The sequence below is a fragment of the Pseudophryne corroboree genome, chromosome 6 (genome assembly GCF_028390025.1).
Source record: "Pseudophryne corroboree isolate aPseCor3 chromosome 6, aPseCor3.hap2, whole genome shotgun sequence".
Classification (NCBI taxonomy): Eukaryota; Metazoa; Chordata; class Amphibia; order Anura; family Myobatrachidae; genus Pseudophryne; species Pseudophryne corroboree.
Window position 1 is genome coordinate 825,461,535 of NC_086449.1, and position 144,179 is coordinate 825,605,713.

Sequence of the window (144,179 nt, forward strand, 5' to 3'; positions counted from 1 at the left end):
TCATCCTCACCAAGAATTATTTTCTTTTTGATGGAGATTTTTACCTACAGACCAAAGGGTGTGCGATGGGTTCTGCAGTTGCTCCGACGTACGCCAACATTTTCATGTTTGCAGTAGAAAACGATTTATTTTTCAGAGATTCAGAAATAGCTACAGATATTGTATTCTATACAAGATTTATAGATGACCTACTGTTGATTTGGAGGGGTACGGAGGAAAAGTTTAAATTGATCATGGAAACTCACAACAACTCTGCCAGTCCAGTTAAATTTACCTTTAAGATGGACAGACAGGTGATAGATTTCCTTGACGTTAGAATTTCCCTTCTTGAAGGTAGGATCTCCACCACGGTCTTTACTAAACCTACTGACCGTAACACATTCCTGCATTGGAATAGTTGCCACCCCAGAAGCCTGAAATATGGCTTACCATATTCACAGATGATCAGAATTAGAAGGATCAATGATGATGCTTCTATAGCATCGACTCAAATTGATGATCTAATATCTAAATTTGTAGCCAGGGGTTATCAACTTCGTAGATTACTTCTTGATAAAGAAAAAGTACTAGCTATGGATAGAAAGGAGTTATTAACTAAAAAGATTAGGACAACACAGGACTCTAAACTCCCCTGGGTGAATCAGTATCATTCACGCTCTGAGACGGTATGTAAGATTGCCAAAAAACATTGGCACCTTATTAAGTCAGATGACCAACTGAAATTGGGTGATGTTGATCTGATGCCTTGTTTCTCTAGGTCCAGCAATTTGCGGGATATTTTAGTCAAAACTGATATAACAGGTAAAGGGAAACCATCTCCAAAGAATTTTCTATCTTTAAGTAAAAAGGGATGTTACAAATGTCCTTGCACTACTTGCAAATATATGATTAGCGGGGACACTTTCTGTCACCCCCATTTAGGTACTAAGCTCAAAATTCATCACCGCCTAACATGTGAGAGTACCTATGTCGTGTATCAGATTATATGTCCATGCGGACTTTCTTATATTGGCAAAACCATTAGAAAGTTCAAAGAAAGGATGACGGCACACAGGTCTGCTATCAGACAGGCATTGTCCACTGGCATGAGTGATCAGCCAGTGGCCAGACATTTTGCCGAATTCAAACACAGTGTTGCCAGCATCAAGTACCGCATGATAGATCATATCCCGTTATCCTTACGAGGAGGTGACAGAGGGGCTGCCCTTTTGAGATGTGAGGCCAGGTGGATATCCAAATTGGATGTCTTGGCCCCACGTGGTCTCAATGAAACTCTTCCCTTATCCTGTTTCTAGGAGGTGATTTCCCTTTTTCCTTTTTCTCTTCATTTATGCATATTGATTATGGTTTATTTCTCTCATTGTAATTTTGGTTCACACTGAATATGTGATCCTTTAATGCGATGTTTTGTATATTGAAGGTATTTCCTACATGTTTCTAAAAAAGGACAATTCTTGATATATGAATAAGTCTACATGTGGTCCGATTTGATCTTATTAGCATTTTATGTAGGCTTTGTTTCCATGGATCGTTCCTGAATGCAGCGCTGTGTTTTTGTTTAGATGGTCACTATGGTGATGGGTTTGGTGCAGACGTAACGGCTGTCAGCCGCTACGTCATCAGATAGCGTCCCGCCTCGGCGTCCTGCGCTGGCGCTCCGGCGGGCGGGAGAAGTGTTCACATCGGTGGGGATATAAGGTGAGAGCATTTGTATTTTATATGTATCCTGACGACAATTGCATAAATTGAAACGTTGATCTACTTGCACGGTATCTGGTCCGTTCATTTACCAGTTTCTACTAAGCTGTGAGTGCCGCCTGTTAACATCTTCTATATATATATATATATATATATATATATATAGACTGCATCCTATTAAATGCTCTATATCACTAAAATATTTTCAGTCAGGGAATCCGACCAAGCCAACCCAGCACTGCATTTCCAGGCTGAGGCGATCGCTGGTCGCAGTATAACCACCGTATGTGTGTATATACTTTTTAGGATATTACTCCAGCTTCATATCAGCTGGCTCCTTGAGGGCGGCCGTATGATAAGCGTGTGAGCGCCTTATCCACCCTAAGGGGTGTTTCCCAACGCGCCCTAACTTCTGGCGGGAAAAGGTATAACGCCAATATTTGCTATCGGGGTAAACCCACGCCTCATCACACACTTCATTTTATTTTATCTGATTCAGGAAAAACTACGGTAGTTTTTTCACTGCCACATAATACCCATCTTTGTGGTACTTGTAGTATCAGAAATATGTAACACCTCCTTCATTGCCCTTAACGTGTGGCCCTAATGAGGAATACGTTTGTTTATTCACCGTCGACACTGGATTCAGTGTCCGTGTCTGTGTCTGTGTCGACCGACTAAGGTAAACGGGCGTTTTAAACCCCTGACGGTGTTTTTGAGACGTCTGGACCGGTACTAATTGTTTGTCGGCCGTCTCATGTCGTCAACCGACCTTGCAGCGTGGGTGACATTATCACGTAATTCCCTAAATAAGCCATCCATTCCGGTGTCGACTCCCTAGAGAGTGACATCACCATTACAGGCAATTGCTCCGCCTCCTCACCAACATCGTCCTCATACATGTCGACACACACGTACCGACACACAGCACACACACAGGGAATGCTCTGATAGAGGACAGGACCCACTAGCCCTTTAGAGAGACAGAGGGAGAGTTTGCCAGCACACACCAAAAACGCTATAATTATATAGGGACAACCTTATATAAGTGTTTTCCCTTATAGCATCTTTATATATATGTCTAACGCCAAATTACTGCCCCCCCCCTCTCTGTTTTAACCCTGTTTCTGTAGTGCAGTGCAGGGGAGAGCCTGGGAGCCTTCCACCAGCCTTTCTGTGAGGGAAAATGGCGCTGTGTGCTGAGGAGATAGGCCCCGCCCCCTTTTCGGCGGGCTCGTCTCCCGCTCTTCAACGGATTCTGGCAGGGGTTAAATATCTCCATATAGCCCCCGGAGGCTATATGTGAGGTATTTTTTGCCAAATAACAGGTTTCCATTGCTGCCCAGGGCGCCCCCCCCAGCGCCCTGCACCCTCAGTGACTGCCGTGTGAAGTGTGCTGAGAGCAATGGCGCACAGCTGCAGTGCTGTGCGCTACCTTAAGAAGACTGAAGAGTCTTCTGCCGCCGATTTCTGGACCTCTTCTCTTTTCGGCATCTGCAAGGGGGCCGGCGGCGCGGCTCCGGTGACCCATCCAGGCTGTACCTGTGATCGTCCCTCTGGAGCTAATGTCCAGTAGCCTAAGAAGCCAATCCATCCTGCACGCAGGTGAGTTCACTTCTTCTCCCCTAAGTCCCTCGATGCAGTGATCCTGTTGCCAGCAGGACTCACTGTAAAATAAAAAACCTAAAACTAAACTTCTCTAAGCAGCTCTTTAGGAGAGCCACCTAGATTGCACCCTTCTCGGCCGGGCACAAAAACCTAACTGAGGCTTGGAGGAGGGTCATGGGGGGAGGAGCCAGTGCACACCACCTGATCCTAAAGCTTAACTTTTGTGCCCTGTCTCCTGCGGAGCCGCTATTCCCCATGGTCCTTTCAGGAACCCCAGCATCCACTAGGACGATAGAGAAAGTGACCATGCTGTTGGCCCTGGCCTCGGCCAGGCGAGTGTCAGAATTGGCGGCTTTGTCTCACAAAAGCCCATATCTGATTGTCCATTCGGACAGGGCAGAGCTGCGGACTCGTCCCCAGTTTCTCCCTAAGGTGGTGTCAGCGTTTCAACTGAACCAGCTTATTGTGGTACCTGCGGCTACTAGGGACTTGGAGGACTCCAAGTTGCTAGATGTTGTCAGGGCCCTGAAAATATAGGTTTCCAGGACGGCTGGAGTCAGGAAAACTGACTTGCTGTTATCCTGTATGCACCCAACAAACTGGGTGCTCTTGCTTCTAAGCAGACGATTGCTAGTTGGATGTGTAGTACAATTCAGCTTGCACATTCTGTGGCAGGCCTGCCACAGCCAAAATATGTAAATGCCCATTCCACAAGGAAGGTGGGCTCATCTTGGGCGGCTGCCCGAGGGGTCTCGGCTTTACAACTTTGCCGAGCTGCTACTTGGTCAGGGGCAAACACGTTTGCAAAATTCTACAAATTTGATACCCTGGCTGAGGAGGACCTGGAGTTCTCTCATTCGGTGCTGCAGAGTCATCCGCACTCTCCCGCCCGTTTGGGAGCTTTGGTATAATCCCCATGGTCCTTACGGAGTCCCCAGCATCCACTTAGGACGTCAGAGAAAATAAGAACTTACTTACCGATAATTCTATTTCTCGTAGTCCGTAGTGGATGCTGGGCGCCCATCCCAAGTGCGGATTGTCTGCAATACTTGTACATAGTTATTGTTACAAAAATCGGGTTATTATTGTTGTGAGCCATCTTTTCAGAGGCTCCGCTGTTATCATGCTGTTAACTGGGTTCAGATCACAGGTTGTACAGTGTGATTGGTGTGGCTGGTATGAGTCTTACCCGGGATTCAAAATCCTTCCTTATTGTGTACGCTCGTCCGGGCACAGTATCCTAACTGAGGCTTGGAGGAGGGTCATAGGGGGAGGAGCCAGTGCACACCACCTGATCCTAAAGCTTTTACTTTTGTGCCCTGTCTCCTGCGGAGCCGCTATTCCCCATGGTCCTTACGGAGTCCCCAGCATCCACTACGGACTACGAGAAATAGAATTATCGGTAAGTAAATTCTTATTTTCTGTAATTCTGATTGGGGGCACTGGACGCCTGCCCCCTATGCTCTTGTTCATTGCTTTCCCCCGGTTAGTGTTCTGTCCTCTCTGTCACTGTGGTTCCAAAATAAAAACACTGAGCTTCCTGGGGTATATAGAGGGGGAAGAGGGTAATTTGGCTCCTGTCACTGCATGTTATATACAACACCGTGGTTCCCATTATAGAAACATAGAATGTGACGGCAGATAAGAACCACTTGACCCATCTAGTCTGCCCCTTTTTTTTTACCATATTTTTTATCTCAAACCGTATTTGATCCTTCTTTCTGTGTAAGGAGATCCTTATGTCTATCCCATGCATGTTACATTGCTCTACTGTCTTATCCTCTACCACCTCTGCTGGGAGGCTATTCCACTTATCCTCTACTCTGTGAGGTAATTTTTTCTCAAATTTCCCCTGAACCTCCAGTCTCCACAGGTCACGATAACCGTGATGCTGCTCATTTAGACTGGCACTTGCTCTCATGCCTTCTAGCTCTGGCAATGTTATTAGAAGCCCCAGGAATCCAGCAGGCACAAGACTCTGTAAGGTTGGTAAAGCCATTTAATTAGGGAAATAAAATTTATTAGCAAAAAATGTACAAACGCTTAACAATTGGTAGAAGATTCAGTAGTCTCAGCATCGGTCAGCGGTGTCGCAACGGCGACGAAACATCTCTGTTCAATATTTACCCAGCCCTTTCCTCAGTCCATTAACCCATTACTCACAAACAGACATGACCGTGTTGTCCGACATGGGTCAGAAATGCAGACAGTGGGGCTTCGGGTGTTACAGCCAAAGATCAAGTATCGCTTATAGCAAAAAAACATCTACAAATCCATAAAATAAACTTAAGAACAATAGGGAAATCGCTTGTGTGTATTCTAAAACAATTCAATAAAAGCCTAGAGCAACCTAACTAACTTCTATACATTTCTTCTAATGACTATCCATTAAGACCTTACAATAACTTTTGCTGTGTTCCTGATTTTGCGTCTACGTACGGTAACTGCCAGCAGCACGGAAGGAGTGTTGTATTATGTTATAACTGTATAATTATAATCAGTGGATATGAGCGTCTGTAATAACTGCTGAGGATATATATATATATATATATATATATATATAAAGACTTACCGCTGTGTTATCGGAGACATAACTATACCCCAATAACACCTCATGACGGGTCTACAGAAAGACCTTAGGATGCAGTAATGTTTCCTCTATGATAAAGCTTGTGGTCACGATGACGCACTGACTACCTGTATAAAAGGTGGAGAAACACGACGCCGACAGTCCACGTCATAGCCAACCACTACCTAGTACCGACATCAGGCCGGACAGGTCCTGGCGCTGTTCCGTGTACCTGATCACATATTCCGGGTATATCTGATGCTTTTCAAAGAGGACAAATATCGATGGGTTACGCTCACTGTCCACACAGCTGTCGTAGAAGCTGGAGGAGGACGACGGTTTGGCAGGCGGGCGCAGGTACGAGGAGGACCCGCGGATGAAGTCTCCCACCAGCACGCGGGCCACAAAGAGGACGTATTGGTGGCGATCTTCGTGGCTGCTGTACTGATGCGAATAGGAGGCGTCTCTGGCGAAGTAGCTGCCTGCAAGAGGGAAAGGAAGTAAGAAACGGGAGGGACACATTATACCTTAGCCCAACAGTGGGAGGAGTCTCAGCAAATGACATCATACATTAATGCAGGAGATTATAAAACAGGCCACAGCCGACTTTGGCTCTCCAGTTGTTCTGGACTTGCTGGGACCTACAGTACGACATTACTTTTATGCATTTTCCAACATGGATTTGCGTCGCTCTTTGTGCCCATTGTGCCGCCTATTATCTCTATGGGGAGCCGATACAGCACCCTGAGACCTTGTGGGCCGGGCTTTCAATTACCAGGCCGCTGGTCTATTGGCCCCAGTGCCATAAACTGGACCATCTTATACCCTGGCTCTCCTCATATTAATGTTACTGGAGAGGGAGTGGCCAATGCACTAAAGGGGTGTGTCCATCCCAAGGAGGGTGTAGTTAGCGTCAGTCCTGTCTCCACCTTCATTCAAGGCTCTAATGGCACAGCAGTGGCCACACTGGCTTTGCATCATGTTGGGTTCACATGTCGCACCGCCATTATTATAGGTTGGAAAACTGGGCAGAGATATTTTCCAAAAGTGGGGAGAAAAAGAAAAGGGGAGGTGCTATACCCTAAGCCGCGTTCCTCACCTTTACCGTATGCTGTGCCGTGAACCCCACAAATGCGCCAGTCAAAGTTCTGTTGGCAGATGGCGTCTACCATTTTACTGCTGGTACCGTGAAATAGCTGCCGCTCGTCCACCTCCTTCCCTCCATTCTGCTTCTTCATCTGCTCTTTCTGCCTGTAAGAAATGATATATTACTATCGCTGTGTGAGAGAGGCTCAGGAGGCGGCCATGACGCGCTGCCACCCACACCTACCACTGGTAAACCTCCCACAGCGCCGGGTTCTGAATCCTCTCAATACTCTGGATCTGGAAGCGGAGAGTGCGGAGAAACATGGTCTCAATCGTCTTGTACTCCTCCGATGCCTGGCCCAGGGGCACTAGCTGTAGGAAAAGGAGGAGAATCTTCATTCTTAGTGCAATGTACGTAACTAAACTCTAGGAGTCATTATTCCAGGTGACATAAAGGCAGGTAAGCAATGTAACACAGCAATGAGGAAGGCTAGTCAGATGCTTGGTGCATTGGGAGAGGAGTTAGTAGCAGGAAAAGAGAAGTATTAATGCCACTGTATAGGTCATTGGTGTGGCCTCATCTAGAATACTGTGTCCAGTTCTGGAGGCCATATCATCAGAAGGATATAAATACATTAGAGACTGTTCAAAGAAGGGCAACTAAAATGGTGCATGGCCTACATCACACAACATACCCAGAAAGACTAAGAAATCTCACTATGTATAGTGTGGAGCAGAGAAGGGAAAGGGGGGACATGAGAGAGACTGTCACATATATCAGGGGTTTTACTAAGGTCCAGGAGGGAAATATTCTCCAAATGTAGAGAAGCAATAGGACACGAGGACATGTGCTCAGACTGGAGCGGGGGAAGCGGGGGGGGGGGGGGGGGGGGGGGGGGTCAGGGGAAATATGCAGGAAAATAACTTCACAGAAAGGGTAGTGGACAAGTGGAATAGCCTCCCGTCTGAGGTGGTAGAGGTTAAGACAGTAGAGCATGGATGGACCTATGAATAGCCTTACAAAGAAAAGGATCAAATAGGGTTGAGGTTGACCAAAGGACAAAAAAAAGGGGCAGACTACAAGTGGCTCTTATCTGCCGTCATGCTGTTTCTATGACTGTAATGGAGCAGCGCCCCCTAGTGACTGTCAGCTGCATCACAAGGCTGAGTGACACAGGCAGTCCCGTACTCACCTTGTACCCCACTTCTGGCGCCTGCCCTTTGTCCCAGTGTGCGGGCGTGGACTTGTCATTATTTGCTTTAGAGGAGTCCGACTTCCTGGAACACAGAAGGATTCCATTATTTGTGAAGTATTCAACATCAAATTCCCCTCACCGGCTGTTCATGCGGCGGCCCAATGTACAGAGACTAGTCATTTATTTATTCCCGCTCCCATAACCCCATCCCCCAGTTCCGGGGACGCTCATTGCAAAGTAGTGGAAAGAGAGACTCCGCAGCATTCTAGTAGTGTAAGACGGCTGACAATATGGGTTGGTGGGGCAGGAGAATCAACAGACAGGTCCTTGGACGCTTACTTTATTTTCATCTTCCTCACGTCCTCCGCAGACAGGAACTTGGGTCTCCGACACACTTCCCTCTCGGTGCCGTAGCGAGTGTTCCTCTGCACCATTTCTAGGAGAGGCAAAGATGGAGTCAGTCATTGTAGGTGATGAGGTATGGCAACGATGCCAGAATCGTAAGGGACAAAAATATTTATTACCAGTTATTTATGCAGCGCACACATATTCCGCAGCGCTGTACAGAAAATATTTACCCATTCACATCAGTCCCTGCCCCAGTGGCGCTTACACTCTATGGGGCAGATGTATTAACCTGGAGAAGGCATGAGGAAGTGATAAACTAGTGATATGTGCAAGGTGATAAACGCACCAGCCAATCAGCTCCAATATGTAAATTAACAGTTATGATCTGATTGGCTGGTGCCTTTATCACCTTGCACTTATCACTGGTTTACCACTTCCTTATGCCGTCTCCAGGTTAATTCATCTGTCCCTATGTATGTTTTCCTGTTTGATTATTTGTTTATGTACTCTGTAATTGGGCGCTGCGGAACCCTTGTGGCGCCATATAAATAAAGGATAATAATAATCACATGTACACACACATTCACGCTAGGGTTCATTTTGTTGGGAGCCAATTAACCTACCAGTATATTTTTGGAGTGTGGGAGGAAACCGGAGTACCCGGAGGAAACCCACGCAAGTACGGGGAGCATATACAAACTCCACACAGTTAGGGCCATGGTGGGAATGAAACCCAAGACCTCAGTGCTGTGAGGCAGTAATGCTGACCATTACACCATCCGTACTAACCCTAAATATAATATATGAACGTGTATCTTAGAGAGAACCTCTACAGCAGAAAACTGGAAGATATACCTTTCAAGCTCAGCACGTAATCCTGCTTCCCGGCCTTGAACTGTATGTTGGTCTTCTTATCAGACATGAAAACATTCTCTATGTCCCGGCTGGTTATGGTGGAGGTTTTGTGGTCGTCCGTCTGTTGCAAAACAATGGAGTTTAGATCTGCAGTCTAGTAACTAAGCTGCTGGACAAAACAACAGCCCCCACAGCTAACACAGTGCCTTATGTACTACGAGAAGTACCAGGCGGTGACAGGCTGGGCTGGAGACACCATACCATAGCAGGGTGTCCGTGGCTGCCCGGGTAGAGCCAGCTCAGGCTTCAGGAAGGGAGGTACGGCCCCCCTAGACTCAAGGCCCTTGTGCACTGCACCCACTGTAAGTGCCCCAGGAAACGTCTCCCTTTCTTTAATATATAAAATAAATATATTCTCATTTTAATTGCATAATATAGAGTACAAAGGGAACAAATGCACTAAGGAATGTTTGTGAGACCAAAGGGTAGGTTATTATGTACCTCCTGGCCATACTCAATCCACATATTGTATTCATCCCTCCAGTACCAGCGCCAGTCGGTGGTAAGTATGAAGTGAGGCGGCTTGGAGGCAGAAGACGGGGTGGAGAGCCGCTTTATCTTACTTCTCTTGTACGTCATGGTATCAAAGTTCACATGTAACACCGCCTTTCTGTAAGTGGGGATATATCATGGATACATTACAGCGCACTCTGCAGGCTGTAACAAGAAACTGCACCCACCATGACAGTCCCCCGCCCCTACTATCCGGTTTACGTAACACTGACATTTTCTGTGACTTATTACATGCACACAACACAGACTCCGGAATACGGGTCACTCAGTTACTGTGTAAATAACCTGTAGTTACTGCAGATTACAGCGGACAGAGACAGCCGTCCTATTGCGGGGACTGTGATATATATTACATCTGGTCATGTGTGCCGTACAAGGTTTTCTAAGTAATCTCCAGAGAAGCCTGGCTACGGTACCTGGTGTTGGGGTCGCAGTAAGCCTGCTCGATGGTCTCCATATCGGAGAAGTCCTCCCACGTACCATCCTTGGAGACCTGCCAGCGATATGGGAGGTGATAATGGTCCCGGACGCACCTCTCTGTAACACGGTACAATGGTCACTGTTACCCCGGACAGATATGGGTGGGGGGATTGGATGGGGGGGGGTGGGGGGGGGCTCGGTCAGAGACTCACCTTTGAAGTTGCAGCTGTTTAATATGAAGTACAAGCAGATCTCCTCTATAGGCTGCTGGTCGGCTGATTTCTGGAGTCTGGCCGGGTCTGTGGAAGGAACTATACACTTTTCATTAGTTGTCCCAGTTCCGAGGTGCAGTCCCCTCACCAGACACACAGGGCAGCAGCTGGCGCAGCAGAACCACATTAATGACCTCTCTGCGGAACTATCCAGTGTTCTATATATACACACACACACACACACACACACACACAGGTTGAGTATCCCATATCCAAATATTCCGAAATACGGAATTTTTTGAGTGAGATAGTGAAACCTTTTGTTTTCTGATGGCTCAATGTACACAAACTTTGTTTAATACACAAAGTTATTTAAAAGTGTTGTATTAAATGACCTTCAGGCTGTGTATAACGTGTATATGAAACATAAATGAATTGAGTGAATGTACACACACTTTGTTTAATGCACAAGTTATTAAACAGGATTTTGATACCTACCGGTAAATCCTTTTCTCCTAGTCCGTAGAGGATGCTGGGGTCCACTTCATGACCATGGGGTATAGACGGTTCCACAGGAGCCATGGGCTGGTCATGAAGTGGACCCCAGCATCCTCTAGGACGTATGAGAAAACAGGATTTTTATACCTACAGGTAATCCTTTTCTCCTAGTCCGTAGAGGATGCTGGGTCCACTTCATGACCAGCCCATGGCTCCTGCGGAACCGTCTATACCCCATGGTCATGAAGTGGACCCCAGCATCCTCTAGGACGTATGAGAAAAAATATTGCTTAAAATTACCTTCAGGCTATGTGTATATGAAACATAAATGTATTCTGTGCTTAGACTTAGGTCCCATCACCATGATATCTCATTATGGAATGCAATTATTCCACAATACGGAAAAAATCTGATATCCAAAATACTTCTGGTCCCAAGCATTTTGGATAAGGGATACTCAACACTAATATATATATATATATATATATATATATATATATATATATATATATATATATATATATATATATATATATATATATACACACACAACTTTAAAACAAGAAACATCTCACAGTAACGTCACGTAGAATGAAGCGTTCCCTATAACTTGTGATCGCTTCATCAGTCTCACGGGTCTCAGCAGCGAGTTCTGCGTGTGGCTCCCAACCACCTTTATACATGACACAGCGTCAGCTGAATGACATCTGTAACCTCTCCACCAGGGTGGCTATAAAAACTAGGCTGCACTGAAAGAGAGCGCTCTGGCCCTGAAGATCTGACAGTCTAAAAAAGGTGAACAGACACAAAAGCAAAACTTCCAAACAAACCTGGACACCGGCCATCCTTAGCCGGGGATCTTATTGCCGTTTTCGGAGACGCTTTAGTGCCATTCTTTATGGCGTTGGCATTGAGGTACGTTTCCAGGATCATGGGCACAATGCTAGCGGCCAGCCCCCATTTCATCAGTTTCTGTATGGTGTCCTCTGCGGCCAGGTTGTGCGACCTCTTGCACTTTACTCCGAACATGCAGTCGTCCTGGAGGAAGTGCTGGCAGATGTGCAGCTTGTTGCAGCTGGTTTTGTAGGTGCAGGTGCCATGAGGGCCTTCTCCGCGGTTATAATGTATACAGACCTTCAGAAGAAAGAGAGATTATATAAGCTCACATTGGCATATACTGACGGTGCAGAGACATCACACACAACCTGCCTCCGCTATACAGGATCTAAATCAGTGGTTCGCAAGTACCCCCAACAGTTCATGTTTTCCAGGTCACCTAGCAGGTGCACAGGTGTATTCATTACTCACATTTTAAAAGACCCACAGGTGGAGCAAATTATTTCACTTGCAATCCTGTGAAGAGACCTGGAAAACATGAACTGTTGGGGGTACTTGAGGACCACTGATCTAAACCACAATGCTCAGACAGAGAAGATCCAAATTGAGGGGTGGGCCTGGCAGGAAAGGAGAGATTGTGGCAATCACTTTGGCCACCCTAGACTAAAACCTCTATGCCCAACACAACAGGTCAACTCGGATTTGATTGAGCATGACGTTCAGCAGATATCGCAAAAGAAACGTGCGCCGTCGGAACACACGTGGTCTCATGTGAGCCTACGATTTGTCCTGACCACAAAATTACTAGTTTGTGCAATGTTGTGGCCAGTACCACTGCCAAGAAATGCAGCCATCCAAATGTCGTACAACCATTGCAGGGTTCTGGGGTATGGCGTTTGGGACCAGTGAGGCTCAGTGATGATCCCCCAGCTGTCTGCCTTGTTTTAGTTCTAACTCTGCGTATTAGCACTGAAGGGTTAATTGAGAGGTTTGCTTCCATAGCCTCCCCACAGCCTGCTTTCTGAAAACAATCACTGTGTCTATCTCACACCCAAGGACACTGAGATCTCTCCTTCCCCTGGTTCCTCCAGGCAAGGGAAGACTGTGTGAAAAGGAGGATGGGGGAGAAGGAGGAGGCTGGAGGGATGATCAGGAAGGAGCGTAAACAATTAAACTATCTATGCTGTAATGCAGTGGTGGCCAACGCGTGGCTCTTGAGCCACATGCGGCTCTTTCTTCATTCAAATGTGGCTCCCAACACTCAAAGTCACGTGACCAAAATAGATCTGTAAACGGCTGCACTCCAGCCAGACATGCAGCAGCACTACGTAGACTGAGAACTGAGGGAGCCAAATACACACGGTGGAGCTGGCTGGAGTGACACAGGCGGGTGCTGGCTGGGGTGACACATGGGGTAACTAAAGTGTATTATGTGAATCTGGCTTTTCAATTATTTGAATTTCAATATTTTATGCGGATCTGGCTTTTTCAATTATTTGATGTAGAAGTGGCTCTCATTGTATTTTATGTTGGATCTGGCTTTTTCAATGTATTTTATACCAGGGGTGTGGCCTAGCAGGCACAAGGTCGCACCCCATTTTTGCAAGTGCGCCTTCGGCTCAAAGTCGGCTCTTTGATGTACCTAACAAGATTTCTTGGCTCTTTGTCTCTGACTGGTTGGCCACCCCTGCTGTAATGCATACCCTCTGCCCATGCAGGCAGCTGTGATACACAAGACAGACAAGACAACACAATGGGCAAAATGTCTTTATTCCTGCGAGTATTTTTAAAAGCAGCAATCTGGTTTTACCTTGTAAACGATTGCCGCTTTAACAATACAGGCCGACTCGCAGGAATTTTCGCACAGGCTGCATCTCGCATGTTATAAAATTTTACATAATGTCTGCATCGTTCAACGTCCTCCGTAGACAACCAGGGAACAGCACTTGTAAGCCCGGACATTACACCCAGTGAGTGATCTGCGTGAGAAGTCTCACCAGCTGAGATCTGACCGATGTGCTGGGCTTTTGTAGAGACACGGCGAGCAGAACACACAAATCAGTAAAAGGAGACAGCCGCTTCAAAGTGACATGTTATTTCTAGGCCACTACCCTAGGTTTAAGAGTATAAACCATTCCGGTAACACGCTCAGAGTGGGTGTAATGCATTTGATCAAACCCATCAATCAGATTGTTTATCTAAGTGCCTTGTTAGCTAAAAAGTTTAAAGGGCAAAAAAATTCTCCCGGCTTTATTTTACATAGTACAGGAATAAGCGTATAGCCGCAATGTGCCATAAATGGTTTGTCAGCAGGTTTTTATGTTTTAGAGGGGGGATTAATGGAGAGAGAGAGCGATCAGGTACACTCAGCTACTGACGGAGGCGACGCCAAGTCCTGCAACGTGAATATTATTATACACCCATATCGTAAGTAATAATAGTTGTGTGACGGATACGCCTGTAGCATTCCGGTCAGTACTTACATCGGGCAGTAGGTTGGGGTCATTCTGTAATAAAAGATGGCGGAGTTCCGTTATGGTCAGGCCGGCAAGATGGTGCAGCTTTAACACACGAGTGATGTGGTCCTGATCGATGGAGTGATTAAACTTACAGTGTGACCTGCGGGACAACGGAGGAAAGGACGTTATGCCAGAGTCTGCTGCCTGCACGCGCGTACTCCGAAGTGCGCTCTAACACAGACTATTGTGTCGCCTCTGTATGGAGGTCCTATACACGCAGCCTGAGCAATGGCAGGTGTCGCGTCACAGCGACCGGAAAATGACACTGCATATATATAAGCTATGGGCTATATGCACCCCATTTATTAATATTGGAAACTCCAATACATCATTACTCTCACTGCTTATAGGGGGTCACTCTGAGTCGATCGTAGCTGTGCTAAATTTAGCACAGCTACGATCATCTTTCCTGACGTGGGGGGACGCCCAGCACAGGGCTAGTCCACCCCACATGTCAGTCCGCCACCCCACCCCCCCCCAGTCCGCCGTGGCCCGCCCCCCCAACGGTCCGGCCACACCTGTGTTGGCCAGACCACGCCCCTTAAACAACGGCTTAACGCCGCCGCCCAGCCTGATGTGATCAAGCAATATGTGAAACGTACGTCATCGACAATTGACACTAGCAGCAGGCCGTGGACGCTGATCAAACGGAAGTACGGGAAATTACACCTGATCCGGCGATCACGTCCTGCAGCAATTTCAGCACGAAGATTAATAGCGGGGCACGAGCATATGGAGTAAACGGAGGAGCGGTTATTACATCTGACCCGGCGCCCGACTCCGCTATTTCACGGTAGCGGGGCACGAGCATATGGAGTAAACGGAGGAGCTCTCATTACATCTGACCCGGCGCCCGGCTCCCGGTTCCCGCGAGCGGCTATCCGCTATTTCACGGAGATCTGATCTGACACAGTGACAACAGACTCTGAACAGAAACAGGTATTCAGAGCCGTTCTCTCATCCACTGCTGGGCAGTTACGGGCCCCCCCTGCAATGTGAATCACAACAGGGGAGGAGTTTTGCAAAGCGTGGACAGCAGAAACGGCTCGCACTATTCTGTCCTTTCTGTCTCCAGGTGGATGGCTTTCCCCGACTCTCATTGTTTCCATTCACTGCCAAGGTACTAACCACGGCACATGGAACAACAGCAGAGAGGAAAACCGTCGGTATACACCTGGGACTCTATATATCTCTCAGTTATAATATCTATTTTTTAAGAAATATATTGTTCATAAGGATTTGGAAGTAGCATTATATCAGCTATGAATAGTGTGATCATTTCCACATATCCAATGTGTTCTTTAGAAATCAATAGATTTGGATAACTTGATTAGATGATACAAAACGTATAAAAGTTTGGAGTGTATCATCTCAAGAAATGTTCTCTGTGAATTGAGTCACTGTAACTATTCTATCAATCAGAGATGGAAAATGTTGCTGTTTTGTTTTTTTCTTCTAACAAAGGATACCTCTAATATGTGGTGACTGCTACGGTTTAAACCTGAAGGGATATACAAGAAATAATATGGAGAGAATCAATGATTATACCAATAATTATACCAACTGATTAATTGTACATATGAGACAGTTCATATATTCTCTGTCCTCATTATTCCTTCCTTTTTGGGCTACGACTGCGGATACAAAACTCAATAAATCTACATATGTACGATCACTACAGTCTGGACAAATAGACTTGTAGACAGTATGTACACATGTTACATATCATAATTTTAAAGTTTCTACATATTTCATTGCATCTAGCTGAGGACAGCCCCTACGACCTTTAAGGGGATGATATTTTCTCTTCATTTTTGTAGCTTTACGACCAAAGTAGGTCTAATACGCAAAACAGTTATAGACATATTTTTCCAGAGAATAGTTTTTTTGTCAGACTTATGTATAGGATCTTAGACTGAATAAGTCATGCTAATAGGCATAAATGATAGCCATCAGCATAATAATATATATGTTTTCATAAATATATCACTTGGTTTAACAACATTAGTGTAAATTAATTCCCCATATTAATTCTGGAATTTTTATCAGTATTTGAATATTGAAAATTGAGGCAACCATTATTTGTAGCTCTACTCTCAGGCTATCACATACATTCACATGCCTGGACATAGAGATTTATTTTAACAAATGAAATAAAAGTTATATTTTAAAATCAAACAATATTACATAAAAGAGTGCGCCACACACTAATACCCCTTTTCCACTAGCTCAAAAAACACGGGTAAATGCACGGGGGCGCGCATTTACCCGTGTTTTTGGCAAGTGGAAAAGGGTAAACCCGGATCAAGTGACCCGTGAATCCTACCCGGCTATTTACCTGGGTAGGACACGGGAATGATCCGGGTAGGGTGTAGTGTAAATGGGAGCCGTGTCGATGCGACACGGCTCCCGTTTACACTGTATGGATGGGCGGCGCTGGGAGATCATGTGATCTCCCTGCGCCGCCCCTGCCGTGTAGCTAGAAGCGTCACCAACCCGGCATATGCCGGGTTGTGACTGCTGATGGGAAAGGGACCGAGCACGGGTCGCAGCAGGGGGCAGCTCCCGTGTCAGGCTCCCGGCTGCGACCCGTGCTCGTAGGTGTAAAAGGGGTAGCTTCTTTGTTTAATGTAGTACCCACTAGTGGTCTGCATTAATCATTTCTAGAAATACATTGTCCTATACACGCAGCCTGAGCAATGGCAGGTGTCGCGTCACAGCGACCGGAAAATGACACTGCATATATATAAGCTATGGGCTATATGCACCCCATTTATTAATATTGGAAACTCCAATACATCATTACTCTCACTGCTTATAGGGGGTCACTCTGAGTTGATCGTAGCTGTGCTAAATTTAGCACAGCTACGATCATCTTTCCTGACGTGGGGGGACGCCCAACACAGGGCTAGTCCACCCCACATGTCAGTCCGCCCCCCCCCCCCCCCCCCCCCCTCCCCGCCAAAGTACAAAAGCATCGCACAGAGGCGATGCTTTTGTATTTGTGGAGTAACTCCCGGCCAGCACAGCTCCTGCCAGGAGTTGTTCGCCGCAGCGGCTGCGTGAGACGTCACGCAGCCGCCGTGGCCCGCCCCCCCAACGGTCCGGCCACATCTGTGTTGGCCAGACCACACCCCCTAAACAACGGCTTAACGCCGCCGCCCAGCCCCCTCCCGCCCTGCGACCGCCTCTGCCTGTGAATCAGGCAGAGGCGATTGCTACTGAACGACGGACTTCGGCCGCCCGGCATGCGCCGGCGCACTGCGGCGCCGCCGCAATTCCGACCCGATCGCTGCGATAAACTGCAGCGAGCGATCGGGTCGGAATGACCCCCATAGAATGCTGTCCCTTCAAATATTGTCACATTCTACTTCTAGAACTAGATTGGCACCTGTGCGTATCCAGCTGCTGTGGAACTACAAGTCCCAGTACACCCTGATATCCAACCACAGGATGGATGCCAGCTACTACTAGTCTACACTACCCAGGGTTAGGTATATGGGCGCAAATGTATTAAGCGTTAACAAGAGATAAAGTGGAGACGGATAGAGAGAGATAACGTACCAGCCAACTCCTGACATTGGCAGGCAGGAATCTGATTGGCTGCTACTTTATCTCTCTCCACTTTGTATCTTGTAAAAGCCTAATACATTTGGGCCATAGACCCCCAACTCACCTGCTGCAGCCCCCAGGATGAGGTACTGTATATATAATCCCCCAGCTCACCTGCAGCAGCCCTCAACAGGTATATAGCCCCCAGCACAGGATGAGGTATATAGCCCCCAGCACAGGATGAGGTATATAGCCCCCAGCACAGGATGAGGTATATAGCCCCCCAGCACAGGATGAGGTATATAGCCCCCCAGCACAGGATGAGGTATACAGCCCCCAGCACAGGATGAGGTATATAGCCCCCAGCACAGGATGAGGTATATAGCCCCCAGCACAGGATGAGGTATATAGCCCCCAGCACAGGATGAGGTATATAGCCCCCCAGCACAGGATGAGGTATATAGCCCCCCAGCACAGGATGAGGTATATAGCCCCCCAGCACAGGATGAGGTATATAGCCCCCCAGCACAGGATGAGGTATACAGCCCCCAGCACAGGATGAGGTATACAGCCCCCAGCACAGGATGAGGTATATAGCCCCCAGCACAGGATGAGGTATATAGCCCCTCCCCACCTGTTGCAGCCTCTGGAATGAGGTACAGGTGAGTCCTCCGTCACCGTTGCTGGTGTCGTGCTAAACAGCTCGTCCAGTCGCACCTAGTCGTGGGCGTATTTCCCAACCCAGAGCATATTTTTATAAAAAATTTTCCAAAACTGCGTCTTATTCGCATAGTGATGAAGAAGCACAGGCAGACTCAACGGACTAAAATGATCTGTGTGTACACTGTGTGTGCGACTGCATCTGTATCTGCATATGAAATGCTACGTTAGTGTTTTCCTGGAAACAGTCAGCAGAGTCTGCTTGTGGTCTTATTCGCATAGTGTCGCATATAAGACGCATTTTCGGGAGATAAGGCGCAAGACTCTGGCCAAGTCGCACAGGAGCTGGCAGCTCTCATGTGATGAGGGAGAACATCTGTATATGGGTTCACTACGGCTGGCCAGCGGTCGGGCTCCCGGCGACCAGCATCCCGGCGCCGGGAGCCCGACCGCCGGCTTACCGACAGCGTGGCGAGCGCAAATGAGCCCCTTGCGGGCTCGCTGCGCTCGCCGCACCACACTATTTTATTCTCCCTCTATGGGGGTCGTGGACCCCCACGAGGGAAAATAAGTGTCGGTATGCCGGCTGTCGGGCTCCCGGCGCCGGTATACTGAGCGCCGGGAGCCCGACCGCCGGCATACAGAAGACCACCCCTGTATATACCCTGCTACAAACCAGTATATAGTCCATAGCTCATCTGCTACTGTCACCTGGTATGAGGTATACAGCCATCAGCTGTGGGTCCTGGGATAAGGTATACAGACCATAGCTCACCTGCTGCAGACCCCAGGATGAGGTATATAGTCCCTGCTTGGCTGCTGCAGACCCAATATAAGGTGTATATAGCCAGCAGCTACAGCCCCCCACAATGAGATCTATATACCATGGGTCACCTGCTACAGCCCCCAGGATAATGTATTTACCCCCAAGCTCATCAGTTGCTGCCCCCTAGTGTGAGGTATACAGTCACCTCCTGCAGCCACCTCAGGATGATGTATTTACCCCCCAATCTCACCTGGTGCAGCCCCCCAGGACGTAGTAGCGGCACAGGTGGAGCCTCTCGCAGTCGCCAGCACATTCCTGGTTCCTGTCGGCACACATCCGTAGAGTGCTGACATATACACACACCTGCTCACTGCCCTGGGGCCTGGTCACCAGAATGCGACCCTCCTCCGCCTCCAGCAGCCGTGCCATCTTCTTAGAGGTCAGACCCAGGGCCCTGCCCAGTTGCCCCAGCTCCATGCTGCCCCCATTAGCGCAAAGCACCTTACAGAGGCGCAAGGAAAGGGAGTCCGACATGTCCAGAGCCTTCCCCTATGGGTTCTATCTGCCCTTATACGTAATATATTGCCCCCCCTACCAACTAGGTGTGCCCTCAGAGGGCTGGGTCCACGTACCACCAAGCCGTTCTCTATGTACTGTGCCACACACCTCCTCCTTCCATCTACCCCCTACCAACTCTATCTACCCCTGCCTTGTACTGTCTACTCCCTACCATCCACAATTTACCCTTTCCTATCTGTACTTACCCCCACAGTCCTCTATCTGCCCCCTCCTGTACTTACCCCCACAGTTCCCACTCTACTCCCTCGGCCCCCTATCTGCCCCCTCCTGTACTTACCACCACAGTCCTCTCTCTCTACCCCCCCCCCCCCCCTCTCCTGTACTTACCCCCACAGTCCGGTCTCTTACCCCTCCTGTACTTACCCCCACAGTCCGGTCTCTTACCCCTCCTGTACTTACCCCCACAGTCCTCTCTCTTACCTCTCCTGTAATTACCCCCACAGTTCTCTCTCTTACCTCTCCTGTACTTACCCCCACAGTCCTCTCTCTTACCCCTCCTGTACTTACCCCCACAGTCCTCTATCTACCCCCATCATCTCTCACCAGTCAGTGTCCGCAGTCTCCTTAGCCGGGAACTCGCACTGTCTACCTAACCCTACTGCCCCCTTCCCTGGTGCCCGGGGTGCGGCTGCCCTGCCTGATCTGCCCCCGGCTGCAGGTTCTGATGTTGTCGCCTCCCCTATGACAACACCGTGTGGCCTGAGAGAGACGGAGAAACGAAACTGAAAGGCGGGGAGAGGGGGAGGAAATGGTAGATGCTAGAATCAAGTGGGCTAAGGGACCTTTTCCGTAAGGGGGAGGAGTTACGATGAAAGGGGGGAGGAGCTACGCCAGCGGGATAGTTCCTCTACTATCCACGCCACCAACTATTACCTTTAGTAATTAGGTGGTGAGCGAAGCGGAGCGGAGCGAGCCACCGTGCCCGAAGCGTGGCGAGCGAACTTTTCGGGTACCCTGTTCGCCCGTAGCCCCTCCCCCTGGCGACGTAGCTCCTCCCCTAGGAACGTCACAAGGTCCCTTCAGCCACTCCGATATAGAACCAACCGGAGGAAATCCAGCTCCCAGGAGTACAGCGGCCGGCCCTCTCCCTCCTTCCATGCGCGTCCCTGACTGAGCCTGCCGGAGACCCAGCACGCATGCGCGGCCTGGGCTCCACCAAATATCCACCGCGCATGCGCGGCCTGGGCTCCACCAAATATCCAGCGCGCATGCGCTGCCAGGGCTTCACATATATCCAGCGCGCATGCGCTGCCAGGGCTCTACATATATCCAGCGCGCATGCGCTGTTGGACTAGCTCCCCTGCCATGGTTTTACTAAGCCTTGGAAGGAGTTATTGGAACTCCATTTGCTGAGGGATTTGTCCCTGCAAATGTCCTCTAATGATTAGTATTACTTAGCAATGCACAGTACTACTCCTGTTATTCTCTAGTGAATGCAATTCTCACTATGTGGTTGTTATGCAAGGCTTTATAGCATAATAATAATACTCCTATAGCAGCAACATAATAAAGGCGTTCAGAGACTGTGCCATGATGGCGGAGCCAGCCCTGACCAGTTTGATGCCTTGGGCAAGATTTTAGTCGGTGCCCAATAAACTGCAGCCAGTCCCGCCATAAAGCGCTGTGCCATACTGCCGGGCGTCCTTAGCAAACGCCTGTAGTTATTGCCTATGCTGCATGATGGGGATTGTAGTACTTGGATGGTACCTAGCGCACACCCCTGCTCAGGGACGTAATTATCTGATCTGCCCTTAGGGAGATTATGAAGGGGCGGCCCGGGGGCAGATGCAGGATTCTACGGGCTATATTTACTAACGTGCGGGTTTTCAGAAGTGGAGATGTTCCCCACAACAACCAGATTCTAGCTATTATCTTCTAGAAAGTGCTGGATAAATAAGCAGCAGAATCTGGTTGCTATTGGCAACACCCTTATTTCTAAAAACCTGCACTTTATTAAATATACCTCAGATGTGGTCTGGGCTGGGTGTCGTCATGTATGGAGTCTGAGAATCGGGAGAATCATATTGTACAATCCTCAGCTATTAGTGCGCAGCTTCCACGTTTATAGGGGTTAAACCTGCAAACAGACAGCGCTGACCGCTCCTGGCAATAAGAGTCACCTACTGGGCTCTTTCTTTACCCGCTTCATTAAACAAATATACTTATCATGCAGTAATACCAGAACTCACATGCCCAGCTATATTGCACAATTACGGTTGGAAAACATTTCAAGTGCTAACTTGTTTTTCTCCAATAAAAAACAAATGTAAATTTAAATAGATTTATTATGGAGCCACCAAACGCAGGCATTACATCCGTATCGTGACTCCGCTCAGTATAAATACACGGCTGTATTTATTCCCTCTGAAAACAATATTCTACATACAGTACTCTTGCTTGACCGGCATGCAGAGAAACTGTCCTAGTGGTTTGATCAGCAATGGACAAATACATTTCAGATGCCTGAATAAATAGAGAATACCAAGCATTTTGGAAGCAAGGGCTTCCGCATGGGTGGGCTTGTGCGGTAAATAAGCCAATCACACCCCAGCCTGGTCCGGTCATGTGTATAATACCTGCTTGTACTATAGCTGGACTGTCTGCAGGAGGAGACCCCAGTGACAGCGGGCGAGGGCTGATTGTTGGGGTGAGTTTGGGGGGAGCATCAGTGACCAGGACGCCCCACCTTACTAATGTTCTTTAAGTAACAGTGTCTAAGATGAAAACGTCCACAAAATTCATCTCTGACCGCCACTCAGTGGTACTGAGTGGTCATCTTCATCCTCAAGTTGCAGCATTTCTTGTCTGACTGGAGGGGTGATCCGATAACGGGGTGCCCACAGGCTATTTGTCAGCAGCAAGGCAGCGGAGAATGCACACAGAGCTATCCGCCAAAGACTCCTGCACTAAGGGGGTTATTCAGAGTTGTTAGCAAACCAAAAAAGTTAGCAATTGGGCAAAACCATGCTGCACTGCAGCTGGGGCAGATGTAACATGTGCAGAGAGAGTAAGATTTGGGTGGGGTGTGTTCAAACTGAAATCTAAATTGCAGTGTAGAAATAAAGCAGCCAGTATTTACCCTGCACAGAAACAATATAACCCACCCAAATCTAACTCTCTCTGCACATGTTACATCTGCCCCACCTGCAGTGCACATGGTTTTGCCCAATTGCTAACAACTCTGAATAACCCCCAAATTCAGCACTTCATCGGGCTACCTTACAGCCTGTCACTCGCATCCACAGACGAGGGAACATGTTTTCGCAGCCATGTAAATATCTAAGGAAAGAAAGCTTAAGGTTCATTTCACGCAGAATGCATCCCTAGCGCTGCAGCAATTTTACCGAACAGTCACAGATAGTCATGTGGTGTATAATATATAATTAATGTGTTATGCTATATTTATAGGGAGTTTATTTATAGTGAGGTTTAATGCACACTATTGGCAATCGAAGCAAGTAGAAATGCGGATTTCAGGTTACTACGCATGCGCCAAAGTAAGAGGCCAAAGGGCGTTTCTGGATGGTAACTGGGTTGTAACTTGCAGGTATATCGTCATGTCTGGCTGTGAGTCTGATGGTCCAGGCTTCCCCTGCATAGCTGTTGCTGCAGTGGTACAGTCTGTCTTTGCTGCGTGGAAGACTGAAGCAGCACTCTCCAGTCAGGCAGCCTGAGCGTTCCCTCCCGAGGCCGGCTGTTGACCGTCCCATGGTCCAGTGTCCCCCAGACTTGCTGCAAGAGATAATAGGATTTTTGGTCACTTTTACTGTTGAATCCTTTTCTCTGAAGCAGGCCGGGGGACACTGCGTTCCTTCCCTCACGCTCAGTCAGTTTGGTTCTTGACCGTCTTTTCCCCACTGATTTGCTTTATTGTTCTGACCGTTTCTTTGGGTTCCTGCTACTCCTTTCTGGACTTTTTGAAAGAAGTGCCGGCACACTGGGGTTGGAGCATAGAATTAAAGCTACAGTTTAATATTTAAGTGCCAGCTCCTCCAGGCCCACCTGCAGTCCCATGGTTCAATGAGGAAAGAGAAAAGGATTCAACGGTGACCAAAAATCCTATTTTGATGTATTATAGGTTCCATTTATCAGCATACTGACGCCGTCTACAGATGGTGTTAGCACGCTGTAGCCTATGAGCTACAGATAACAAATTTAGCCTGAAGAGTTCCTCCAGAACCTTGTCCCAGCTCAGCTGTCAGCGGCCCTGCTTCTGCTTCTCACATACTGGAGGCGCTTGATTATTTTTAGCCCCAGGCCCATAATTCAACCTTGCATTCCAGTTCTGATATCCGCCGAAACCTAATTATAATGTTGGAAAGAGGGTTTGGGCATCTACTAGACATATTAGGCCTAGGGGGTCATTCCGAGTTGTTCGCTCATTAAACATCTTCGCATCGCAGCGATTTTCCGCTTAATGCGCATGCGCAATGTCCGCACTGCGACTGCGCCAAGTAAATTTGCTATGCAGTTAGGAATTTTACTCACGGCTTTTTCCTCGTTCTGGCGATCGTAATGTGATTGACAGGAAATGGGTGTTACTGGGCGGAAACAGGCCGTTTTATGGGCGTGTGGGAAAAAACGCTACCGTTTCCGGAAAAAACGCGGGAGTGGCTGGAGAAACGGAGGAGTGTCTGGGCGAACGCTGGGTGTGTTTGTGACGTCAAACCAGGAACGACAAGCACTGAACTGATCGCAGATGCCGAGTAAGTGTGGAGCTACTCAGAAACTGCTACGAGGTGTGTAATCGCAATATTGCGAATACATCGTTCGCAATTTTAAGATGCTAAGATTCACTCCCAGTAGGCGGCGGCTTAGCATGAGCAAATCTGCTAAAATCCGCTTGCGAGCGAACAACTCGGAATGACCCCCCTAATTCAGACCTGATCGCTCCTAGGTTTTTTTTGCAGCGCTGTGATCAGATAGTCGCCGCCCACAGGGAGTGTATTTTCGCTGTGCAAGTGTGTGAACGCCTGTGCAGCCGAGCGGTACAAACAGATCTTGTGCAGTCTCTGAGAAGCCCAGAACTTACTCAGCCGCTGCGATCACTTCAGCCTGTCCGGGACCGGAATTGACGTCATACACCCGCCCTGCAAACGCATGGACACGCCTGCGTTTTTACAAACACTCCCAGAAAATGTTCAGTTGACACCCATAATCACCCTCTTCCTGTTAATCTCCTTGCGATCAGCTATGCGTATGGATTCTTCATTATATCCATCGCTCAGCAACGATCCGCTTTGTACCTGTGCGATGCGCATGCGCATTGCGGTACATACGCATGCGCAGTTCTAAACTGATCGCAGCGCTGCAAAAAACGCTAGCGAGCGATCAGGTCTGAATTAGGCCCACTGTCTGGTGTCATCAGCTACATGAGTTCCCACTTTTGTTGGGCCACATAACATTCCTGAGAATAAATTCCATAACGTATTTCTTCCAGTCAGCGCCCCCAGGTGTATACGTGCGTCTTACAAAATGACTGAGGAGGAGACTGGATGTGAGCCAGTCCCCCCCCCCTCCCCCCTTGGGTCCCTCCTTCATACAGCACTGCTGTTCTGTTGCTGTTTGTTGCTCAGAAGCGTCCACACAGCGAGCTGTGACTCACACCGCGCACCTTAATCTCATATTACACTGTTTATAGATTCTTAGTAATAGCAGAACCTGGAATAAGGCCTGACTTGCAAAACAAGAGCAATTGTAAAATATTAATGGTGTGACACCTACACCTGGCTCGTATCCCGCACACCTTCCCGGAGGTGACAGTGTAAGTGAGGTTATCACCCTACTAACAAGACAGTGTCACCCTACTAACCAGTGTCACCCTACTAACCAGACAGTGTCACCCTACTAACCAGTGTCACCCTACTAACCGGAGAGTATCACCCTACTAACCAGAGAGTATCACCCTACTAACCGGAGAGTATCACTGAGTATCACCCTACTAACCAGAGAGAATCACCCTACTAACCGGAGAGTATCACCTCACTAACCGGAGAGTATCACCGAGTATCACCCTACTAACCGGAGAGTATCACCCTACTAACCGGAGAGTATCACCTCACTAACCGGAGAGTATCACCCCACTAACCGGAGAGTATCACCGAGTATCACCCTACTAACCAGAGAGTATCACCCTACTAACCAGAGAGAATCACCCTACTAACCAGAGAGTATCACCCCACTAACCGGAGAGTATCACCCTACTAACCGGAGAGTGTCACCCTACTGACCGGAGAGTATCACCCTACTAACCGGAGAGTATCACCCTACTGACCGGAGAGTGTCACCCTACTGACCGGAGAGAATCACCCTACTGACCGGAGAGTATCACCCTACTGACCGGAGAGTATCACCCTACTAACCGGAGAGTATCACCGAGTATCAACCTACTAACCAGAGAGAATCACCCTACTAACTGGAGAGTATCACTCTACTAACCAGAGAGTATCACCCCACCAACCGGAGAGTATCACCCTACTAACCAGAGAGTATCACCCTACTAACCGGAGAGTATCACCCCACTAACTGGAGAGTATCACCCTACTAACCGGAGAGTATCACTGAGTATCACCCTACTAACAGAGAGAATCACCCTACTAACCGGAGAATATCACCCTACTAACCAGAGAGTATCACCCTACTGACCGGAGAGTATCACCCTACTAACCGGAGAGTATCACCCTACTAACCAGAGAGTATCACCCTACTAACCGGAGAGTATCACTGAGTATCACCCTACTAACCAGAGAGAATCACCCTACTAACCGGAGAGTATCACCTCACTAACCGGAGAGTATCACTTCACTAACCGGAAGGTATCACCCCACTAACCGGAGAGTATCACCGAGTATCACCCTACTAACCAGAGAGTATCACCCTACTAACCAGAGAGAATCACCCTACTAACCGGAGATTATCACCCCACTAACCGGAGAGTATCACCCTACTAACCGGAGAGTGTCACCCTACTGACCGGAGAGTAGACCCCTACTAACCGGAGAGTATCACCCTACTGACCGGAGAGTGTCACCCTACTGACCGGAGAGAATCACCCTACTGACCGGAGAGTATCACCCTACTAACCGGAGAGTATCACCGAGTATCACCCTACTAACCAGAGAGAATCACCCTACTAACTGGAGAGTATCACCCTACTAACCGGAGAGTATCACCCCACCAACCGGAGAGTATCACCCTACTAACCAGAGAGTATCACCCTACTAACCGGAGAGTATCACCCCACTAACTGGAGAGTATCACCCTACTAACCGGAGAGTATCACTGAGTATCACCCTACTAACAGAGAGAATCACCCTACTAACCGGAGAGTATCACCCTACTAACCGGAGAGAATCACCCCACTAACCGGAGAGTATCACCACACTAACCGGAGAGTATCACCCTACTAACCAGAGAGTGTCACCCTACTGACCGGAGAGTATCACCCTACTAACCGGAGAGTATCACCCTACTAACTGGAGAGTGTCACCCTACTGACCGGAGAGTATCACCCTACTAACCAGAGAGTATCACCCTACTAATCAGAGAGTATCACCCCACTAACTGGAGAGTATCACCCTACTAACCGGAGAGTATCACTGAGTATCACCCTACTAACAGAGAGAATCACCCTACTAACCGGAGAGTATCACCCTACTAACCAGAGAGTATCACCCTACTGACCGGAGAGTATCACCCTACTAACCGGAGAGTATCACCCTGCTAACCAGAGAGTATCACCCCACTAACCGGAGAGTATCACCCCACTAACCAGAGAGTATCACCCTACTAACCGGAGAGTATCACCCTACTAACCGGAGAGTATCACCCTACTAACCAGAGAGAATCACCCTACTAACCGGAGAGTATCACCCTACTAACCAGAGAGTATCACCCTACTGACCGGAGAGTATCACCCTACTAACCGGAGAGTATCACCCTACTAACCAGAGAGTATCACCCCACTAACCGGAGAGTATCACCCCACTAACCAGAGAGTATTACCCTACTAACCGGAGAGTATCACCCTACTAACCGGAGAGTATCACCCTACTAACCAGAGAGTATCACCCCACTAACCGGAGAGTATCACCCTACTAACCGGAGAGTATCACCCTACTGACCGGAGAGTATCACCCTACTAACCGGAGAGTATCACCTACTAACTAGAGAGTATTGCCCTACTGACCTGAGAGTATCACCCTACTAACCAGAGAGAATCACCCTACTAACCAGAGAGTATCACCCTACTAACCGGAGAGTATCACCTCACTAGCCGGAGAGTATCATCCTACTAACCGGAGAGTATCACCCTACTAACCGGAGAGTATCACCCTACTAACCAGAGAGAATCACCCTACTAACCGGAGAGTATCACCCTACTGACCGGAGAGTATCACCCTACTAACCGGAGAGTGTCACCCTACTGACCGGAGAGTATCACCCTACTAACCAGAGAGTATCACCCTACTAATCGGAGAGTATCACCCTACTAACCGGAGAGTATCACCCTACTAACCGGTGAGTATCACCGAGTATAACCCTACTAACCAGAGAGAATCACCCTACTAACCAGAGAGTATCACCCTACTAACCGGAGAGTATCACCTACTAACTAGAGAGTATCGCCCTACTGACCTGAGAGTATCACCCTACTAACCAGAGAGAATCACCCTACTAACCAGAGAGTATCACCCTACTAACCAGAGAGTATCACCCTACTAACCGGAGAGTATCACCCCACTAACCAGAGAGTATCACCCCACTAACCAGAGAGAATCACCCTACTAACCAGAGAGTATCACCCTACTAACCAGAGAGTATCACCCTACTAACCGGAGAGTATCACCCCACTAACCAGAGAGTATCACCCCACTAACCGGAGAGTATCACCCTACTAACTGGAGAGTATCACCCTACTAACTGGAGAGTATCACCGAGTATCACCCTACTAACAGAGAGAATCACCCTACTAACCAGAGAGTATCACCCTACTGACCGGAGAGAATCACCCTACTAACCAGAGAGTATCACCCTACTGACCGGAGAGTATCACCCTACTAACCGGAGAGTATCACCCTACTAACCGGAGAGTATCACCCCACTAACCGGAGAGTATCACCTCACTAACCGGAGAGAATCACCCCACTAACCGGAGAGTATCACCCTACTAACCAAAGAGTATCACCCTACTAACCGGAGAGTATCACCCTACTAACCAGAGAGTATCACCCTACTAACCAGAGAGAATCACCCTACTAACCAGAGAGTATCACCCCACTAACCGGAGAGTATCACCCTACTAACCAGAGAGTATCACCCCACTAACCGGAGAGTATCACCCTACTAACTGGAGAGTATCACCCTACTGACCGGAGAGTATCACCACACTAACCGGAGAGTATCACCCTACTAACCGGAGAGTGTCACCCTACTGACCGGAGAGTATCACCCTACTAACCGGAGAGTATCACCCTACTAACCGGAGAGTGTCACCCTACTGACCGGAGAGTATCACCCTACTGACCAGAGAGTATCACCCTACTAATCGGAGAGTATCACCCTACTAACCGGAGAGTATCACCCTACTAACCGGTGAGTATCACCGAGTATAACCCTACTAACCAGAGAGAATCACCCTACTAACCAGAGAGTATCACCCTACTAACCGGAGAGTATCACCCCACCAACCGGAGAGTATTACCCTACTAACCAGAGAGTATCACCCTACTAACCGGAGAGTATCACCCCACTAACCAGAGAGTATCACCCCACTAACCGGAGAGTATCACCCTACTAACTGGAGAGTATCACCGAGTATCACCCTACTAACAGAGAGAATCACCCTACTAACCAGAGAGTATCACCCTACTGACCGGAGAGAATCACCCTACTAACCAGAGAGTATCACCCTACTGACCGGAGAGTATCACCCTACTAACCGGAGAGTATCACCCTACTAACCGGAGAGTATCACCCCACTAACCGGAGAGTATCACCTCACTAACCGGAGAGAATCACCCCACTAACCGGAGAGTATCACCCTACTAACCAAAGAGTATCACCCTACTAACTGGAGAGTATCACCGAGTATCACCCTACTAACAGAGAGAATCACCCTACTAACCAGAGAGTATCACCCTACTGACCGGAGAGAATCACCCTACTAACCAGAGAGTATCACCCTACTGACCGGAGAGTATCACCCTACTAACCGGAGAGTATCACCCTACTAACCGGAGAGTATCACCCCACTAACCGGAGAGTATCACCTCACTAACCGGAGAGAATCACCCCACTAACCAGAGAGTATCACCCTACTAACCAGAGAGAATCACCCTACTAACCAGAGAGTATCACCCTACCAACCGGAGAGTATCACCCCACTAACCGGAGAGTATCACCTACTAACCAGAGAGTATCATCCTACTAACCAGAGAGAATCACCCTACTAACCAGAGTGTATCACCCTACTAACCGGAGAGTATCACCCCACTAACCGGAGAGTAGACCCCACTAACCGGAGAGTATCACCTACTAACCAGAGAGTATCACCCTACTAACCGGAGAGTATCACCCTACTAACCGGAGAGTATCACCCTACTAACCGGAGAGTATCACCGAGTAACACCCTACTAACCAGAGAGAATCACCCTACTAACGAGAGAGTATCACCCTACTAACCGGAGAGTATCACCCTACTAACCAGAGAGTATCACCGAGTATCACCCTACTAACCAGAGAGTATCACCCTACTAACCGGAGAGTATCACCCCACTAACCGGAGAGTATCACCCTACTAACCGGAGAGTATCACCCTACTAACCGGAGAGTATCACAGAGTATCACCCTACTAACCAGAGAGAATCACCCTACTAACCGGAGAGTATCACCGTACTAACCGGAGAGTATCACCCTACTAACCGGAGAGTATCATCCTACTAACCAGAGAGTATCACCCTACTGACCGGAGAGTATCACCCCACTAACCGGAGAGTATCACCACACTAACCGGAGAGTATCACCCTACTAACCGGAGAGTATCACCCTACTAACCAGAGAGTATCACCCTACTGACCGGAGAGTATCACCCTACTAACCGGAGAGTATCACCCTACTAACCGGACAGTGTCACCCTACTAACCAGACAGTATTACCCTACCAACCAGACAGTGTCACACTACTAACCAGTGTCACCCTACTGACCGGAGAATATCACCCTGCTAAATGGACAGTGTCACCCTACTAACCAGACAGTGTCCCCCTACTAACCAGTGTCACCCTACTGACCGGAGAGTATCACCCTACTAACCAGACAGTATCACCCTACTAACCAGACAGTATCACCCTACAAACCGGACCGTGTGGGATTATATATAATGTTGCCGGTAAATAAGTATATCAGCGTTGGTTTCTGTGCAGTATAAGGGGAATCGTGTTTCCTGTTCTCTGGCAGCCAGTACTCACCCTGCTAGATGTAATAACACAGGGCCATTATCAGACAGAAGGTGGCACAGGGGTTAGCATTGCTGCCTCCCGGCATTCTGACCAGGATCCTCGTAACATGTGGGCGCTATACAAATAAATCAGAATAACTATTATATTATGTACTAAGCATCGGGTTGTAAAACACGGCGCTGTGATTGTGTACAATGCTTTTACTCGCCGCGTTTCGCTAGTAAACACAATCAGAAGCCGCTGAGGACATAATGTTGACACAGTCATGTAGACACTGATGACATTTTGATATGATAATATGTCGGCACATTGTCCCTGTGGCCCAGCGGTGACTTACATGCTTCAGCGGCGTCTTCCTGGGGGACACTGTTACTGTTGCCTTAATAACGGCATCGCCCCGAGTACTGTACTGTATAAGCACGGATGCCAGTATGCTGGCACAATGACTTGGTGCCCAGGGGATGTCTCTATGGATACCAGGGTGCAGGCTGCTCAGTTACGTGTGCCAGGGCGTGTGTATCAGGTGTGATGATGACAATGTTCTTCTCCGTCTGCAGATGGGTCATAGTCCACTCACTTATCACTGTGCAAATAGAGCCACGCAGAGATGTACAACCCGCCGAGGCCTTTCCCCCTGTCCCCAATGTAGTGCGCCAGCTGGTGTAGCGTACCGCTCTGTGACGTGCAGAGAAATGAAGGGGTCTATTCATGAAGCAGTGATAAGAGTGGAGAAGTGAGCCAGTGGAGAAGTTGCCCATGGCAACCAATCAGCATTGATGTAACATTTATCATTTGCATACTATACAATTATACGGAGCAGCTAATTGGTTGTCATGGGCAACTTCTCCACAGGATCACTTCTCCGCTCTTTTCACCTCTTCATGAATAGACTCCTCAATGTGTAACCGCCCTGTAGGTGCAGGGATAGAGGACGAGCGCACATGTGGCTAGGTGGAGATGCGCCAGTAAGCCGGATGGTGCAGGTAGAGGTGGAAGAGGGGACCTTAGAGGCATTCTATCGGGAGTCTTAGCACATTCGCAGTCAGATGCAGACCAGGACGCAGAGGCATTACGCCTGAAGAAGCCGTGTTATTTGCAGAGGTGAGGTGCAAAGAGCGGGCGATGTCGAAGGATGCTCCGCCGACGTTTATTGTTGCTCTCTCCTATATTATATTTTGTGTGCGTGATTTAGGGCTCTATTCATGAAGCAGTGAAAAGTGTGAAATGAGCCAGTGGAGAAGTTGCCCATGGCAACCAATCAGCTGCTCTGTATGATTGTATAGAATGCACTTTATAAATGTTACCTCAACACTGATTGGTTGCCATGGGTAACTTCTCCTCTGGCTCACTTCTCCACACTTATCACTGCTTCATGAATAGAGCCCTCAGCAACTGTTTGTTCTCTCTCGTGTGTGAGTGGCTGATTCCTCTCTGATGCGTTACAGACGCACTTGTTGAAGTCTTATTGATGAAGTCTGTTCTGTGCCGAGTGACGAGTATGGTATTTGTTTTTCCATGCCTGCCGTGCGCCAAACAAAACAAACCGTCCTTCCACCTAGACGAGTCTGGTTGGGTGACATTGCGGTTTTCTGATCGCATCCCTCATAAAAATATAATTTAAATAAAGGAAAGACGAGATTTTTTTGTTACTATTATTATGGGATACGGTCATTAGGTCGACAGGGTTTCTAGGTCGACACGTGCTATTATTATTTAGCATTATTTTGGTGGTGATAGGGATAATAAGTGACGTTTATATCATATGTGCAATCAGTCCGCAACATGAAACAGATTCCTATATCATTTATTTATTTATAAGCGGAAGATAGCGGATGTTTGTATATGAGGATGACACAAGTGCGGTTGTTGTGTTTGTGCTTAATTATATTTTGCATTTTAAATACAAGTTACAAATAAAGATACCAATTACTAATAACTCCAGACGCATTGATATATTATATATCATTACATTATAGTACTATATTGTGTTTACTGTTACTGTCACTGTAGCATTGTCTGCAGAGCTGACACTCTACCATGATTACCTGGGGTCAGATCAGTGTGTGGAGAGAGGAGACAGCAGGTTGTCTGCAGAGCTGACACTCTACCATGATTACATGGGTCAGATCAGTGTGTGGAGAGAGGAGACAGCAGATTGTCTGCAGAGCTGACACTCTACCATCATTACCTTGGTCACATCAGTGTGCGGAGAGAGGAGATAGCAAGTTGTCTGCATAGCTGACACTCTACTATCATTACCTGGGTCAGATCAGTGCGTGGAGAGAGGAGACAGCAGGTTGTCTGCGGAGCTGACACTGTACCATCATTACCTGGGTCAGATCAGTGTGTGGAGAGAGGAGAGAGCAGGTTGTCTGCAGAGCTGACACTCTGCCATCATTACCTGGGTCAGATCAGTGCGTGGGGAGAGGAGAGAGCAGGTTGTCTGCAGAGCTGACACTCTACCATCATTACCTGGGTCAGATCAGTGTGTGGAGAGAGGAGAGAGCAGGTTGTCTGCAGAGCTGACACTCTACCATCATTACCTGGGTCAGATCAGTGTGTGGGGAGAGGAGACAGCAGGTTGTCTGCAGAGCTGACACTCTACCATCATTACCTGGGTCAGATCAGTGTGTGGAGAGAGGAGACAGCAGGTTGTCTGCGGAGCTGACACTCTACCATCATTAACTGGGTCAGATCAGTGTGTGGAGAGAGGAGAGAGCAGGTTGTCTGCAGAGCTGACACTCTACCATCATTTCCTGGGTCAGATCTTTGTGGAGAGAGGTGACGGCAGGTTGTCTGCAGAGCTGACACTCTACCATCATTACCTGGGTCAGATCAGTGTGTGGAGAGAGGAGAGAGCAGGTTATCTGCAGAGCTGACACTCTACCATCATTACCTGGGTCACATCAGTGTGTGGAGAGAGGAGAGAGCAGGTTGTCTGCGGAGCTGACACTCTACTATCATTACCTGGGTCAGATCAGTGTGTGGAGAGAGGAGACAGCAGGTTGTCTGCAGAGCTGACACTCTACCATCATTTCCTGGGTCAGATCTTTGTGGAGAGAGGTGACGGCAGGTTGTCTGCAGAGCTGACACTCTACCATCATTACCTGGGTCAGATCAGTGTGTGGAGACAGCAGGTTGTCTGCAGAGCTGACACTCTACCATCATTACCTGGGTCAGATCAGTGTGTGGAGAGAGGAGACAGCAGGTTGTCTGCGGAGCTGACACTCTACCATCATTACCTGGGTCAGATCAGTGTGTGGGGAGAGGAGAGAGCAGGTTGTCTGCAGAGCTGACACTCTACCATCATTACCTGGGTCAGATCAGTGTGTGGAGAGAGGAGAGAGCAGGTTGTCTACAGAGCTGACACTCTACCCCCATTACCTGGGTCACATCAGTGTGTGGGGAGGAATCTGCACCTGACGGAAAAGGTCCCTTAGCCCACTTGGATCCAGCCTCAACAGGGTCAGTTTCGGTTTCGTTTCTATGTTCTGTCATCAGAGGAGGATCCGCCCCGGGAGGGATAATAATAGTCCCGACATTTTATACCAGGGACAGCCCCAGACTCTCCCCGCAGCCGCTCAGCATCGCTGCTCCCGGCGTGTGAGGTGATCCAGGGACCGGGCAGTGTGAGGAGACCCCTGGGGCCCCGGCAGTGTGAGCGAAGTGACCCCAGGGGCCCCGGCCTTGTGAGGTGATCCAGGGGCCCCGGCAGTGTGAGGAGACCCCAGGGGCCCCGGCTCTCAGGGGACCCCCTCCTCCCAGGGCCATGTCGGACCCCACGGTCACCGCCTTCCTGACCAAGCTGCTGTGCTCGCACGGGGGGCGGCTGCCGAGGGAGCGGCTGACGCAGCTGCTGGAGCTCCCCCCGGAGCAGATCGGGCAGATCCTGCAGGATGAGTTGCAGAGGTTCCCGCAGGTGGGAGAGCTGGTCCTGGCCCAGAGCCCCGTCAGGATCTGCCGCAAATACCTGAAGAAAGAGGAGGAGGAGGAGTGCGGGAGCCTGCACCTGTGCAGGGAGTACATGCGGGGCACATGCTGGCCGGACATGAGGTGGGTACTGCTGGCATCATCCCATACACAGGGGGCAGGAGGTGGGTACTGGCATCATCCCATACACAGGGGGCAGGAGGTGGGTACTGGCATCATCCCATACACAGGGGGCAGGAGGTGGGTACTGGCATCATCCCATACACAGGGGGCAGGAGGTGGGTACTGGCTGCGTCATCCCATACACAGGGGGCAGGAGGTGGGTACTGGCTGCAGTGTCCTATACACAGGGGGCAGGAGGTGGGTACTGGCATCATCCCATACACAGGGGGCAGGATGTGGGTACTGGCATCATCCCATACACATGGGGCAGGAGGTGGGTACTGGCATCATCCCATACACATGGGGCAGGAGGTGGGTACTGGCATCATCCCATACACAGGGGGCAGGAGGTGGGTACTGGCATCATCCCATACACATGGGGCAGGAGGTGGGTACTGGCTGGCAGCGTCCTATACACAGGGGGCAGGAGGTGGGTACTGGCATCATCCCATACACAGGGGGCAGGAGGTGGGTACTGGCATCATCCCATACACATGGGGCAGGAGGTGGGTACTGGCTGGCAGTGTCCTATACACACGGGGCAGCAGGTGGGTACTGGCATCATCCCATACACAGGGGGCAGGAGGTGGGTACTGGCTGGCAGCGTCCTATACACAGGGGGCAGGAGGTGGGTACTGGCTGGCAGCATCTCATACACGGGGCAGGAGGTGGGTACTGGCTGGCAGCATCCTATACACAGGGGGCAGGAGGTGGGTACCTGCTGGCAGCGTCCTATACACAGGGGGCATGAGGTGGGTACTGGCTGGCAGCGTCCTATACAGGGGGCAGGAGGTGGGTACTGGCTGGCAGCACCTCATACACGGGGCAGGAGGTGGGTACTGGCTGGCAGCACCTCATACACGGGGCAGGAGCTGGGTACTGGCTGGCAGCATCTCATACACAAGGTGCAGGAGGTGGGTACTGACTGGCAGCATCTCATACACAGGGGGCAGGAGGTGGGTATTGGCCGGCAGCTATACACAGAGAGGGGGCAGGAGGTAGGTACTTGCTGGCAGCGTCCTATAAACGGGGCAGGAGGTGGGTACTGGCTGGCAGCGTCCTATACACAAGGGGCAGGAGGTGGGTACTGGCTGGCAGCATCCTATACACAGGGGGCAGGAGGTGGGTACTGGCTGGCAGCACCCTATACACAGGGGACAGGAGGTGGGTACCTGCTGGCAGCGTCCTATACACTGGGGGCAGGAGGTGGGTACTGGCTGGCAGCTCCTCATACACAGGGGGCAGGAGGTGGGTAGTGTTCACTCTAGGAGTGAAAAGGGGCATGGCGCCGGACTCCGGGGGCACATGTGCGCGCGCCCGAAATGGGGGCGCGGCCACACAAATTAGGGGGCGTGGCCACGCCTCCGTCATTTTAGGGGGCGGTGCGGCCCACAGACGCTACTATAGAGAGCGTCTGTGGCCGGCGACGTCACTGTTGGGGGCGTGCCCAGCACCTCCGTCGGTGCTGGGCTTCCCCCAGCCCTCTCCCAATGCGTGAATGGATGCCGCGCGCATGCGCACTGCATCTATACACGCCGGGAGGGCAGAGAGCGGGCGGCTGTTCTAGCAGGGCGCCGCAAAAGGGGCAGGGCGGGTTTTGCCTGTTAAAAAACGGGCAGGGCGCGGCGCCCTGCTAAAACAGCCTAGAGTGAACACTAGGTGGGTACTGGCATCATCCCATACACGGGGCATGAGTTGTGTACTGGCATCATCCCATACACAGGGGGCAGGAGGCGGATACTGGCATCATCCCATACACATGGGGCAGGAGGTGGGTACTGGCATCATCCCATACACAGGGGGCAGGAGGTGGGTACTGGCTGGCAGTGTCCTATACACAGGGGGCAGCAGGTGGGTACTGGCATCATCCCATACACAGGGGGCAGGAGGTGGGTACTGGCTGGCAGCATCCTATACACAGGGGGCAGGAGGTGGGTACTGGCTGGCAGCATCTCATACACAGGGGGCAGGAGGTGGGTACTGGCTGGCAGCATCTCATACACGGGGCAGGAGGTGGGTACTGGCTGGCAGCATCCTATACACATGGGGGCAGGAGGTGGGTACTTGCTGGCAGCGTCCTATACACAGGGGGCATGAGGTGGGTACTGGCTGGCAGCGTCCTATACACAGGGGGCAGGAGGTGGGTACTGGCTGGCAGCACCTCATACACAGGGGGCAGGAGGTGGGTACTGGCTGGCAGCACCTCATACACAGGGGGCAGGAGCTGGGTACTGGCTGGCAGTATCTCATACACAAGGGGCAGGAGGTGGGTACTGACTGGCAGCTCCTCATACATAGGGGGTAGGAGGTGGGTACTGTCTGGCAGCATCTCATACACAGGAGGCAGGAGGTGGGTACTGGCTGGCAGCATCCTATACACAAGGGGCAGGAGGTGGGTACTGGCTGGCAGCACCTCATACATAGGGGGCAGGAGGTGGGTACTGGCTAGCAGCGTCCTATACACAAGGGGCAGGAGGTGGGTACTGGCTGGCAGCATCTCATACACAGGGGGCAGGAGGTGGGTATTTGCCGGCAGCTATACACAGAGAGGGGGCAGGAGGTGGGTACTTGCTGGCAGCGTCCTATAAACGGGGCAGGAGGTGGGTACTGGCTGGCAGCGTCCTATACATAGGGGGCAGGAGGTGGGTACTGGCTAGCAGCGTCCTATACACAAGGGGTAGGAGGTGGGTACTGTCTGGCAGCATCTCATACACAGGAGGCAGGAGGTGGGTACTGGCTGGCAGCATCCTATACACAAGGGGCAGGAGGTGGGTACTGACTGGCAGCACCTCATACATAGGGGGCAGGAGGTGGGTACTGGCTAGCAGCGTCCTATACACAAGGGGCAGGAGGTGGGTACTGGCTGGCAGCATCTCATACACAGGGGGCAGGAGGTGGGTACTTGCTGGCAGCGTCCTATAAACGGGGCAGGAGGTGGGTACTGGCTGGCAGCGTCCTATACACAAGGGGCAGGAGGTGGGTACTGGCTGGCAGCATCCTATACACAGGGGGCAGGAGGTGGGTACTGGCTGGCAGCACCCTATACACGGGACAGGAGGTGGGTACCTGCTGGCAGCGTCCTATACACTGGGGGCAGGAGGTGGGTACTGGCTGGCAGCACCTCATACACAGGGGGCAGGAGGTGGGTACTGGCTGGCAGCACCTCATACACGGGGCAGGAGCTGGGTACTGGCTGGCAGCATCTCATACACAAGGGGCAGGAGGTGGGTACTGACTGGCAGCACCTCATACATAGGGGGCAGGAGGTGGGTACTGTCTGGCAGCATCTCATACACAGGAGGCAGGAGGTGGGTACTGGCTGGCAGCGTCCTATACACAAGGGGCAGGAGGTGGGTACTGGCTGGCAGCACCTCATACATAAGGGGCAGGAGGTGGGTACTGGCTGGCAGCATCTCATACACAGGGGGCAGGAGGTGGGTACTGGCTGGCAGCGTCCTATACACAAGGGGCAGGAGGTGGGTACTGGCTGGCAGCATCTCATACACAGGTGTCAGGAGGTGGGTACTGGCTAGCAGCGTCCTATACACAAGGGGTAGGAGGTGGGTACTGGCTGGCAGCATCTCATACACAGGGTGCAGGAGGTGGGTACTGGCTGGCAGCATCTCATACACAGGGGGCAGGAGGTGGGTATTGGCCGGCAGCTATACACAGAGAGGGGGCAGGAGGTAGGTACTGGCTGGCAGCGTCCTATACACGGGGCAGGAGGTGGGTACTGGCTGGCAGCGTCCTATACACAAGGGGCAGGAGGTGGGTACTGGCTGGCAGCATCCTATACACAGGGGGCAGAAGGTGGGTACCTGCTGGCAGCGTCCTATACACAGGGGGCAGGAGGTGGGTACTGGCTGGCAGCGTCCTATACACAGGGGGCAGGAGGTGGGTACTGGCTGGCAGCATCTCATACACAGGGGGAAGGAGGTGGGTACTGGCTGGCAGCATCCTATACACAGGGGGCAGGAGGTGGGTACTGGCTGGCAGCATCTCATACACAGGTGGCAGGAGGTGGGTACTGGCTAGCAGCGTCCTATACACAAGGGGCAGGAGGTGGGTACTGGCTGGCAGCATCTCATACACAGGGGGCAGGAGGTGGGTATTGGCCGGCAGCTATACACAGAGAGGGGGCAGGAGGTGGGTACTTGCTGGCAGTGTCCTATACACTGGGCAGGAGGTGGGTACCTGCTGGCAGCGTCCTATACACAAGGGGCAGGAGGTGGGTACTGGCAGCATCTTATACACAAGGGGCAGGAGGTGGGTACTGGCTGGCAGCATCCTATACACAAGGGGCAGGAGGTGGGTACTGGCTGGCAGCACCTCATACATAGGGGGCAGGAGGTGGGTACTGGCTAGCAGCGTCCTATACACAAGGGGCAGGAGGTGGGTACTGGCTGGCAGCATCTCATACACAGGGGGCAGGAGGTGGGTATTTGCCGGCAGCTATACACAGAGAGGGGGCAGGAGGTGGGTACTGGCTGGCAGCGTCCTATAAACGGGGCAGGAGGTGGGTACTGGCTGGCAGCGTCCTATACATAGGGGGCAGGAGGTGGGTACTGGCTAGCAGCGTCCTATACACAAGGGGTAGGAGGTGGGTACTGTCTGGCAGCATCTCATACACAGGAGGCAGGAGGTGGGTACTGGCTGGCAGCATCCTATACACAAGGGGCAGGAGGTGGGTACTGGCTGGCAGCACCTCATACATAGGGGGCAGGAGGTGGGTACTGGCTAGCAGCGTCCTATACACAAGGGGCAGGAGGTGGGTACTGGCTGGCAGCATCTCATACACAGGGGGCAGGAGGTGGGTACTTGCTGGCAGCGTCCTATAAACGGGGCAGGAGGTGGGTACTGGCTGGCAGCGTCCTATACACAAGGGGCAGGAGGTGGGTACTGGCTGGCAGCATCCTATACACAGGGGGCAGGAGGTGGGTACTGGCTGGCAGCACCCTATACACAGGGGCAGGAGGTGGGTACCTGCTGGCAGCGTCCTATACACTGGGGGCAGGAGGTGGGTACTGGCTGGCAGCACCTCATACACAGGGGGCAGGAGGTGGGTACTGGCTGGCAGCACCTCATACACAGGGCAGGAGCTGGGTACTGGCTGGCAGCATCTCATACACAAGGGGCAGGAGGTGGGTACTGACTGGCAGCACCTCATACATAGGGGGCAGGAGGTGGGTACTGGCTGGCAGCACCTCATACATAAGGGGCAGGAGGTGGGTACTGGCTGGCAGCATCTCATACACAGGGGGCAGGAGGTGGGTACTGGCTTGCAGCGTCCTATACACAAGGGGCAGGAGGTGGGTACTGGCTGGCAGCATCTCATACACAGGTGTCAGGAGGTGGGTACTGGCTAGCAGCGTCCTATACACAAGGGGCAGGAGGTGGGTACTGGCTGGCAGCATCTCATACACAGGGTGCAGGAGGTGGGTACTGGCTGGCAGCATCTCATACACAGGGGGCAGGAGGTGGGTATTGGCCGGCAGCTATACACAGAGAGGGGGCAGGAGGTGGGTACTGGCTGGCAGCGTCCTATACACGGGGCAGGAGGTGGGTACTGGCTGGCAGCGTCCTATACACAAGGGGCAGGAGGTGGGTACTGGCTGGCAGCATCCTATACACAGGGGGCAGAAGGTGGGTACCTGCTGGCAGCGTCCTATACACAGGGGGCAGGAGGTGGGTACTGGCTGGCAGCGTCCTATACACAGGGGGCAGGAGGTGGGTACTGGCTGGCAGCATCTCATACACAGGGGGAAGGAGGTGGGTACTGGCTGGCAGCATCCTATACACAGGGGGCAGGAGGTGGGTACTGGCTGGCAGCATCTCATACACAGGTGGCAGGAGGTGGGTACTGGCTAGCAGCGTCCTATACACAAGGGGCAGGAGGTGGGTACTGGCTGGCAGCATCTCATACACAGGGGGCAGGAGGTGGGTATTGGCCGGCAGCTATACACAGAGAGGGGGCAGGAGGTGGGTACTTGCTGGCAGTGTCCTATACACTGGGCAGGAGGTGGGTACCTGCTGGCAGCGTCCTATACACAAGGGGCAGGAGGTGGGTACTGGCAGCATCTTATACACAAGGGGCAGGAGGTGGGTACTGGCTGGCAGCATCTCATACACAAGGGGCAGGAGGTGGGTACTGGCTGGCAGTACCTTATACACAGGGGGCAGGAGGTGGGTACTGACTGACTTCAACCTATACACAGGGGGCAGGAGGTGGGTACTGGCTGGCAGTGTCCTATACACAGGGGGCAGGAGGTGGGTACTGGCTGGCAGCGTCCTATACACAGGGGGCAGGAGGTGGGTACTGTCTGGCAGCATCTTATACACAGGGGGCAGGAGGTGGGTACTGGCTGGCAGCGTTCTATACACAGGGGGCAGGAGGTAAGTACTGGCTAGCAGCGTCCTATACACAAGGGGCAGGAGGTGGGTACTGGCTGGCAGCATCTCATACACAGGGGGCAGGAGGTGGGTACTAGCTGGCAGCATCTCATACACAGGGGGCAGGAGGTGGGTATTGGCCGGCAGCTATACACAGAGAGGGTGCAGGAGGTGGGTACTTGCTGGCAGCGTCCTATACACGGGGCAGGAGGTGGGTACTTGCTGGCAGCGTCCTATACACAAGGGGCAGGAGGTGGGTACTGGCTGGCAGCATCTCATACACGGGGCAGGAGGTGGGTACTGGCTGGCAGCATCCTATACACAGGGGGCAGGAGGTGGGTACCTGCTGGTAGCGTCCTATACACAGGGGGCAAGAGGTGGGTACTGGCTGGCAGCACCTCATACACAGGGGGCAGGAGGTGGGTACTGGCTGGCAGCACCTCATACACAGGGGGCAGGAGCTGGGTACTGGCTGGCAGCATCTCATACACAAGGGGCAGGAGGTGGGTACTGACTGGCAGCTCCTCATACATAGGGGGCAGGAGGTGGGTACTGTCTGGCAGCATCTCATACACAGGAGGCAGGAGGTGGGTACTGGCTGGCAGCGTCCTATACACAAGGGGCAGGAGGTGGGTACTGGCTGGCAGCACCTCATACATATGGGGCAGGAGGTGGGTACTGGCTGGCAGCATCTCATACACAGGTGGCAGGAGGTGGGTACTGGCTGGCAGCTCCTCATACATAGGGGGCAGGAGGTGGGTATTTGGCAGCATCTCATACACATGAGGCAGGAGGTGGGTACTGGCTGGCAGTGTCCTATACACAAGGGGCAGAAAGGTGGGTACTGGCTGGCAGCACCTCATACATAGGGGGCAGGAGGTGGGTACTGGCTGGCAGCATCTCATACACAGGTGGCAGGAGGTGGGTACTGGCTAGCAGCGTCCTATACACAAGGGGCAGGAGGTGGGTACTGGCTGGCAGCATCTCATACACAGGGGGCAGGAGGTGGGTATTGGCCGGCAGCTATACACAGAGAGGGGACAGGAGGTGGGTACTTGCTGGCAGCGTCCTATACACGGGGCAGGAGGTGGGTACTGGCTGGCAGCGTCCTATACACAAGGGGCAGGAGGTGGGTACTGGCTGGCAGCATCCTATACACAGGGGGCAGGAGGTGGGTACTGGCTGGCAGCATCCTATACACAGGGACAGGAGGTGGGTACCTGCTGGCAGGGTCCTATACACAGGGGGCAGGAGGTGGGTACTGGCTGGCAGCACCTCATACACAGGGGGCAGGAGGTGGGTACTGGCTGGCAGCACCTCATACACAGGGGGCAGGAGGTGGGTACTGACTGGCAGCACCTCATACATAGGGGGCAGGAGGTGGGTACTATCTGGCAGCATCTCATACACAGGAGGTGGGTACTGGCTGGCAGCACTTCATACATAGGGGGCAGGAGGTGGGTACTGGCTGGCAGCATCTCATACACAGGTGGCAGGAGGTGGGTACTGGCTAGCAGCGTCCTATACACAAGGGGCAGGAGGTGGGTACTGGCTGGCAGCATCTCATACACAGGGGGCAGGTCCTGGCTGGCAGCATCTCATACACAGGGGGCAGGAGGTGGGTATTGGCCGGCAGGTATACACAGAGATGGGGCAGGAGGTTAGTGTTTGCTGGCAGCGTCCTATACACAAGGGGCAGGAGGTGGGTACTGGCTGGCAGCATCTCATACACAGGTGGCAGGAGGTGGGTACTGGCTGGCAGCGTCCTATACACGGGGCAGGAGGTGGGTACTGGCTGGCAGCATCCTATACACAGGGGGCAGGAGGTGGGTACTGGCTGGCAGCATCACATACAAATGGGGCAGGAGGTGGGTACTGTCTGGCATCATCCCATACACAGGGGGCAGGAGGTGGGTACTGGCTGGCAGCATCCTATACACTGGGCAGGAGGTGGGTACTGGCTGGCAGTGTCCTATACACAGGGGGCAGGAGGTGGGTACTGGCTGGCAATGTCCTATACACAGGGGGCAGGAGGTGGGTACTGGCTGGCAGCATCTCATACACAGGGGGCAGGAGGTGGGTACTGGCTGGCAGCATCTCATACACAGGGGGCAGGTCCTGGCTGGCAGCATCTCATACACAGGGGGCAGGAGGTGGGTACTGGCTGGCAGCGTCCTATACACGGGGCAGGAGGTGGGTACTGGCTGGCAGCATCTCATACAAAGGGGGCAGGAGGTGGGTACTGTCTGGCATCATCCCATACACAGGGGGCAGGAGATGGGTACTGGATGGCAGCGTCCTATACACAGGGGGCAGGAGGTGGTTACTGGCAGCAGCTATACAAAGAGAGAGGGCAGGAGGTGGGTACTGGCTGGCAGCGTCCTATACACAGGGGGCAGGAGGTGGGTACTGGCTAGCAGCGTCCTATACACAAGGGGCAGGAGGTGGGTACTGGCTGGCAGCATCTCATACACAGGGGGCAGGAGGTGGGTATTGGCCGGCAGCTATACACAGAGAGGGGGCAGGAGGTGGGTACTTGCTGGCAGCGTCCTATACACGGGGCAGGAGGTGGGTACTGGCTGGCAGCATCCTATACACAGGGGGCAGGAGGTGGGTACTGGCTGGCAGTGTCCTATACACAGGGGGCAGGAGGTGGGTACTGGCTGGCAGCATCTCATACACAGGGGGCAGGAGGTGGGTACTGGCTGGCAGCATCTCATACACAGGGGGCAGGAGGTGGGTACTGGCTGGCAGCATCCTATACACTGGGCAGGAGGTGGGTACTGGCTGGCAGTGTCCTATACACAGGGGGCAGGAGGTGGGTACTGGCTGGCAGCATCTCATACACAGGGGGCAGGAGGTGGGTACTGGCTGGCAGCATCTCATACACAGGGGGCAGGAGGTGGGTACTGGCTGGCAGCATCTCATACACAGGGGGCAGGTCCTGGCTGGCAGCATCTCATACACAGGGGGCAGGAGGTGGGTACTGGCTGGCAGCGTCCTATACACGGGGCAGGAGGTGGGTACTGACTGGCAGCATCTCATACAAAGGGGGCAGGAGGTGGGTACTGTCTGGCATCATCCCATACACAGGGGGCAGGAGGTGGGTACTGTCTGGCATCATCCCATACACAGGGGGCAGGAGATGGGTACTGGATGGCAGCGTCCTATACACAGGGGGCAGGAGGTGGTTACTGGCTGGCAGCGTCCTATACACGGGGCAGGAGGTGGGTACTGGCTGGCAGCATCTCATACACAGGGGGCAGGAGGTTGGTACTGGCTGGCAGCGTCCTATACATGGGGCAGGAGGTGGGTACTGGCCGGCAGCATCTCATACACAGATGGCAGGAGGTGGGTACTGGCTGTCGGCGTCCTACACAGGGGGCAGGAGGTGGGTACTGGCTGGCAGCATCTCATACACAGGGGGCAGGAGGTGGGTATTGGCCGGCAGCTATACACAGAGAGGGGGCAGGAGGTGGGTACTTGCTGGCAGCGTCCTATACACGGGGCAGGAGGTGGGTACTGTCTGGCAGCATCTCATACACAGGGGGCAGGAGGTGGGTACTGTCTGGCATCATCCCATACACAGGGGGCAGGAGATGGGTACTGGATGGCAGCGTCCTATACACAGGGGGCAGGAGGTGGTTACTGGCTGGCAGCGTCCTATACACGGGGCAGGAGGTGGGTACTGGCTGGCAGCATCTCATACACAGGGGGCAGGAGGTTGGTACTGGCTGGCAGCGTCCTATACATGGGGCAGGAGGTGGGTACTGGCCGGCAGCATCTCATACACAGATGGCAGGAGGTGGGTACTGGCTGTCAGCGTCCTACACAGGGGGCAGGAGGTGGGTACTGGCTGGCAGCATCTCATACACAGGGGGCAGGAGGTGGGTATTGGCCGGCAGCTATACACAGAGAGGGGGCAGGAGGTGGGTACTTGCTGGCAGCGTCCTATACACGGGGCAGGAGGTGGGTACTGGCTGGCAGCGTCCTATACACAAGGGGCAGGAGGTGGGTACTGGCTGGCAGCATCCTATACACAGGGGGCAGGAGGTGGGTACCTGCTGGCAGCGTCCTATACACAGGGGGCAGGAGGTGGGTACTGGCTGGCAGCGTCCTATACACAGGGGGCAGGAGGTGGGTACTGGCTGGCAGCATCTCATACACAGGGGGCAGGAGGTGGGTACTGGCTGGCAGCGTCCTATACACAGGGGGCAGGAGGTGGGTACTGGCTGGCAGTATCTCATACACAGGGAGCAGGAGGTGGGTACTGGCTGGCAGCATCACATACAAAGGGGGCAGAAAGGTGGGTACTGTCTGGCATCATCCCATACACAGGGGGCAGGAGGTGGGTACTGGCTGGCAGTGTCCTATACACAGGGGGTAGGAGGTGGGTACTGGCTGGCAGCATCTCATACACATGCGGCAGGAGGTGGGTACTGGCTGGCAGCATCTCATACACAGGGGGCAGGAGGTGGGTATTGGCCGGCAGCTATACACAGAGATGGGGCAGGAGGTTGGTACTTGCTGGCAGCGTCCTATACACGGGGCAGGAGGTGGGTACTGGCTGGCAGCATCTCATACACAGGTGGCAGGAGGTGGGTACTGGCTGGCAGCATCTCATACAAAGGGGACAGGAGGTGGGTACTGTCTGGCATCATCCCATACACAGGGGGCAGGAGATGGGTACTGGCTGGCAGCGTCCTATACACAGGGGTCAGGAGGTGGGTACTGGATGGCAGCGTCCTATACACAGGGGGCAGGAGGTGGGTACTGGCTGGCAGCATCTCATACACAAGGGGCAGGAGGTGGGTACTGGCTGGCAGCACCTTATACATAGGGGGCAGGAGGTGGGTACTGGCAGCAGCTATACAAAGAGAGGGTGCAGGAGGTGGGTACTGGCTGGCAGCGTCCTATACACAGGGGGCAGGAGGTGGGTACTGGCCGGCAGAATCTCATACACAGGGGGCAGAAGGTGGGTACTGGCCGGCAGCTATACACAGAGAGGGGGCAGGAGGTGGGTACTGGCTGGCAGCGTCCTGTACACGGGGCAGGAGGTGGGTACTGGCTGGCAGCATCTCATACACAGATGGCAGGAGGTGGGTACTGGCTGGCAGCGTCCTACACAGGGGGCAGGAGGTGGGTACTGGCTGGCAGCATCTCATACACAGGGGGCAGGAGGTGGGTATTGGCCGGCAGCTATACACAGAGAGGGGGCAGGAGGTGGGTACTTGCTGGCAGCGTCCTATACACGGGGCAGGAGGTGGGTACTGGCTGGCAGCGTCCTATACACAGGGGGCAGGAGGTGGGTACTGGCTGGCAGCATCCTATACACAGGGGGCAGGAGGTGGGTACCTGCTGGCAGCGTCCTATACACAGGGGGCAGGAGGTGGGTACTGGCTGGCAGCGTCCTATACACAGGGGGCAGGAGGTGGGTACTGGCTGGCAGCATCTCATACACAGGGGGCAGGAGGTGGGTACTGGCTGGCAGCGTCCTATACACAGGGGGCAGGAGGTGGGTACTGGCTGGCAGTGTCCTATACACAGTGGGCAGGAGGTGGGTACTGGCTGGCAGCATCTCATACACAGGGGGCAGGAGGTGGGTACTGGCTGGCAGCATCTCATACACAGGAGGCAGGAGGTGGGTATTGGCCGGCAGCTATACACAGAGATGGGGCAGGAGGTTGGTACTTGCTGGCAGCGTCCTATACACGGGGCAGGAAGTGGGTACTGGCTGGCAGCGTCCTATACACATGGGGCAGGAGGTGGGTACTGGCTGGCAGCATCCTATACACAGGGGGCAGGAGGTGGGTACTGGCTGGCAGCATCCTATACACAGGGGGCAGGAGGTGGGTGCCTGCTGGCAGCGTCCTATACACAGGGGGCAGGAGGTGGGTACTGGCTGGCAGCGTCCTATACACAGGGGGCAGGAGGTGGGTACTGGCTGGCAGCATCTCATTCACAGGGGGAAGGAGGTGGGTACTAGCTGGCAACGTCCTATACAAAGGGGGCAGGAGGTGGGTACTGGCTGGCAGTGTCCTATACACAGGGGGCAGGAGGTGAGTACTGGCTGGCAGCATCTCATACACAGGGGGCAGGAGGTGGGTACTGGCTGGCAGCATCTCATACAAAGGAGGCAGGAGGTGGGTATTGGCCGGCAGCTATACACAGAGATGGGGCAGGAGGTTGGTACTTGCTGGCAGCGTCCTATACACGGGGCAGGAGGTGGGTACTGGCTGGCAGCATCTCCTACACAGGTGGCAGGAGGTGGGTACTGGCTGGCAGCGTCCTATACACAGGGGGCAGGAGGTGGGTACTGGCTGGCAGCGTCCTATACACAGGGGGCAGGAGGTGGGTACTGGCTGGCAGCATCCTATACACAGGGGGCAGGAGGTGGGTACCTGCTGGCAGCGTCCTATACACAGGGGGCAGGAGGTGGGTACTGGCTGGCAGCGTCCTATACACAGGGGGCAGGAAGTGGGTACTGGCTGGCAGCATCCTATACACAGGGGGCAGGAGGTGGGTACCTGCTGGCAGCGTCCTATACACGGGGCAGGAGGTGGGTACTGGCTGGCAGCATCTCATACACAGGTGGCAGGAGGTGGGTACTGGCTGGCAGCATCTCATACAAAGGGGACAGGAGGTGGGTACTGTCTGGCATCATCCCATACACAGGGGGCAGGAGATGGGTACTGGCTGGCAGCGTCCTATACACAGGGGTCAGGAGGTGGGTACTGGATGGCAGCGTCCTATACACAGGGGGCAAGAGGTGGGTACTGGCTGGCAGCATCTCATACACATGGGGCAGGAGGTGGGTACTGGCAGCAGCTATACAAAGAGAGGGTGCAGGAGGTGGGTACTTGCTGGCAGCGTCCTGTACACGGGGCAAGAGGTGGGTACTGGCTGGCAGCGTCCTATACACAGGGGGCAGGAGGTGGGTACTGGCCGGCAGCATCTCATACACAGGGGGCAGAAGGTGGGTACTGGCCGGCAGCTATACACAGAGAGGGGGCAGGAGGTGGGTACTGGCTGGCAGCGTCCTGTACACGGGGCAGGAGGTGGGTACTGGCTGGCAGCATCTCATACACAGATGGCAGGAGGTGGGTACTGGCTGGCAGCGTCCTACACAGGGGGCAGGAGGTGGGTACTGGCTGGCAGCATCTCATACACAGGGGGCAGGAGGTGGGTATTGGCCGGCAGCTATACACAGAGAGGGGGCAGGAGGTGGGTACTTGCTGGCAGCGTCCTATACACGGGGCAGGAGGTGGGTACTGGATGGCAGCGTCCTATACACAGGGGGCAGGAGGTGGGTACTGGCTGGCAGCATCCTATACACAGGGGGCAGGAGGTGGGTACCTGCTGGCAGCGTCCTATACACAGGGGGCAGGAGGTGGGTACTGGCTGGCAGCGTCCTATACACAGGGGGCAGGAGGTGGGTACTGGCTGGCAGCATCCTATACACAGGGGGCAGGAGGTGGGTACCTGCTGGCAGCGTCCTATACACACGGGGCAGGAGGTGGGTACTGGCTGGCAGCGTCCTATACACAGGGGGCAGGAGGTGGGTACTGGCTGGCAGCATCTCATACACAGGGGGCAGGAGGTGGGTACTGGCTGGCAGCGTCCTATACACAGGGGGCAGGAGGTGGGTACTGGCTGGCAGCGTCCTATACACAGGGGGCAGGAGGTGGGTACTGGCTGGCAGCATCCTATACACAGGGGGCAGGAGGTGGGTACCTGCTGGCAGCGTCCTATACACAGGGGGCAGGAGGTGGGTACTGGCTGGCAGCGTCCTATACACAGGGGGCAGGAAGTGGGTACTGGCTGGCAGCATCCTATACACAGGGGGCAGGAGGTGGGTACCTGCTGGCAGCGTCCTATACACGGGGCAGGAGGTGGGTACTGGCTGGCAGCATCTCATACACAGGTGGCAGGAGGTGGGTACTGGCTGGCAGCATCTCATACAAAGGGGACAGGAGGTGGGTACTGTCTGGCATCATCCCATACACAGGGGGCAGGAGATGGGTACTGGCTGGCAGCGTCCTATACACAGGGGTCAGGAGGTGGGTACTGGATGGCAGCATCTCATACACATGGGGCAGGAGGTGGGTACTGGCAGCAGCTATACAAAGAGAGGGTGCAGGAGGTGGGTACTTGCTGGCAGCGTCCTGTACACGGGGCAAGAGGTGGGTACTGGCTGGCAGCGTCCTATACACAGGGGGCAGGAGGTGGGTACTGGCCGGCAGCATCTCATACACAGGGGGCAGAAGGTGGGTACTGGCCGGCAGCTATACACAGAGAGGGGGCAGGAGGTGGGTACTGGCTGGCAGCGTCCTGTACACGGGGCAGGAGGTGGGTACTGGCTGGCAGCATCTCATACACAGATGGCAGGAGGTGGGTACTGGCTGGCAGCGTCCTACACAGGGGGCAGGAGGTGGGTACTGGCTGGCAGCATCTCATACACAGGGGGCAGGAGGTGGGTATTGGCCGGCAGCTATACACAGAGAGGGGGCAGGAGGTGGGTACTTGCTGGCAGCGTCCTATACACGGGGCAGGAGGTGGGTACTGGCTGGCAGCGTCCTATACACAGGGGGCAGGAGGTGGGTACTGGCTGGCAGCATCCTATACACAGGGGGCAGGAGGTGGGTACCTGCTGGCAGCGTCCTATACACAGGGGGCAGGAGGTGGGTACTGGCTGGCAGCGTCCTATACACAGGGGGCAGGAGGTGGGTACTGGCTGGCAGCATCTCATACACAGGGGGCAGGAGGTGGGTACTGGCTGGCAGCGTCCTATACACAGGGGGCAGGAGGTGGGTACTGGCTGGCAGTGTCCTATACACAGGGGGCAGGAGGTGGGTACTGGCTGGCAGCATCTCATACACAGGGGGCAGGAGGTGGGTACTGGCTGGCAGCATCTCATACACAGGAGGCAGGAGGTGGGTATTGGCCGGCAGCTATACACAGAGATGGGGCAGGAGGTTGGTACTTGCTGGCAGCGTCCTATACACTGGGCAGGAAGTGGGTACTGGCTGGCAGCGTCCTATACACATGGGGCAGGAGGTGGGTACTGGCTGGCAGCATCCTATACACAGGGGGCAGGAGGTGGGTACTGGCTGGCAGCATCCTATACACAGGGGGCAGGAGGTGGGTGCCTGCTGGCAGCGTCCTATACACAGGGGGCAGGAGGTGGGTACTGGCTGGCAGCGTCCTATACACAGGGGGCAGGAGGTGGGTACTGGCTGGCAGCATCTCATTCACAGGGGGAAGGAGGTGGGTACTAGCTGGCAACGTCCTATACAAAGGGGGCAGGAGGTGGGTACTGGCTGGCAGTGTCCTATACACAGGGGGCAGGAGGTGGGTACTGGCTGGCAGCATCTCATACACAGGGGGCAGGAGGTGGGTACTGGCTGGCAGCATCTCATACAAATGAGGCAGGAGGTGGGTATTGGCCGGCAGCTATACACAGAGATGGGGCAGGAGGTTGGTACTTGCTGGCAGCGTCCTATACACGGGGCAGGAGGTGGGTACTGGCTGGCAGCATCTCCTACACAGGTGGCAGGAGGTGGGTACTGGCTGGCAGCGTCCTATACACAGGGGGCAGGAGGTGGGTACTGGCTGGCAGCGTCCTATACACAGGGGGCAGGAGGTGGGTACTGGCTGGCAGCATCCTATACACAGGGGGCAGGAGGTGGGTACCTGCTGGCAGCGTCCTATACACAGGGGGCAGGAGGTGGGTATTGGCTGGCAGCGTCCTATACACAGGGGGCAGGAAGTGGGTACTGGCTGGCAGCATCCTATACACAGGGGGCAGGAGGTGGGTACCTGCTGGCAGCGTCCTATACACGGGGCAGGAGGTGGGTACTGGCTGGCAGCATCTCATACACAGGTGGCAGGAGGTGGGTACTGGCTGGCAGCATCTCATACAAAGGGGACAGGAGGTGGGTACTGTCTGGCATCATCCCATACACAGGGGGCAGGAGATGGGTACTGGCTGGCAGCGTCCTATACACAGGGGTCAGGAGGTGGGTACTGGATGGCAGCGTCCTATACACAGGGGGCAAGAGGTGGGTACTGGCTGGCAGCATCTCATACACATGGGGCAGGAGGTGGGTACTGGCAGCAGCTATACAAAGAGAGGGTGCAGGAGGTGGGTACTTGCTGGCAGCGTCCTGTACACGGGGCAAGAGGTGGGTACTGGCTGGCAGCGTCCTATACACAGGGGGCAGGAGGTGGGTAATGGCCGGCAGCATCTCATACACAGGGGGCAGAAGGTGGGTACTGGCCGGCAGCTATACACAGAGAGGGGGCAGGAGGTGGGTACTGGCTGGCAGCGTCCTGTACACGGGGCAGGAGGTGGGTACTGGCTGGCAGCATCTCATACACAGATGGCAGGAGGTGGGTACTGGCTGGCAGCGTCCTACACAGGGGGCAGGAGGTGGGTACTGGCTGGCAGCATCTCATACACAGGGGGCAGGAGGTGGGTATTGGCCGGCAGCTATACACAGAGAGGGGGCAGGAGGTGGGTACTTGCTGGCAGCGTCCTATACACGGGGCAGGAGGTGGGTACTGGCTGGCAGCGTCCTATACACAGGGGGCAGGAGGTGGGTACTGGCTGGCAGCATCCTATACACAGGGGGCAGGAGGTGGGTACTGGCTGGCAGCATCCTATACACAGGGGGCAGGAGGTGGGTACTGGCTGGCAGCATCCTATACACAGGGGGCAGGAGGTGGGTGCCTGCTGGCAGTGTCCTATACACAGGGGGCAGGAGGTGGGTACTGGCTGGCAGCGTCCTATACACAGGGGGCAGGAGGTGGGTACTGGCTGGCAGCATCTCATTCACAGGGGGAAGGAGGTGGGTACTAGCTGGCAACGTCCTATACAAAGGGGGCAGGAGGTGGGTACTGGCTGGCAGTGTCCTATACACAGGGGGCAGGAGGTGGGTACTGGCTGGCAGCATCTCATACACAGGGGGCAGGAGGTGGGTACTGGCTGGCAGCATCTCATACAAAGGAGGCAGGAGGTGGGTATTGGCCGGCAGCTATACACAGAGATGGGGCAGGAGGTTGGTACTTGCTGGCAGCGTCCTATACACGGGGCAGGAGGTGGGTACTGGCTGGCAGCATCTCCTACACAGGTGGCAGGAGGTGGGTACTGGCTGACAGCGTCCTATACACAGGGGGCAGGAGGTGGGTACTGGCTGGCAGCGTCCTATACACAGGGGGCAGGAGGTGGGTACTGGCTGGCAGCATCCTATACACAGGGGGCAGGAGGTGGGTACCTGCTGGCAGCGTCCTATACACACGGGGCAGGAGGTGGGTACTGGCTGGCAGCGTCCTATACACAGGGGGCAGGAGGTGGGTACTGGCTGGCAGCATCTCATACACAGGGGGCAGGAGGTGGGTACTGGCTGGCAGCGTCCTATACACAGGGGGCAGGAGGTGGGTACTGGCTGGCAGTGTCCTATACACAGGGGGCAGGAGGTGGGTACTGGCTGGCAGCATCTCATACACAGGGGGCAGGAGGTGGGTACTGGCTGGCAGCATCTCATACACAGGAGGCAGGAGGTGGGTATTGGCCGGCAGCTATACACAGAGATGGGGCAGGAGGTTGGTACTTGCTGGCAGCGTCCTATACACGGGGCAGGAAGTGGGTACTGGCTGGCAGCGTCCTATACACATGGGGCAGGAGGTGGGTACTGGCTGGCAGCATCCTATACACAGGGGGCAGGAGGTGGGTACTGGCTGGCAGCATCCTATACACAGGGGGCAGGAGGTGGGTGCCTGCTGGCAGCGTCCTATACACAGGGGGCAGGAGGTGGGTACTGGCTTACTGGCTGGCAGCATCTCATTCAAAGGGGGAAGGAGGTGGGTACTAGCTGGCAACGTCCTATACAAAGGGGGCAGGAGGTGGGTACTGGCTGGCAGTGTCCTATACACAGGGGGCAGGAGGTGGGTACTGGCTGGCAGCATCTCATACACAGGGGGCAGGAGGTGGGTACTGGCTGGCAGCATCTCATACAAAGGAGGCAGGAGGTGGGTATTGGCCGGCAGCTATACACAGAGATGGGGCAGGAGGTTGGTACTTGCTGGCAGCGTCCTATACACGGGGCAGGAGGTGGGTACTGGCTGGCAGCATCTCCTACACAGGTGGCAGGAGGTGGGTACTGGCTGGCAGCGTCCTATACACGGAGCAGGAGGTGGGTACTGGCTGGCAGTATCTCATACACAGGGGGCAGGAGGTGGGTACTGGCTGGCAGCATCACATACAAAGGGGGCAGAAAGGTGGGTACTGTCTGGCATCATCCCATACACAGGGGGCAGGAGGTGGGTACTGGCTGGCAGCATCCTATACACGGGGCAGGAGGTGGGTACTGGCTGGCAGCATCCTATACACGGGGCAGGAGGTGGGTACTGGCTGGCAGTGTCCTATACACAGGGGGTAGGAGGTGGGTACTGGCTGGCAGCATCTCATACACAGGGGGCAGGAGATGGGTACTGGCTGGCAGCATCTCATACACAGGGGGCAGGAGGTGGGTACTGGCTGGCAGCATCCTATACACGGGGCAGGAGGTGGGTACTGGCTGGCAGTGTCCTATACACAGGGGGTAGGAGGTGGGTACTGGCTGGCAGCATCTCATACACAGGGGGCAGGAGATGGGTACTGGCTGGCAGCATCTCATACACAGGGGGCAGGAGGTGGGTACTGGCTGGCAGCATCTCATACACAGGGGGCAGGAGGTGGGTATTGGCCGGCAGCTATACACAGAGATGGGGCAGGAGGTTGGTACTTGCTGGCAGCGTCCTATACACGGGGCAGGAGGTGGGTACTGGCTGGCAGCATCTCATACACAGGGGGCAGGAGATGGGTACTGGCTGGCAGCGTCCTATACACAGGGGGCAGGAGGTGGGTACTGGATGGCAGCGTCCTATACACAGGGGGCAGGAGGTGGGTACTGGCTGGCAGCATCTCATACACATGGGGCAGGAGGTGGGTACTGGCTGGCAGCGTCCTATACACGGGGCAGGAGGTGGGTACTGGCAGCATCTCATACACAGGGGGCAGGAGGTGGGTACTGGCTGGCAGCGTCCTATACACGGGGCAGGAGGTGGGTACTGGCTGGCAGCATCTCATACACAGGGGGCAGGAGGTGGGTACTGGCTGGCAGCGTCCTATACACAGGTGGCAGGAGGTGGGTACTGGCTGGCAGCAGCTCATACACAGGGGGCAGGAGGTGGGTACTGGCTGGCAGCGTCCTACACAGGGGGCAGGAGGTGGGTACTGGCCGGCAGCTATACACAGAGAGGGGGCAGGAGAAGACGCTAGAAGGTACTCATTGCTGACTATACAGTACCAGGCCCTGATAGTCACCGCGCTGATTCAGCCGGTAGGTTATCAGGAGTTGGAGTAATCCAGCTGCAACACCCGCAGTATTCAGTACATAGCAATACATATCTGATGTTACATCACTTCCCCCACGTGACCAAACGCTTGTGTGTATCCAGGAGACGTACAGGGCGATAGCTCACAGCTATAGGGCAGGAGAAAGTTACCGAAAGTAACCTCACCGCTGTCCGCAAAGTTCCCACCATTGGTTACAATGGAGCGCATAGGCGCTACATTGTATCACTGCCGTGTGCTGCCTGACAGACACTACAGGAGCACACAGCCAATCAGGAGGGTGCCACGACGTGGCGCTCCCTGATTGGCTGAAGGAACCCTCTTAGACAGGAGTCAGGGCGGGGTCCTGGCAGTCGGGGAAAGGGGTCCCATGTGAAAACATGGGGCCCCTTTCAGTGCGTGGTCGGGTGTTCGTTTTTTTATTTTGCAAAGTACGTGGATTATACAAAGAACAGAAGAGGACCGATCTACACTGGATTATGTGAGTATAATTTTTCCAACAGGTACCCCATGGATTCTACATGGAGAAGAGGACCGACCCTCGTGTGAACATAGGTAAGTATGTATGTTTGGCGGTGTACATGTATGTAATAAACTTATTCTTTCAAGGTGTGTGTCTCCTGTTTTTATTGGGGTATTTTTTTAGTAGTAGTACAACAACAGGTACCAGCGGGCCCGGTTTTCCACCGCATGCTGGTACTTGTGGTTCTCCAAGTACCAGCTTGCGGGGGAGGCTTGCTGGGACTTGTAGTACTGCTACTAAAAACAATATTCACATCTTTACAAAAAGGCTATCAGCCCCCCATCCGCCGCCCTTGGATGGGGGGGACAGCCTCGGGCTTCACCCCTGGCCCTTGGGTGGCTGGAGGGGGGGACCCCTTGATTTAAGGGGTTCCCACTCCTCCAGGGTACCCCGGCCAGCGGTGACTAGTTGGGTATGTAATGCCAGGGCCGCAGGGACCAATATAAAAGTGTCCCCCGGCTGTGGCATTATGTACCTGGCTAGTGGAGCCCGGTGCTGGTTTCAAAAATACGGGGGACCCCTACGCTTTTTGTCCCCCGTATTTTTGGAACCAGGACCAGGTGCAGAGCCCGGTGCTGGTTGATTAAATATGGGGGAACCCCTGTCATTTTTTCCCCCATATTTTTTCAACCAGGACCGGCTCAAAGAGCCCGAGGCTGGTTTTGTTTAGGAGGGGGCACCCCACGCATTTTTTTTTTTTTTTTTTTTTTTAACAATGTTTTTTTTTTTTTTTTACGAAAGGTGCACAATGAAGCCCAGCACGGATCTCACAGATCCGGCCGAGATTCATTGGGTTAATATCGGCAGTGTTTTACAATTCACTCCCGTAAAACACTGCCAAAAAATACGAATGACATCGGAAAATACGAAAATGCAGAATACGACAGCTTAGTAAATTAGTCGTAATAAATTCAAAAGGTTGCATATTTACACTTTCGATGTCATTCGTGTTTGAACTTTAACTTCATTCGGAAAAATAAGAATTTTAGTAAATATACACCAAAGGCGGCAGAAGACTTCAGATCTTCGTGAGGTACCGCGCAGCGGTCGCGCTGCGCGCCATTGCTCCCACACTCACACGCAAGGGCGCAGGGGGGGCGCCCTGGGCAGCAATTTTTACCTCATATATAGGCTGGCACAAGTATAGATACTGCTGAGGCAGTATATAAAGCCCCGCCAGTATAAAGAAACAGCGGGACCGAAGCCCGCCTTGTTGCCTCAGCTCTAACCAGCGCCATTTTCGCCACAGCATGCTGCAGAGAAGCTGCTCCCGGACTCTTTCCCTGCTGTACACAAGTAACAGGGTGCAAAACGAGGGGGGGGCACATTAATTTGGTGCAAAATGTATTATTATAAAAGCGCTTACTAGTCTGGGACTTTGTTTCAGAACCACAGGGCACTGGGTGTGAGCTGGCATACTCTCTCTCTGTCTTTCCAAAGGGCCTTATTGTGGGGCTGTCCCCATATCCATATATCCCAGTGTGTGTGGGGTGTCAGTACGTGTGTGTCGACATGTCTGAAGCGGAAGGCTCTTCTAGGGAGGATGCAGAGCAGATGGTAGTATTGTCTCCGGAGGCACCGCCGACGGCTAATTGGGTTGACATGTGGAATGTTTTGAATGCAAATGTGGCTTTATTACATAAGAGATTGGACAAAGCAGAGTCCAAATGCCAACCAGGGAGTCACTCCATGGCTCCTACTGTGTCACAAGACCCTGCAGGGTCCCAAAAACGTCCCTTTACCCAGATAGCAGACACTGATACCGACACGGATTCCGACTCCAGTGTCGACTATAATGAGGCAAAGTTGCACCCAAGGGTGGCAAAGAGTATTCAATACGTGATTATTGCAATAAAAGATGTATTACATATCAGAGGACCCGTCTGTCCCGGACACACGGGTCTGTATGTTTAAGGGGTAGAAACCTGAGGTAACATTTCCCCCAATCACATGAGCTGAACGCTTTATTTGAAAAGGCTTGGGAAACTCCAGACAAGAGGCTGCAGATTCCCAAGAGAATTATAATGGCTTATCCTTTCCCCTCACAGGACAGGTTACGGTGGGAATCCTCACCCACGGTGGACAAGGCCCTTATCCGCTTGTCCAAAAAGGTGGCCCTACCGTCCCCGGACACGGCGACCTTAAAAGACCCTGCGGATCGCAGGCAGGAAACTACCTTAAAATCAATTTATGCAACTACGGGAGCCCTGCTCAGACCAGCGGTAACGTCGGCATGGGTGGGGAGCGCAATTGCAGCATGGGCAGATAACTTGTCATCTGACCTGGACACCCTCGATAAAGACAGTGTTCTGTTGACATTAGGTCACATAAAGGACGCAGCGTTATATATGAGGGAGGCTGCGAGAGATATTGGGCTCTTGGGTTCAAGAGCAAATGCCATGGCAATTTCAGCTAGGAGGTTACTGTGGACCCGCCAATGGACTGGGGATGCTGACTCCAAGAGACTTATGGAGGCTTTGCCTTACAAGGGTGAAGTTCTGTTTGGGGAAGGCCTTGCGGACCTGGTTTCCACAGCTACCGTGGGTAAGTCTTCTTTTCTGCCTTACATTCCCCCACAGCAAAAGAAAACCCCTCAATACCAGATGCAGTCCTTTCGGTCTCGTAAATTCAGAAAGGGGCGCGGTTCATCCTTCCTTGCCAGAGGTAGGGGGAAAAGAACACCAGCTTCGGCTGGTTCCCAGGAGCAAAAGTCCTCCCTGACCTCTACCAAATCCACCGCATGACGCTGGGACCCCGCTGCGGGAGTCCGCACCGGTGGGGGCACGTCTTCAGCGCTTCAGCAAGGTCTGGGTTCTTTCGGACTTGGATCCTTGGGTAATAGGAATTGTGTCCCAAGGCTACAAACTGGAGTTCGAAGATGTGCCTCCACGCCGATTTTTAAAATCGGCCTTGCCAGCTTCTCTCTCAGAGAGAGCAATAGTTTCGACGGCTATACAAAAGCTGTGTCAACAGCAAGTGATTATCCAGGTTCCCCAGTTGCAACAGGGAAAGGGGTTCTATTCAACCCTGTTTGTGGTCCTGAAGCCGGACGGTTCGGTCAGACCGATTCTGAACCTAAAATCCCTAAATCTATATTTGAAGAGATTCAAATTCAAAATGGAATCTCTCCGGGCAGTGATCTCCAGCCTGGAAGGGGGGGATTTTATGGTGTCACTAGACATAAAGGATGCATACCTTCATGTCCCCATATATCCTCCTCATCAGGAGAACCTGAGATTCGCTGTACAGGATTGCCATTACCAGTTTCAGACGTTGCCGTTTGGACTTTCCACGGCCCTGAGGATTTTCACCAAGGTAATGGCAGAAAGGATGGTGCTCCTGCGCAAGCAGGGTGTCAAAATTATCCCGTACCTGGATGATCTCCTGATAAAAGCGAGATCAAGAGAACAATTACTGAAGAGCGTGGCTCTCTCTCTGAGGGTGCTACAACTACACAGCTGGCTTCTAAATTTGCCAAAGTCGCAGTTGGTCCCGACAACTCGGCTGTCGTTTTTGGGCATGATTCTGGACACGGAACGGCAGAGGGTTTTTCTTCCAGTGGAAAAAGCTCTGGAACTCCAGAACATGGTCAGGGTTCTGCTGAAACCAAAAAGAGTGTTGATTCATCAATGCACTCGAGTGTTGGGAAAGATTGTGGCGGCCTACGAGGCCATTCCGTTTGGCAGGTTCCATGCAAGAACTTTTCAGTGGGACCTACTGAGCAAGTGGTCAGGGTCCCATCTCCAAATGCATCAGATGATAAGCCTGTCCCCCAGGGCCAGGATTTCTCTCCTGTGGTGGCTCCAGAGTGCTCACCTTCTAGAGGGTCGCAGGTTTGGAATTCAAGATTGGGTTCTCGTGACCACGGACGTGAGCCTCCGAGGTTGGGGAGCAGTCACACAGGGGAATAACTTTCAGGGAATATGGTCAAGCCAGCAGGCTTGTATGCACATAAACGTGCTGGAATTAATGGCCATATACAACGGCCTGAGACAGGCGGAGCATCTCCTTCGCCACCTACCCGTTCTGATCCAGTCAGACAATATCACAGCCGTGGCGCATGTAAACCGCCAGGGCGGAACAAGAAGCAGAGCAGCAATGGCGGAGGCCACCAGGATTCTTCGCTGGGCGGAAAATCATGTAAGCGCTCTGTCCGCGGTATTCATTCCGGGAGTGGACAACTGGGAAGCAGACTTCCTCAGCAGACACGATCTCCATCCAGGAGAGTGGGGACTTCATCAAGAGGTCTTTGCAGAAGTGACAAGTTGTTGGGGACTCCCTCAAATAGACATTATGGCGTCACGCCTCAACAAGAAGCTTCGGACATATTGTTCCAGGGCAAGGGACCCTCAGGCAATAGCAGTGGACGCGCTAGTAACACCGTGGGTGTATCAAGCGGTCTATGTGTTCCCTCCGCTTCCGCTCATCTCAAAAATATTGAGAAGCATAAGAAGAACAAAAGTTCCGACGATACTCATTTTCCCAGATTGGCCTCGAAGGGCCTGGTATCCAGATCTTCAGGAAATGATCACAGAAGATCCTTGGCCGCTTCCTCTCAGAGAGGACCTGTTACAACAGGGGCCGTGTGTGTTCCAAGACTTACCGTGATTACGTTTAACGGCATGGCGGTTGAACACCAGATCCTAGCTAGGAAAGGTATTCCAGGGGAAGTCATCCCTACTCTACTTAAAGCTAGGAAGGAAGTAAAGGCAAAGCACTATCACCGTATCTGGAGGAAGTATGTATCTTGGTGTGAATCCAAGAATGCTCCTACGGAAGAATTCCAGCTGGGTCGTTTTCTCCATTTTCTACAGACAGGACTGGATATGGGCCTAAAGTTAGGTTCCATTAAGGTGCAGATTCCGGCCTTATCAATATTCTTTCAGAAGGAATTGGCCTCTCTTCCAGAAGTACAGACTTTTGTGAAAGGAGTACTGCACATCCAACCTCCTTTTGTGCCCCCTGTGGCACCGTGGGACCTGAACGTGGTGTTGCAGTTCCTTAAATCACATTTGTTTGAACCACTTCAAACTGTTGAGCTAAAATTTCTCACGTGGAAAGTGGTCGTGTTATTGGCCTTGGCATCTGCAAGGCGGGTGTCAAAATTGGCGGCCTTGTCCCACAAGAGCCCCTATATGATTTGCCATGTGGATAGAGCGGAATTGAGAACTCGTCCACAATTTCTACCTAAGGTGGTTTCGTCGTTTCACATGAACCAACCTATTGTAGTGCCGGTGGCTACGGATGTCTTGGAGGAGTCCAAGTCCCTTGATGTAGTCAGTGCTTTAAAAATCTATGTAGCCAGAACGGCTCGTATTAGGAAAACAGAGGCTCTGTTTGTCCTATATGCGGCCAACAAGGTTGGCACTCCTGCTTCCAAGCAGACTATTGAACGCTGGATCTGTAACACGATTCAGCGGGCTCATTCTACGGCGGGATTGCCGTTACCAAAATCGGTGAAGGCCCATTCCACTTGGAAGGTGGGCTCTTCTTGGGCGGCTGCCCGAGGTGTCTCGGCATTACAGCTTTGCCGAGCAGCTACTTGGTCGGGTTCAAACACTTTTGCAAAATTCTATAAGTTTGATACCCTGGCTGATGAGGACCTTCTGTTTGCTCAATCGGTGCTGCGGAGTCATCCGCACTCTCCCGCCCGGTCTGGAGCTTTGGTATAAACCCCATGGTCCTTACGGAGTCCCCAGCATACTCTAGGACGTAAGAGAAAATAAAATTTTAAACCTACCGGTAAATCTTTTTCTCCTAGTCCGTAGAGGATGCTGGGCGCCCGTCCCCGTGCGGAATAAATCTGCAGTACTTGTACATAGTTACTGATGTAGTTACACGAGAGTTGTGTACGGTTGAGATCACAGACTGTTGCTGATTTCTGTTGTTCATGCTGTTAACTGGTTTAGTTATATACCATGTTATACGGTGTGTTTGTGGTGTGAGCTGGTATGTATCTCACCCTTAATTAACAAAATCCTTTTCCTCGAAATGTCCGTCTCCTCTGGGCACAGTTCTATAACTGAGGTCTGGAGGAGGGGCATAGAGGGAGGAGCCAGCTCACGCCCATTAAAAGATCTTAGAGTGCACATGTCTCCTGCGGAGCCCGTCTATAGCCCATGGTCCTTACGGAGTCCCCAGCATCCTCTACGGACTAGGAGAAAAAGATTTACCGGTAGGTTTAAAATCTTATTTTTTTTGTTTTTTTTCTGTGGGGAACTGATGGTGTGCCTTGGCAATTTTAAAATATTGTTTGGTGTGCCGCGAAAAAGGTTGAAAATCACTGAGCTAGAGGGTAAAAGGACCCCAACACCACCACCATGGTGACCCCTCGGGTCGGGGGGGGGGGGGGGGGGATTGAGAATGTGAGGCCCTCAGTAGAAAAAGCAGCAGGAGTACTATCAGTGGGGGCAATGAAAAGTACAGTCAGGAGGCTACAGAGGCATGACCAGTCCCTTACCCAAATTGTGCTTACTTTATTAGCTGTCGTTCTGATTTTATCTATACATATCAGTGAGTTGCTTATTGCGCACTGTAATTTTATATATATATATATATATATATATATATATAAATATATATATATATATATATATATTTTTTTTTTTAAAGTTGTGCAATTGTACCCCGCATCCGCAGCGGCTGCACCCTCACAGACGCGTTAGGCCAAGTGTGTTTTGTGTTTTATTTTAATTCTTCAACGTTAGCTAAAATAATATATTTGTTTGCCTATGTTCCAGGTGTCCGCGCAAGTTGTCCCATGACATTTTATCAGATCACAATCAGATGGTGCTGAAGGATAATGAGCTCAGCGGGCTGAATGATCAGGAATTAAAGGTCCTTCTGCTGCAGAATGACAACCAGCTGCTACCGGAGGTGAGACTTACCACCGCTGCGCTGCAGCAGACAATCCGTATAATTCCAAAATATTCACCGACTTTACTGATTTTTTATATGAGATATTATGGTTTAGAATGTGCTCTGAGGGTTGTGGCTTCACCTGACATTGGTGTCTCTCTGAAGATCAGGGTGTGGCTTGGGCGGGGTTTAGTACGTGGCCTAATGATTTCTAATAGAGAGAGAGGTGGGTATATGTGACAAGGAAAGTGTGGGGCATAATGTGTCACCAAGAACAGAGAGTGGGGTGCAGGGCAAAGGACCAGGTGTGACAGGTATTTGATGTACTACATGATGTATGTTTACTGTGCGTTGATTGTATGTTTAAGACATGCACGAGTGAAGGGCCCCCTGGAATATGTCAAGCTCAGGGCCCCATATTGCCTTAATCCCCCACTGAGCACATCCCATCGCTGCATAACATTTGCTGTTACGATTCTGTCCTGTTACCATAGCAAATGTAATAAATATAAGTATGTACAGTGTGAGACGGAGCAGTAAGAATAGGAAATATAGTGGATATTCTTAATCCCAGACTTTTGCAACGTTCAGCAAATTAGATATAATTGTTTGGCCGAGCGCCCCTCTTACCTCTCCTATGTGCATCAGAGGTGTGGGGCTTATTACTGTATCACTGACCCTTTCTCCACAGATGTGTCGGCAATACTGGAACGGCACCTGTGACCAAGGGAATGCGTGTACACGGCTGCACGTCTGTGGATATTTCATGCGAGGGGAATGCAACCGACAAGTTTGCAAAAACTCACACAATCTTCTGGAGGCGAATCCCGATTTACTGCATGATCGCCACAAGCTACCTGTCGACGCTGTGCAGAACTTTCAGATGCTCTGCGTAATCAAACACAACCTGCGGCACCAGGATAGAGGCAGAGACGTGAGAAGGGGAGCACCGCGAGGCCGCGGGGGCAGAGGACGGGGACGGGCCAAATCCAGAAATAGACCAGGATCTCAGGACATATTGCAGGACAGGAGTCGAGGAAGACAGATGGAAGGAACAGGTATCCGGCTAATAAATTATTTCAGAAATAAGTAACTTATGACCTCTGTAAATGACGGATTTAATGACCACATTTACTGTACAGTTATTGCATTTTTGGTGCTAACGATGATTTGTATATTTGGAAGATTAGAATTATTTCTAAGTTTGCAACTACCGTATATACTCGATTATAAGCCGACTTTTTCAGCACGTTTTTTTGTGCTGAAAAAGCCACCTCGGCTTATAATCGAGTCAGCATTAGGAGGGACACGGAGAGCGCAGTGCGCGGCTCTCCTGTGTCCCTCCTGCATCTCCGGCGGTGTGTGTGTTAAAGGAAGTGCACGAACCGGCACTTCCTTTAACACACGCCGCTGCCGCCGGAGACGCAGGAGGGACACAGGAGAGCCGCGCACTGCGCTCTCCATGTCCCTTCTTCAGAAGACAGCGCGGGAGCGGCGGAGGGTAAGTATCTAGCACTGTGGGGCACATCTGGCACTGTGGGGCATATCTGGCACATCTGGCACTGTGGGGCATATCTGGCACTGTGGGGCATATCTAGCACTGTGGGGCATATCTAGCACTGTGGGGCATATCTGGCACATCTGGCACTGTGGGGCATATCTAGCACTGGGGGGCATATCTGGCACATCTGGCACTGTGGGGCATATCTAGCAGTGGGGGGCATATCTGGCACTGTGGGGCATATCTAGCACTGGGGGGCATATCTGGCACATCTGGCACTGTGGGGCATATCTGGCACTGTGGGGCATATCTGGCACTGTGGGGGCATATCTGGCACTGTGGGGCATATCTGGCACTGTGGGGCATATCTGGCACATCTAGCACTGTGGGGCATATCTGGCACTGTGGGGCATATCTGGCACTGTGGGGCATATCTGGCACTGTGGGGGCATATCTGGAAGCATGAGGGCATATCTGGCACTGTGAGGGCATATCTGGCAGTATGAGGGCATATCTGGCACTGAGGGCTGTGTACGGCTAGAGCTGCATTTCCCACCCTAGGCTTATACTCGAGTCAATAAGTTTTCCCAGGTTTTTGGGGTAAAATTAGGTGCCTCGGCTTATATTCGGGTCGACTTATACTCGAGTATATATGGTACATGGAAAAACTTTAAAAATGATTGTAGTCTCATCCAATATCATTTAAACCATGTTTGTTGTTTTTCTATTGCAGCCTAGTTTTTCATTTAAATGAAATAATTCCCCTATTTTTCATAGACTTCTAACGAAACAACAGGATTGTCATTTTGGTTCCGTCTACAGTGGTCTAATGATGATAAATTCATTTAGGGTTCCAGGATCGGGGGAGATCGAGCAGCCGGCCAGCGTCTGAGAGTGGCGAGAGTCATCATTGCTGGTCTGAAGACGATGACGATGGACAACAGAAAACTGAGCTAGAAAAGTTAATGGAAGACTGGTTTACACCCGAAACACCCGGTTCAGGCAACACACACGTGGGATCAGAGAGACGACCCAAATTAACTGCACCGCCATCCAACGCGCGCAAAGTGCGTCCTCGTCGGTCAGATACAACTATACCTAATGCAGCGCAAGCTCGCACAGAGCGACTGTCATCTGCTAGCTCAGACAAAGCAATGAGTGCACCAAGCGCTCCACTTACAGGAGCAAGTGAGCCAATCGGACCATCCCGTGTTCCACCAACATCTCTCGGTAGACTGAACTCAAATTATTCCGTTGATGGTGACTCTATAAGAGGGGGTCCAAATACATCTAGCCCAACAGCGCTCACTGGATCTACTAAGCCGGTAAATACTCCAATCTCAGCCACATGCAGTGCATCACCCTCTTCCCAGCCCTACTACAGTAGAATAAACAGGCCAACAACATCTGCAATAACCCCTTCAGTCACTGTGACACAGTTTGGGGGGCTTTATCAACCAGGCGCACAATCTAGGTGCACAATCAGAGCGGAGCAAGTATCACCTGCTGCATCGAGCAACGCAATGACTGCACCAACCGACGCACTTCAAAACTCCAGTCAACCGCTCGGACCATCCAATGTTCCACCAACATCTCCGGTTGGGTTAACCTCATATCAGCCAACACGGCTCTCTGGAGCAAGTTCAGTATCCAGTACAGTGTCCAATGATCTGAACGAGAGGCCATCCGGCGTTCCACCGGTAACGCCTCGTGCTTTATCCACCGCTACAGCACCTGCTAATGCCGCAGCATCGCCCCTTGGTGGTACAAGCAGTCTACGCGCATCAAGCTTCTATAGTGACACATCCAGGCTATCTGAGGGAGCCGACCATTCAAGCAAGCTCCTCGCCAGCGTAAAGCCAGTGTCAAGACCTGATCTCAGCCAACTGTCTGGCACCAGATCAGCAGATGAAGTTTCCCAACATCAGCCGCTCGCCAGAACGTCCCCAGATAGACCTACGTTATCCAGAAAATGTAAGCTCTTGTGTCCAGTTTTTGAGGCAAGGCGGGGTTATATTGAAAGGTCTGTGATCTATTACAGTACAAACCATAGATGGTCACTTAATGCTTAGATAGTTATATTCAAATATAAATATGTATGTTACGTTTGCGTAAGAATGCCCCAATATTCTAGAAGCAGTGGTCGTTCTTTGAAAATAGGGAGCTCCCCCTGAACTGATGAGGAGAGGGGAGCCAGGACTCCCTGAGCCATGGCAGGCTTCTCACATAGTTGTTATGATATAAGAAGGGGGCACAGACGCAGGGGTGAAGCTAGGCTCTTCCGCCTGGGGATAAGAATCAGTTTGGCATCCCCCCTACCCCAGCCTAAGTCCCAGTAATGTCCGCGGACTGCCCATCATTCTCCCCATTCCTGAAGTGCCAATGTAATGCCACACGTCATACCCATGTAACACACCAGTGTAAATTAACATTTTTTCTTGCACTTTTAGATTAATAAAATGTTACAGTCATCTCTTCTGGTCACCAGCCAACATAACACATTAGTATGCCCCCTGGCACCATAACTCTCACTGCCACTTCAAAGTTCTTTCTCTAACGTCCTAGTGGATGCTGGGGACTCCGTCAGGACCATGGGGAATAGCGGGCTCCGCAGGAGACAGGGCACATCTAAAAAAGCTTTTAGGTCACATGGTGTGTACTGGCTCCTCCCCCTATGACCCTCCTCCAAGCCTCAGTTAGGTTTTTGTGCCCGTCCGAGAGGGTGCAATCTAGGTGGCTCTCTTAAAGAGCTGTTTAGAAAAGTTTTTTTTTAGGTTTCTAATCAGTGATTCCTGCTGGCGACAGGATCACTGCAACGAGGGACTTAGGGGAGAGACTTGCAACTCACCTGCGTGCAGGAGGATTGAAGTCTTAGGCTACTGGACACTGAGCTCCAGAGGGAGTCGGAACACAGGTCAGCCTGGGGTTCGTCCCGGAGCCGCGCCGCCGATCCCCCTTACAGACGCTGAAGAACAGAACGGAGGTCCGGAAACAGGCGGCAGAAGACTCCTCAGTCTTCATGAAGGTAGCGCACAGCACTGCAGCTGTGCGCCATTGTTGCTACACGGCTCACTGATCTCGGTCACGGAGGGTGCAGGGCGCTGCTGGGGGCGCCCTGGGCAGCAATATAGATTACCTTAGAGGCAAATAAATACATCACATATAGCCATTAAGGCTATATGTATGTATTTAACCCAGGCCAGTTTTCCTAATAACCGGGAGAAAAGCCCGCCGTGAAAGGGGCGGAGCTTATTCTCCTCAGCACTCAGCGCCATTTTCCTGACCAGCTCCGCTGGTGAGGAAGGCTCCCACTCTCCCCTGCACTACAGAAACAGGGTTAAAGAGAAGGGGGGCATAAATTGGCGATATAATTATATATTAAGAGCCCATATATAGAAACAACACCTTCTAGGGTTGTTATATACATTATGGCGCTTTTGGTGTGTGCTGGCAAACTCTCCATCTGTCTCCCCAAAGGGCTAGTGGGTCCTGTCCTCTATCAGAGCATTCCCTGTATGTGTGTGCTGTAGGTCGGTACATGTGTGTCGACATGTATGAGGAAAATGTTGGTGAGGAGACGGAGAAAATTGCCTGTAATGGTGATGTCACTCTCTAGGGAGTCGACACCAGAATGGATGGCTTACTTATGGAATTACGTGATAATGTCAACACGCTGCAAGCCGGTTGACGACATGAGACAGCCGGCGGACAAATTAGTATCGGTCCAGGCGTCTCAGACACCGTCAGGGGCTTGTAAAAACGCCCATTTACCTCAGTCGGTCGACAGACACTGACACGGACACTGACCCCAGTGTCGACGGTGAAGAAACAAACGTATTTTTCCTTTAGGGCCACAAGTTACATGTTAAGGGCAATGAAGGAGGTGTTACGTATTTCTGATACCACAAGTACCACAAATAAGGGTATTTTGTAGGGTGGGAATAAACTACTTGTAGTTTTGCCTGAATCAGATAAATTAAATGAAGTGTGTGATGATACGTGGGGTTCCTCCGACAGAAAGTTATGGGCGGTATACCCTTTTTCCCGCCAGTAGTAAGGGCGAGTTGGAAAACACACCTTAGGGTGGACAAGGCGCTCACACGCTTATAAAAAACATGGCGTTACCGTTTCCAGATACGGCCGCCCTCAAGGAGCCAGCTGATAGGAAGCTGGAAAATATCATAACAGTATATACACACATACTGGTGTTATACTACGACCAGCAATCGCCTCAGCCTGGATGTGCAGCGCTGAGGGGGCTTGGTCGGATTTCCTGACTGAAAATTTTGATACCCTTGACAGGGACAGGATTTTATTGTCTATAGAGCATTTTAAGGATGCATTTCTATATATGTGTGATGCGCAGAGGCATATTTGCATTCTGGCATCAAGAGTAAATGTGATGTACATATCTGCCAGACGAAGACACGACAGTGGTCAGGTGAGGCAGATTCCAGACGGCATATGGAAGTATTGCCGTATAAAGGGGCGGTCCATTGGACCTGGTGGCCATGGCAACAGCTGAAAAATCCACCTTTTGTTACCCCGAGTCACATATTGGCAGAAAAGGACACAGTCTTTTCAGTCTCAGTCCTTTCGTCCCCATACGGGCAGGCGGGCGAAGGCCAGTCATATCTGCCCAGGGGGAGAGGAAAGGGAAGAAGACTGCAGCAAGCAGCTCATTCCCAGGAACAGAAGCTCCTCACGGCTTCTGCCAAGTCCGCAGCATAACGCTGGGGCCGTACAAGCGGACTCAGGTGCGGTAGGGGGTCATCTCAAGAGTTTCAGCAACACTCGCAAGGGAACTCCGGGATCCTACATGTAATATCCCAGGTGTACATTGGAAATTCGAGACGTCTCCCCCTCACACAATTCACAGGCTGTATTCCCAGCAGGTGATAATCAAAGTACCCTTCTTACAACAAGGAAGGGGGTATTATTCCACACTATATTGTGGTACTGAAGCCAACCGGCTCGGTGAGATCTGAAATATTTGAACACTTACATACAAGCGTTCAAATCAAGATGGAGTCACTCGGAGCAGTGATAGCGAACCAGGAAGAAGGGGACGATATGATGTCACTGGATATCAGGGACGTTTACCTACAGGTCCAAATTTGCCCTTCTCACCAAGGGTACTTCAGGTTCCTGGTACAGAACTGTCACTATCAGTTCAGACGCTGCCGTTTGGATTGTCCACGGCGCCCCGGGTCTTTACCAAGGTAATGGCCGGAATGATGATTTTTCTTAAAAGAAACATGGACGCTTTCCTGATAAGGGCAAGGTCCAGAGAACAGTTGGAGGTCGGAGTAGCACTATCTTAAGTAGTTCTACGACAGCACGAGTGGATTCTAAATATTCCAAAATCGCAGCTTTTTCCGACGACACGTCTACTGTTCCTAGGGAAGATTCTGGACACAGTCCAGAAAAACGTGTTTCTCCCAGTGGAGAAAACCAGGGAGTTATCCGAGCTAATCGGGATCCTCCTAAAACCAGGAAAAGTGTCAGTGCATCATTGCACAAGAGTCCTGGTAAAAATGGTGGCTTATTACGAAGCAATTCCATTCGGCAGATTTCCCGCAAGAACTCTTCAGTGGGATCTGCTGGACAAATGGTCCGGATCGCATCCTCAGATGCATCAGCGGATAACCCTATATCCAAGGAAAAGGGTGTCTCTCCTGTGGTGATTACAGAGTGCTCATCTTCTAGAGGGCCGCAGATTCGGCATTCAGGATTGGATGCCGGTGACCACGGAGGCCAGCCTGAGAGGCTGGGGAACAGTCACACAGGGAAAAAAAATTTCCAGGGAAGTGTGATTAAGTCTGGAGAATTCTCTCCGCATAAATAAGCTTAGAGCAATTTTATAATGCTCTAAACTTAGCTAGACCTCTGCTTCAAGGTCAGCCGGTATTGATCCAGTGGGATAACATCACGGCAGTCGCCCACGTAAACAGAAGGGCGGCACAAGAAGCAGGAGGGCAGTGAAAACTGCAAGGATTTTTCGCTAGGCGGAAAATCATGTGATAGCACTGTCAGCAGTGTTCTTTCCGGGAGTGGACGACTGGGAAGCAGACTTCCTCAGCAGGCATGACCTCCACCCGGGAGAGTGGAAACTTCATAGGGAAGTTTTTCAACATGATTGTGGACCGTTGGCAAAGACCAAAGGTGGACATGATGGCGTCCCGCCCGAACAAAAAACGGGACAGGTATTCCGCCAGGTCATGAGACCTTCAGGCGATAGCTGTGGATGTTCTGGTAACACCGTGGGTGTACCAGTCTGTGTATGTGTTCCCTCCTCTGTTTCTCATAACCAGGGTATTGAGAATTATAAGACATAGAGGAGTATGAACTATACTAGTGGCTCCGGATTGGCCAAGAGGGACTTGGTACCCGGAACTTCAAGAAATGCTCACAGAGGACTAAGGGCCTGGGGAGCTAAGAAGGGACTTGATTCAGCAAGTACCATGTCTATTCCAAGACTTACCGCGGCTGCGTTTGACGGCATGGCGGTTGAATGCCGGATCCTGAGGGGAAAAGGCATTCCATAAGAGGTCATACCTACCCTGGTCAAAGCCAGGAAGGAGGTGACCGCACAACGTCATCACCACATGTGGTGAAAATATGTTGCGTGGGTGAGGCCAGGAAGGCTCCACGACGGAAATTCAACTAGGTCGATTTCTACACTTCCTGAAAACAGGAGTGTTTTGGACCTCAAATTGGGGTTCATTAACATTTAAATTTCGGCCCTGTAGATTTTCTTCCAGAAAGAATTGACTTCAGTTCCTGAAGTCCAGATTGTAAAGGATGTATTGCATATACAGCTTTTTTGTGCCCCTAGGGGCACCGTGAGATCTCAACATAGTGTTGGGATTTCTTAAAATCGTATTGGTTTGAACCGCTCAAATCTGTGGATTTGAAATATCTCACATGGAAAGTGACCATGCTGTTGACAAATATCTCACATGGGAAGTGACCATGTTGTTAGCCCTGGCCTCGGCCAGGCGATTGTCAGAATGGGCGGCTTTGTCTTACAAAAGCCCATATTAAAATTTTCCATTTGAACAGGACAGAACTGGGACTCGTCTCCAGTTTCTTCATAAAGGGGTGTCAGCGTTTTCACCTGAAACAACCTCTTGTGGTGCCTGCGGCTACTAGGGACTTGGAGGACTCCAAGTTACTAGACGTGGTCAGGGCCCTAAAAAAATATATATATATATATATATATATATATATATATATATATATATAGTTAGGACGGCTGGAGTCAGAAAGTCTGACTTGCTGTTTATACTGTATACACCCAACAAGCTGGGTGCTCATGCTTCTAAGCAGTCTATTGCACGCTGGATTTGTAGTACAATTCAGCTTGCACATTCTGTGGCAGGCCTGCCACAGACGAAATATGTAGATGCCCATTCCACAAGGAAGGTGGGCTCATCCTGGGCGGCTGCCCGAGGAGTCTCGGCATTACAACTTTGCCGAGCAGCTACGTGGTCAGGGGAGAACACGTTTGTAAAATTTTACAAATTTTGATACTCTGGCTAAGGAGGACCTGGAGTTCTCTCATTCGGTGCTGCAGAGTCATCCGCACTCTCCCGCCCGTTTGGGAGCTTTGGTATAATCCCCATGGTCCTGACGGAGTCCCCAGCATCCACTAGGACGTTAGAGAAAATAAGAATTTACTTACCGATAATTCTATTTCTCGTAGTCCGTAGTGGATGCTGGGCGCCCATCCCAAGTGCGGATTGTCTGCAATGCTTGTACATAGTTATTGTTACAAAAATCGGGTTATTACTATTGTTGTGAGCCATCTTTTCGGAGGCTACTTCGTTTTGTTATCATACTGTTAACTGGGTTCAGATCACAAGTTGTACGGTGTGATTGGTGTGGCTGGTATGAGTCTTACCCGGGATTCAAGATCCTTCCTTATTGTGTACGCTCGTCCGGGCACAGTACCTAACTGAGGCTTGGAGGAGGGTCATAGGGGGAGGAGCCAGTACACACCATGTGACCTAAAAGCTTTTTTAGATGTGCCCTGTCTCCTGCGGAGCCCGCTATTCCCCATGGTCCTGACGGAGTCCCCAGCATCCACTACGGACTACGAGAAATAGAATTATCGGTAAGTAAATTCTTATTTTAACTGCCCCTCCATATCTCTCACTGCCCCCCATATCTCTCTAACTGCCCCTCCATATTTCTCACTGCCCCCCCATATCTCACTGACTACCCCGCCATATCTCTCTAACTACCCCTCCATATATCTCCCTGCCCCCCATATTCTCTTACTGCCCCTTTCATATCTGTCTAACTGCTCTTCAATAGTTCTCATTGCCCCCTTCATATCTCTCCAACTACCCTCTCCATATCTCTCACTGCCCCTGCATATCTCTCTCATTGCCCCTCCATATCTCACTGACCCCCAAATCTTTCATTGCCCCTCCATATCTTACTGCCCCCCATATCTCTCTGACTACCCCCATATCTCTCACTGCCCCCCATATCTCTCTGACTACCCCCATATCTTTCACTGCCCCCATATCTCTCTGACTACCGCCCATATCTCACACTAACCCCATATCTCTCACTGACCCCATATCTCTCTAACTACCCCTCCATATCTCTCTAACTACCCCTCCATATCGCTCACTGCCCCCCATATCTCTCTGACTACCCCCATATCTCTCACTGCCCCCCATATCTAACTACCCTCTCCATAGTTCTTATTGTCCCTCCATTTCTCTCACTGCCTCCCCATATCTCTCTGACTGCCCCCCATATCTCTCACTGCCCCCATATCTCTCTCTTAAGTACCCCTCCATATCTCACACTAACCCCATATCTCTCACTGCCCCATATCTCTCTAACTACCCCTCCATATCTCTCACTGCCCCCCATATCTCTCTAACTACCCCTCCATATCTCTCTCACTGCCACTCCATAGCTCTCTAACTACCCCTCCATATCGCTCACTGCCCCCCCATATCTCTCTAACTACCCCTCCATATCGCTCACTGCCCTCCATTTTGCTCACTGCCCCTATATCTCTCTAACTACCCCTCCATATCTCTCTTACTGCCCCCCATATCTCACTGCCCCCCATATCTCTGACTTCCCCCCATATCTCTCACTGAGCCCCCATATCTCTCTTAACTACCCCTCCATATCTCACACTAACCCCATATCTCTCACTGCCCCCATATCTCTCTAACTACCCCTCCATACCTCTCACTGCCCCCCCCCCCATATCTCTCTAACTACCCCTCCATATCGCTCACTGCCCCCCCTCCATATCTCTCTGACTACCCCCTATATCTCTCACTGCCTTCCCATATCTCTCTGACTACCCCCCATATCTCTCACTGCCCCCCCATATCTCTCTTAACTACCCCTCCATGTCTCTCTTAACTACCCCTCCATGTCTCACACTAACCCCATATCTCTCACTGCCCCCATATCTCTCTAACTACCCCTCCATATCTCTCACTGTCCCCCATATCTCTGTAACTACCCCTCCATATCTCTCACTGCCCCCATATCTCTCTAACTACCCCTCCATATCTCTCACTGCCCCCCATATCTCTCTAACTACCCCTCCATATCTCTCTCACTGCCACTCCATATCTCTCTAACTACCCCTCCATCGCTCACTGCCCCCCCATATCTCTCTAACTACCCCTCCATATCGCTCACTGCCCCCCATATCTCTAACTACCCCTCCATATCGCTCACTGCCCCCCATATCTCTCTAACTACCCCTCCATATCTCTCTCACTGCCCCTCCATATCTCTCTGACTACCCCCCATATCTCTCACTGCCTCCCCATATCTCTCTGACTACCCCCCATATCTCTCTTAACTACCCCTTCATATCTCACACTAACCCCATATCTCTCACTGCCCCCATATCTCTCTAACTACCCCTCCATATCTCTCACTGCCCCCATATCTCTCTAACTACCCCTCCATATTGCTCACTGCCCCTCCATATCTCTCTAACTACCCCTCCATATCTCTCTAACTACCCCTCCATATCTCTCTCACTGCCCCCATATCTCATTGCCCCTCCATAGGTCTCACTGCCTCCCCATATATCTAACTGCCTCCCGTATCTCTCACTGCCTCCCATATCTCACTGCCCCCCTTATTTCTCAGGGCCCCCCATATATCTCTCACTGCCCCTCCATATGTCTCACTGCCCCATCTCCCTGACCGCCCCTATATCTTTTTCGCTGCCCCCCATATCTCTCACAGCCCCCCATATCTCTCTCACTACCCCATCACCAGTCAGACTCCTGCTGCGCTCGCTGCAGTCCCCTCTTACGCTGCTCAGCCTCCCTGAGCACAGGGTTGCGGGGTTGCTGACTGACGACTCTTCCGATCGCTCACACAGTGATCCAAGGAGTCGCATTAGATAACTTTCGCATAAGTACGCCGCCGCGGAAGAGCGGTGACCCTGAGTGTGGTACGAGTAACTAAGTGACTCTGGGGGTCATTCCGAGTTGTTTGCTCGTTAGCTGCTTTTAGCAGCATTGCACACGCTAAGCCGCCGCCCTCTGTGAGGGTATGTTAGCTTAGCAGAAGTGCGAACGAAAGATTAGCAGAATTGCGAATAGAAATTTCTTAGCAGTTTCTGAGTAGCTCCAGACTTACTCTGCCACTGCGATCAGTTCAGTCTTTTTCGTTCCTGGTTTGACGTCACAAACACGGCCTGGGTTCGGACAGCCACTCCCCCGTTTCTCCAGACACTCCCGCATTTTTCCCTGACACGCCTGCGTTTTTTAGCCAACGCCGGGAAAACGCTGAGTTGCCGCCCAGAAACACCCCTTTCCTGTCAGTCATTTACCCAACACCAGTGCGACTAAAAAGCGCCGCAGACGCTACAGCAAAACAGCTTAAGTTTTTTAGTAAAATAACTAAGCGCATGCGCTCTGCGTACCTTGCGCATGCGCAGTAAGCGATTAATCGCAGTATATCGGCAACGAGCGAACAACTCGGAATGACCCCCACAGTGTGTAGGAAGTGTCCGTTGTAGCTTGGCCATTCCACACTTTGGAATTGCTAATAATACAATGTATATTGTCTTTTTATCTTAGCGACGCCTGAAAAAAACCCTGATATTTGTCTGTCCAATATCTGGATGTACTGCAGGCTGGGAGGTAAGTGCTGATGAGATATTAAACACTAAATTTTGCATTTAATATTGTTATTTTAAATACCACATCCAGAACCGTTGACGGTCGGTAGTGTAATTAGGCTGTAAGAATGGTGATATGGTCGTTGTGAGGAGGTCTGACAATTAAGGTCGCAAACTCATTGCGGTAAAAGTGCTGCGTAGCTCATTGCTGAATATCACTGTGGCCGCCTTCAAAGTATTTCTCGCGGGAAGGTAATCACCGATGCCAGCGTCTAGTACAAACTTCAAAACTATTTTGGAACTGGTTTTGTGGAACGGCCTTCAGAGCTGCCGTCATATTACTCCTCATGTCATCAATGTCAATAGGGAGGGTGTGCCAACACAGTTATTTGTCTACTAGCTAAAAGCTCCCTCACAGACCGCTTCCGAAGGCTCCGTCAAGCTCTGACATTCTTGCAACGGCACACCAAACCACACAGAGACAATAATAGACTCCATTCAGGAAGAGACTGGTGTAGATCAACAACAACACAGCTGTGAAACGCTGATATGCCACCGTCATCAAACCATACTGAGGTTTCTGTCCAGTGCTGCCGCGTCAAGCACACGGTGGCGATTTCGCAATCTTAATTGTCAGACCTCGTACGTCATTGGACATAACATATCTCTATTATCAGAACCCTAACCACAGCTTAATCCTGTATGCAGCCTAAACCTGTAATTTCAACATTGTGACTGTCGATTATTCTGGTGTTGACATTCTGGGTCGGGATGTAATGAAGACCAAGTTCGGCGGCCTTGCAGGATACCGACCAAACTCTGACTTTTTTTTTATTTAAATCATTTACAAGGCGCCTTTAAAAAAACACATCAGATTTCGGCGGGACTTCAGTATATACCGGCGACGGTGTTGACATAATGACTACATACCGAAACAAATGAGATTCCTGAACACTGTCCTAGCAATATAACTCATATACAGAAATATGTTATTATATCAGTAATATAAAAAGCTATTCCGGTATGGTTTTTTTTATATTCATTCTATTATTATCTCATTACTGGTTAAATAATTACTCTTCCTATTACACATCCAGTGTGATATGACGTTAGATTTCCCCCTGACACTCCCTGTTCTAGCAGTGGTTAGTGATCAGCGTTCCGGATATTATCAGGTGCCCTCTGTCCACAGGTAAATGCCCGGATATGCACTTCTACTTACCGTACCGCTGGCAAGTCTTCAACAGAGAAGATTGGGAAGATATTCCCAATATGGAGAATGTTGAGAAGGCCTACTGCGATCCTAAAGTTGCCAGGTAGGACCCGAAATCCCGGTCGGTGGACTACGTTATGTTGCCATCGTCCGGCGAATTATGTTGTAATCACATCGCTAATGAGAGGAGATAGGTTTCATGAAGTTTCCCTGCTAGAATTCCATTATGAATCAATAATATGCGTCTACTAAGGGGAGGGCCATGCTTGTACATGTAACTCCTCCCCAGGGGAGGGCTGTGCCTTCTACATGTAACTCCTCCTCAGGGGAGAGCTGTGCCTTCTACATGTAACTCCTCCCCAGGGGAGGGCCGTGCCTTCTACATGTAACTCCTCCCCCTCTTTGTTTCCAAGGATTCCATTGGTTGACTTTGAGACCTTCAAATCTGGCACAAACCTCGTGCGTCGGCTCTCCACCCCATCGTCTGTCACAAAACCCCCGGAATACGTGATGACCACTGAGTGGATTTGGTATTGGAAGGATGAATATGGCAACTGGACGCAGTATGGACAATCCGTAAGCTGACGCTGGGAATTTACGATATTGCACTTATCCGATAAGATGGTCGACTGTGGACATAATTACTTAATTTTAATTATTTGTATCATTAATTTTTATAGGTCTATTAAAGGAGCTATTTTCTCTTACGTCCTAGAGTATATTGGGTATCCATTTAGTACCATGGGGTATAGACGGGTCCACTAGGAGCCATGGGCACTTTAAGAATTTGATAGTGTGGGCTGGCTCCTCCCTCTATGCCCCTCCTACCAGACTCAGTTTAGAAAATGTGCCCGGAGGAGCCGGTCACGCTTATGGAAGCTCCTGAAGAGTTTTCTGCATTTATTTTCTATGTTTGTTGTTTTCAGGCAGGACTGGGTGGCACCAGCCTGCCTGCTTCGTGGGACTTAGGGAGGGGGGGGGGGGGGGGGCAACCTCTTGAAGGGTTAATGGTCCCGTTCCCCGCTGACAGGACACTGAGCTCCTGAGGGAACTATTCGTAAGACCCACCACGGTGAGCGTACATTCCCGCAGCACGCTGCCACCCCTAACAGAGCCAGAAGAAAGAAGAGTGCTGAGTACTAAGCCGGCGTCCCAGTTAGCGGGTCGTGGCCATTATGGCGGCATGAGGGTACGGAGACGCACGGCTTCTAACCTATCAAAGCCTTAAAACGGATCTGTCTCCATTTTAAGCGCAAAATTACCTCAGCCAGTATAAAAAGGCAGGAAGACCGCGCGCCATTGAAGGGTTTGGGCTTCACTATGAGAGGATCCAGCAGCTCACCAGTGCCATTGTCCCTCTGCAGTGGACACAGACTCTGGCTGACAGGGACGCGCAGCTCCTCCGGTGTGACTCCAAATTACCTCAGCGGTACCAGGGGGTCATAGTAGGGGGGGGAGCGATTACTAGTGTACTAAGTCCCCTATCAGGGTACTTAGTCTGCGACCCGGCTAAGCTTGGCATTAGCAGTGAGGGCGTGGTGGGGGCTGGCTCCAATATCTCTGTGTCTCCCTGAAAGGGCTCTTTGTGGGTTAATTGTGCTTTTAACCTTTCCTGTATGTGCTGTCACATTTACAATATGTCAGGCAAAGAGTGTGTTTCATGTACGGCAGAGTGTATTTCTTTTTCATCCACTAGGGGTCACTGGAGTACTCTTGGGATATGGACGGCTTCAGCAGAACCAGGGCACTGAATATTTAAATTTAGTAACTCTCCTCCCCTCCATATTCCCAGAGTACCTCAGTGTTTTTTCTGTGCTCGAAGTAGCAACAGGGCTTGTGTGGAGCTCACACAATTATTTTGAATATTTTATTTTTATTTTTGATTTTCATTTTTACTAAACTTTACACACATCCCTTCCCCCCTTCCAAAAGGCGTGGGTCTGGGATTGTGGAAGCTGCTGCATGCAGCTCTTGGCATGTCGGTCCTCACTACAGAGCACCCTCATAGCCTACAGGCAGCTCAGTCACTGAGACTGCAGGAGGGAGACAGAACTTACCAAAAAGCCCTGTCACAGCCTCCACCATCAGCATACGGTAAGGGGCACTGCTCCTTTTATTTATATTGCTGGGGGTAGGGGCGGTCAGCTCACGCAGCCGCCCGCCATGTGGGGTCTGAAAAGTTTTCTTTTTTATTCTTAGCCACCCTGCGCCGCTGCTACCACACCCAGCTGCCCGCCAGCGCCGGCCACTACCCAGCCCCGGACTGCTAGTACTAGCAGCCGCCGCTGGGCGCTCCCCACCGCTCGGCTCCCTGCGCCGCTGCTCTCCCCCTCCCTCCCGTTTCAGAGCTCCGGGCCGCGAACGGCGGCTGGCGCGGCTCTGTCTGCCGGGGGAGGAGAGAGGGGAGACTGACCGCGGACAGTGCTTGCTGCCGCGGTCCGTCTGTGAGGGAGAGGTCGCGCGGGAGAGGGGAGGATTGTGCCCGCATTGAAGCGAGAGGCCCTATAAACTAAGCTGCATTTTAATGCAGCAACACATTGTATGCACAGCACACGTTCAGGCTTTTAAGCCTATATTGCATATAGCTCTAAATGGGTATATATGCTTGTGTATTTGGATATATATATATGTATATATGTGTGTGTGTGTGTGTGTGTGTGTGTGTGTGTGTATGTATGTATATATATATATATATATATATATATATATATATATATAATGGATGTAGATATATATATCTTTGTATATATTAAGCACATGGCAGGACGCCATTATAACTCTACTTCCTGCTTCTTTTTTCAGGAAGTTGCTGTCCTACTACACTCGGCCATCGGATGGAGCATGGGTGTTACTAGGAAATTTGCACAGATCAGGTTTCATGTAGTGATGAGCGGATTCGGTTTTACTCGGTTCTCAAAACCGAATCTTATTGGCTATCCAAAACACGTGACATCAGTGAGCCAATAAGATTCGGTTTTGAGAACCGAGTAAAACCTGGCTGGAGGATGTAATGTCGGGTTTACAATTAAAAATGGCCACGGCATGTAAGGAACGTGAGACGGTGAGATCTGAGGCTAGGACAATGCCTCCTGAGATACCAGTAGGGGCTCAGGAGTCGTCCAGCACTTTGCACAAAAGTATAGCTCTATTCCGAAAAATAGTTATGACGATTCAATGCCATACCTCATATCGCAAGAAGAATATGAGGAGGGTGAGGTGTGCCAGTAGTCAGATAGTGAGGGTACTATTAGCCCTGCCAGTGATAATCTCATCAGGGCAATACGTTAGGTTCTAGATTGTACAGACTGAAGAACCTATTTCAAATGAAGTGTTATTTGCTAAACAACAGAGATCTCCAGTGTGTTTTCCTTATTCAGATTCTCTTAATAAACCAGAGTCTATGAATGGGAAAATCCACCGGCTGTGGATTCGCTGGTGTCAAAACTTTCACAGTTACCCATTCCAACTGCTACTACGCTTAAAGACCCGTCAGAGTGTAAGCTAGAAGTTATACTAAAGTCAATGTATACAGCAGCCGGGGTGTTGCTTAGACCTACTTCAGGGGGAATTTGGGAGAATAAGGCTGTAGTTGCGTGGAACACAGCTCAGGTCAGCCTACAGGAAGACCACCTTATACTTCTCACTGATCATGCGGCACGACGTGCCCTCTGGCTGCATTCTTGGCAGACGGAGGCAGAGGTTAAACGAGGTATAGAAGCGTTACCTTACGCTGGCGAGAAATTGTTTGTTCCTGAAGTGGACATATGGGTTTCTGAGGTACCTAGACGGTAATACTCTAAACCAGCGTTCCAATCCTTTAGACCTCAGCCCTATCAAGGCCGTGATACAGGAACAACCACACATGGTAGACGTGGTAGAGGACGTGGTTTCAACAAACCACTAACCGTCGTCAGGACGCTAAGACCATCAACAAGCCAGTGGCATGACGGGCTCCCAGCCCATCTCGGATCTCCAGTTGTGGGGGCACGCCTTCAGACGTTCCATTTGGCGTGGTTCCAGACATCCACAAATGGGTGGATCCGCAATTTAGTGTAAAAAGGTTACAAAATAGAGCGACTGTCTCCCGCCACTGCGGTTTTTCAAGACAGGACTGCCTGTGTCGGACGACAAGAGGGCGGTTCTGCAAATTGCCATTCAGTCCCTGCTGGATTCCGCAGTTTTGATTCCGGTCCCTGTACACCAACAAGGTCAGGGTTATTATTCCAGTCTGTTTGTGGTACCGAAGCCGGATGGCTCGGTCAGACCAATATTGAACTTACAGGGTCTCATTCAGTACGTCACTTACTACAGATTCAAGTTGGAATCTCTGCGGTCAGTAATTGCAGGTTTAGAGCCACAGGAATTCAGGATTGCGCTGGATCTCAAGGATGCGTACTTACACATTCCGATTTGGCCACCTCATCAGAGGTTCTTGCGTTTTGCGATACGGCAGAACCATTACCAGTTTCAGGCTCTACCGTTTGGCCTCTCGTCAGTGACTCGGGTATTCACCAAAGTGATGTCTGTGATGATAGCTCATCTCAGATCCTTAGGAGTTATAATAGTTCCGTACTTGGACGATCTGCTCATCAAAGCTCCGTCTCAACAGATGCTCCTCCAACATGCGTTGCTAACGTACAATGTACTAGTTCAGCACGGTTGGATTGTCAACTTCAAGAAATCACATCTAATTCCGTCTCAACGACTTCAATTCCTAGGTATGATTCTCGATACGGTAAATCAAAGAATTTACCTACCAGAACAGAAAGTACAGATTATTCGTCATCTGGTACAATTCGTGCTCAAGCCACGCACAGTCTCGGTACATTTGTGCATTCGCCTCTTAGGCACAATGGTGGTGACTTTCGAAGCGCTTCAGGTCGGAAGATTTCACTCGCGTCCTTTTCAACTGGATGTGCTCGCACAGTGGTCGGGCTCGCATCTGCAGATTCACCACAGGGTGAGGTTGTCGCCACGGACCAGAGTATCTCTACTCTGGTGGCTCAAAGTACACAATCTAACCGCAGGGAAACGGTTCGACGCCTGGAATTGGATAATTCTAACGACGGATGCGAGTCTCAGAGGTTGGGGAGCTGTGGTTCAAAATTGTCAGCTCCAGGGTCTCTGGGCAGATAACGAAAGATTGCTGTCTCTAAATGTCCTGAAACTCCAGGTAATTTACAATGGGCTACGACAAGTAGTGCACATGCTCCGGTCTCAGACTGTCCAGGTGCAGTCAGACAACGCGACGGCGGTCGCATACATCAACAAACAAAGAGGAACGAGAAGCCACATGGCAATGCGGGAAATAGCTTGAATCCTCATTTGGCCCGAGCATCACCAAGTGATATTGTCGGCAGTGTTCATTCCGGGAGTGGACAACTGGGAGGCGGATTATCTCAGTCGTCGGGATTTTCATCCAGGAAAATGGGCATTAAATCCAGAAGTGTTTCACATGTTGGTCCAAAGGTGGGGTTACCCTCAAGTGGACCTGATGGCATCTCGCCACAATCACCAAACGCCCCAGTATGTGTCCAGAACGAGAGATCCAAAGGCAGTGGCGGTGGATGCTCTCACAATCGCGTGGCCGTACAGCCTCGTGTATCTGTTTCTACCGTTTCCGCTGCTCCCTCTGTTGCTAAAACGGATCAAAAGAGAGTCCGCCACAGTCATACTAGTGGCGCCTCATTGGCCTCGGAGAGCTTGGTTCTCGGATCTCCGCGGATTACTCGCAGACGATCCTTGGCCGCTCCCACTACGTCCGGACTTGTTACAACAGGGTCCGTTCCTTTACCCCGATTTAGCGCGGCTGCGTTTGACGGGGTGGCTGTTGAGACCGCCCTCTTAAGAAGAGAGGGCATTCCAGAATCGGTTATACCAACCATGTTACGTGCTAGGAAGCCAGTTACGGCAGCTCATTATTACAGAATTTGGCGTGACTATATAGGTTGGTGTGAAGCTCGGAAGTTCCCGACATCATCTTTCAAGTTATCCCGTCTTTTGTTATTTCTAGACGGGGTTAGATGGAGGACTGCGTTTATCTACACTAAAGGTGCAGGTCTCTGCTTTGTCAATTTACTTTCAAAGACGATTGGCTTTATTGCCGTCTGTACACACCTTTCTGCAAGGTGTCCTCAGAGTACAGCCTCTATTCATTCCACCTACAGCGCCAAGGGACTTGAATCTGGTTTTAGATTTCTTACAGTCTTCATATTTTGAACCCTTACAACAAGTGGATATTAAGTTTCTCACTTGGGAAAACTATTTTTCTCCTAGCATTTGCTTCGGCAAGGCGTGTTTCAGATTTGGGTGCCTTGTCATGCAAGCCACCGTATTTGGTTTTTCATGATGACAGAGCGGAACTTCGGACGAATCCCGCTTTCTTACCAAAGGTAGTGTTATCTTTTCACATCAATCCACCAATAGTAGTTCCTGTGTTAACAGGACAGTCTGGAACTCCGAATGTGGTACGCGCATTACGCGTTTATGTATCCCGAACATCTACAGTTCGTAAGACGGATACGTTGTTTGTTCTCTATGATGCTGCCAAGATGGGTTGGCCAGCTTCTAAGCAGACCTTATCCAGATGGATAAAACTGACTATACGTCAGGCTTGCCTTCATGCTAGGTTACAGCCGCCTACATCAGTAACAGCTCATTCCACACGTTCTGTGGGAACTTCAGGGGCGGCTGGTCGTGGAGCTTCTACGACGCAGCTTTGCCGTGCGGCTACATGGTCATCAGTGCACACGTTTGTGCGCTTTTACAAGTTTGATACGTTTGCGGCATCCGCTTCTAGCTTTGGCCGCCTAGTGTTACAGGTGCCAAACAGCTCTCCCGCCCACAGGGGAAGCTTTGGTACGTTCCAAGAGTACTCCAGTGACCCCTAGTGGATGAAAAAGAAAATGTGATTTTGGTACTTACCATGTAAATCCTTTTCTTTGAATCCATAGGGGGCACTGGACGCCCACCCAGAGCAGTTTACCTGGTTTGTGGTAAGTTCAGGGGATCTTATGGTAACACACTCTCACCGACTGGTTCAAATTATCAAGTTCTATCGGTTATGGTGTCAACTGTTTAGTTGTCAGTTACGTTATGTGTCAACATTATTGTTGTCCGTTATGTTATATGTAATTCTCCATTGTCAACCTCTCTATCGCTCCTGTTCGGCTCAGTAAAAAACACTGAGGTACTCTGGGAATATGGTGGGGAGGAGAGTTACTACATTTAAATATTCAGTGCCCTGGTTCTGCTAAAGCCGTCCATATCCCAAGAGTACTCCAGTGACCCCTATGGATTCAAAGAAAAGGATTTACCTGGTAAGTACCAAAATCCTATTTTCCTCACCAGGGGGCTCACTACTATGTACTCAGTGTAGTGCACCTTCCCAGGCTAGCGGGGCTGAATCAGCGTGGCTGGATTCCGTTAAAGGAATGATTTCCAATATCTCTAACAAACTGTCCGACAATGAGAAAGAGACGCAATACTTAAGACAGTCTCTGGATGAGTTTCTGAACAGAGACTCAGTCCCCAAACCAGCGTCTCAATCCCCTGCCATTTGTCCGCAAAAAGGTACTCTGGTCCATATCCTGCAGTCTGACGCTGACAGGTCAGACATGGAGGAGGGGGAGGTGGACTCTGAGGGGGGACGACGACGCTGCTCTGTCACAGGGAATAGAGGCTCTTATAGAAGCTATCATAGATGTTCTGCATATTCCTGATAAGGTGACAGAGGAATGTGAGGAATCTTATTTTAATGTAAAAAAGAAGTCCTCAGTCACTTTTCCTGTGTCACAGGAACTGAATACCCTGTTTGAAGAACCGTGGGTTAATCCTGTTAGGAAATTTAAAATCCCTAAAAGGTTGCTCTCATCTTTTCCTCCTGAGGATAGGAAAAAATTAGAAAATCCACCGATAGTGGACGCATCAGTATCTAGGCTGTCACGGAAAATAGTATTGCCTGTCCCTGGTGCAGCCTCCCTAAACGATACGACTGATCGTAAAATTGAGACTACACTCAAATCTTTGTACACAGCTGCTGGGGTGGCCCAGAGAACCCACTATTGCATGTGCGTGGAATACCAACGCTATTGCTAAAAGGTCAGGTAACCTAAGTGAGGGGTTAGATTCCTTATCTAGGGGGGAGATTGTTTTACTCCTGCAACATATACAGGACTCTGCGAACTTTATGGTGGAAGCCATAAAAGAAATAGGCTTGCTTAATGCACGCACCACTGCTATGGCAGTGTCGGCACGCTGAGGCTTGTGGCTACGCCAGTGGACTGCTGATGCGGACTCCAGGAAAGGCGTGGAAGGCCTACCATTCACAGGAGAGGCCTTATTTGGAGATGAACTGGATAAATGGATCTCCAAAGCTACTGCGGGTCAGTCCACTTATCTTCCTTCCGCAGCTCCCCCAGCCAGGAAGACCTACTCAGCTTCCAGTTTGGAGTCCTTTCAGACAGCCAAGTTTAAGGGCAAAACCAGAGGTTCTTCTACAGCCACCAGAGGCGCTAGAGGTAAACCACGCAAACCAGCAACTGCCGGTTCTCAGGAACGGAGTTCAAGCTCTGCTTCCTCAAAGCCTTCAGCATGACGGTGGACCACTATGACTGGAGGGTGGGAGCCTGGCTAAAATTCTTCAGTCACTAACACATATTCTGAGTTGTATGAGCTATCACTGGATAACATCTGGACTACCAAAGGGGTGTTATCAGTGGGTCAACTGTATCACGAGGGAATATTTAGCAATTAAAAGAGGAATTTACTATTCCTAATACTGCTCTGTTTAGGTACTTCCAGTTGCGGCATGCTGTACAAGCACAATTTCCCCACAGTTCCCTGGTGATCTCAGACTTCCCTGTTAAAGTGTTGTTATCTAACCTAGGCCTGAAAGGCAAAATATCTCCTACATATGCTGCTATAAATGATAGATTTAACCCGGACCAGCTAAGCGGTGTCCGTTCAAAGTGGGAGTCGGATCTAGGACCTTTATCTAACGAACAGTGGCTCCAAATGCTTGGATCTTTCAAACACAATACGCCCTGTATTAGATATAGACAGGTGTTTTTTTATGTCCTTCATAGGATTTACCGTACACCCGTGTTTATGCGGAGGGCTGGTCTCAGAGACAGTTCCTCATGTCCTAAATGTCAGGCTGAAGATACTGAGTTTTGGCATTTACTCTGGGACTGTCCTATGGTTTCGGTCTTCTGGGAAGGTATATGGCAGGATCTGTTATTAACTACCCCTTCTCTTCCTGCTATAAACCCTAGAATATGTATATTCGGCTTAGACCTTGAAGAGACACACTCCGTCACAATTTATAAGTACAGGTAGATCCACGATTATCTTGGCTAGTTTTCTGCGCCTAGGCACACCATAGTTTATTTACATAAACCCTTCATCTATTGTTCTCAGCAGGGGATTAAGTCCGACTGCCCAGTCTCAGTTAATCCTATTAAAGGCCAAGATAAACATGGACCCATCTGTATGTTCTCTGTCTCACTACACTAGCTAAGGTTATTATAGCAAGGGCTTGGTTCTCAACTGACTCACCTAATATATGTCAGTGGAGGGCGCTAGTTAATGATGTAGTCAGACATGAACGCCATATGTTCAAAGTAAGGGGCTCCATTGTTAAATTTACGGAAAAATGGGATAGATGGTGCAGCTCTAGACTGGGCAGACCTGATCTGATTGTGTAGAATAACCTAAAGACATGCTGAAATAATGAGAATTCACTTAAATGCCTTGTTCTATAGTGTTAGATCAGTTAATACTGTTAAGTTTTTTAAGATCTCGGTATATGTTGATATTGATGAGACACAGAGACAGCCCTTGTCCTTAACATACAATTTTATAGATGGCATAAGTTATGGTTACTGTTTATGTTACAGTTTTCTTTTCTCTGTTTTGTATTGTACTTTGGAAAACAATAAAAAATTCCATGATTGAAAAAAAAAAAAAATTCTTCAGTCAGATCTGGACAAGTTCGTGCCAGGATCCCTAGGTCATAAATCTTAATTCCCAGGGCTACAGACTGGAGTTCCAGGAGCTCCCACCTCACAGATTCTTCAGATCAGGCTTACCAGTTTCACAGAAGGCAAGTATAACTTTACAGGACGCCATTCAGAAACTGGTGCATACTCAGGTCATTGTTCCAGTTCCACCTCATCTGCAAAAAAGGGGTACTATTCCAACTTGTTTGTAGTACCAAAACCGGACGGTTCGGTAAGACCGATTTTGAACCTCAAGTCGTTGAACCCGTACTTACGGGTGTTCAAATTCAAGATGGAGTTTCTGAGAGCGGTCATCTCAGGTCTGGAGGAAGGGGAATTCCTAGTGTCTCTGGATATCAAGGATGCGTACCTTCACATTCCGATCTGGCCGCCTCATCAGACTTATCTTCGGTTTGCACTGCAGGACTACCAGTTCCAGGCCCTGCCATTTGGTCTCTCCACGGCACCGAGGGTGTTCACCAAGGTGATGGCAGAGATGATGTACCTCCTCCACAAACAGGGAGTGAACATAATTCCGTACCTGGACGATCTTCTGATAAAGGCGCTGTCCAGGGAGAGGTTGTTGGACAGCATTGCCCTCTCAACCCAACTGCTCCAGGATCACGGGTGGATTCTGAACCTTCCGAAATTTCACCTAGAGTCAACATGGAGGCTTCCATTCCTGAGAATGATACTGGACACAGAGTTGCAGAAAGTGTTCCTTCCGTTGGAAAAGGCATTGGTAATCCAGTTGATGGTTCGGGATGTCCTGACGCCAACCCGGATATCGGTGCATCTATGCATTCGCCTTCTGGGGAAAATGGTGGCCGCTTACGAGGTACTTTAGTACGGAAGGTTTCATGCAAGACCTTTCCAACTCAATCTGCTGGACAAATGGTCCGGATCGCATCTTCACATGCACCAGAGGATCCGTCTGTCGCCAAGAGCCAGGATTTCTCTTCTATGGTGGCTTCAGACTTCTCACCTAATCGAGGGTCGACTGTTCGGAATTCAGAATTGGATTCTACTAACCACAGACACAAGCCTCAGAGGCTGGGGAGCAGTCACCCTGGGGGTGCAGTTTCAGGGAAGATGGTCAAGTCAGGAAGTCGCCCTTCCAATCAACATTCTGGAACTCAGCGCTATTTACAACGCCCTTCTGCAGGCCTCATATCTTCTTCAAGATCAAGCCATTCAAGTCCAGTCGGACAATGTGACGGTGGTAACGTACATAAACCGACAGGGCGGAACGAAAAGCAGAGCAGCAATGTCAGAGGTGACAGGAATTCTTCTCTGGGCAGAAAAAAATGCTGTGGCGCTGTCAGCGGTCTTCATTCTGGGAGTAGATAACTGGGGAGCAGACTTCCACAGCAGAAACGACCTGCACCTGGGAGAGTGGGGCCTTCACCCGGAGGTGTTCAGGTGCTTGACCCGTCGGTGGGGAACTCCACAAATCGACATGATGGCCTTTTGTCTCAACAAGAAGCTCAAGCGGTATTGTTCCAGGTCGAGAGACCCACAGGCAGTGGCGGTGGACGCTCTGACGACTCCATGGGTCTATCAGATGGTGTACGTGTTTCCTCCACTTCCTCTGATCCCAAGAATTCTCAAACGAATAAAAAGGGAAATGGGTCAAGCAAAACTCATTGCTCCAGACTGGCCAAGAAGGTGTTCTAGAGATACTAATCGAAGATCCGTGGCCTCTACCTCTTCGCGAGGATCTTCTGCAACAGGGCCCGTTCGTCTATCAAGACTTACCGCAGCTACGTTTAACGGCATGAAAGTTAAATGGCTTATTCTAGCCCGGAGAGGGATCCCTGACAAGGTCATCCCAACTATGATTCAAGCCAGAAAGGGGGTAACGTCTAAAGATTACCACCGTATTTGGAAGAAATACGTCACTTGGTGTGAGAGCAGAAAATATTCTGCAGCGGAATTTAATCTGGGATGTTTACTGTTATTTCTACAGTCAGGTGTGGATGTGGGCCTATGTCTGGGCTTCATAAAAGTCCAGATTTCGGCCTTGTCTAGTTTCTTTCAGAAACAATTGGCTTCTCTCCCTGAGGTCCAGACGTTCTTGAAAGGTGTTCTGCACATCCAACCTCCCTTTGTGCCTCCCACAGCACCTTGGGGTCTCAATTTGGTGCTGCAGTTCTTCCAATCGGTCTGTTTGAACCGTTACAGGAAGTAGATATAAAATATCTTACATGGAAGACCGTCACACTGTTGGCCTTGGCTTCAGCAAGACGTGTGTCGGAGCTGGGGGCGTTGTCTCACAAGAGCCCCTATTTAATTTTCCGTGAAGACAGAGCTGAACTCGGAACTCATCAGCAATTTCTTCCTAAAGTGGTGTCTGCGTTTCACATCAACCAACCTATTGTGGTTCCGGTGGTTACTGACACCTCTGCTACTTCAAAGTCTTTGGATGTTGTGAGGACTTTGAAGGTGTATGTAAAGCGTACAGCTCGTCACAGAAAATCAGACTCGCTGTTCGTTCTTTATGATCCCAATAAAATTGGGTGTCCTGCTTCAAAACGGTCCATTCCACGCTGGATCAGGCTCACTATCCAGCATGCTTATTCCACGGCAGGATTGCTGGTGCCAAAATCTGTACAGGCCCACTCTACTAGGTCGGTGGGTTCTTCTTGGGTGGCTGCCCGGGGTGTCTCGGCTTTACAGCTCTGCCGAGCAGCTACTTGGTCAGGTTCTAACACGTTTGCTAAGTTCTACAAGTTCGATACTTTGGCCTCTGAGGACCTTCAGTTTGGTCAATCAGTTCTGCAGGAACCTCAGCACACTCCCACCCGGTTTGGGAGCTTTGGTACTTCCCCATGGTACTAAATGGACCCCAGCATCCTCTAGGACGTAAGAGAAAATAGGATTTTAATTACCTACCGGTAAATCCTTTTCTCGCAGTCCGTAGAGGATACTGGGCGCCCGCCCGGTGCTTCATACTTCCTGCACTGTTACTTGCTTAAGTATTGTTGTTGGTTTAGCTGTTGCTGTTCCTCTTTTCAAGTTTGGTTAGCATGTCTTTCCTCTTGTTTGTGTGTGCTGGTTCGGAATCTCACCACTTTCCTTATCTATCCTTCTCTAAAAGTATGTCCGTCTCCTCGGACACAGTTTCCTAGACTGAGTCTGGTGGGAGGGGCATAGAGGGAGGAGCCAGCCCACAGTATCAAATTCATAAAGTGCCCATGGCTCCTAGTGAACCTGTCTATACCCCATGGTACTAAATGGATTCCCAGTATCCTCTACGTACTACGAGAAAAAGGATTTACCGGTAGGTAATTAAAATCCTATTTTCTGCTAAAGTGGGCCGGGTGTAGTATGTTATGCTGGCGGTCGGGAAATTAGCGCCACGCTATTTATTCTCCCTCCAGGGGGTGTCATGGACCCCCAAGAGGGAGAATAGGTGTCAGGATACTGAGCGCCGGGATCCCAACATCCGGCATACTGAATACCACCCAGTGGGCCTTGTGTAGAAGTGGATGTACATCTGTTTTGTTTCTGCATAAAATATGCATTCATTATTGAGCTGCTTTTAGGTGTGGAGCAATGTGTGTATTGGTGGGGGTGGGGTGGGGGTGAGAAGTGAACAGCTTGGGGTTGCAATTAATGCCATTCTGTGATAGGCTGGGCAGTGAACTTATAACCGGAAGCCCATACCATTGACACTCTAGCTTTGGGATGAGGGTTGCTCGTGAGCTGCATGCTACAATATACACGTTTCATATCTATCTCTGTTTTCCTAGAACATAAAGAACGTGAGTTCAACTATATTGTCCGCAGACCTAGAAAGCATCTATCTCTCCGACCCCATCGGAATTATCCCATTCACGGCTGGGCAGCAGCAATACGAGATCAACTTCCGAGGTACTGACTGTGTTCGATGCAGTAGATACGTCCCAACCATCTGGTCAGAAATTATGGTGGGAGCTGCCTTAATACAGTTGTCTCTAAGTTTGTCCTCCACTGATTTACGCAGGGACCCCAATAGTAGAGTGGAAGGTGGGGCCTCCACAACCAAGGGAAAGAGAGGAGAGTACTATCCTTTACTGATCTTCTCTCCTTCCAGAAATGAAGCAGAGGAACACTGTCTACCGGACAGAGAAAGATGTCTGCAGGAGACCCAAATTCCTAAATTTTGAAGATGTGAAGACGCTGAAAGGAAGGTAATGGCATTATAGATATATCACTGGGGTTTATTGCAGCACCTACGTGTTCAGCATATGAAATATGGGAGAATAATCTTTGTAGACGCAGCCCTTCGTTGACTGACCATTGTTAAAGATACCACTTGCTTCTCTAACGTCCTAGGGGATACTGGGAAACGTAGTTACCATGGGGTATAGATCGGGTCCACTGGAGCCTGGCACTTTAAGAAAGCATTAGTGTGTGCTGGCTCCTCCCCTCTATGCCCCTCCTGCAGACTCGGTTTAGAAAACTGTGCCCAAGGAGCCGGGTGCATTCCTCTGGAGCTCCAGAGAGTTTTCTTCAGAATTTGTTAGTTTGTTATTTTCAGGCAACCAGTCTGCCTGCATCGTGGGACTTAGGGGGGGAACCGAACCAACTTCCTCAGAGTTAATGGTTCGTATCCCCGCTGACAGGACACTGAGCTCCTGAGGTGATGTTTCTCATGCCCCAGGGTATGAGCCCACACCAGCAAGATGCCGCCACCCTTAACAGATGCCGAAGACGCGGTGTGGGGAGTACAGACACCAGGGTCCCGGTTAGCGGTTCCCCCGGTGAACATGGCGGCATGAAGGGGCAGCGGTCACCCAGCTACGGGGCTGTGGCGCCCGCTGTGTACCCACACTGGCGATGCATATAAAAAAAAAGCGTTGCAGACTCTTTTTTTACACATTTATGGAGTGAAGCCAGTATAAATAACATAGAGGGACCATGTGCCATTGAGGGGGCGGGGCTTCCTGGAGAGCGCCATTTCCTGCTGCTGAGTACAGGCTGCATGCGGAGACTGCTCCTCCGTAGAACCCACTGAATCACCAATTGTACTGGTACCAGGGGGTTATAAAGAAAGGGGGAGCATATAGTCAGCGGTTATACTGCTGTGAGGTAAATTATATATATATATATATATATACACCCAGCGGAGCGCTGCTCTGATCTGAGGTATGTGTGCTGCTCCCCTCTGTGTCACTCCATTCAGGGTTGCCTGAGATAAGTGTGCTGTCTCACTAATACTGCTGTGTTTCCTCATTACCTCTGTGATTTCTGCTACAGCATGTCTGAAAATAAGTCTTTGTGCACTTCATGTAAGGCTAGGTTACCCCTCCCTCACAGGGGTCTCTACTGTGTACCCAATGCTCTATACCTTCACAGGGTAGCAATATGCAGGATCCTGAGTGGATGGAATCATTTAAATCAATGATTACTAACATAAATTCAGAGTTGGCTACGGCTAAGCAAGAAAGGCAAACCCTGAAACAGTCTATGGACACTCTCATGTTAACTACTGCCGACCACAGACAGGCGCCTCAGCCCCCCCCCCCCCCCCCCCCCCCCTGTTGGTCTCTCATAAACGCACTCTCCCACAGATATTGCAGTCTGATTCTGAATTACCAGAGTTAGATGAGGGAGAATTAGAGGTGGATGAGGATAATTTCCTGTCCCCGGGAGTTGAGCCCATGATTTATGCCATTAGAGAGTACCTCAACATTCCAGATAAGGAAGCAGAACCAGTAGATTAATTGTTTTTTAAAGTGAATCCATAGTCCCCTGCAACTTTCCCTGTTTCTAAGGAATTAAATTGCCTTTCAAAAGAACTGTGGATAAATCCTGATAAAAAATGTAATTACTCCTAAATGGGTAGTAAATTCCTTTCCCTTTCCTGCAGAGGATAGGAAAGTCTGGGAAAACCCACCTACAGTGGATACGTCTGTGTCCGGGCTGTCACGTAAAATTGTACTACCTGTAACTGGGGTGATCTCTCTCAAAGACCCAGCTGATATCAAAATTGAGACCACACTCAAGTCAATTTATACTGCGGCGGGCGTAGCCCAACGCCCTACCATAGTTTGCGGCTGGATTTGTTGAGCCGTGGTAAAATGGTCTGATAATATTATAAAGCGGTTGTATACACTACCCCAGGATGAGATAGTCACATTACTGCAACATATCCAAGATGCTGCAAACTTCATGAGTGAGGCTGTTAAGGAACTAAGTATCATTATCGGCCGTACCACTGTTATGGCGGTATCGGCTCGTAGAGCCCTGTGGCTGCGACAGTGGTCAGCAGATGCTGATTCCAAGAAAGGTGTGGAGAACCTTCCTTTTACAGGCGATGCCTTGTTCGGCGAAGAACTGAACAAATTGATTTCTCAGGCGACAGCAGGTGAATATACATATCTGCCGTGTGCTGCGCCTCCTGCTAGACGCCCCTATCATGGGCCCTCTCTGCAGTCCTTTTGTGTGGCCAGATTCAGAGGCAAAGCAAGAGGTGCCTCCAATGCTGCTAGAGGAACTTGCGGTAAGTCCCGTAAACAAGCGGCTGCTGGAACTTCGGACCAGGCCTCCGGATCCTCTTCCACGAAGCCCTCCGCATGACGGTTGGCCCCAGCAGCAAGGCGATTTTCAGGTAGGTGCTCGCCTTCAACACTTCGTCCACATATGGGCAGAGTCCTGCCGGGATCCTTGGGTGAGGGATCTCATATCCCAAGTATACCGGCTGGAATTTCAGGAACTACCTCCTCTCAGATTCTTCAAGTCAGGCTTACCAGCTTCACCTGTAGCAAGAGTTACCTTGCAAGAAGCAATTCAAAAACTGTTTCAACGGGAGTTATTGTCCCAGTACCTCCTCTGTTACACACAAAGGGATTTTACTCAAGTCTCTTTGTAGTCCTGAAGCCGGACTGTTCTGTTCGGCCGATCCTGAACCTCAAATCCCTGAACGCTTATCTTCAGGTGTTCAAATTCAAGATGGAATCACTAAGAGCAGTGATATCAGGTCTGGAGGAGGGGGAGTTTCTAGTATCCCTGGATATCAAGGATGATTACCTGCATATCCCAATCTAACCCCTCATCAAGCGTTCCTCTGGTTCGCTGTACTGGACCAACATTTCCGTTTCAGGCCTTACCCTTTGGTCTCTCCACGGCTCCAAGGGTATTCACGAAAGTCATGACAGAGATGATGCTGCAATTACGCATGATGGGTGTCAACATAGTCCCGTACTTGGACGATCTCCTGATAAAGGCGGTGTCCAGGGAACAGCTGCTGCACAGCATTGACTTGACTACTCGTCAGCTTACGGATCATGATGGATCCTAAATTTCCAGAAATCACACCTGGAACCGTCTCAGAGAATTCAGTTCCTGGGATGATCCTGGACATGGTGTCTCAGAAGGTATACCTTCCAATGGACAAGGCCTTGACTATTCAGTCTATGGTCCGCTCGGTTTCTAAAACCACGCAAGATCTCAATTCATCTTTGCATTCACTTGCTGGGCAAGATGATAGCCTCTTACGAGGCAATTCAGTATGGCAGGTTCCATGCACAGCCAGTCCAACTGGATCTGTTGGACAAGTGGTCAGGATCTCACCTGCACATGCACCAGAGTATAACTCTGTCGCCGAAAGCAAGGATCTCCTATCGTGATGGCTGCAAGTCTCCCATCTAGTGGAAGGTCAGAGTTTCAATACCCAGTCTTGGACTCTGCTAACAATGGATGCCAGCCTCCAGGGTTGGGGTGCTGTGACCCAAGGGACCCAGTTCCAGGGGAAGTGGTCAAGTCAGGAATCTGCACTTCCAATCAACATCCTGGAACTCAGGGCAATTTATAATGCTCTCCTGCAGGGCTCATACCTCCTTCGGAATTAGGCCATCCAGGTGCAGTCGGACAACGCCACGATAGTGGCGTACATCAACAGAGAAGGAGGAACAAGAAGCAGGGCCGCAATGTTAGATGTGTCAAGGATACTTCTCTGGGCGGAAGCCAACGCAAGTGCCATCTCAGCCATATTCATTCCGGGTGTGGACAACAGGGAAGTGGACTTCCTAAGCAGGCACGACCTCCATCCGGGGTAATGGAGCCTTCACTCTCAAGTATTTCAACAACTGATTCACCGGTGGGGTTGTCCACAAATAGACCTGATGGCTTCTCATCTCAACACGAAGCTGAGTCATTACTGTTCCAGAACGAGGGACCCGCAGGCGATCGCTGTGGACGCTCTGACGACACAGTGGACTTATTAGTTCGGTTTCCTCCAATTCCTCTCATTCCAAAAGTTCTAAGAAGACGCAAAAAAGAAAGAGTTCAGGCAATTCTAATTGCCCCAGATTGACCTCGACTGGCCTAGCATGTGGACCTCCTGACCTTGTCTCTGGATGAACCCTGGCCTCTGCCGCTTCTCAAGGACATTCTTCAACAAGGACTGTTAGTCTATCCAGACTTACAGCGGCTACATTTGACGGCTTGGAAGTTGAGAGAGAGATTTTAACTTAAAAGGGTCTCCCATCCAAGCTTATTTCAACCATGGTCCAGGCCCGTAAGGTGGTCACATCCAAACATTACCACCGTATTTGGAAGAAATATGTTTCTTGGTGCGAGGGTAGAAAATATTCCCCTGTGGAAGTTTGTCTGGGCTGTTTTCTACTTTTCCTGCAAGCAGGAGTGGATAAGGGTCTACGATTAGGCTCCATCAAAGTTCAGATTTAATCTTTCTCTATCTTCTTCCAGAAACAACTAGCGGTACTACCAGAAGTACAGACTTTCCTCAAGGGTGTTCTTCACATTCAGCCACCCTTTGTCCCTCTCACAGCTCTGTGGGATCTCAATGTGGTCTTGACCTTTCTCCAGACGGACTGGTTTGAACCCTTGCATAGGGTAGACTTGAAATATCTGACGTGGAAGACTGTCATGTTGCTGGCCTTAGACTCTGCAAGACGGGTGTTGAAATTGGGGCCTTATCCTATAAGAGCCCGTATCTAATATTTCACGAGGATAGGGCGGAGCTCAGGACTCACCCACAGTTTTTGCCGAAAGTAGTGTCGACTTTTCGCGTAAATCAACCAACTGTGGTTCCAGTGTTATCCGACACTTCCGCTGCTCCAATGTCCCTGGATGTTGGGAGGGCTTTGAAGATTTACGTCAAAAGGACTGCTTGTCACAGGAAATCTGTCTCACATTTTGTCCTTTATGATGCTACCAAAATTGGTCACCCTGCTTCCAAGCAGTCCATTGCTCGTTGGCTCAGATTGACTATTCAACAAGCCTATACTTCAGCAGCTCTGCCGCTGCCGAGTTCTATTCAGGCCCACTCCACAAGGTCGGTGGGTTCTTCCTGGGTGGCTGCCCGGGGTGTCTCAGCCTTACAGTTGTGCCGGGCAGCTACTTGGTCTGGTTCGAACATGTTCGTAAAGTTCTACAGGTTCGACACCTTGGCCAAAGATGACCTTCAGTTTGGTCAGGCGGTTTTTCAGAGGTCTCGGCACTCTCCCACCTGTTCTGGGAGCTTTAGGACGTCCCCATGGTAACTACATTTCCCATTATCCACTAGGATGTTAGAGAATATTGGAATTTAATACCTACCGGTAATTCCTTTTCTTGTAGTCAGTAGTGGATACTGGGCGCCCGCCTCAGTGCTTCGTATTCCTGCATACCTGATTGTAAGTGTTCTTGGTTGTGTCTGCTGTTGCTTTCCCTGTTCCATGTTTGGTTAGCGTTGCTATCCTTCTAATATTTAGCGTTGCTTTCCTCTGTGTGGTTAGCTCTGCTATCTTGTTATCGTTGTGTGTTGGTTCGTTACCTCACCGCTGTCTTTTGTTATATCCTTCTCTCAAAGTATGTCCGGCTCCTCGGGCACAGTTTTCCTAGACTGAGTTTGCAGGAGGGGCATAGAGGGGAGGAGCCGGCACACACTAATGCTTTCTTAAAGTGCCAGGCTCCAGTGGACCCAATCTATACCCCATGGTAACTACATTTCCCAGTATCCACTACGGACTTCGAGAAAAGGAATTACCGGTAGCTATTAAATTCCTATTTTTTGTAAGAAATTACATAGTGTTTTCTAAGGGACTATGGTTGATCAGATACATTTTCTTATGTGTGTTGTCTGAAGATGTCGGATGTAGCTACCAGGGGCAGGAGGGATACGTAAAATGATTTGTGTTTTTACACATACATTAGCATGTGGTACCTCGAGCCGCCTGCGTCTGATTTGTTTGTCCTCACTGCGCACGGTCAGGTTTATGTAAGAATTTATGGCTTCTCATATTTTACTCTTAGGTTGCTTTTTGGTGGGATTGTCGTTGTTGTTTAGTCTGTTGTAGATATTGCTGTCATACAGAGAGATAGATGAGGTGGTAGGAGATGAAGGGTCATCTAAATTGAGGTAAGTCAAAGACTTGTCCTCGCTGACCTATACCTTAAACTGTGGGATCTCGTCTGGACCTGGCATCCCTGGGAGATGCCTTATGTCTTAAGTCTTACAGCGGGAACGTAGTTGGATAATTCCTGGGAACAAAGCAAATAAATGGCCTTACCGTGACCAAGGTGTATAACCACCATCCATCGTATGACAATAGAATTTAATGTTAAGCAAGCCTCGTCATAGCTGCTGATAGCAAATATACCCCAAATCTTTCAGGAGACCAGAGGGAAGTTTAGGATATGGGGTAGAGGCAGAAATAAGGTGACTGGACGAGGATTCCAGACACAAACCATGCCTTTTTAAGTGATTGCCCCTTTAAAAAAAAAAAAAAGTCTGAGATTGGCCGGCATCCCGCACCTCTTTTGATCTCGGACTCCATTACATATAATCTGGGTAGGGTTCTAAAGACATAAAAGGCAGCACATCCCCCACCTTGTGGACCTCCTGTACATATTCTAATTGTTTTTACTCAAATTAGGGTGTGGCAATCTAGAATATGTGCTTTGCATTGTTTACATGTACTCTGTGTGTGGGCTGACGCCTTCACATGTGCAAAAGCAGATACTGTACAGTCGCTGTAAGCAGAAAGTCTCTGTAGGACTTTGTTCCTCTGTCTTTGTAACCCAGGGATCATCGCTTCCGACATGACGGAAATAGCATAGACCTTAATGTCCACCTGCATCTGGTCAAGTAGAGTGAAAGAATGGTATTTGCTGGCATTGGTTTTACATTATATGGGGGGGTCATTTCGACCCGATCGCTCGCTGCAGTTTATCGCAGCGTTGGGTGAGAATTGCGCATGCGCCGGCCCCCGAAGGCCGTCTTTCAGTAGCGATCGCCTCTGCCTGATTGACAGGCAGAGGAGGTCGCAGGGCGGGAGGGGCTGGACGGCGGCGTTAAGCCGATATTTAGGGGGCGCAGTCCGGCCAACGCAGGCGTGGCCGGACCGTTGTGGGGGCGGGCCGTGGCAGCTGCGTGACATCTCCAGTGGCAGCGACGATCAACTCCCGGCCAGCCGCAGGAGCTGCGCTGGCCGGGAGTTACTCCACAAATACAAAAGCATCGCCGCTGTACGATGCTTTTGTATTTGGGCGGGGGGGAACCGGACTGACATGCGGGGCGGACTAGCCCTGTGCGGGGCGGACTAGCCCTGTGCTGGGTGACCCCCCACATGTCAGGGAAGATGAGCACAGCTACGATCAATTCGGAATGACCCCCCATGGTCTGATGTCCCCCTATTTCCACTCATGAGCATAGGGTACACCACCAACAAGAGCTTACTGGAAGACCAGTGAAATTCCCAACATCACCCCATTGCACCTCTGTTGATCTTTGACCATCAACTGACTGATAAACAGATTGTGAAATAATGTAAGACCCACATTCAATTTATCAAGGTTTTCCATTCACAGGTCCAAGCTGCACTACCTCTAGACCCCAGCCTTGTTCATCAGTCCTGCCAGGCGACTGGATATATGTGAGAGCGCCCCAAAGGGAGTCCCCCCTGGGACCCACCTGGACAGTCGCATATCGGGGGCTGCTGACCACTCATCCAGCTATCAAGTGGCAAGGATTGCGTACCTAGCTCCATACATCACAGTACTGTACAAGAAGACAGGTCCTTCACCCAGAGCAGAATCCTGTGCCCAGGCCCACCTGACATTAATTCCCACAGTCCAATTTGCCATTGTAATTGGTCTGGAACCCAATCTCGTCTGGGGGGAGGCCTTCTCGTAAGACACACTGGTACAAAGTACAAGACCGCATTACTCAGGAAACGCAATCACATCTCGATCCTGCCTCCACCTGAGTCGCTGTGTACTTTGCAGCCTAGAAGTGTGTCTACAGCTATGTGCCGCTACAATGAATTTGCTGCAGAGTATTAAACTGTTGCCTCTGCTCTTTCTCCTCCTCTTCCAGAGGAAAAAGGGAGACTGCGCAGAAACCTGGGTGACACCACAGATGGTCTGGGCATGCCACTACGTCACTGTATCTCCAATTAGCCACTTCCGTTTCTCGCTTAATTTGCTTTGTGTGCAATGGCCCAGCTGTGGGAATAGTGATGGTTATATCCCCGTGGAGACCAATATAAATGCTACACTTTATAACACGAACTTGCATGTAGGACATCAGGAAATCTTACAATATACTGGGAATTCTCTTATTGGCTACCAACAGACTGGCCAGAGAACTGCTATTTTGGACACATACCTCCTGAAATGATGCATGTTATTATCTTCCTAACGTAGAGTGAATGAAACGGATATTGGTATTTTGCCGACTTGGGTCGACAGGACTGTCAAACATGGCATATTATTATCCGGGGTCCTGGAATAGTATAGCAGTGCAGTTGTGAGGGCTGTGAGAGGAGATCACTGCGGTACGGCCTTACATGTGGCCTGTGATCTGCAGAACAGCATGGTATCACACATGCTCCCTGGCTAGTATAATGTGCCCTAACTGGAAATATCTATATTTGCAATAAATCATCGTAGGACAGCGCGTTAGAGCAGAAGAAGAAACTGCATTGAGACGAATTACTCAGTTTTGTTAGTTAGGAATTCTTGGGACAGAAATATTATATGGTGTCTTTCTCCTTGTTGTCTCATTCCGGTTGTGTTTACCTAATTCTATATAACGCGTGTGTCACTGTGGCTGGACCAGTATGCGGTGTCCGATGCGTTGTAAGCTTGCTGGCAGGGCCCTCTTACCCTTGTTATTACCCAGTCTCATTTTATAAATGTGTCTGTTCCCAACTGTTATCCCTACAGAATGTGCTGCTGCTGTGCAAATACATTTTAGTAGTAACACTTCTAATAGTATTTATGTAGATCAGCCGAGAGAGGCTCAAAGGATGGGCCTGTGACAGTAGTCCTCAATAGGCAGGCCTTAATGAGTTGCACTGATTTCTGTAAGTGTGTTGATAACATCAGTACCTGTGTCTGTAAGAAATTATAGAATTGATAAATATATTGATAAATATAATTTTAATTGATTTCGTTATTGTCTGCGCAAAAAGTTGAAAATAGTAATATTATATTCAAGATGGTTAAACTGATCTCCTGATAAGTCACTTCTGTAAGAGAAAATAATGTGTATTGATAAGAAAATATTTTTTTTTTAGCTAAGTCTTATTAAGTGCATGTATGTCAACGTCTTATCTTTCATTGATTTAAGCTACAAATATATGTAGTACAGTTAGGGGGGAGGGACTTATACTGCTTCCCACCAATATCCCGGGTCTGAACCGGATTTTTTAACCGGCATTTTGCCGGGTTTCTCTCTCCAATGTCCCGTTTCCACTGCACTGTATTCCCGGGTTTTTCCTGGATTGACACCGTTTGCACTAGGGAGGCCAATCCCGTTATCGGTGGGATCCCAGGATTTAGGCAAAAAAAACGGAGAGGATTCAATCCCAGGATTGGAAGCCCAAATCCCGGGGATTGCGGGATTTTACTGTCCCATTGTTTTTGTAATACCGGGCAGCGTTGAGGGTCCTCAGGAGGTTCAGACGCTGCCCGGCTCCTCCTGCCCCCAGCAGTGCGTACTGCGCATTGTGACATGATGTCAGAGATCACGCTGCGCAGTCTGACGCCAGCTGCCCGGACCGCACGTCGCCGCCCGCGAGCCCGGCTCCCACCCACGATGGTCAGTATTAGTGTAGGCTGGGTTGGGGTGGGCGGGTCTTCAATCCTATCCCGGGATTTACCTTTTTTCAATCCCGATACCCTGGATTAAAAAAAAAGGCCCGGGATTGGCCTCCCTGGTTTCCACTGACTAAGGGAAAACCCAGGAAAGCACAATAAAACCTTCTGCTTTCTCCTTCGGCCTTCTTTCTGTGTGATCAATGCCCGCTCTGTGCTCTGTCACCTATGCCCAGCGCCCAATCTGTAGCCTCTGTGCCCAGCTCTCCCAGTAGTGACCAGCATGAAAACAGCCTCTCCCAGCGTCTCCTCTGGTCCCTGGGTGATGACATCAGCTACCAGTGCCCAGGAGGGACCAATCAGCGGCTTTTTGGAAATTCCAGGGTCGGAAATCTCAGGTAAAAGCTGTTTCCACCGCAGCTCACCCAGGAAAGACCCAATAAAACCCTGCTTGTGACCAGGATAAAAATCCCAGATCACTTTGACTTGTACCTGCTACCACTGACAGAAATCCCGGATACGTGCGCGTTCATGTCTGTGGAAAAGGGGTGTTAGAAGGATGGGCCCAGAGAGGACAGTCACTACTCTGTGATAATGGTGAATTGTGGGCAGGTTCATGTAATAAAATGTTATTTTATACTCATTACACATATTCTCAGGACTCTCCACCATCGACACTGCACCAGCCGATGGTCTACTCAATGTTTCCTCTAAACATGGCCTCTGTGGGTGTGCATGCAGTAACGTAGCCGCGCTCACTGACGCCAGTGGTACTCTCATAACACGCCCATAAAATGGCCTTTTCTGCCAACACTTCAGACCATCTCCCAGACACTGCTCCTGGTTGTGCGCTGCCAGCTCTTTTAGAAACGGCTCTATGCGTAATAGCGGTATCTGCGTACAGTCCGGGAAACGCAGACGCCGTAGGGGTTTTCTGGAGTTTTCACACATGCACAATAGCCAAAAATCGTTCAACTGCGCAAACATCGGCATTGCGTCAACTTCTGAATGAGGCCCAATATATCTTTAAAGCTTCCTCAGTTATTATGTGTTAATTAGCATGGAATAGGCCACCTACTGGCCAGATTCTCCCATAGAATCATAGAACATTTGTCTGGCACTTTCAGGTTCATCAACAACAATGTTTTAAAGTTTTATATTTCTCTGACGTCCTAGTGGATGCTGAGTACTCCGTAAGGACCATGGGGAATAGACGGGCTCCGCAGGAGACTGGGCACTCTAAAAGAAAGATTAGGTACTATCTGGTGTGCACTGGCTCCTCCCTCTATGTCCCTCCTCCAGACCTCAGTTAGAATCTGTGCCCGGCCTGAGCTGGATGCACTTAGTGGGCTCTCCTGAGTTCACTAAAAGGAAAAGTGTTTGTTAGGTTTTTTTATTTTCAGTGAGATCTGCTGGCAACAGACTCACTGCTACGTGGGACTTAGGGGAGAGAAGCAAACCTACCTGCTTGCAGCTAGCTTGTGCTTCTAGGCTACTGGACACCATTAGCTCCAGAGGGATCGAACACAGGGCCCGACCTCGATCGTCCGTTCCCGGAGCCGCGCCGCCGTCCCCCTTGCAGAGCCAGAAGACGGAAGAAACCGGAGGAAATCGGCGGCTGAAGACTTCGGTCTTCAATAAGGTAGCGCACAGCAATGCAGCTGTGCGCCATTGCTCCCACAGCACACCACACGCTCCGGTCACTGGTGGGTGCAGGGCGCTGGGGGGGGGGGGGGGCGCGCGCGCCCGCCCTAGGCTGCAATTAATATACCTTTTGGCAATAAAAAGCACATAATACAGTGTTTAACACTGTATATGTGCAGAGACCCCCGCCATTAACGTTATAAAAAGCGGGAGAAGCCCGCCGTTGAAGGGGCGGGGCTACCTTCCTCAGCACAGCCAGCGCCATTTTCTCTTCACAGCTCCGCTGGAAGGACGCTCCCCAGGCTCTCCCCTGCAGTATACACTACAGAAAGGGTAAAAAAGAGGGGGGGGGCACATAAATTTAGGCGCAAATTGTGATATAAGCAGCTATAGGGGGAAAATTCACTTTGTGTATAGTGTATATCCCTCTGTTATATAGCGCTCTGGTGTGTGCTGGCATACTCTCTCTCTGTCTCCCCAAAGGACTTTGTGGGGTCCTGTCCTCAGTCAGAGCATTCCCTGTGTGTGTGTGCGGTGTGTCGGTACGGCTGTGTCGACATGTTTGATCAGGACGCTTACGTGGAGGCGGAGCAGGTGCCGATAAGTGTGATGTCGCCCCCTGCGGGGCCGACACCTGAGTGGATGGATATGTGGAAGGTATTAACCGACAGTGTCAACTCCTTGCATAAAGGGTTCGATGACGCAGCTTTGGGACAGCCGGCATCTCAGCCCGCGCCTGCCCAGGCATCTCAGGGGCCGTCAGGGGCTCAAAAACGCCCGCTACCTCAGATGGCAGACACAGATGTCGACACGGAGTCTGACTCCAGTGTCGACGAGGATGAGACAAAATACAATCCACTAGGGCCATCCGATGCATGATTACGGCAATGAAAAATGTGTTGCACATTTCTGACATTAACCCGGTTACCACAAAAAAGGGTATTATGTTTGGGGAGAAAAAGCAGCCAGTGACTTTTCCCCCATCTGATGAGTTAAATGAATTGTGTGAAGAAGCGTGGGGTTCCCCAGATAAGAAACTAGTAATTTCTAAGCGGTTACTAATGGCGTACCCTTTCCCGCCAACGGATAGGTTACGCTGGGAGACATCCCCTAGGGTGGACAAGGCGCTCACACGCTTATCAAAAAAGGTGGCACTGCCTTCTCAGGATACGGCCGCCTTAAAGGAGCCTGCAGATAGAAAGCAGGAGGCTATCCTGAAGTCTGTGTATACACACTCAGGTACTATACTGAGACCTGCTATTGCTTCAGCATGGATGTGTAGTGCGTGGTCTGATTCCCTGTCTGATAACATTGATTCCCTTGACAGGGACACTATATTGCTAACTATAGAGCATATTAAAGATGTAGTCTTATATATGAGAGATGCACGAAGGGACATTTGCCGGCTGGCATCTAGAATTAATGCAATGTCCATTTCTGCCAGGAGAGTATTATGGACTCGGCAGTGGACAGGTGATGCTGATTCTAAAAGGCACATGGAAGTTTTGCCTTATAAGGGTGAGGAATTGTTTGGGGACGGTCTCTCGGACCTCGTGTCCACAGCAACAGCTGGGAAATCGACGTTTTTACCTCAGGTTCCCTCACAGCCTAAGAAAGCACCGTATTATCAAGTACAGTCCTTTCGGCCTCAGAAAGGCAAGCGGGTCAGAGGCGCGTCCTTTCTGCCCAGAGGCGGGGTAGAGGAAAAAAGCTGCACCAGACAGCCAGTTCCCAGGAACAAATATCCTCCCCTGCTTCCACTAAGTCCACCGCATGACGCTGGGGCTCCACAGGTGGAGCCAGGTGCGGTGGGGGCCCGTCTCCGGAACTTCAGCGACCAGTGGGTTCGCTCACAGGTGGATCTCTGGGTTCTACAGGTATCTCAGGGATACAAGCTGGAGTTCGAGACGTCTCCCCCTCGCCGTTACCTCAAATCAGCCTTGCCTGCTACTCCCAAGGAAAGGGAGGTAGTACTGGCGGCAATTCACAAGCTGTACCTCCAGCAGGTGATAATCAAAGTTCCTCTCCTTCAACAGGGACGAGGTTACTATTCCACAATGTTTGTGATACCGAAACCAGACGGTTCGGTGAGACCCATTCTAAACTTAAAATCCTTGAACACTTATATAAGGAAGTTCAAGTTCAAAATAGAATCGCTCTGGGCGGTTATTGCAAGCCTGGAAGAGGGGGATTTTATGGTGTCACTGGACATCATGGATGCTTACCTACATGTCCCCATTTACCCACCTCACCAGGAGTACCTCAAGGTTGTGGTACAGAACTGCCATTACCAATTCCAGATGGGTCTGTCCACGGCACCGAGGGTGTGTACTAAGGTAATGGCCGAAATGATGATACTACTTCGAAAGAAGGGAGTTATAATTATCCCGTACTTGGACGATCTCCTTATAAAGGCGAGGTCCAAGGAGCAGTTGTTGATCGGTGTAGCACTATCTCAGGAAGTGCTACAACAGCACGGCTTGATTCTGAATATCCCAAAGTCGCAGCTGGTTCCTACGACGCGTCTGCTGATATTGGGCATGTTCTGGACACAGAACAGAAGAAGGTGTTTCTCCCGGAGGAGAAGGCCAAGGAGTTGTCATCTGTGGTCAGAGACCTCCTGAAACCAAAACAGGTGTCGGTGCATCATTGCACGCGAGTCCTGGGAAAGATGATAGCTTCTTACGAAGCAATTCCCTTCGGCAGGTTCCATGCAGTGGTGGCTGCAGAGTGCTCATCTTCTCGAGGGTCGCAGATTCGGCATTCAGGACTGGGTCCTGGTGACCACGGATGCAAGCCTCCGAGGTTGGGGAGCAGTCACTCAGGGAAGAAACTTCCAAGGACAATGGTCGAGTCAGGAGACTTCCCTACACATAAATATTCTGGACCTAAGGGCCATTTACAATGCCCTAAGTCCAGCAGAACCCCTGCTTCAAAACCAGCCGGTGCTGATTCAGGAAGACAACATCACGGCTGTCGCCCATGTAAACCGACAGGGCGGCACAAGAAGCAGGATGGCGTTGGCAGAAGCCACAAGGATTCTCCGATGGGCGGAGAATCACGTGCTAACACTGTCAGCAGTGTTCATTCCGGGTGTGGAAAACTAGGAAGCAGACTTCCTCAGCAGGCACGACCTCCACCCGGGAGAGTGGGGACTTCATCCAGAAGTCTTCACGCAGATTGTAGACCGTTGGGAACGGCCACAGGTGGACATGATGGCGTCCCGCCTCAACAAAAAGCTATAAAAGTATTGCGCCAGGTCAAGAGACCCTCAGGCGATAGCTGTGGACGCACTAGTGACACCGTGGGTGTACCAGTCGGTTTATGTGTTCCCTCCTCTTCCTCTCATACCCAGGGTACGGAGGATAGTAAGTAAGAAAGGAGTAAGAACTATACTCATAGTTCCGGTTTGGCCAAGAAGAACTTGGTACCCAGAACTACAAGAAATGATCTCGGAGGACCCATGGCCTCTGTCTCTCAGACAGGACCTGTTACTGCAGGGGCCCTGTCTGTTCCAAGACTTACCGCGGCTGCGTTTGAAGGCTTGGCGGTTGAACGCCGGATCCTAACGGAAAAGGGCGTTCCAGATGAAGTGATTCCTACGCTGTTAAAGGCTAGGAAAGACGCTGCCTGAAGTTCAGACGTTGTTAAGGGAGTGCTGCATGTTCAGCCCCTTTTTTGTGCCTCCAGTGGCACCTTGGGATCTCAACGTAGTGTTGGATTTCCTAAAATCACATTGTTTTGAGCCACTTCAGACCGTGGAGTTGAACTATCTCACGTGGAAAGTGGTCATGCTTTTGGCCTTGGCTTCGGCTAGGCGTGTGTCAGAATTGGCGGCTTTGTCATGTAAAAGCCCTTCTCTGATCTTCCATATGGACAGGGCAGAATTGAGGACTCGTACCCAATTTCTCCCTAAGGTGGTATCAGCGTTTCATTTGAACCAACCTATTGTGGTGCCTGCGGCTACTCGTGACTTGGAGGCTTCCAAGTTGCTGGACGTAGTCCGGGCCCTGAAAATCTATGTTTCCAGGACGGCTAGAGTCAGAAAAACTGACTCGCTGTTTATCATGCATGCACCCAACAAGCTGGGTGCTCCTACTTCTAAAAGCAGACTATTGCTCGCTGGATCTGTAGCACGATTCAACTTGCACATTCTGCGGCTGGACTGCCGCATCCTAAATCAGTCAAAGCCCATTCCACGAGGAAGGTGGGCTCTTCTTGGACGGCTGCCCGAGGGGTCTCGGCTTTACCACTTGGCCGAGCTGCTACCTGGTCGGGGTCAAACACGTTTGCAAAATTCTACAAGTTTGATACCCTGGCTGAGGAGGACCTTGAGTTTGCTCATTCGGTGCTGCAGAGTCATCCGCACTCTCCCGCCCGTTTGGGAGCTTTGGTATAATCCCCATGGTCCTTACGGAGTACCCAGCATCCACTAGGACGTCAGAGAAAATAAGAATTTACTCACCGGTAATTCTATTTCTCGTAGTCCGTAGTGGATGCTGGGAGCCCGTCCCAAGTGCGGACTTCTGCAATACTTGTATATAGTTATTGCTTAACTAAAGGGTTATTGTTATGAGCCATCTGTTGAATGAGGCTCAGCTATTGTTCATACTGTTAACTGGGTAAGGTTATCACGAGTTGTACGGTGTGATTGGTGTGGCTGGTATGAGTCTTACCCTGGATTCCAAATCCTTTCCTAGTAATGTCAGCTCTTCCGGGCACAGTTTCCCTGACTGAGGTCTGGAGGAGGGGCATAGAGGGAGGAGCCAGTGCACACCAGATAGTACCTAATCTTTCTTTTAGAGTGCCCAGTCTCCTGCGGAATCCGTCTATTCCCCATGGTCCTTACGGAGTACCCAGCATCCACTACGGACTACGAGAAATAGAATTACCGGTGAGTAAATTCTTATTTTTTGTTATTATTATTATTATTATTATTATTATAAGCCATAGGAGTGCCCCTCACACACATACACACACACCCCTCACGCTGGCTGCAGGACAATGGAAAAAAAGAGTTGTCCAATTTTCACGCCCCTGTAATTAAAGTGTTCTATACTGTAGACAAACCAGTCATTGAAACACTTGAGCTCTTTTTATTAGAATTTAATTCAAGTGAAGGAGACAAATGTAAGAATGTTTCTGAAATCACTTCACACGTGCTCCCAATAAAAGTCTGTCTGTACAAAACCTCTACAGACACAGAATTAACCATAACCTAAACGTACACAAATTACTAATAACCCCAAAATCAGTGGCTGCTGTTGCTGATACCCCTCTAGGTGGCGCCATCCTCCCATTTTACGTCATTTAACTTTTTATTTCACAGAACAAAATCGACTGCCTCCAAGACACCAGTGTCTCCACTGAAGTCAGGGATATACCCAAGGGATTGGGACACTGCCGCCGTGCCGGAAATAGGTCATAAGGTAAAATACGGTAACATGTTACACTTTATGTATCATTCTGTTCATAGTTTCCACTATTTGCATAATGTCCCTACCTTGTCACATGCTGCCCTAACACATCACTCATTTCCTGATATACTCTGTGCTGCTGGAGACCCTGCTCCTCCCACTATATAACTCTCAGTCTGTAGCATCACTCATCTCCTGATTTACTCTGTGCTGCTGGGCCCCCTGCTCCTCCCACTATATAACTCTCAGTCTGTGGCTTCCTGCTGCCTCCATTCCCCTCCTCACATCATGTCACTGCCCCTGTCACATGCATCCCTGTCCTCACTGACACATCACTCATCTCCTGATATACTCTGTGCTGCTGGGGACCCTGCTCCTCCCACTATATAACTCTCAGTCTGTGGCTTCCTGCTGCCTCCATTCCCCTCCTCACATCATGTCACTGCCCCTGTCACATGCAGCCCTGTCCTCACTGACACATCACTCCTCTCCTGATATAATCTGTGCTGCTGTGGGCCCTGCTCCTCCCACTATATAACTCTCAGTCTGTGGCTTCCTGCTGCCTCCATTCCCCTCCTCACATCATGTCACTGCCCCTGTCACATGCAGCCCTCTCCTCACTGACACATCACTCATCTCCTGATATACTCTGTGCTGCTGGGGACCCTGCTCCTCCCACTATATAACTCTCAGCCTGTGGCTTCCTGCTGCCTCCATTCCCCTCCTCACATCATGTCACTGCCCCTGTCACATGCAGCCCTGTCCTCACTGACATATCACTCATCTCCTGATATACTCTGTGCTGCTGTGCACAACTTGAGGACATTCCCATAAAACTGAATTAATAATGTGCGTTGAGTCTATTCAAATTCTCCACAAAACTGTGACACTCTGTATTCGGTCACATGGCCCCCTCTGTTTTGGTTGGTGTTGGCATATAGGGCGGGATTCAATTCTTTTCACCCGTTTCCACACTCGTTCTCTTTCTGCCCTCAGGGACGTTGTATCATTATTTCAGCTTGCTACCCCCGGAGTAGCGAGGCACCCAACCCTTTACACAGTAAACCTGATTACTATGGGCGCAATATGCGCGATAACGGAGATCATTTTAGAAAGGAAATTGGGCGTGATATGTCATTTGAATCTCACCCATAATATCTAATTAAATATTCTTATGTAATGTGTGAGCAGCCATTTTGTGAGCTGTGCGTCAGTTTCGGATGTGCTTCAGTTTTCATGGGACATTCGCCTTATATTTCGCTAACAATGGAGCATAATATATCACGTCCAGACAAATATACATTGAGGCGCTGCATGAAAATTAATTTACAGATATTGGTTTAGCCCACAAAATGGCAGCTACCACTGTGCATGTTATAAATCAATCATATATTCCCCCGTGTGTCTAGCAGCGGTTACAAGGAAATAATTTACATGTATACATATCCTGTAACGTGGGGGAGGGTTGAGAGAGAACAGTGGGGAAGAGAGCGAGAGAATGGGGTTAGGGAAAGAGAGAGAGAGTCGGGGTGGGAAGAGAGAGCAAGTGGGGGGGACAAAGAGCAAGAAAATTGGGGGGGGGGAGAGGTAGATAGACATAATGGGGGATGGGAGGAGAGAGAATGGGTGGGGGTGGAGAGAGAATGGGAGGGGAAGGAGATAGAATGGGGGATGGGAGGAGAGAGAATGAGTGGGGGTGGAGAGTCAGAATGGGGGTGGGAGGAGAGTGAATGGGTGGGGGAGGAGAGAGAATAGGGGGTGGTGAGAGATTGAGTGGGAGACAGAAAGGGGGCAGGAGGAGAGAGAGTGGGTTGGGGTGGAGAGAGAATAGAAGGGGGAAGAGACAGACAGAATGGGAGTGGGAGGAGAGAGAATAGGTGGGGGTGGTGAGAGATTGGGTGGGGGACAGAATGGGGGGAGGAGGAGAGTGAATGGGTTGGGGAGGAGAGAGTTTGGAGGCGGAGACAGAAAAGGGGGAGGTGGAGAGAGAATGAGTTGGAGAGAGAATGGAAGGGGGAAGAGACAGACAGAATGGGATTATAAGGAGAGAGAATAGGTGGGGGTGGTAAGAGATTGGGTGGAAGACAGAATGGGGGGGGGGGAAGTGAATGGGTGGGGGAGGAGAGAGTTTGGAGGCGGAGAAAGAAAAGGGGGAGGAGGAGAGAGAATGAGTTGGAGAGAGAATGGAAGGGGAAGAGACAGACAGAATGGGATTGTAAGGAGAGAGAATAGGTGGGGGTGGTGAGAGATTGGGTGGAAGACAGAATGGGGGGGGAGGAGAGTGAATGGGTGGGGGAGGAGAGAGTTTGGAGGCGGAGACTGAAAAGGGGGAGGAGGAGAGAGAATGAGTTGGAGAGAGAATGGAAGGGGGAAGAGACAGACAGAATGGGAGTGGAAGGAGAGAGAATAGGTGGGGGTGGTGAGAGATTGGGTAGGAAACAGAATGGGGGGAGGAGGAGAGAGAGTGGGTTGGGGTGGAGAGAGAATGGAAGGGGGAAGAGACAGACAGAATGGGATTGTAAGGAGAGAGAATAGGTGGGGGTGGTGAGAGATTGGGTGGAAGACAGAATGGGGGGGAGAGTGAATGGGTGGGGGAGGAGAGAGTTTGGAGGCGGAGACAGAAAAGGGGGAGGAGGAGAGAGAATGAGTTGGAGAGAGAATGGAAGGGGGAAGAGACAGACAGAATGGGATTGTAAGGAGAGAGAATAGGTGGGGGTGGTGAGAGATTGGGTGGAAGACAGAATGGGGGGGAGGAGAGAGTTTGGAGGCGGAGACAGAAAAGGGGGAGGAGGAGAGAGAATGAGTTGGAGAGAGAATGGAAGAGGGAAGAGATAGACAGAATAGGGGTGGGAGGAGAGAGAATGGAAGGGGGAAGAGATAGACAGAATAGGGGTGGGAGGAGAGAGAATGGAAGGGGGAAGAGATAGACAGAATGGGGGTGGCGGAGGCGAGAGATTGGGATGGAGACAGAATGGGGGGGGGGGGAGAATTGGTTGGGGTGTAGAGAGAATGGAAGGGGGAAGAGACAGACAGAATGGGAGTGGGAGGAGAGAGAATAGGTGGGGGTGGTGAGAGATTGGGTGGGAGACAGAATGGGGGGAGGAGGAGAGAGAGTGGGTTGGGGTGGAGAGAGAATGGAAGAGGGAAGAGATAGACAGAATAGGGGTGGGAGGAGAGAGAATGGGTGGGCGTGGAAAGAAAATGGGACGGGAGAAAAGATAGAGTGGGGTTGGGAGGTTAGAGAATGGGTTGGAGTGGAGGGAAGAGGTAAATATAATGGGAGTGGGAGGAGAGATAATGTGAGGGGGGAAGAGATAGACATAATGGGGGTGAGGGAGAGAAAATGGGTGGGGTGGACAGAGAATGGTAGGTGGGAAGAAACATACAGTATGGGGGGGGAGATTTGGTTGGGATGGAGAGAGATTAGGAGGGAGGAAGTGACAGACAGAATGGGGGTGGGAGAAGAGAGAATGGGTGGGGTTGACAGAGAATAGGAGTGGGGAAGTGACAGACAATATGGAGGGTTGGGGAGATAAAATGGGTGGGGGTGGAGAGAGAAAAGTAGGGGGGAAGAGACAGACAGAATGGGGGTGAGAGGAGAGAGGATGGGAGTGGGGGAGAGACAAAGAGACAATATGGAGGGTTGGGGAGAGAGAATGGGAGGGGTGACCGCTGCAATACTATCTAGCGACCCGGCGACTGACGGGTATAAAGTACTAGTGCTCTACAATGATACAGGAGACACAGGCTGACAAGTGTCCTTTTTCCCCCACATAGAAAGTTGCTGTCAGTGAGACATCCAGTGAGTTCACAAGTCTCGTCAAAATGTTCTCTATGACGCTCTCTGGGAAGACGGTGAAAAGAATTTGGCGCATACAGAATCCGTCCCTCTGGCAGATCTACCAGTGGTGAGCCCTTTATCATTTATATTGACAGAGGAACATAATGAAACTCTGGGAGACTAATATACAGTATATCCCCACCCGTGTGGAGGTGGAGTAATGCGCCATTACATCTGCTCACAGAAACCAAGCTTAGTCATGTGACTCGCGTATGCTGCACGCATAACTCAGAGAGTGCTAATGCGGAGGACGTTATATATAGAGTGCACTTAATGCGCTATGTAAAAAGCATCCGTGTGTCTAGACGGTAAGCTCTGCGCACATCTGCTGGCTCGCAAAACACTTTGTGGATGAGGCCCAGAGTGGGGCTTATATTGAGCCTTATTACAGTAGTTTTGTTGTCCATAGCAACGAGTAAGACATGTACTAAGCAAAACCATATAGAGTATTGGTTGCTATGGTTACACCAGCTGTTTTGCCCTGAAACCCATAGATCATCTTTTATAAATGTCCCCAAATCTTTTTAGGCAAAATGAACAGATGAAGAAAGCGAATCCGGGTAAGGTGGTGTCAGAGCGCCAGCTGTTTCATGGCACAGATAGTACCCATCTTGATGCCATCTGCAATCAGAACTTTGACTGGCGAATCTGTGGAACCCACGGTACTGTCTACGGTCAAGGTACATCCAATATTTCATTGCCCCTAGCCGCTGCACAGCTCGATTCCAACATAGTCATTTAGGAAGATTCCATCTTAATTGTCAAAAATTCTTCCCGCAGGAAGTTACTTTGCCAGAGATGCCTCCTACTCCCATAATTACTCCGTTCCCACCTCTAGCGGCAAAAGGACCATGTTCATTGCTCGGGTGCTTGTGGGAGACTATGTGACTGGAGACCCCAACATGAAGCGCCCTCCTCTGAAGCCCAACCGGATACAAAGCTATGACTCCTGCGTGGACAATATCTACAACCCATCCATCTTTGTGGTGTTTGACAAGCTTCAGATCTATCCTGAGTATGTCCTGGAGTATGAGGAGGAGCAGAAGAAGTCCTGTGTTATTAGCTGAGAGCAAATCACCTACATTACTCTGTTAAATGTGTTGAATCACACTAGAAACAGCAAACAAACATCTAAACCTCTAAGAGACTAGAAGAATACCAGGGAGAGCTCACAGCATCGTGGTGACGTCAATCCGGAGATGAATGTCCAGGCAGAAGTGCTATGGATGGAAGAACCTGCACTGGAGGCCATTCTGTGCGCTCTTGTGTTTTTTATTTACATTTTAAATCAATTGCTTGCGGATCTCTACAAAGAGCAGCTGCTATCCTATAAATTGTATCTGTTTTTACATTACAGTGTATCCTACACATATTAATTAGTTATATGATCACTAGTTCAGGATTAATTAGCCTGTAAAGAAAAAAAACTTTGTTGGGGTTGGGAAAGACCCCATTACAGTCCCCTTTTTATGCAGTAAATGTGAGGGACTTTTGGTAACTGATTTTATTTTCTGAGCTGTCCATCTGTACCTGAGTGTGACGAACTAAGAAGCCACGATCTTGGCAATTTTCTGTCCGCGAGACTCCGAGATGCAGTCTGTACACCAAAGTTTCTATAGCAATTTAAAAGTATTTACTATGATTGCAAAGAATGGGTGCTAACTGAAATCTTCTGCAGTAGAAAGCAATATATTTCTCTTCTGCTTGCACTAAACTTATTCGCAGTGCGCTAGTTTGCCGCAATTCACTTTATGGCAAATGACGGTAGTCTTACCCCAGAGCTTGATTAAGATTCCATGAAGCCTAGGTAAGATAGTTATTTGGAGCTTTACCCCCTCACCCCTCCTTTCCTCTAGTCTTAAAACAAACAAACAATAAAAGCATAAAACTGTGCATGGTAATTGGATCAGTTGTCGCTGAACCCTGGGTTGCATGATGGATGATCCACCAATAGTTGAGGTTGCAAAACGATCTTACACTACAAATTTATCCAGGCTCCTATAGTCACTGCTATTCTGTGTCCAGTTCTAAATGATGACCCAACCACGGCCCACTGGGTGGAATTTACGAATCAAACAAGAACTAAAGCACTTTACGGAGGCCTATAGAGCCTCAAGTCCTGTACCACCTACTAACCACCCCTACTGCACTGAGCATTCTGTGTCAGCCCTGTTTGCAGAACATCATAGTAGAAGCACTGCACTTAATTTGTTTCAGTCTCAGGGAAGTCACATTCATAGCATAAAAATCAGTTTGAGAGTTTACATGGAATAAGTGGGTGTGGGCGTCCCGCAGAGCCGCCCGCCGCCGCTACACACACGGCACCCGCTCCCCGGCAACCGCTTCGATGTCAGTCCACAGCGCCGCGTCCCGCCGCTATGCACAGCACTCCCCGGCTCCCTGCACCACACTGCGGACACTATATAACGGTACACGGAGCACAGTGGGGGAGGGGGGGGGGGGGACGAGTCTCCTCACAGCAGCGCGGCTGCAAAGGGGGGGGGGGGGGATACCATAGGAAGGGCTGCTGGCTTGTGGTATAATTGCATAGGCTATTGAGCCTATGTTAACAGGGTTGTTTTTTCTTAATGTTGGTTACAGGTTATAGACTTTATATATGGGTTTAACCTGAACTGTGATTATTAGTGTAAGCATGGCATGTCCATTTTAACCATGCTTCCTGTTCAATCCTGTTTCTCTTTCAGTTTGGAAGATCCTGCCCTACAACACTACTCCACCGGAGGCGCAGGGGTGGGTTCCGGTATGAATGGTCGACCATGTTATGGTCGACCACTATTGGTCGACATTGACATGGTCGACACATGAAAATGGTCGACGTATGAAAAGGTCGACATGAGTTTTTTAACTTTTTTTTTTTTGTGTCGTTTTTTGCGTAAAGTGACTGGGAACCCCAATTAGTGCACCGCGTCCCCTCGCATGGTGCCTTCGCTTCGCTCGGCACACTTTACCGTTCCAATCGTAGTCCATGTGGATCGTAAAGTATGGAAAAGTTCCCCAAAAGAAAAAAAAAGTAAAAAAACTCATGTCGACCTTTTCATGTGTCGACCTTTCATGTGTCGACCATTTTCATGTGTCAACCATGTGTCCATGTCGACCATGTCAATGTCGACCAATAGTGGTCGACCTAATGACTGTCGACCATAACATGGTCGACCATGTGAACGGATACCGCAGGGGTGTTAGTGGGAATTTGGGATCAGGTTTCATATAGAACTGGCCACGTGCACTGCACTGCGGCCATATATGTATATAGGCCATATATATAGATATTACACACGCCTTAGTAACAATTTTACTGAGTCGTGCAAGTGTCTGTCTTTGTATATTGTCTGTCTGCATAATGAGTAAGACACCAGCAAAAACTAAAAAGCAGTTTCACTGCAATGTATGTAACAGTGTGTTACCGGATGGATCTACCACATGTACAGTATGTTTTGTGAATTCAGCTACGAATACAATTTCTGCTCCGGTTTTAAAGCCGGTTTCCTCCCCGGACCCTCCATGGGAAATGCTAGCCAATGTAATGGCTGGGTTGCAATCAGAATTGGCCGCCGCTCGACAAGAGCGGGAAGCGGCAAGATCTGAGTCTAGGGTGAGACCTCCAGAACTACCGGAGGCGTCTCAGCCTTGCCAAAAGTCCAAATCCATTTTGGGTAGAAGGGATACATTTCATATGTCTTATGATTTACCAGTTTTGGCTATGTTGCATTCTGACGATTCCATGCCAGACCTCACTGCGCAAGATGAGGGTGAGGAGGGCGAAGTGGACCAGCAGTCAGATAGTGACGATTTTAACAGCCCAGGCATTGATAATCTCATCAGAGCGGTGCGTCAGTCTCTGAAGTTTACAGAAACTGAGGAGCCTCTGACAAATGATGAAGTCGTCTTTACTAAACAACAGAGATCTCCAATGTGTTTTCCTGTTTCGAAGTCTCTTAATAAGATGTTAGTAGAAACACGAAAGAATCCGGATAAACGGTTTTCTATACCTCGCAGATTTAAGTCTAGTTACCCATTTCCAGAGTCTGTGACATCTACATGGGAGAATCCGCCATTGGTGGATTCGTCTGTGTCTAAACTTACAAAGAAATTAACCATACCAGTACCATCTGCTACTACGCTTAAAGACCCTTCAGACCGTAAAATAGAAACTATGCTAAAGTCCATGTATATAGCAGCAGGAGTGCTGCGGAGACCTGGGTTGGTTGGCATTTGGGTCACTAAGGCGCTAATGGTATGGCTAACAGAACTCAAGTCTGCCCTACATGACGATCACCTTATACTTCTCGCTTATCAAATGTGTGAGGCTGCGGAGTATCTATGTACAGCTTCTACTGACGTCTGTCAGCTCACTTCTCGCATTTCATCGTCACTGGTTACAGCACGACGAGCACTCTGGCTGCGTTCTTGGCAAGCGGAGGCAGAGGTCAAAAGAGGTATAGAGGTGTTACCTTACGGTGGCGAGAAGTTGTTTGGTCCTGAATTGGACAAATGGATTTCTGAGGCCACGGGAGGAAAGTCTGTTTTCTTACCATTGCCTTCAACGGTACCAAGACGGAGATACTCTGGACCTGCGTTCAAATCCTTTAGACCTCCGCCCTTTCGCGGCCGTGGCAGAGGAACAGCCACGCCTGGTAGACGAGGTCGAAGACGTGGTTTCCAACAAACCAACACCATTCGTCAGGACGCTAAGGTCACCGACAAGCCAGTGGCATGACGGGCTCCCAGCCCATCTCGGATCTCCAATTGTGGGAGCACGCCTTCAGACGTTCCAGTTGACGTGGTTCCAGACATCCACAGATGGGTGGATCCGCAATTTAGTGTTAAAAGGTTACAAAATAGAGTTTGACTGTCTTCCACCACTGCGGTTTTTCAAGACAAGACTGCCTCTCTCGGACAACAAGAGGGCGGTTCTGCAAATTGACATTCAGTCCCTGCTGGATTCAGCAGTTTTGATTCCGGTCCCGGTACAACAACAAGGTCAGGGTTATTATTCCAGTCTGTTTGTGGTACCGAAGCCGGATGGCTCCGTCAGCCAATATTGAACTTAAAGGGTCTCAATCAGTACGTCACTTACTACAGATTCAAGATGGAATCTCTGCGGTCAGTAATTGCAGGTTTAGAGCCACAGGAATTCATGATAGCGCTAGATCTCAAGGATACGTACTTACACATTCCGATTTGGCCACCTCATCAGAGGTTCTTGTGTTTTGCGATACGGCAGAACCATTACCAGTTTCAGGCTCTACCGTTTTGGCCTCTCGTCAGCGCCTCGAGTATTCACCAAAGTTATGTCTGTGATGATAGCTCATCTCAGATCACTGGGAGTGATAATAGTTCCGTACTTAGACGATCTGCTCATCAAAGCTCCGTCTCAACAGATGCTCCTCCAACATGCGTTGCTAACGTACAATGTACTAGTTCACCACTGTTGGATTGTCAACTTCAAGAAATCACATCCAATTCCGTCTCAACTACTTCAATTCCTAGGTATGATTCTCGATACGGTAAATCAAAGAATTTACCTACCAGAACAGAAAGTACAGATTATTTGTCATCTGGTACAATTAGTGCTCAAGCCACGCACAGTCTCGGTACATTTGTGCATTCGCCTCTTAGGCACAATGGTGGCGGCTTTCGAAGCGCTTCAGTTCGGAAAATTTCACTCACGTCCATTTCAACTGGATGTGTTCGCACAGTGGTCGGGCTCGCATCTGCAGATTCACCACAGGGTGAGGTTGTCACCACGGGCAAGGGTATCTCTACTCTGGTGGCTCAAAGTACACAATCTAACCGCAGGGAAACGGTTCGGCTCCTGGAATTGGATAATTCTAACGACGGACGCGAGTCTCAGAGGTTGGGGAGCTGTAGTTCAAAATTGTCTGCTCCAGGGTCTCTGGGCGGATCACGAAAGATTGCTGTCTATAAATGTCCTGGAACTCCGGGCAATTTACAATGGGCTACGACAAGCAGTGCACATGCTTCGGTCTCAGACTGTCCAGGTGCAGTCAGACAACGCGAAGGCCGTTGCGTACATCAACAAACAAGGAGGAACGAGAAGCCGCATGGCAATGCGGGAAGTAACTCGAATCCTAAATTGGGCCGAGCATCACCAAGTGATATTGTTGGCAGTGTTCATTCCGGAAGTGGACAACTGGGAGGTGGATTATCTCAGCCGTCGGGATTTTCATCCAGGAGAATGGGCATTAAATCCAGAAGTTTTTCACATGTTGGTCCAGAGGTGGGGTTACCCTCAAGTGGACCTGATGGCATCTCGCCACAATCACCAAACGCCCCAGTATGTGTCCAGAACAAGAGATTCAAAGGCAGTGGCGGTGGATGCTCTCACAATCGCGTGAACGTACAGCCTCGAATATCTGTTTCCACCGTTTCCGCTGCTCCCTCTGTTGCTAAAACGGATCAAGAGACAGTCTGCCACAGTCATTCTAGTGGCGCCTCATTGGCCTCGGAGAGCTTGGTTCTCGGATCTCCGCGGACTACCCGCAGATGATCCTTGGCCGCTCCCACTACGTCCGGACCTGTTACAACAAGGTCCGTTTCTTTACCCCGATTTAGCGCGGCTGCGTTTGACGGGGTGGCTGTTGAGACCGCCCTCTTAAGAAGAGAGGGCATTCCAGAATTGGTTATACCAACCATGTTACGAGCTAGGAAGCCGGTTACGGCAGCTCATTATTACAGAATTTGGCGTGCCTATATAGGTTGGTGTGTAGCTCGGAAGTTTCCGACATCATCTTTCAAGTTATCCCGTCTTTTGTTATTTCTACAGACGGGGTTAGATGAAGGACTGCGTTTATCTACACTAAAGGTGCAGGTATCTGCGTTGTCAATTTACTTTCAAAGACGATTGGCTCTATTGCCGTCGGTACACACTTTTCTGCAAGGTGTCCTCAGAGTACAGCCTCCATTCATTCCACCTACAGCGCCATGGGACTTGAATCTGATTTTATATTTCTTACAGTCTTTATATTTTGAACCCTTACAACAAGTGGATATTAAGTTTCTCACTTGGAAAACAATTTTTCTCCTAGCCTTAGCTCCGGCAAGGCGTGTTTCTGATTTGGGTGCCTTGTTATGCAAGCCACCGTATTTGGTGTTTCATGATGACAGAGCGGAACTTCGGACGAATCCCACTTTCCAAAGGTAGTGTCATCTTTTCACATCAATCAACTAATAGTAGTTCCTGTGTTAACGGGAGATTCTGGAACTTTAGATGTGGTACGCGCATTACGCGTTTATGTATCCCGAACGTCTACAGTTCGTAAGACGGATACGTTGTTTGTTCTCTATGATGCTGCCAAGATGGGTTGGCCAGCTTCTAAGCAGACCTTATCCAGATGGATAAAACTGACCATACGTCAGGCTTACCTTCATGCTAGGTTACAGCCGCCTACATCAGTAACAGCTCATTCCACACGTTCTGTGGGAACTTCATGGGCAGCTGGTCGTGGAGCTTCTACAACGCATCTTTGCTGTGCGGCTACATGGTCTTCAGTGCACACGTTTGTGCGCTTTTACAAGTTTGATACGTTTGCGGCATCAGCATCTAGCTTTGGCCGCCTAGTGTTACAGGTGCCAAACAGCTCTCTCGCCCACGGGGGAAGCTTTGGTACGTCCCAAGAGTACTCCAGTGACCCCTAGTGGATGAAAAAGAAATTAGGATTTTGGTACTTGCCAGGTAAATCCTTTTCTTTGAATCCATAGGGGGCACTGGATGCCCACCCAGAGCAGTTTTACCTTGTTTGTGGTAAGTTCAGGGGATCTTATGGTAACACACTCTCACACACTGTTTCAAATGATCAAGTTCTATCGGTTATGGTGTCAACTGTTTAGTTGTCAGTAACGTTATGTGTCAACTTTATTGTTGTCCGTTATGTTATATGTAATTCTCCATTGTCAACCTCTATAGCTCCTGTTCGGCTCAGTAAAAAACACTGAGGTACTCTGGGATATGGAGGGGTGGAGTGTTCTAAATTTAAATATTCAGTGCCCTGTTCCTGCGGAAGCCGTCCATATCCCAAGAGTACTCCAGTGCCCCCTATGGATTCAAAGAAAAGAATTTACCTGGTAAGTACAAAAATCCTATTATCTCCATCCATTGCTATCTGTGCCCACATCCACCCACCGTATACCTGGTGCAAGAGATCCGTCTGACACCAGACGTCTCTCTGGGTAAACTCACCTCTGAATACGGCCGCAAGTTTCCAAAATGACACGATTACAGAAATTACATTTCCAAATGGCAACAACGTTTCATTCACAAAACCCTGAGAATAACTACAACGGTCGTACCTACAAGAACGTCATTAGCAAAAAAACTTTTTAGATTTATTTAAGATAGATGTGAATTGTTTATGTGTTTCTTGTTTTGTGTGTATACTTCTTTTTACATCATGCTTGCTGTAACGTGTAGCATTACAGGTATATCCCAATATAACACCAGTACCTGGTAGATTTTGGGATCGTTCATGAAATATTGTTGCTCGCTGCTGCTGCTCTCCACTAATTTTCGTTGCATTTATACATTGAGGTTGACTTGCTCTACAGGTCTGGGAGTGTTCCCTGACACAATGGCGCTGTGACATAAGCTCTTAGGGGGGGTCTATGTACTAAGCCTTGGAGCGAGATCAAGTGGAGAGAGATAAAGTACCAGCCAATCAGCTACTAACTGCCATGTTACAGGCTGTGTTTCAAAAATGACAGTTAGGAGCTGGTTGGTTGGCACTTTATCTCTGTCCACGTTTTTTTTTTTTTTTTTAAACCTTTTTTGTTTTGACAGGTTTTTTTATGTTTAAACCAGTTTTTATTGAATTTATGTTTTAATGGGATTTTTTTTTTAATCCTGTCTATTATATTAATACTGTGAAACATTGCTATGTATTAGGGACCTTGATCAACCAATTATTAATGCTTTCTATAGGTGCATACACACTAGGCAATATTTTAAACGACTTGGACAATAACGACACGTTATCGCCTATCGTCCGATCATAGAGATCAATCTGACGATATCGTCAGAAACTGTATGTTCGGGGAAGGCATGACGTCACTGAACGATATCATTAGCGATAGCGTGTAGCGTGTAGTGTGTATGCAGTATGTCGTTTGCCCGGGAGTTCAAGGGCAAACACTAACCATATCACCCAGGGAACATATCGTAGTCTGTACGTACCTTAACAACACAAAGTTATTAGGCTTTGATATGATTTTATTTTATCTCTTTTAATAAAAACAATTTCTTGCCGCTTATTCCTATTACATCTGAATATTTGTAGATAAACATTAGAACATGCAAAGTACACTCAGCGATAGATGAAATTGAAAATAAGAATGTTGGTTGTGGTTTTCTCATGTCCTATAGGATTGTTAGGGGAGGAGTTTGTGGAGCAGATTTAGTACCTCTATGATCTGGTTCACCCTCTCTATCTCTCTGTTGTGTGTGAATTTACTGCAGTGGTTCAGCTCATTCGACTAGCAACAATAATGTGGAATAATACCTGGGGGATTCCTTGTAATAGGCCTTTTTTTAAAACTCACAGCACATTAAAAAAAAACACAGGCAACCCTGCTTTTTAGTCTGTTTATTGTATTACATGGATCCTGTCTTACTACACAATGAAATCACCACTTTCTCTCTACATAACTGACATTTACAGATGTGATTTGCTCCAATAAAGGATTCTGCGATTCATTAATAGCACTGTATGCAAACTCTGTATTATCATACTGTTTTCCAAACTCTTTCATTTGAAACAATTTTTGTATTTGAAACAAATGTAAGGAAAAAATACGTAGACAATTATGAACCAATAAAAGATGCACTAACAAATCATAAAGTGAACATACTGTATGTAAATATAAAGTTACACGCTAGATGGGAAGGCAATGAAGTGTCAACGAGTAATATTAGAAAAATTCCACCAATAGAAGATATGCAGTCAATCAAATAACTGAGCACTCGGGTAACACCATGCTGCACTGCAGGGGGGCAGATGTAACATGTGCAGAGAGTTAGGTGTGGGAGGGGCGTGTCCTAGCTCAGAGCTACATTGCAGTGTGAGAATAAAGCTGCCCAGCATGTGTGGGCTACATGCAGAAGCAGCCAGTAACTGCGCACCTGGGTAACACCATGCTGCACTGCAGGGGGGCAGATGTAATATGTGCAGAGAGTTAGGAGTGGGAAGGGTGTGTCCTAGCTCAGAGCTACATGGCAGTGTGAGAATAAAGCTGCCCAGCATGTGTGGGCTACATGCAGAAGCAGCCAGTAAGTGAGCACCTGGGTAACACCATGCTGCACTGCAGGGGGCAGATGTAACATGTGCAGAGAGTTAGGTGTGGGAGGGGCGTGTCCTAGCTCAGAGCTACATTGCAGTGTGAGAATAAAGCAGACCAGCATGTGTGGGCTACATGCAGAAGCAGCCAGTAACTGAGCACCTGGGTAACACCATGCTGCACTGCAGGGGGGCAGATGTAACATGTGCAGAGAGTTAGGTGTGGGAGGGGCGTGTCCTAGCTCAGAGCTACATTGCAGTGAGAATAAAGCAGACCAGCATGTGTGGGCTACATGCAGAAGCAGCCAGTAACTGAGCACCTGGGTAACACCATGCTGCACTGCAGGGGGGCAGATGTAACATGTGCAGAGAGTTAGGTGTGGGAGGGGTGTGTCCTAGATCAGAGCTACATTGCAGTGTGAGAATAAAGCTGCCCAGCATGTGTGTGCTACATGCAGAAGCAGCCAGTAACTGAGCACCTGGGTAACACCATGCTGCACTGCTGGGGGCAGATGTAACATGTGCAGAGAGTTAGGTGTGGGAGGGGTGTGTCCTAGCTCAGTGCTACATTGCAGTGTGAGAATAAAGCTGCCCAGCATGTGTGGGCTACATGCAGAAGCAGCCAGTAACTGAGCACCTGGGTAACACTATGCTGCACTGCAGGGGGCAGATGTAACATGTGCAGAAAGTTAGGTGTGGGAGGGGCGTGTCCTAGCTCAGTGCTACATTGCAGTGTGAGAATAAAGCTGCCCAGCATGTGTGGGCTACATGCAGAAGCAGCAAGTATCTGAGCACCTGGGTAACACCATGCTGCTCTGCAGGGGGGCAGATGTAACATGTGCAGAGAGTTAGGTGTGGGAGGGTTGTGTCCTAGCTCAGTGCTACATTGCAGTGTGAGAATAAAGCTGCCCAGCATGTGTGTGCTACATGCAGAAGCAGCCAGTACTGTATTTTCCACACATTTCCACCCCTTACACAGCAGCATGGTCAGTTCTAGATATAAATTTATAGCTTTTTTTTTTTCTTTTGCTGCCAAATCAGAATCCGGCCCCTTTATATATATTTTTTGTTGGTTTAATTCAAATTAAAATATTACAGTTTTGAATATGTAATTCTTTGCATGTTCTGTGGTTGGGTGGAAGTTCTCCCATGTACAGAAGTACATACAGTCAGTGAAGCAGAACCGGATTTAGTGCCTAATTCAGCATGGATCGCTATTCAGAGACATTGCAGTTGTCTGAGAGTAGAAAGGAAGAAAAAACGCCTCGTGCAAAATTGCAACTGCATCGCAAATCGCTATCCAACTGCATCGCAAATCGCTATCCAACTGCAACTGCATCGCAAATCGCTATCCAACTGCATCGCAAATCGCTATCCAACTGCATCGCAAATCGCTATCCAACTGCATCGCAAATCGCTATCCACTCGCAGATGCATACGCAATTCCCGCAACTTTGAAGAATCTTTGCCGTCTGAGCAAATGTGAGCAGGTCTGGGGGTTGCCAGTAATCTGCCACTGAGGCGGCCTGGAAGTGGTCTGCGCTGACGTCAGTGACCCTCCCCAAAACCGCCTGGGCACGCCTCCGATTTTGCTGAAACACCCAGAAAACAGCAGTTTTCCGCCCAGAAACGCTGGCTTCCTGTTGGTCAAACAGCAACTACATTGCGATTTCGATCTGTACGCAAATTCTGATGCTATTACCCCACGCGTGTGCGCAAAGCAAACGCTCAATTTGCGATTTCTCAATAGCGATCCATGCTGTATTAGGCCCTCAGACCTCATAAGGGCCCTAGGCAGGATCCCGGCTTGGGGCCCACTCCCTCAAACTATCCATAGCACTATATTTTCATTCATTACATTATTATTTTTTATCTACTTATATTCAACTTTCTACAGCTTTAAATACGTTAGAGAAATACAGACTATCTATAGTACATATGAATCAGACTACTTATAAGCAATAAGATGATGCTACAATTTTCTGCAGTAGCTTATTATAGCGTAGTTATTACAATGAACTCGCTGACGTGGTGACGGGAAATGTATCTGTCAGGCTTGTATTTCATCTGCAAATTTTATATATATATATATATATATATATATATATATATATATATATATATGTGAAAGCCCTCATTTACTGACTGACTCATTGCTAATTCTCCCACTTCCTGATATGTTAGGAAGAGGAAATGTAACCTAGTTTTCCTATTTCCCACCTGAAGATTACCTATGTAATTAGAATTTTAATAAACCTCCCCTAACGGGATGAAAAGGGGGATAACATAATGACATCATTACCGATGCGCATCTTGCGTTGCATGAACGATAACGCCCAAATGGACAATCGGATAAAAATTTGGATCGCACCTCCAGTGTGTTGAGTTTACTAAATTACAAAAATGTTCCTGTCACTTTTTACCGTATCTGCTACGGGGGCTCCTCGGGGAACGCCAAGAACCAGGGATTAATATTTACTTACATTAAGACGTCTCACATTCACATCTCTATAGATTTACCAAATTACAGGTTGAGTATCCCATATCCATATATTCCGAAATACGGAATATTCCGAAATACGGACTTTTTTGAGTGAGAGTAAGATAGTGAAACCTTTGTTTTTTGATGACTCAATGTACACAGACTTTGTTTAATACACAAAGTTATTAAAAATATTGTATTAAATGACCTTTAGGCTGTGTGTATAAGGTGTATATGAAACATAAATGAATTGTGTGAATGTACACACACTTTGTTTAATGCACAAAGTTATAAAAAATATTGACTAAAATGACCTTCAGGCTGTGTGTATAAGGTGTATATGAAACATAAATGCATTCTGTGCTTAGATTTAGGTCCCATCTCCATGATATCTCATTCTGGTATGCAATTATTCCAAAATACGGAAAAATCCCATATCCAAAATACCTCTGGTCCCAAGCATTTTGGATAAGGTATACTCAACCTGTATTAACACTCCTGTGTACAACCGTGAGAATCAGACACTCCCGTGCGAAGAACAAGTAGAACAGCTAGTAAAAGATATGGGGGAGATGTACTAAGCCTTGAAAAGTGATAAAGTGGATGGATTCAGTATGATATACCGACGGCCGTCAGTATTCCGACAGCGGCATCCCGGCTACCAGAATGTCGGCAGCAGGGCGAACGCTAGAAACAGCGCCGTAACTAGACATTTTAGTGCTGTGTGCAAGAAACCGTATCGGCACACCCCCCACATACAAAACAGGGCCAGTGCGCCCTGTAGGCGAGTGCCAAAAATATAGGGGAGTGGCTTCATGGAGAAGGGGTGTGGCCACAGAGCTCCCTTTTGCACATTACGTCAGGCAGAGCTCCCTTTTACACATTACACGGGCAGAGTCCCCCTTTTTTACACATTACAGCAGCAGAGTCCCCCTTTTTACACATTAGGCAGCAGAGTCCCCCTTTTTACACATTAGGCAGCAGAGTCCCCCTTTTTTTACAAATTAGGCAGCAGTGTCCCCCTTTTTACACATTACGGCAGGCAGAGTCCCCCTTTTTACACATTACGGCAGGCAGAGTCCCCTTTTTACACATTAGGCAGGCAGTGTCCCCCTTTTTTATAAATTAGGCAGCAGAGTCCCCCTTTTTACACATTACGGTAGGCAGAGTCCCCCTTTTTACACATTAGGCAGGCAGACTGAAAGTGCAAGATTCGAGTGGTGACTGGGTGCCAGGAAGCTGCAATAAGAAAAAAGCGTCACTATAGGATACATGGAAGACTGGCACATGAATGCTCAGCTGTGGGAAGGGAGACAGCCAGCACGGCGGTACATAACTCATTGCATGCTAGCTGTGCCGGCGGCAGCGGGATATGAATCACGTGATAGAAGCGGGCGCTGCACCTATCATCTACCACGAGGTTATCACAACACACAGTAGTGCGCAGCCCAGTCCATGTGACCCGCGCAGGAGATCGAGTACCTGAGACGCAGCCGGCACCTCTGCTACACGAGGCAGCGCACATGTAGCGGGTGGGGGGGTGGGGGCTGCCGATGGTGCGTCCTCATAGCATGTGTGCTGTGGGCAAGGCACCATTGGCACACACCTAGATACGGCCCTGGCTTGAAAGCCCCTTGCGGGTTCGCTGTGCTTGCTACAATGGACACCCACGGAGGGAGAATAGCCTGTGTTGCCGGTATTCTGTCATCAGTGCTTCAACGCTTGTTGGGACTCCGGCGTCTGTATTGTGATCGCCGGGATCCCGACTGGCGGTATGCAGACCATATGTATATATGTATATATATATATATATATATATATATAAAAGAAGAGACAATTCAAGCGCTAGGCCAGTGTACAGAATGTGCACCGACAGTCCACAAATGGAAATTTTAGCACAGGAAAATCCCCAATCCCGGGGCAGCAAGGCCCCTTCTCCTGGTATTCACCAAATCCTCCAACCTATAATACAAAAGGGACAGGAGCGCCTCCTAGTGCAAATACAATATTGACAGCACCACAGTGCCTAAATACACAATATGAGTGGACCCGTACCATATATGATACATAAAAAGACTTATCTCAGGTTCTTTCAATAATCCACACGAAATTGCCAAAAATGTGAAGTTTTGGGAATTTTTAACACAGATCCAGAATACATAAAAAATAAAACGCAAAAAAAACAGAAACACAGTGTAATCCAATTTACATTAGAAACACAGGAACATTGGGGGTCATTCCGAGTTGTTCGTAGCTGATCGCATGTCAGACCGCCCCCCCCCCACAAGTACAAAAGCATCGCGCAGCGGCAATGCTTTTGTACTTGAAGAGTAACTCTCTACCAGCGCAGCTCCTGCAGCTGGCCGGGAGTTACTCGTCACTGCCCCGGGTCGCAGCGGCTGCGTGTGATGTCACGCAGCCGCTGAGGCCCGCCCCCCGCACGGTCCAGCCACGCCTGCGTTGGCCGGACCGCGCCCCAAAAACGGCTAAATGCCGCCGTGCCACCCAGCAAACGCCTCTGCCTGTCAATCAGGCAGAGGCGATCGCTAGGTAACGATATCTACTAGTATCTGAATACTAGTAGATATCGCCCTAGGGTAATATCTGCTGGTATTCAGATAAGACACTATGGGGGATATTCAATTAGAGACAAATTTTCCGACAGTCGGAAAATCGGCACTAATTCGACCTATATGTATTCAATAGCGGGCGTTTTCAGCCATTTTTTGATCCATCTTCCTAAAAACAGGTGAAAATGCCCGCAAATTCGACAAAGCGCGTGTATCGGCGGTGAATTCTCCGATCCACGTGGTTGTTGGCCATGCCAGACCCAAAGTGTGGCGAGTTTAGCGAGTCCCCGAGGGGAAACGCTGTGCTCGCCACCGGTATCCGGGCTGTCGGGAAATCATTTTATCTTTTATGTATTCTGGCTCTGTATTAAACATTTCTGAAACTTCACATGAAAGAACCTGAGATAATCCTATTTATGTATCATATATGGTACCGGTCCCCTCTAATTGGGAATTCAGGCACTGTGGTGTTATCAATAATTTATTTGCACTAGGAGGCGCTCCTGTCCTTATTTGTATAGAAATAGGGGGTCCACACTCACGTATATCATATATATACTGCTGGGGTGACATCCAATGAGGGAGAAAAGTCCCCACTCCAACGTCATTTCCAAAATAAGGGAGCATTCACCAATCTTCAAGCAGCAAAAAAGAGTAATTTAATCAGACCATCAACATGCAGTTCACATCAACGTTTCGGTCATGGTTCTGACCTTCGTCTATATATATATATATATATATATATATATTTGTATATATATATATATATATATATACTGCTCCAAAAAAAAAGGGAACACTAAAATAAGACATCCTAGATCTGAATGAATGAAATATTCTTATTAAATACTCTGTTCTTTACATAGTTGAATGTGCTGACGACAAAATCACACAAAAATTATCAATGGAAATTTATTAACCCATGGAGGTCTGGATTTGGAGTCACACTCAAAATTAAAGTGGAAAAACACACTACACGCTGATCCAACTTTGATGTAATGTCCTTAAAACAAGTCAAAATGAGGCTCAGTAGTGTATGTGGCCTCCACGTGCCTGTATGACCTCCCTACAATGCCTGGGCATGCTCCTGATGAGGTGGCGGATGGTCTCCTGAGGGATCTCCTCGCAGACCTGGACTAAAGCATCCGCCAACTCCTGGACAGTTGGTGGATGGAGCGAGACATTATGTCCCAGATGTGCTCAATTGGATTCAGGTCTGGGGAACGGGCGGGCCAGTCCATAGCATCAATGCCTTCGTCTTGCAGGAACTGCTGACACACTCCAGCCACATGAGGTCTAGCATTGTCTTGCATTAGGAGGAACCCAGGGCCAACCGCACCAGCATATGGTCTCACAAGGGGTCTGAGGATCTCATCTCGGTACCTAATGGCAGTCAGGCTACCTCTGGCGAGCACATGGAGGGCTGTGCGGCCCCCCAAAGAAATGCCACCCCACACCATTACTGACTCACTGCCAAACCGGTCATGCTGGAGGATGTTGCAGGCAGCAGAACGTTCTCCTTGGCGTCTCCCGACTCTGTCACGTCTGTCACATGTGCTCACTGAGAACCTGCTTTCATCTGTGAAGAGCACAGGGCGCCAGTAGCGAATTTGCCAATCTTGGTGTTCTCTGGCAAATGCCAAACGTCCTGCACGGTGTTGGGCTGTAAGCACAACCCCCACCTGTGGTTGTCGGGCCCTTTTACACCCTCATGGAGTCTGTTTCTGATCGTTTGAGTAGACACATGCACATTTGTGGCTTGCTGGAGGTCATTTTGCAGGGCTCTGGCAGTGCTCCTCCTGTTCCTCCTTGCACAAAGGCGGAGGTAGGGGTCCTGCTGCTGGGTTGTTGCCCTCCTACGGCCTCCTCCACGTCTCCTGATGTACTGGCCTGTCTCCTGGTAGCGCCTCCATGCTCTGGACATTACGCCTACAGAGTAGCAAACCTTCTTGCCACAGCTCGCATTGATGTGCCATCCTGGATGAGCTGCACTACCTGAGACACTTGTGTGGGTTGTAGACTTCGTCTCATGCTACCACTAGAGTGAAAGCACCGCAAGCTTTCAAAAATGACCAAAACATCAGCCAGAAAGAGAAGTGGTCTGTGGTCACCATTTGCAGAATAACTCCTTTATTGGGGGTATCTTGCTAATTGCCTATAATTTCCACCTGTTGTCTATTCCATTTGCACAACAGCATGTGAAATTGATTGTCAATCAGTGTTGCTTCCTAAGTGGACAGTTTGATTTCACAGAAGTGTGATTGCCTTGGAGTTACATTGTGTTGTTTAAGTGTTCCCTTTATTTTTTTGAGCAATGTATGGCCCTCATTCCGAGTTGTTCGCTCGGTAAATTTCATCGCATCGCAGCGATTTTCCGCTTAGTGCGCATGCGCAATGTCCGCACTGCCACTGCGCCAAGTAAATTTGCTATGAAGATAGGATTTTTACTCACGGCTTTTTCTTCGCTCCGGCGATCGTAGTGTGATTGACAGGAAATGGGTGTTACTGGGCGGAAACACGGCGTTTTATGGGCGTGTGGACAAAAACGCTACCGTTTCCGGAAAAAACGCGGGAGTGGCTGGAGAAACGGAGGAGTGTCTGGGCGAACGCTGGGTGTGTTTGTGACGTCAAACCAGGAACGACAAGCACTGAACTGATCGCAGATGCCGAGTAAGTCTGAAGCTACTCTGAAACTGCTACGAGGTGTGTAATCGCAATATTGCGAATACATCGTTCGCAATTTTAAGAAGCTAAGATTCACTCCCAGTAGGCGGCGGCTTAGCGTGTGCAATACTGCTAAAATCGCCTTGCGAGCGAACAACTCGGAATGAGGGCCAATATTGCTGGGGTGACATCCAATGAGGGAGAAAAGTCCCCACTCCAACGTAATTTCCAAATAAGGGAGCGTTCACCAGTCTTCAAGCAGCAAAAAAAGAGTAATTTAATCAGACCATCAACATGCAGTTCACATCAACGTTTCGGTCATGGTTCTGATCTTCGTCTATATATATATATATATATATATATATATATATATATGCGTGACCCGAGCCTCCCGACTCCACTTCTCCCTCGTGCGCGATGCGGAAGAAGGAACTAGCATGCACGCTAGCAGCACCCAGCACTGCCGGCAGGCTGTCATCGCTGCGATTAGACAGCTGTCTGCCGGAGTCTGACTGCAGCAATCCAGGTCAGTGCTCCGCTGCAAATGCCCTCTCTATGAACCTGGTCACGGGCCCCCTGACATCTGCAGGCCCTAGGCAGGTGCCTTTTTGCCTAGCGGTAAATCCGGCGCTGCACCGATGCACAACACTGTAGGAGGATTCTGTTCCGTCAGTTGAGTCTGAAGCACCCGCGGTACCGGAGAGGTAACATCATAATACCTTGCCGCCTGGCACTAACTAAACACAGGATAATCCTAACTCACTAAAAACAAAACAAGGAGAAGCTTACCAGGCACAGCTCACAGGTTTGCAATAGCAGATTTCTCTCTTATAGAGATTCCATAGTCTTTCATCTTTCCCTAGGCAGTGTGAGAGAGCAATGATCAGGTTGACAGTCTTTATGAGTCACCCATACAGCTGAAAGCCTTAATTAGCCTTCTGTGAGGCTAATAGCCCAAAGACCCAAACTCGGCCTAAATGGATGGAGAACCCACCCTCTCTTCTCACATCCAAACCCAGGACCCTTATCCAGTTCTTATGAAAAGCTCTCAGCAGAACCAACACAATATGTAAGGTAATGCACTGTGGTAGCAAGAACAAAAATAACACCTACATACTGAATGGGGTAGAATTAAGGGATACTGGAAAAGGATTTAGGTGTTTTCATAGATAGCAAACTAAGCAGTAGTACCCAAAGTAGGATTGCAGCAAAGAAGGCTAATAAGATATTAGCATGCATAAAACGGGGAATTGATTCTAGGGATGAGAGTGTTATACTCCCGTTATATAAATCACTTGTGAGGCCACATCTTGAATACTGTGTGCAATTTTGGGCACCATACTACAAAAAGGATATCCTGGAGCTAGAAAAGGTTCAGAGGCGGGCGACCAAACTAATTAAGGGCATGGAGACGCTGGAATACGAGGAAAGGCTTGCAAGACTAGGCATGTTTACACTGGAAAAGAGGAGATTAAGAGGGGACATGATCAACGTCTACAAATATATAAGGGGTCAATACACAGAGCTCGGGAGGGACCTGTTTTCTATAAGATCAGCACAGAGGACACGTGGACACTCGCTCAGGTTAGAGGAGAGGAGATTCCGCACAATACGGCGTAAAGGCTTTTTCACGGTAAGGACGATACGTGTTTGGAATTCCCTGCCAGAGGGAGTTGTAATGGCCAACTCAGTCAACACCTTTAAGAATGGGTTAGATAAATTCCTAATGGATAAGGATATCCAGGGTTATGGTGCGTAGTCATGCACTATAGTTACTATAAAAAAGAGGGATAAAACGTGATGGCTGACATCAGCATCAACCAAAATTTTATACCAAATAATTGTGCATAGGAGACCACAAATAGGTTGAACTCGATGGACAAATTGTCTTTTTTCAACCTTAGATACTATGTTACTTATACCCCTTTTCCACTACCTTTAAAAACACGGGTAAATGCTTGGGGGCTTCATCACAGTCCTCAACGCGCATTTACCCGTGTTTTTTCGTAGTGGAAACGGCCCCTCCGGCAAATTCCCGGATCAAGTGATCCGGGAATCCTACCCGGGTATCTTGCCGGGTTGATCACGTGTTCAACTTGGTAAGCAGTGTAGTGTGAACGGCGACACGGCTCCTGTTCACAGTGAATGGAAGGGCGGCGCTGGGAGATCATGTGATCTCCCAGCGCCGCCCCTGCTGCGTCAGCAGCAGCGTCACAGACCCGGTAATATGCCGAGTTGGTGAGCGCTGTGGGAAAAGGGGCTGTAGCACAGGTCGCAGCCGTGTCAGGCTACCGGCTGCGACCCGTGCTACAGATGGAAAAGGGGTATGTGTTACTATGTAATATTCCAGGCAGGGGTTAAAGTGAGCCGGAACGGGGCGGAACTGCATTCCGTCAGTTCCTGCGTTCCGCCTCCTCCGGCTCACCTAACCCGATGTGTGCCCGGCATTGCAGGGAGATGCTGGGCGCCTGATGAGATTGTGTTACCAGCGGGCACCTGTCTATCTCTCCACAGCGGAAGCTGGTGGCAGGAGCGCACTACTGAGCTCTGGCTCCCGGCTCTGTCAGTGTGCGCTATGGGAGAGACGTCATGACGTCTCTCTCATAGTGCTGAGGAGTGGACGCTGGAAGGACTACAGCGTTCGGACACAGGAGCGGTGCTTTGCAGTATTGTGTTTTGTTTTTAAATATGCGTGAGTGCTTCTACTGGGGGCAAACTACAGGGGGCATTACTACTGGGCATAACTACTGGGGGCATTACTAACAGGGGCTAACTACCGGGGGCAAACTACATGTGGGCTAAACTACAACTACGGGGGCAAATCTACTGGGGGCATTACTACTGGTGGGCTAAACTACTGGGGACATACCTGCAGGGGCTAAACTACAGGGGAATAACTACTGGGGCTAAATGACTGGGGGCATTACTACAGGCGCCATTACTACTGGGGGCAATACTACACAGGGGCATTACCATGAAGTGCATTACTAATGGGGGCACTACTAATGATGGCATTGTAAAGGGGGCACTTCATAAGGGGCACTACTACTATGGGCTCTATATAAGGGGCACTACCACTGTGGGCATTACCAGTACAGTGGACATTACATAAGGAGCACTACTACTGTGGGCATTGTATTAGGGGTGCCACTACTGTGGGCATTATGTGTATTAGGGGTGCTACTACTGTGGGCATTATGTGTATTAGGGGTGCTACTACTGTGGGCATTATGTGTATTAGGGGTGCTACTACTGTGGGCATTATTACTATTGTGTGATCACGCCTCTTTTTTTAGACCACGCCCTGTAGGCGCGCACAATACCTTTATTTCATGGACACCGGGGGGGAGGAGGGGGGGGGAGTTCCACCACCTCTCTAGGACCACTTTAAGCACTGATTCCAGGGGGTTTAAAACACATAGGTAAGAAACCTGGGGCATATATATCTACGTTCCACAACTATTCCAGTGAACTTATCACAACACCCTCAATAAACAACCTACAGATGTAGCCATGTTCATCTTACGATGCGGCATGATGCACCGCGACACACTGCATGGTGTGCCGGGCTGTGGCTATTTGCAGTCGGCAATCACTACGGTAATCCCCCCCCCCCTCCAAACACCACCACCGCAGGTAGGAGGGAAACCATTGCCAGCATATACCCCGGTGCATGCCCATTTAAGGAATACGGAGAACTAGAGTGACCCGGCGACCAGTTATATTAACGATGGAGGTAATAAACCAAAGAGGCTGAAAACATGGGATGGGCAGGTGTCCAGATCTTAGTGAGCCAAAGGACTGTAAGACGAAACCAGCTGCACCGTCTGCCGGGGGAATTGTTCAGTTTCCTGGCTAAATGCAGGAAATGAAAGTGGTGTAACTGCCGGGAAGAAGGGAATACGTCCTATATACTGCGGAGTCTCTGTTCCTGCATCCAGCCTCATTGTGTATAGGGAGTATACGTTACTGATTTATCTTTACTGCTTTATGCTATAAATACCAGCGCATAGATTCAGACGAAGGTTAGGGCGTGATTCACAGATGGTCGTTCATATGGCCGCTCTCTACATAGCGGTTGTGGAAATATGAAAATTAAATCTCAGCCTTCCCTTTGTTCTCCACTGTATGATGGGGAGTACAAGCGCTGAGACGCCGACTCTACAGGATGCCACGCTCTCTTCCTCTATCTCACAGGATGCCACGCTCTCTTCCTCTATCTCATAGGATGCCACGCTCTCTTCCTCTATCTCACAGGATGCCACGCTCTCTTCCTCTATCTCACAGGATGCCACGCTCTCTTCCTCTATCTCACAGGATGCCACGCTCTCTTCCTCTATCTCACAGGATGCCACGCTCTCTTCCTCTATCTCACAGGATGCCACGCTCTCTTCCTCTATCTCACAGGATGCCACGCTCTCTTCCTCTATCTCACAGGATGCCACGCTCTCTTCCTCTATCTCACAGGATGCCACGCTCTCTTCCTCTATCTCACAGGATGCCACGCTCTCCTCCTCTATCTCACAGGATGCCACACTCTCTTCCTCTATCTCACAGGATGCAACGCTCTCTTCCTCTATCTCATAGGATATCACACTCTATACCTCTCCCACAGGATGTCCCGCTTTCCTCTTCCACAGGATGCCACGCTCTCTTCCTCTCCCACAGGATGTCACAATCTATTCCTCTATCTCACAGGATGTCACGCTTTCCTCTTCTACAGGATGTCACTCGCTATTCCTCTATCTCACAGGATGCCACGCTCTCTTTCTATATCTCACAGGATGCCACGCTCTCTTCCTCTATCTCACAGGATGCCACGCTCTCTTCCTCTATCTCACAGGATGTCACTCGCTATTCCTCTATCTCACGGGATGTCACTCGCTATTCCTCTATCTCACAGGATGTCACTCTCTCGTTCTCTCTTTCACAGGGTATCACACTCTATTCCTCTCCCACAGGAAGTCCCTCTCTCTTCCTCTCTCCCACAGGATGTCACATTCTCTTCCTCTATCTCACAGGATGTCACGTTCTCTTCCTCTATCTCACAGGATACCACGCTCTGTTCCTCTATCTCACAGGATGCCACGCTCTCTTCCTCTATCTCAAAGGATGCCACGCTCTCTTCCTCTATCTCACAGGAAGCCACGCTCTCTTCCTCTATCTCACAGGATGCCACGCTTTCTTCCTCTATCTCACAGGATGCCACGCTCTCTTCCTCTATCTCACAGGATGCCACGCTCTCTTCCTCTATCTCACAGGATGCCACGCTTTCTTCCTCTATCTCACAGGATGCCACGCTCTCTTCCTCTATCTCACAGGATGCCATGCTTTCTTCCTCTTTCTCATAGGATATCACACTCTATTCCTCTCCCACAGGAAGTCACGCTTTTCTCTTCCACAGGATGTCACTCTCTTTTCCTCTCCCACAGGATATCACTCTCTTTTCCTCTCCCACAGGAAGTCACTCTCTCTTCCTCTATCCCACAGGATATCACGCTCTATTCCTCTTCCAAAGGAAGTCATGCTCTATTCCTCTTCCACAGGAAGTCACTCTCTATTCCTCTTCCACAGGAAGTAACTCTCTATTCCTCTTCCACGGGATGTCACGCTCTCTTCCTCTCACACAGGATGTCACTCTCTATTCCTCTCCGACAGGATGTCATGCTCTTTTCCTCTCACACAGGATGTCAGTCTCTATTCTTCTCCCACAAGATGTCACGCTGTTTTCCTCCCGCTCACAGAGGATGTCACTTTCTCTTCCTTTCCACCAGGATGTCACGGTCTCTTCCTCTCTCTTCTACAGGATGACACTCTCTCTTCCTTTCTCTACCAACAGAGTGTCACCCTCTTCCTCTCTCTTCCACAGGATGACACGCTCTCTTCCTCTCTCTCTCCCACAGAATGTCACACGCTCTTCCTCTCTCTCGCAGAATGTCATGCTCTCTTCCTCTTTCTCTCTCCCCTACAGGATGTCACGCTCTCTTCCCCTCTCACACAGGATGTCACATTCTCTTGCTCTCTCTCCCCCACAGGATGTCACGCTCTCTTCCTCTCTCTCCCCCACATGATGTCACGCTCTCTTCCTCTCTCTCCAACAGGATGTTTTTCTGTCTTCCTCTCTCGCAGGATGTCACACTCTCTATCTCACACAGGATGTCACCTCTCTTTTAATCTTACTCCCACAGGATGGAACGCTTTCTTCCTCTCTCTCCCCACACAGGATGTCATATTCTCTTCCCCTCTCTCCAACAGGAAAATCGCTCTCTTCCTCTCTCACAGGATGTCACGCTCTCTTCCTCTCTCTCTCCCCCACAGGATGTCATGCTCTCTTCCTCTCTCACACACAGGATGTCACGCTCTCTTCCTCTCTCACAGGATGTCACGCTATCTTCCTCTCTCTCTCCCCCACAGGATGTCACACAGTATCTTCCTCTCTCACACACAGGATGTCACTATCTCTTCCTCTCTCACACACAGGATGTCACGCTCTTTTCCTCTCTCTCCCACAGGATGTCACACTCTCTTCCTCTCTCTCCCACTGGATGTCACGCTCTCTTCCTCTCTCTCTCTCCCACATGATGTCATACTCTCTTCCTCTCTCACACACAGGATGTCACACGCTCTTCCTCTCTCTCTCTCACACACACAGGATGTCGCGCTCTCTTCCTCTGTCACACACAGGATGTCACTCTCTCTTCCCCTCTCACACACAGGATGTCACACTCTCTTCCTCTCTCACACACAGGATGTCACACTCTCTTCCTCTCTCTCTCTCCCACAGGATGTCACGCTCTCTTCCTATCTCTCTCTCCCACAGGATGTCACACTCTCTTCCTCTCTCACACACAGGATGTCACGCGCTCTTCCTCTCTCTCTCACACACAGGATGTCACGCGCTCTTGCTCTCTCTCTCCCCCACAGGATGTCACACTCTCTTCCTCTCTCACACACAGGATGTCATGCTCTCTTCCTCTCTCACACACAGGATGTCACACTCTCTTCCTCTCTCACACACAGGATGTCACGCGCTCTTCCTCTCTCTCTCCCCCACAGGATGTCACGCTCTCTTCCTCTCTCACACACAGGATGTCACGCTCTCTTCCTCTCTCACACACAGGATGTCACACTCTCTTCCTCTCTCACACACAGGATGTCATGCTCTCTTCCTCTCTCACACACAGGATGTCACGCTCTCTTCCTCTCTCACACACAGGATGTCACACTCTCTTCCTCTCTCACACACAGGATGTCACACTCTCTTCCTCTCTCCCACAGGATGTCACGCTCTCTTCCTCTCACACACAGGATGTCACGTGCTCTTCCTCTCTCTATCCCCCACAGGATGTCACGCTTTCTTCCTCTCTCACACACAGGATGTCACGCTCTCTTTCTCTCTCACAGGATGTCACGTTCTCTTTCTCTCTCTCTCCCCCACAGGATGTCATGCTCTCTTCCTCTCTCTCACACAGGATGTCACGCTCTCTTCCTCTCTCACACACAGGATGTCACGCTCTCTTCCTCTCTCACACACAGGATGTCACTCTCTTCCTCTCTCACACACAGGATGTCACGCGCTCTTCCTCTCTCTCCCACAGGATGTCACGCTCTCTTCCTCTCTCACAGGATGTCACACTCTCTTCCTCTCTCACACACAGGATGTCACACGCTCTTCCTCTCTCTCTCACACACAGGATGTCGCGCTCTCTTCCTCTGTCACACACAGGATGTCACTCTCTCTTCCCCTCTCACACACAGGATGTCACGCTCTCTTCCTCTCTCACACACAGGATGTCACGCTCTCTTCCTCTCTCTCTCTCCCACAGGATGTCACGCTCTCTTCCTATCTCTCTCTCCCACAGGATGTCACACTCTCTTCCTCTCTCACACACAGGCTGTCACGCGCTCTTCCTCCCTCTCTCCCCCACAGGATGTCACGCTCTCTTCCTCTCTCACACACAGGATGTCACGCGCTCTTCTTCTCTCTCTCCCCCACAGGATGTCACGCTCTCTTCCTCTCTCACACACAGGATGTCATGCTCTCTTCCTCTCTTACACACAGGATGTCACTCTCTTCCTCTCTCACACACAGGATGTCACGCGCTCTTCCTCTCTCTCTCCCCCACAGGATGTCACGCTCTCTTCCTCTCTCACACACAGGATGTCACGCTCTCTTCCTCTCTCACACACAGGATGTCACACTCTCTTCCTCTCTCACACACAGGATGTCATGCTGTCTTCCTCTCTCACACACAGGATGTCACGCTCTCTTCCTCTCTCACACACAGGATGTCACACTCTCTTCCTCTCTCACACACAGGATGTCATGCTCTCTTCCTCTCTCACACACAGGATGTCACACTCTCTTCCTCTCTCTCTCCCACAGGATGTCACGCTCTCTTCCTCTCACACACAGGCTGTCACGCGCTCTTCCTCTCTCTCTCCCCCACAGGATGTCACGCTCTCTTCCTCTCTCACACACAGGATGTCACGCGCTCTTCTTCTCTCTCTCCCCCACAGGATGTCACGCTCTCTTCCTCTCTCACACACAGGATGTCATGCTCTCTTCCTCTCTTACACACAGGATGTCACTCTCTTCCTCTCTCACACACAGGATGTCACGCGCTCTTCCTCTCTCTCTCCCCCACAGGATGTCACGCTCTCTTCCTCTCTCACACACAGGATGTCACGCTCTCTTCCTCTCTCACACACAGGATGTCACACTCTCTTCCTCTCTCACACACAGGATGTCATGCTGTCTTCCTCTCTCACACACAGGATGTCACGCTCTCTTCCTCTCTCACACACAGGATGTCACACTCTCTTCCTCTCTCACACACAGGATGTCATGCTCTCTTCCTCTCTCACACACAGGATGTCACGCTCTCTTCCTCTCTCACACACAGGATGTCACACTCTCTTCCTCTCTCACACACAGGATGTCACACTCTCTTCCTCTCTCCCACAGGATGTCACGCTCTCTTCCTCTCACACACAGGATGTCACGTGCTCTTCCTCTCTCTATCCCCCACAGGATGTCACGCTTTCTTCCTCTCTCACACACAGGATGTCACGCTCTCTTTCTCTCTCACAGGATGTCACGTTCTCTTTCTCTCTCTCTCCCCCACAGGATGTCATGCTCTCTTCCTCTCTCTCACACAGGATGTCACGCTCTCTTCCTCTCTCACACACAGGATGTCACGCTCTCTTCCTCTCTCACACACAGGATGTCACTCTCTTCCTCTCTCACACACAGGATGTCACGCGCTCTTCCTCTCTCTCCCACAGGATGTCACGCTCTCTTCCTCTCTCACAGGATGTCACACTCTCTTCCTCTCTCACACACAGGATGTCACACGCTCTTCCTCTCTCTCTCACACACAGGATGTCGCGCTCTCTTCCTCTGTCACACACAGGATGTCACTCTCTCTTCCCCTCTCACACACAGGATGTCACGCTCTCTTCCTCTCTCACACACAGGATGTCACGCTCTCCTCCTCTCTCTCTCTCCCACAGGATGTCACGCTCTCTTCCTATCTCTCTCTCCCACAGGATGTCACACTCTCTTCCTCTCTCACACACAGGCTGTCACGCGCTCTTCCTCTCTCTCTCCCCCACAGGATGTCACGCTCTCTTCCTCTCTCACACACAGGATGTCACGCGCTCTTCTTCTCTCTCTCCCCCACAGGATGTCACGCTCTCTTCCTCTCTCACACACAGGATGTCATGCTCTCTTCCTCTCTTACACACAGGATGTCACTCTCTTCCTCTCTCACACACAGGATGTCACGCGCTCTTCCTCTCTCTCTCCCCCACAGGATGTCACGCTCTCTTCCTCTCTCACACACAGGATGTCACGCTCTCTTCCTCTCTCACACACAGGATGTCACACTCTCTTCCTCTCTCACACACAGGATGTCATGCTGTCTTCCTCTCTCACACACAGGATGTCACGCTCTCTTCCTCTCTCACACACAGGATGTCACACTCTCTTCCTCTCTCACACACAGGATGTCATGCTCTCTTCCTCTCTCACACACAGGATGTCACACTCTCTTCCTCTCTCACACACAGGATGTCACACTCTCTTCCTCTCTCTCTCCCACAGGATGTCACGCTCTCTTCCTCTCACACACAGGATGTCACGCTCTCTTCCTCTCTCTCTCCCCCAAAGGATGTCACGCTCTCTTCCTCTCTCACACACAGGATGTCACGCTCTCTTCCTCTCTCACAGGATGTCACGCTCTCTTCCTCTCTCACACACAAGATGTCACGCTCCCTTCCTCTCTCACACACAGGATGTCACGCTCTCTTCCTCTCTCTCACACAGGATGTCACGCTCTCTTCCTCTCTCACAGGATGTCACGCTCTCTTCCTCTCTCACACACAGGATAATAATAATAATAATTTTATTTATATAGCGCTCTTTCTCCAATAGGACTCAAGGCGCTTAACAGATACATAGCATAATATAGTACAGAAAATAATGAAGTACATTTTCATAAAATACAGAAGCACAAAGATACTAAAAGGGACATTATGGAAATGCTTGAGTAAACAGGAAAGTCTTGAGTCTACTTTTGAAGGATTCTATAGTTGGGGCCTCTCGCACTGTGCGGGGAAGTGAGTTCCATAGAGTCGGAGCCGCATGACTAAAAGCTCGACCCGCAGATGAATTACGGGAGATTCTAGGTACTGCTAAAAGTCCTTCATCTACAGATCGCAGTAATGGAGTGGGGCAGTATGGGGTCAGAAGTTGTTTCAGGTACCTTGGGCCTTGGTCATGTAATGCTTTGAAACTCAGTAAGCCAATCTTGAAGATGATTCGCCATCGTACAGGCAGCCAGTGAAGGGAGTAGAGGATGGGTGTTATGTGGCTAGAACGGGGCTGGTTGGTTAATAGCCTGGCAGCTGTGATGTATCTTCCTCTCTCACTCACAGGATGTCAAGCTCTCTTCCTGGCTCACACACAAGATGTCACGCTCCCTTCCTCTCTCACACACAGGATGTCACGCTCTCTTCCTCTCTCACAGGATGTCACGCTCTCTTCCTCTCTCACACACAAGATGTCACGCTCCCTTCCTCTCTCACACACAGGATGTCACGCTCTCTTCCTCTCTCACAGGATGTCACGCTCTCTTCCTCTCTCACACACAGGATGTCACGCTCCCTTCCTCTCTCACACACAAGATGTCACGCTCCCTTCCTCTCTCACACACAGGATGTCACGCTCTCTTCCTCTCTCACACACAGGATGTCACGCTCTCTTCCTCTCTCACACACAGGATGTCACGCTCTCTTCCTCTCTCACACACAAGATGTCACGCTCCCTTCCTCTCTCACACACAGGATGTCACGCTCTCTTCCTCTCTCACACACAGGATGTCACGCTCTCTTCCTCTCTCACACACAGGATGTCACGCTCCCTTCCTCTCTCACACACAGGATGTCACGCTCTCTTCCTCTCTCACACACAGGATGTCACACTCCCTTCCTCTCTCACACACAGGATGTCACGCTCTCTTCCTCTCTCACACACAAGATGTCACGCTCCCTTCCTCTCTCACACACAGGATGTCACGCTCCCTTCCTCTCTCACACACAGGATGTCACGCTCTCTTCCTCTCTCACAGGATGTCACGCTCTCTCCCTCTCTCACACACAAGATGTCACGCTCCCTTCCTCTCTCACACACAGGATGTCACGCTCTCTTCCTCTCTCACAGGATGTCACGCTCCCTTCCTCTCTCACACACAGGATGTCACGCTCTCTTCCTCTCTCACACACAGGATGTCACGCTCTCTTCCTCTCTCACACACAAGATGCCACGCTCCCTTCCTCTCTCACACACAGGATGTCACACTCCCTTCCTCTCTCACACACAGGATGTCACGCTCTCTTCCTCTCTCACACACAGGATGTCACGCTCTCTTCCTCTCTCACACACAGGATGTCACGCTCTCTTCCTCTCTCACACACAGGATGTCACGCTCTCTTCCTCTCTCACACACAGGATGTCACACTCCCTTCCTCTCTCACACACAGGATGTCACGCTCTCTTCCTCTCTCACACACAAGATGTCACGCTCCCTTCCTCTCTCACACACAGGATGTCACGCTCCCTTCCTCTCTCACACACAGGATGTCACGCTCTCTTCCTCTCTCACAGGATGTCACGCTCCCTTCCTCTCTCACACACAGGATGTCACGCTCTCTTCCTCTCTCACAGGATGTCACGCTATCTTCCTCTCTCACACACAGGATGTCACGCTCTCTTCCTCTCTCACACACAGGATGTCACGCTCTCTTCCTCTCTCACACACAGGATGTCACGCTCTCTTCCTCTCTCACACACAAGATGTCACGCTCCCTTCCTCTCTCACACACAGGATGTCACGCTCTCTTCCTCTCTCACACACAGGATGTCACACTCCCTTCCTCTCTCACACACAGGATGTCACGCTCTCTTCCTCTCTCACACACAGGATGTCACGCTCTCTTCCTCTCTCACACACAGGATGTCACGCTCTCTTCCTCTCTCACACACAGGATGTCACGCTCTCTTCCTCTCTCACACACAAGATGTCACGCTCCCTTCCTCTCTCACACACAGGATATCACGCTCTCTTCCTCTCTCACACACAGGATGTCACACTCCCTTCCTCTCTCACACACAGGATGTCACGCTCTCTTCCTCTCTCACACACAGGATGTCACGCTCTCTTCCTCTCTCACACACAGGATGTCACGCTCCCTTCCTCTCTCACACACAGGATGTCACACTCCCTTCCTCTCTCACACACAGGATGTCACGCTCTCTTCCTCTCTCACACACAAGATGTCACGCTCCCTTCCTCTCTCACACACAGGATGTCACGCTCTCTTCCTCTCTCACAGGATGTCACGCTCTCTTCCTCTCTCACACACAAGATGTCACGCTCTCTTCCTCTCTCACAGGATGTCACGCTCCCTTCCTCTCTCACACACAGGATGTCACGCTCTCTTCCTCTCTCACACACAGGATGTCACGCTCTCTTCCTCTCTCACACACAGGATGTCACGCTCTCTTCCTCTCTCACACACAGGATGTCACGCTCTCTTCCTCTCTCACAGGATGTCACGCTCTCTTCCTCTCTCACACACAGGATGTCATGCTCTCTTTCTCTCTCACACACAGGATGTCACTCTCTCTTCCTCTCTCTCTCACACACAGAATGTCACGCGCTCTTCTTCTCTCACACACAGGATGTCACCTCCATCGCTGTCATCGTACCATATTAAGCCTTACACACGAGCAGCCATAATATGCCTGCGCTGCGCATCGCTGAGGGGGCATTCCATGCACTGCCAATGGTCGGACATTTTGTGCTTACTGAGCCCTCCGGTGCTCACTGCGAATGCGTCCATAGACCATCTTGCTTTCGCCACATGTATCCTTGCGGATAGAGTGAGCGTTCCCCAAAGCGCAAGGGAACATGCTGGCGCGATATAAATAAATGTTAAATAATAAAAAGGTTCTTATAGTAACAATTTTCTGTCTGTCTTTTGTCTATTGCTTCACAATCTGCTACTTGTTTATTTAGTATTTATCACATGACAGCCCATGCACCAATCCCCTGCCACTACCTGCCCCCCTCCCCCTCCTGCCAGCCCCCTCCCCCCTTCTTCCTCATTTCCCAGCTCTCTCTCTCTGCAACATGAGCTGACATTTCCGGGTAACTCTTCTTAAAGGGCCCACGCTGCTCTCTCTGCCTGACCCCTGTGTCCTGATGAGTCTCTGATCCTCCCCGAATCCCCCCCCCCAGTGTAAACACCGCCCATGTTCTGGACTTTATTATCTGACCATCATCACATCCTATTATTCACACATCACAGTGTTATTCAGCTGCAACAGTGTATGGGATCCGGTCTCTAGGTCGACAATGTTTAGGTCGACCACTATTTGTCGACAGTAACTAGGTGGGCAGGGTATCAAGGTCGACAGGGTCTCTAGGTCGACATGTTCTAGGTCGACAGGTCAAAAGGTCAACATGAGTTTTTGATCCGGTCAGGAGCTGACGTCAGGAATCCTCCCACCAAACGTCTGGACACGCCTGCGTTTCTCCGGGCACTCCCCAGAAACGGTCAGTTGACACCCACAAACGGCCTCTTCCTGTCAATCTTTTTGCGATCGCCCGGGCGATAGCTTTCTTCGTTAAACCTGTAGCTATCCGGCGATCCCAGTTGCTGGGGGGGGGGGGGGGGGGAGGGGGAGCCAGCGCATCGCGGAGCATCTGACCTGATTGCAGCGCTGCAAAAAAACATAGCGTGCGATCAGGTCTGAATGACTTCCACTGTACGGAGAAAACGACACCAAAAAAACATTAAAAACTCATTCTGACCTTTCGACCTGTCGACCTAGACCGTGTCGACATAGAGACCCTGACGGCCTAGCGTCCCTGTCGACCTTATGAACCACACCCCATTGTATCACCCTGACACACTGAGTCAGTGCAATCTACATACCCGAGTCTTCTTCTGCCCCTGCCCTGTTATACACAGAGCACACTGATCCCTGGGTGTTCTGCCCGTTATACACCCTGGGGTGTTCTGCCCCTGTTATACACAGGGCACACTGACCCCTGGGTGTTCTGCCCCTGTTATACACAGAGCACACTGACTCCTGGGTGTTTTGCC

At 50.2% G+C, this 144,179-nt stretch overlaps 2 protein-coding genes across 3 annotated transcripts; one reads left to right on the top strand and one right to left on the bottom strand.

The window, feature by feature from the left end:
• Positions 1-5,287: 5,287 nt before the first annotated feature.
• LOC134933797 (protein mono-ADP-ribosyltransferase PARP12-like) lies at positions 5,288-20,184 on the bottom strand. Of its 2 annotated transcripts, none has more exons than XM_063929256.1 (12): positions 19,648-20,184; positions 14,384-14,519; positions 11,894-12,197; positions 10,566-10,652; positions 10,350-10,470; positions 9,862-10,030; positions 9,361-9,481; positions 8,497-8,593; positions 8,155-8,239; positions 7,206-7,333; positions 6,975-7,126; positions 5,288-6,357 (listed from the first exon to the last, which is right to left on the bottom strand). In XM_063929256.1, exons 1-12 carry the CDS (start codon positions 19,929-19,931, stop codon positions 6,044-6,046), a joined length of 1,998 nt encoding a protein of 665 aa, XP_063785326.1. In that variant the 5' UTR covers positions 19,932-20,184; the 3' UTR covers positions 5,288-6,043. The 2 variants fall into 2 exon arrangements, with proteins under 2 accessions (XP_063785326.1, XP_063785325.1); XM_063929255.1 differs by having other exon boundaries at positions 10,566-10,664; positions 19,648-20,183.
• A 14,796-nt stretch (positions 20,185-34,980) lies between these two features.
• LOC134933798 (zinc finger CCCH-type antiviral protein 1-like) lies at positions 34,981-113,370 on the top strand. Its single transcript, XM_063929257.1, has 13 exons — positions 34,981-35,486; positions 62,575-62,710; positions 63,384-63,750; positions 65,043-66,167; positions 75,287-75,349; positions 76,520-76,643; positions 76,954-77,116; positions 90,297-90,417; positions 90,620-90,716; positions 107,549-107,648; positions 111,414-111,544; positions 112,006-112,157; positions 112,258-113,370. Exons 1-13 carry the CDS (start codon positions 35,203-35,205, stop codon positions 112,542-112,544), a joined length of 3,150 nt encoding a protein of 1,049 aa, XP_063785327.1. The 5' UTR covers positions 34,981-35,202; the 3' UTR covers positions 112,545-113,370.
• Positions 113,371-144,179: the final 30,809 nt, after the last annotated feature.

Bases quoted from the DNA above. Each gene is read 5' to 3' on its own strand.
- LOC134933797 (XM_063929255.1), bottom strand. From the start codon at position 19,931: ATGTCGGACTCCCTTTCCTTGCGCCTCTGTAAGGTGCTTTGCGCTAAT. The intron at 8,240-8,496 runs GTAAGCGTCCAA...TCTGTGTTCCAG, and splicing joins GTGAGGAAGATGAAAATAAA to GAAGTCGGACTCCTCTAAAG. The intron at 7,334-8,154 runs GTGAGTACGGGA...CTTTTCCTACAG, and splicing joins CGCCAGAAGTGGGGTACAAG to CTAGTGCCCCTGGGCCAGGC.
- LOC134933798 (XM_063929257.1), top strand. From the start codon at position 35,203: ATGTCGGACCCCACGGTCACCGCCTTCCTGACCAAGCTGCTGTGCTCG. The intron at 77,117-90,296 runs GTAAGCTGACGC...CTGTTTTCCTAG, and splicing joins GGACGCAGTATGGACAATCC to AACATAAAGAACGTGAGTTC. The intron at 90,717-107,548 runs GTAATGGCATTA...TTTATTTCACAG, and splicing joins GTGAAGACGCTGAAAGGAAG to AACAAAATCGACTGCCTCCA.